The sequence below is a fragment of the Bufo bufo genome, chromosome 4 (genome assembly GCF_905171765.1).
Source record: "Bufo bufo chromosome 4, aBufBuf1.1, whole genome shotgun sequence".
NCBI lineage: Eukaryota > Metazoa > Chordata > Amphibia > Anura > Bufonidae > Bufo > Bufo bufo.
In genome coordinates, this window is record NC_053392.1 from 156,869,792 (window position 1) to 157,013,970 (window position 144,179).

The window sequence follows — 144,179 nt, forward strand, 5'->3', positions numbered from 1 at the left end:
GCATTCTGAGCGGATCCGCATCCACTCAGAATGCATTGGGGGCTGGACGGATGCGTTTGGGGCCGCTTGAGAGACCCTTCTAACAGAGCTCACAAGCGGAGCCCCGACGCTAGTGTGAAAGTAGCCTAATACTCACTGTACTTATGTGTTACTTTGTATGTTGTTTAACAATGTTATTATACAAATTTGATGTATAAAGCTAAGCTCCTAATAAAGCTTGTTTAAAAAAAAAAAAAGCAGAAGAGACTGCTGCATGACTTGGGGCTCAGACTGCTTGGCTGATTTCCAAGGGGGTGAGGTGAAAGACTGATGGACATCGGCTGCAGGTGCTAACTGATCTTTCAGCAGGAGACTGGATGGGAGACAATGTGAAGGAACTGGAGGCACTGTCAGCAACCCAATCTACTATCGCCTGTACCTGTTCTGGCTCACCATTTGTAGAGCTGCATTATGCCCGACCAAATACCGCTGCAGGTTCTGTCACCTACTCGCACCTGAGGAAGGTGTTTCACTTGTGCGTGTAGCTGGCATAGATCGACCACGTCCTCACCCTGCAACAGGTGGTCCACCAGCAGCACCATGGCCGGAGCCACGTCCCATTTGATGATCTCCTAATATTTCTCAAAATTAGGATCTTGCCCAAAATGGGTGTTTTTTTAATAACCAAATAGAACACCAGTATCTAACGCATGTATCTCACACTGACAGATGCAGCAAAGGCTGTAAAATTAGTTTTTTTGCCCAAAATGGGTGTTTTCTTAATAACAGAATAGAACACCAGTATCTAACGCATGTATCTCACACTGACAGATGCAGCAAAGGCTTAAAAATTAAGTATTTTGCCCAAAATGGGTGTTTTTTTAATAGCAGAATAGAACACCAGTATCTAATGCGTGTATCTCACACTGACAGATGCAGCAAAGGTCGCAGATTTATTATTTTGCCCAAAATTGGTGTTTTTTTTATAACAGAATAGAACACCAGTATCTAACGCGTGTATCTCACACTGACAGATGCAGCAAAGGCTGCAAATTATTTTTTTTTGCCCAAAATGGGTGTTTTTTTTTAAAACACAATAGAACACCAGTATCTAATGCAAGTATCTCACACTGACAGATGAAGCATATGCCCCTGATGTAGGCTATTGCCAAAAATTGGTGTTTTATTAAACCCAGAATATTATTGCAGTATTTCAAGCTTGTATGTCACACTAACAAATGCAGCATAGGCCCCAGATGTAGGACATTGCCAAAAATGGGTGTTTTTTTAAACCCAGAATATTATTGCAGTATTTCAAGCTTGTATTTCACACTGACAGATGCAGCATAGGCTGCAAAATTAAGTATTTTGCCCAAAATGGTTGTTTTTTTAATAACAGAATAGATACCAGTATCTAACGCGTGTATCTCACACTGACAGATGCAGCAAAGGCTGCAAATTTTGCTTTTTGTCCTGGGAAAATGTATTAATAGTAGATGGTGAACCACATCAACCAGGGCAGAGTCAGTGCTGCCCCGTTTTGTGGTTCATCATGAGATGTTGTAGCGGGTAAACCAGCTACGAGGTGAATCCATTGAGCAGTTGGTGGTGCCCCAGGCTTATCGCAAACTTGTGTTAGAATTAGCTCACCAACATGTTCTCAGGGGTCATCTGGGAATGCAGAAGACACAGGACCGGATACTACAATGGTTTTACTGGCCCAGTGTGTTTAGGGAGGTGGAAGAATTCTTTAAGTCTTGCCCGACCTGCCAGACAACTAGCCCCCAGCATCTTTTTCGCAGTCCCTTGGTACCTCTCTTGATCATCGAGGTACCATTTGAAAGAATCGTTATGGACCTCGTAGGCCCAGTACCGAAGTCCGCTAGAGGACACCAACACATCTTGGTCATCCTGGAATACGCCACTCGGTACCCGGAGGCGGTGCCACTGCGACATACATCGGCGAAGCTTATAGCTAAGGAGCTAATGGGGATGTTCTCCCAAGTGGGGCTACCTAAAGAGGTTCTGACTGACCAGGGTACCCCTTTTATGTCCAAGGTCATGAGGGAACTCTGTAAACTGCTGCATATCAGACAGTTACGGACGTCCGTATACCATCCGCAAACGGACGGTCTGGTTGAAAGGTTTAACAAAACTCTAAAAACTATGTTAAAAAGGGTGGTGTCTAGGGTTGAGCGAACCCGAACTGTAAAGTTCGGGTTCGTACCGAACTTTACGGTGTTCGGCACCCGAACCCGAACCTGAACATTTCAGTAAAAGTTCGGGTTCGGGTTCGGTGTTCGGGTAATATTAATATATCATCGGATCTGAATTTTCTCCAATCCGATGGTATATTTTAACTTGAAGCGTCCCCATCACCAAAGTCAAAGGGGACCCGACCTTCACTTTATTATTTTCCGTTATAACATGGTTATAACGGAAAATAATAGTATTAGCTTTTTCAGATCTGAGTTTTCACGATCGTGAAAACTCAGATCCGACAGTATATTCTAACACAGAGGCGTTTTCATAGTGATGGGGACGCTTCAAGTTAGAATATACTGAGAACTGTGGACATAACGGCCCCCTGCTGCCTGGCAGCACCTGATCTCTTACAGGGGGCTGTGATCCGCACAATTAACCCCTCAGGTGCGGCACCTGAGGGGTTAATTGTGCGGATCACAGCCCCCTGTAAGAGATCGGGTGCTGCCAGGCAGCAGAGGTTAGTTTTGTACACAGTTCTTAGTATATTCTAACTTGAAGCGTCCCCATCACCATGGGAACGCCTCTGTGTTAGAATATACTGTCGGATCTGAGTTTTCACGATCGTGAAAACTCAGATCTGAAAAAGCTAATACTATTATTTTCCGTTATAACCATGTTATAACGGAAAATAATAAAGTGAAGGTCGGGTCCCCATTAACTTTAATGGGGTTCGGGTCCAAGTTCAGATCAAGTTCGGGTCCCGAACCCGAACTTCTAGGTGTTCGCTCAACTCTAGTGGTGTCTAAAGATGGGAAGGATTGGGACCTTCTTCTGCCCTATCTCATGTTCGCTGTGTGAGAGGTACCCCAGGCTTCTACTGGGTTCTCGCCCTTTGAATTGCTTTATGGCAGACATCCTCGTGGTCTGTTAGACGTAGCCAAAGAGGCGTGGGAACAGCAACCCACTCCGCATAAAAGTGTCCTTGAGTATGTTATCAAGATGTAACAGCGGATAGAGACCGTTTTGCCTCTTGTCAGGGAGCATATGGAGGCCGCTCAGCGAGCCCAGAGCCGGATCTATAATCCGAAGGCTCGGGTCTGGATCTTTAACCCTGGTGATCGGGTTTTGGTTCTGGTGCCGACCGTGGACAGTAAGTTCCTGGCTAGATGGCAGGGGTCCTACGAGGTACTCGAGAAAGTTGGAGAGGTAAATTACAAGGTACACCAGCCAGGGCGGTGGAAACCGGAGCAGGTTTACCATGTTAATTTACTTAAACCTTGGAAAGATAGGGAGACCTGTACTGAAGACCAAGCCATACCGGGTACCCGCGGCTCGGCGACAAGCCATCTCGGAGGAAGTGCAGCTCATGCTGCGGCTAGACGTCATCGAGGAATCTAAAAGTGAGTGAGCCAGTCCTATAGTCTTTATACCCAAGCCGGACGGGACGTTACGGTTTTGTAACGATTTTCGTAAGCTGAACAAAATATCTAAATTTGATGCATATCACATGCCTCGGGTGGATGAGCTTATTGAAAGGTTAGGCCAAGCCCGATATTTTTCTGTTTTGGACCTCACCAAAAGGTACTGGCAGGTACCTTTGACAGAGGCTGCCAAAGAGAAAACTGCCTTCATTTCACCAGAGGGGCTGTACCAATATAAGGTGTTACCTTTCGGTCTGCATGGCGCCCCTGCCACTTTTCGACGTCTAATGGACATTTTGCTTTGTCCACATCGGCGGTACACTTCAGCTTACCTGGATGATATTGTCATTCACAGTACCGACTGGGAAAGTCACCTACCCAAAGTACAGGCTGTAGTGGACTCCCTTCGAAAGGCTGGTCTAACAGCTAACCCCAAAAAATGTGCGATAGGGTTAGAGGAGACCAAATACTTAGGGTATGTCATGAGTCATCAAACCCCAAGTAAACAAAATAGAGATGATAAGGAATTGGCCCCGACCTGTCACCTCTAGGCAAGTAAAGTTATTCCTGGGAATGGTAGGCTATTATATGAGGTTCGTTCCCCATTTTGCCACTTTAGCAGCTCCATTGACAGGGCTCTTGGAGGGATGGAAGTCCGTGATTGTCCTGACCAGGCGGAAGAGGCTTTATCCGTTTTGAAGTCGGCCCTGTGTGGGTCGCTGGTTTTGGTGACGCCTGACTTCAAAAGGGAGTTTATAGTACAGACCGATGCCTCTAAAGTAGGCCTTAGTGCAGTAGTGTCTCAGGAAGTCAACGGGGAGGAGCATCTCATTGTCTTCCTCAGTCGTAAGCTCACTCCAGCCGAGACCCGGTATAGTATAGTGGAGAAAGAGTGCCTGGCCATCAAGTGGGCACTCAAGTCTCTCCGCTATTATATGTTGGGGAGAAAGTTCAGTCTGGTGACCGACCACTCCCCTCTCAAGTGGATGAGCCAGGCCAAAGAAAGGAATGCTTGGGTCATCAGATGGTTCTTGTCCTTGCAAAACTTTAAGTTTACAGTAGAACAGGACAGGCCGGTTACAGGGAAACGTGGATGCCCTGTCCCGGGTACACTGTTTGGCGTGTGTTCACCCCCTCAGGGTTTAACAAAGGGGGGAGGGATGTGACATAGCAAGGGGTTTTGTTTAGGAAGGCAGGTATTTTCCTCTCAATGGGCGGCTGGACTGATTTCCAGCCAGGTGAGATCAAATACCGGACCGGAGTTTAAGTGCCGGTCCGGGTTTTGGCAGCACCTGGCTGTCCTTTAAATAGGCAGCTGGGCTCCGAATCAAGGTCTCTGTTTTGGGATCTGAGGCATGGTGCCGTGCTAGAGGGCTGAGAGCCGCATGCGGGGAAACAGGCCCCCTAAAGCCTGTTGTGGACCGCTGAAAAAACCTGCTAACAAGGTGACTGTTTTGTTCTTTGGACTTTCCTTTGTGTGAATGAACACTAAGACTGAAAAATTTTGCTTAGTTTTTTTCCTCCTGTATGAATAAACACAGAAGTTTTACAAACTGTTTCTTTTGCCTCTGTTCTGCGTCCGCTTACCCTGCCTACCAGAGAAAATCCCCACAATATATATGTATATATATATACAGGGAGTGCAGAATTATTAGGCAAGTTGTATTTTTGAGGAATAATTTTATTATTGAACAACAACCATGTTCTCAATGAACCCAAAAAACTCATTAATATCAAAGCTGAATATTTTTGGAAGTAGTTTTTAGTTTTTTTTTAGTTTTAGCTATTTTAGGGGGATATCTGTGTGTGCAGGTGACTATTACTGTGCATAATTATTAGGCAACTTAACAAAAAACAAATATATACCCATTTCAATTATTTATTTTTACCAGTGAAACCAATATAACATCTCAACATTCACAAATATACATTTCTGACATTCAAAAACAAAACAAAAACAAATCAGTGACCAATATAGCCACCTTTCTTTGCAAGGACACTCAAAAGCCTGCCATCCATGGATTCTGTCAGTGTTTTGATCTGTTCACCATCAACATTGCGTGCAGCAGCAACCACAGCCTCCCAGACACTGTTCAGAGAGGTGTACTGTTTTCCCTCCTTGTAAATCTCAATCATTTGATGATGGACCACAGGTTCTCAATGGGGTTCAGATCAGGTGAACAAGGAGGCCATGTCATTAGATTTTCTTCTTTTATACCCTTTCTTGCCAGCCACGCTGTGGAGTACTTGGACGCGTGTGATGGAGCATTGTTCTGCATGAAAATCATGTTTTTCTTGAAGGATGCAGACTTCTTCCTGTACCACTGCTTGAAGAAGGTGTCTTCCAGAAACTGGCAGTAGGACTGGGAGTTGAGCTTGACTCCATCCTCAACCCGAAAAGGCCCCACAAGCTCATCTTTGATGATACCAGCCCAAACCACTACTCCACCTCCACCTTGCTGGCGTCTGAGTCGGACTGGAGCTCTCTGCCCTTTACCAATCCAGCCACGGGCCCATCCATCTGGCCCATCAAGACTCACTCTCATTTCATCAGTCCATAAAACCTTAGAAAAATCAGTCTTGAGATATTTCTTGGCCCAGTCTTGACGTTTCAGCTTGTGTGTCTTGTTCAGTGGTGGTCGTCTTTCAGCCTTTCTTACCTTGGCCATGTCTCTGAGTATTGCACACCTTGTGCTTTTGGGCACTCCAGTGATGTTGCAGCTCTGAAATATGGCCAAACTGGTGGCAAGTGGCATCTTGGCAGCTGCACGCTTGACTTTTCTCAGTTCATGGGCAGTTATTTTGCGCCTTGATTTTTCCACACGCTTCTTGCGACCCTGTTGACTATTTTGAATGAAACGCTTGATTGTTCGATGATCACGCTTCAGAAGCTTTGCAATTTTAAGAGTGCTGCATCCCTCTGCAAGATATCTCACTATTTTTGACTTTTCTGAGCCTGTCAAGTCCTTATTTTGACCCATTTTGCCAAAGGAAAGGAAGTTGCCTAATAATTATGCACACCTGATATAGGGTGTTGATGTCATTAGACCACACCCCTTCTCATTACAGAGATGCACATCACCTAATATGCTTAATTGGTAGTAGGCTTTCGAGCCTATACAGCTTGGAGTAAGACAACATGCATAAAGAGGATAATGTGGTCAAAATACTCATTTGCCTAATAATTCTGCACGCAGTGTATATACAGTACAGACCAAAAGTTTGGACACACCTTCTCATTCAAAGAGTTTTCTTTATTTTCATGACTATGAAGGCATCAAAACTATGAATTAACACATGTGGAATTATATACATAACAAACAAGTGTGAAACAACTGAAAATATGTAATATTCTAGGTTCTTCAAAGTAACCACCTTTTGCTTTGATTACTGCTTTACACACTCTTGGCATTCTCTTGATGAGCTTCAAGAGGTAGTCCCCTGAAATGGTCTTCCAACAGTCTTGAAGGAGTTTCCAGAAATGCTTAGCACTTGTTGGCCCTTTTGCCTTCACTCTGCGGTCCAGCTCACCCCAAACCATCTTGATTGGGTTCAGGTCCGGTGACTGTGGAGGCCAGGTCATCTGGCGCAGCACCCCATCACTCTCCTTCATGGTCAAATAGCCCTTACTTTCAAAGTTTTCCCAATTTTTTCGGCTGACTGACTGACCTTCATTTCTTAAAGTAATGATGGCCACTCGTTTTTCTTTACTTAGCTGCTTTTTTCTTGCCATAATACAAATTCTAACAGTCTATTCAATAGGACTATCAGCTGTGTATCCACCTGACTTCTCCTCAACGCAACTGATGGTCCGAACCCCATTTATAAGGCAAGAAATCCCACTTATTAAACCTGACAGGGCACACCTGTGAAGTGAAAACCATTTCAGGGGACTACCTGTTGAAGCTCATCAAGAGAATGCCAAGAGTGTGCAACGCAGTAATCAAAGCAAAAGGTGGCTACTTTGAAGAACCTAGAATATGACATATTTTCAGTTGTTTTACACTTGTTTGTTATGTACACTGCTCAAAAAAATAAAGGGAACACAAAAATAACACATCCTAGATCTGAATTAATTAAATATTCTTCTGAAATACTTTGTTCTTTACATAGTTAAATGTGCTGACAACAAAATCACACAAAAATAAAAAATAAATGGAAATCAAATTTTTCAACCCATGGAGGTCTGGATTTGGAGTCACCCTTAAAATTAAAGTGGAAAAACACACTACAGGCTGATCCAACTTTAATGTAATGTCCTTAAAACAAGTCAAAATGAGGCGTGTGTGTGGCCTCCACGTTCCTGTATCACCTCCCTACAACGCCTGTGCATGCTCCTGATGAGGTGGCGGACGGTCTCCTGAGGGATCTCCTCCCAGACCTGGACTAAAGCATCTGCCAACTCCTGGACAGTCTGTTGGTGGATAGAGCGAGACATGATGTCCCAGATGTGCTCAATTGGATTCAGGTCTGGGGAACGGGCGGGCCAGTCCATAGCATCAATGCCTTCGTCTTGCAGGAACTGCTGACACACTCCAGCCATATGAGGTCTAACATTGTCTTCCATTAGGAGGAACCCAGGGCCAACAGCACCAGCATATGGTCTCACAAGGGGTCTGAGGATCTCATCTCGGTACCTAATGGCAGTCAGGCTACCTCTGGCGAGCACATGGAGGGCTGTGCGGCCCTCCAAAGAAATGCCACCCCACACCATTACTGACCCAATGCCAAACCGGTCATGCTGGAGGATGTTGCAGGCAGCAGAACGTTCTCCACGGCGTCTCAAGACTCTGTCACGTCAGTCACATGTGCTCAGTGTGAACCTGCTTTCCTCTGTGAAGAGCACAGGGCGCCAGTAGCGAATTTGCCAATCTTGGTGTTCTCTGGCAAATGCCAAACGTCCTGCACGGTGTTGGGCTGTAAGCACAACCCCCACCTGTGGACGTCGGGCCCTCATATCACCCTCATGGAGTCTGTTTCTGACCGTTTGAGCAGACACATGCACATTTGTGGCCTGCTGGAGGTCATTTTGCAGGGCCCTGGCAGTGCTCCTCCTGTTCCTCCTTGCACAAAGGCGGAGGTAGCGGTCCTGCTGCTGGGTTGTTGCCCTCCTACGGCCTCCTCCACGTCTCCCGATGTACTGGCCTGTCTCCTGGTAGCTCCATGCTCTGGACACTACTCTGACAGACACATCAAACCTTCTTGTCACAGCTCGCATTGATGTGCCATCCTGGATAAGCTGCACTACCTGAGCCACTTGTGTGGGTTGTAGACTCCGTCTCATGCTACCACTAGAGTGAAAGCACCGCCAGCATTCAAAAGTGACCAAAACATCAGCCAGGAAGCATAGGAACTGAGAAGTGGTCTGTGATCACCACCTGCAGAACCACTCCTTTATTGGGAGTGTCTTGCTAATTGCCTATAATTTCCTCCTGTTGTCTATCCCATTTGCACAACAGCATGTGAAATTGATTGTCACTCAGTGTTGCTTCCTAAGTGGACAGTTAGATTTCACAGAGGTGTGATTGACTTGGAGTTACATTGTGTTGTTTAACTGTTCCCTTTATTTTTTTGAGCAGTGTATATAATTCCACATGTGTTAATTCATAGTTTTGATGCCTTCAGTGTGAATCTACAATTTTCATAGTCATGAAAATAAAGAAAACTCTTTGAATGAGAAGGTGTGTCCAAACTTTTGGTCTGTACTGTATATATACCAGACCACAAGCAATAAGTGTATAAGTGTTATTATGGAAATAATGTGTTTTTTTATGTCACATTTCACTTAACAGACACAATTTGTGATATGCATTGACAACAATGGGAGATTTAAATATATATGACTTTCTATTTAAAAATGTTTCCTTTTTTTTTTTTAAGTGGATAGCATACAGTATAGTAATGACACAAGGCAATATGATTCATGATGTACCAAGTTACAAAAGTTCAGGGACTCACTGTCCTAATCTGTCCCTATCTACAGTTGTTAAATCAGGCCTCACATCAGACCCTCAAATTAAACCTCCAATCTTCATCAGACCTCAGCTCAGACCCCCATATCAGACCTCAGCTCAGACCCCCATATCAGACCTCAGATTAAACCCTCAGATCAGACCTCAGATCAGGTTTCAGATCAGACCCCCATATCAGACATCAGATGAGACCCCCAATCTTCATCAGACCTCAGATTATACACCCACTCTTCCTCAGATCAGACTCCCAAATCAGACCTCCAATCTTCATCAGATATCAGATCAGACCCTCAATTCAGGTCTTCTCTAGACCAGCATTGCACAATGACCTGATGACGCACAGGACAGTGCAGCACGGGTCCCAAGAAAACCAGAGAGTGTTGAGTACACTCACTGCTCCCCTTGCCTCCTGCACACTAGAGAGTGTTTCCGTAATGGAAACGCTCGCTAGCATTCATTTTATAAGATGCAATGCCATGTTATCCACACTTCTGGGGAAAAAAGTATGTCTTAGGCCTCATGCACATGACCGTATTTTTTCACGGTCTGCAAAACGGAGTTCCGTTGGTCCGTGATCCGTGACAGTTTTTTCGTCCGTGGGTCTTCCTTGATTTTTGGAGGATCCACAGACATGAAAAAAATGTCGTTTTGGTGTCCGCCTGGCCGTGCGGAGCCAAACAGATCCGTCCTGAATTACAATGCAAGTCAATGGGGACGGATCCGTTTGACGTTGACACAATATGGTGCAATTTCAAACGGATCCGTCCCCCATTGACTTTCAATGTAAAGTCAGGAGTCCCTATTATACCATCGGATCGGAGTTTTCTCTTCTGGTATATTTTAACTTGAAGCGTCCCCATCACTATGGGAACGCCTCTATGTTAGAATATACTGTCGGATATGAGTTAGATCGTGAAACTCATATCCGACAGTATATTCTAACACAGAGGCGTTCCCATAGTGATGGGGACGCTTCTAGTTCGAATATACTACAAACTGTGTACATGACTGCCCCCTGCTGCCTGGCAGCACCCGATCTCTTACAGGGGGCTGTGATCCGCACAATTGTGCATATCATAGCCCCCTGTAAGAGATCGGGGCTGCCAGGCAGCAGGGGGCAGACCCCCCTCCCTCCCCAGTTTGAATATTATTGGTGGCCAGTGTGCGGCCCCCACCCCCGGCCCCCCCTCCCTCCCTCTATTGTAATATCATTGGTGGCCAGTGTGCGGCCTCCCCCGGCCCCCCCTCCCTCCCTTTAATGTATTATCATTGGTGGCCAGTGTGCGGCCCCCCCGGCCCCCCCTCCCTCCCTTTAATGTATTATCATTGGTGGCCAGTGTGCGGCCCCCCCGGCCCCCCCTCCCTCCCTCTATTGTAATATTATTGGTGGCCAGTGTGCGGCCTCCCCGGCCCCCCCTCCCTCCCTCTATTGTAATATCATTGGTGGCCAGTGTGCGGCCCCCCTCCCTCCCTCTATTGTAATATCATTGGTGGCCAGTTGCGGCCTCCCCCCCCCGATCATTGGTGGCAGCGGAGAGTCCCAGTTTAATCGCTGGGGCTCCGATCGGTAACCATGGCAACCAGGACGCTACTGCAGGCCTGGTTGCCATGGTTACTTAGCAATATTACAATATTAGAAGCATCATACTTACCTGCTGCGCTGTCTGTGACCGGCCGGCAGCTCTTCCTACTGGTAAGTGACAGGTCTGTGCGGCGGCGCATTGCTTAATGATCTGTCACTTACCAGTAGGAGGAGCTCCCGGACGGTCACAGACAGCGCAGCAGGTAACTATGATGCTTCTAATATTGTAATATTGCTAAGTAACCATGGCAACCAGGACTGCAGTAGCGTCCTGGTTGCCATGGTTACCGATCGGAGCCCCAGAGAGATTAAACTGGGACTCCGATCGGAACTCTCCGCTGCCACCAATGATCAGGGGGGAGAGGGGAGGCCGCACACTGGCCACCAATTATATTAATACAATAGAGGGGGGGCCGGGGGGGGGGGGGGGCGCACACTGGCCACCAATGATAATACAATAGAGGGAGGGGGGCCGGGGGGCTGCACACTGGCCACCAATGAAAATACAATAAAGGGAGGGAGGGGGGGCCAGGGGAGGCCACACACTGGCCACCAATGATATTAAAATAGAGGGAGGGGGGGCCGGGGGGGCCACACTGGCCACCAATGAAATTAAAACTGGGGAGGGAGGGGGGTCTGCCCCCTGCTGCCTGGCAGCCCCTGATCTCTTATAAGGGGCCATGATATGCACAATTAACCCCTCAGGTGCAGCACCTGAGGGGTTAATTGTGCAGATCACAGCCCCCTGTAAGAGATCGGGTGCTGCCAGGCAGCAGGGGGCAGTCATGTACACAGTTCGTAGTATATTCTAACTAGAAGCGTCCCCATCACTGGGAACGCCTCTGTGTTAGAATTTACTGTCGGATATGGGTTTTCACAAAGTGAAAACTCATCTCTGAAAAGGCTTTTATGCAGACGGATCTTCAGATCCGTCTGTATGAAAGTAACCTACGGCCACGGATCACGGACGCGGATGCCAATCTTGTGTGCATCCGTGTTCTTTCACGGACCCATTGACTTGAATGGGTCCGTGAACTGTTGTCCGTCAAAAAAATAGGACAGGTCCTATTTTTTTGACGGACAGGAAACACGGATCACGGATGCGGCTGCAAAACGGTGCATTTTCCGATTTTTCCACGGACCCATTGAAAGTCAATAGGTCTGCGGAAAAAAACGGAAAACGGCACAACGGCCACGGATGCACACAACGGTCGTGTGCATGAGTCCTTACTAAACAAGAAAACATGGTAAATAAAGGGGTTGGCCACTACGTATCTATTACTAACTGTACGCCTACTAGAAAAAATAATTTGTCTCAAGAATTTACAGGGAACAGTGTAAAGAGACAGTTAATGAGTAAGATAAAGGAGAACAATCAGATTAATTGAAACTGCCAGGAAGGTGATAATAGCTCAATAACCATATTTCTCAACAGTGGTATGCAGAACAGTATCTACACTGCGTGCAGAATTATTAGGCAAATGAGTATTTTGACCACATCATCCTCTTTATGCATGTTGTCTTACTCCAAGCTGTATAGGCTCGAAAGCCTACTACCAATTAAGCATATTAGGTGATGTGCATCTCTGTAATGAAAAGGGGTGTGGTCTAATGACATCAACACCCTATATTAGGTGTGCATAATTATTAGGCAACTTCCTTTCCTTTGGCAAAATGGGTCAAAAGAAGGACTTGACAGGCTCAGAAAAGTCAAAAATAGTGAGATAACTTGCAGAGGGATGCAGCACTATTAAAATTGCAAAGCTTCTGAAGCGTGATCATCGAACAATCAAGCGTTTCATTCAAAATAGTCAACAGGGTCGCAAGAAGCGTGTGGAAAAACCAAGGCGCAAAATAACTGCCCATGAACTGAGAAAAGTCAAGCGTGCAGCTGCCAAGATGCCACTTGCCACCAGTTTGGCCATATTTCAGAGCTGCAACATCACTGGAGTGCCCAAAAGCACAAGGTGTGCAATACTCAGAGACATGGCCAAGGTAAGAAAGGCTGAAAGACAACCACCACTGAACAAGACACACAAGCTGAAACGTCAAGACTGGGCCAAGAAATATCTCAAGACTGATTTTTCTAAGGTTTTATGGACTGATGAAATGAGAGTGAGTCTTGATGGGCCAGATGGATGGGCCCGTGGCTGGATTGGTAAAGGGCAGAGAGCTCCAGTCCGACTCAGACGCCAGCAAGGTGGAGGCGGAGTACTGGTTTGGGCTGGTATCATCAAAGATGAGCTTGTGGGGACTTTTCGGGTTGAGGATGGAGTCAAGCTCAACTCCCAGTCCTACTGCCAGTTTCTGGAAGACACCTTCTTCAAGCAGTGGTACAGGAAGAAGTCTGCATCCTTCAAGAAAAACATGATTTTCATGCAGGACAATGCTCCATCACACGCGTCCAAGTACTCCACAGCGTGGCTGGCAAGAAAGGGTATAAAAGAAGAAAATCTAATGACATGGCCTCCTTGTTCACCTGATCTGAACCCCATTGAGAACCTGTGGTCCATCATCAAATGTGAGATTTACAAGAAGGGAAAACAGTACACCTCTCTGAACAGTGTCTGGGAGGCTGTGGTTGCTGCTGCACGCAATGTTGATGGTGAACAGATCAAAACACTGACATAATTCATGGATGGCAGGCTTTTGAGTGTCCTTGCAAAGAAAGGTGGCTATATTGGTCACTGATTTGTTTTTGTTTTGTTTTTGAATGTCAGAAATATATATTTGTGAATGTTGAGATGTTATATTGGTTTCACTGGTAAAAATAAATAATTGAAATGGGTATATATTTGTTTTTTGTTAAGTTGCCTAATAATTATGCACAGTAATAGTCACCTGCACACACAGATATCCCCCTAAAATAGCTAAAACTAAAAACAAACTAAAAACTACTTCCAAAAATATTCAGCTTTGCTATTAATGAGTTTTTTGGGTTCATTGAGAACATGGTTGTTGTTCAATAATGAAATTAATCCTCAAAAATACAACTTGCCTAATAATTCTGCACTCCCTGTATAAATGCACAGTATTTAGGAGTATTTGCGTTTCTAGTCTACATCAGAAGATTGTAATTTCTGTCATCCAATATGTTTTAGTGGGGTTGGATTATTCAAAACTATACAGATGTTTAACCATGCAGATGGACGGTCAGAATTTGGCATTAACTATAAGAAACCAATGTATATTGTTTCCATAACTCTGGCTGTTGGGGGATAGTGTACTGAAATATTTTGGCATACATTCAGGGGTAGACTGGCCACTTACCCTACAGGGAGAAAACCCAATTAAATGCTCAGGTTATGTCATAAGTAGAGTTGAGCGAACACCTGGATGTTCGGGTTCGAGAAATTCGGCCGAACTTCCCGGAAATGTTCGGGTTCGGGATCCGAACCCGACCCGAACTTCGTCCCGAACCCCATTAAAGTCAATGGGGCCCCGAACTTTTCGGCTCTAAAAAGGCTGTAAAACAGCCCAGGAAAGAGCTAGAGGGCTGCAAAAGGCAGCAACATGTAGGTAAATCCCCTGCAAACAAATGTGGATAGGGAAATGAATTAAAATTAAAATAAAATAAATAAAAATTAACCAATATCAATTGGAGAAAGGTCCCATAGCAGAGAATCTGGCTTCATGTCAGCAGAGAATCAGTCTCTTCATGCCATAGCAGAGAATCAGGCTTCACGTCACCCACCACTGTAACAGTCCATTGTCATATATTTAGACCCCGGCACCCAGGCAGAGGACAGAGGTCCCGTAACAGAGAATCTGGCTTCATGTCAGCAGAGAATCAGTCTGCATGTCATAGCAGAGAATCAGGCTTTACGTCACCCAACACTGGAACAGTCCATTGTCAGATATTTAGGCCCAGGCACCCAGGCAGAGGAGAGAGGTCCCGTAACAGAGAATCTGGCTTCATGTCAGCAGAGAATCAGTCTGCATGTCCTAGCAGAGAATCATGCTTTACATCACCCAACACTGGAACAGTCCATTGTCAGATATTTAGGCCCAGGCACCCAGGCAGAGGACAGTGGTCCCGTAACAGAGAATCTGGCTTCATGTCAGCAGAGAATCAGTCTGCATGTCATAGCAGAGAATCAGGCTTTACGTCACCCAACACTGGAACAGTGAATTGTCAGATATTTAGGCCCAGGCACCCAGGCAGAGGAGAGAGGTCCCGTAACAGAGAATCTGGCTTCATGTCAGCAGAGAATCAGTCTGCATGTCCTAGCAGAGAATCATGCTTTACATCACCCAACACTGGAACAGTCCATTGTCAGATATTTAGGCCCAGGCACCCAGGCAGAGGAGAGAGGTCCCGTAACAGAGAATCTGGCTTCACGTCAGCAGAGAATCAGTCTGCATGTTATAGCAGAGAATCAGGCTTTACGTCACCCAACACTGGAACAGTCCATTGTCAGATATTTAGGCCCAGGCACCCAGGCAGAGGAGAGAGGTCCCGTAACAGAGAATCTGGCTTTATGTCAGCAGAGAATCAGTCTGCATGTCATAGCAGAGAATCAGGCTTTACGTCACCCAACACTGGAACAGTCCATTGTCAGATATTTAGGCCCAGGCACCCAGGCAGAGGAGAGAGGTCCCGTAACAGAGAATCTGGCTTCATGTCAGCAGAGAATCAGTCTGCATGTCCTAGCAGAGAATCATGCTTTACATCACCCAACACTGGAACAGTCCATTGTCAGATATTTAGGCCCAGGCACCCAGGCAGAGGACAGAGGTCCCGTAACAGAGAATCTGGCTTCATGTCAGCAGAGAATCAGTCTGCATGTCATAGCAGAGAATCAGGCTTTACGTCACCCAACACTGGAACAGTCCATTGTCAGATATTTAGGCCCAGGCACCCAGGCAGAGGAGAGAGGTCCCGTAACAGAGAATCTGGCTTCATGTCAGCAGAGAATCAGTCTGCATGTCATAGCAGAGAATCAGGCTTTACGTCACCCAACACTGGAACAGTCCATTGTCAGATATTTAGGCCCAGGCACCCAGGCAGAGGAAAGAGGTCCCGTAATAGAGAATCTGGCTTCATGTCAGCAGAGAATCAGTCTGCATGCCATAGCAGAGAATCAGGCTTTACGTCACCCAACACTGGAACAGTCCATTGTCAGATATTTAGGCCCAGGCACCCAGGCAGAGGAGAGAGGTCCCGTAACAGAGAATCTGGCTTTATGTCAGCAGAGAATCAGTCTGCATGTCATAGCAGAGAATCAGGCTTTACGTCACCCAACACTGGAACAGTCCATTGTCAGATATTTAGGCCCAGGCACCCAGGCAGAGGAGAGAGGTCCCGTAACAGAGAATCTGGCTTCATGTCAGCAGTGAATCAGTCTGCATGTCCTAGCAGAGAATCATGCTTTACATCACTTAACACTGGAACAGTCCATTGTCAGATATTTAGGCCCAGGCACCCAGGCAGAGGACAGAGGTCCCGTAACAGAGAATCTTGCTTCATGTCAGCAGAGAATCAGTCTGCATGTCATAGCAGAGAATCAGGCTTTACGTCACCCAACACTGGAACAGTCCATTGTCAGATATTTAGGCCCAGGCACCCAGGCAGAGGAGAGAGGTCCCGTAACAGAGAATCTGGCTTCATGTCAGCAGAGAATCAGTCTGCATGTCATAGCAGAGAATCAGGCTTTACGTCACCCAACACTGGAACAGTCCATTGTCAGATATTTAGGCCCAGGCACCCAGGCAGAGGAGAGAGGTCCCGTAACAGAGAATCTGGCTTCATGTCAGCAGAGAATCAGTCTTCATGCCATAGCAGAGAATCAGGCTTTACGTCACCCAACACTGGAACAGTCCATTGTCAGATATTTAGGACCAGGCACCCAGGCAGAGGAGAGATGTCCCGTAACAGAGAATCTGGCTTCGTGTCAGCAGAGAATCAGTCTTCATGTCATAGCAGAGAATCAGGCTTCACATCACCCACCACTGGAACAGGCCACTGTCAGATATTTTTAGGCCCCGACACCCAGACAGAGGAGAGAGGTCCCATAACAGAGATTCAGGCTTCATGTCAGCAGAGAATCAGTCTTCATGTCATAGCAGAGAATCAGGCTTCACGTCACCCACCACTGGAACAGTCCATTGTCACATATTTAGGCCCAGGCACCCAGGCAGAGGAGAGAGGTCCCATAACAGAGATTCAGGCTTCATGTCAGCAGAGAATCAGTCTTCATGTCATAGCAGAGAATCAGGCTTCACGTCACCCACCACTGGAATTAGCTGAATACAAATTTGAGGCCTATTATTTAGGCGCTGGGTGACAGGTATACGTTTACGGACAGAATTAGACTTGGATCTGCACTGTAGCGTGTGTGTGAAGTTCTTGAGAATGACCCTATTTAGCACCTTGAATCTAATCTACCCTTTTAGGAATAGATTTAAAGTAGGCCTGATACAGCAGAAACCACTAATTTTGAGAATTGCAAAATTGGGAATTGTTTTTCAACCCAGAACAAAAACTGTGCTTTGACGGACACTAAATAACTTGACCAGCTAAAACAGTATTGACAGATTTGGAAAAATATAAATGTGAGGCCTATTTTTTAGACGCTGGGTGACAGGTATACGTTTAATCACAGAATTAGACTTGGATCTGCACTGTAGCGTGTGTGTGAAGTTCTTAAGAATGACCCTGTTAGGAAAATTTACTCTCTTGCCTAACGGTGTGTCCCTGACACATGATTTCAGTGGCCAGCTTGAATTAAGTCTTACCCGTACCGGGAGAATGAACTAGATTGACCAGATGAACACATGTCTATTTCCAATCCATTCTGGTTTATTCACAGCTGGCAAACAGTTTTAATAGAGGGGGTTGAGCTTCCTTGACATCCAATCATATGTTAGCATTAGTATTTGACCAATAGTATGGTCACACATAAGCTCTGCATTAACATAATAGCTGACTCCTAGTAACAGCATTTGACCAATCAGGTATATACACATAGGCTAGCATACAGTTGAGCCAGATGGCCTTTTATGGTAGGAAGGCTGTTCAAACTTTCAACATGTATGGATTTCCTGAAACAGTTTAAGGAAGTGTCTCACATTCCATAGGGGGAAGGGGTATTTTGTAGTACACTAACCAAATGTAATACACGTGGCTAAATGAGACAAAATGGAGTCACATATATCCCATCAAATCCCCTCTTAGAACCTTATATATATACCTAATACTATATGGTTCTTTCTCTGCTCTTCCTTGGTTTGCTTATAAGCCTTTAGGTATTCCATATACCCTTCAGGAATATAATCCTCAGGCTTTGTTGAGGTTGTGTTTACCTCTTCTACCTCTACCGGTGTATAGAGGAATGTTGAGTGTACCCCTCTTTCGGCCACCTTTTTGACATATGGCTAGAAGGGAGGGCACACACTGCAGACAACAGCAGAGACCCACTATTGCAGCGACCACGGCAAATGCCACTCCTAAAACATACCTTATTTGACCAAAGTCAGGTATTCAGCCAAAAAGCCAGTCCCACCAACCTTGGTCAACATCCTGTTTTATATGTTTTCTCATCTCCTCTAGCTGGCCTATTTTATCTTTTATTCCACTGGAGTGATCTGATAAATTGAAACAACACATCCCTGCGAACGCTGAGCATCCTATATCATGTTGGAACAAAAAAATAGTCAATAGTTGCCCTATTCTGCAAGATAGCCTTTTTATACGATTGTATATCCAGCAGCATATCTTGCAGAACTGCACTAGTGACATTTATCTGTTTTACCATACAACAGGCAAGTTTTGATATTGTCCTGTGGTTATATATGGCCAAACCTGGTACTCCTATCATAGATACCCCTAAACTCATATATTCTGATCTAGAGAGGAGATTCACATTATAATCGCAATTTTCTGGTAACTGTAGGGAAGTGTCTCTCGTGTGTCGTGTCTGCATTGCTGGGAATAGTGGTATCATTGCTAATGTCAGCCTGGCTATTGTACAGGGTCCCTCTGTAATATTGGCCGGTATATATGTGTGACTAGTATTCCCACAGGCCAATACCCATCCTGCTGGTAGAGGTACATGTTTGTCTAGGGATGGTACTGTTTTTGTAATATTACATTGCATATTCTTTCCTGATATTATCTTTTTACAACTACCTAAATCTCTATCACAAATATTTGGTTTAGTCTTGTTCTGCATTTTTTGCTTGTATGCAGGGGGGCAATAGTGTCTCATCACAGGTGAAGTTATAACATATTTCTGCTGCTGTGACAAGACCTGTAATTACTTCTATCATATTACTCTGCAGAGTCTCATATGTAGGACAGTCATAACAAGCATGATAAGGATTTACATATCCATATTTAACATCATGATCCTCCATATCTGCGTCATTCCATTGGGAACGTAGGAGCTCCGTCCATACATCTACTGGAGTGGGGACCGCTACCAGACATGTCTCCAAAATGTTAGATGCCGATAAAGTGGTTTGGAGACAAAAGTCAGTTAAGTTCAGAGTTTTGGCCAGGTACAGCCATAAGTTCTCCTTTGTCTTCTCCACAGATTGTCTTCCCCTCTGCATTCTGTTTTCAGGTATATCTGTCTGTTCCACAGCCATGGGACAGTAAGTAGGAGACACAAAATTACAATTATTAAGGCACTACATCTCAGCCATCTCGAGGAATTTCCCGACTGCGTAATCTTGTTGGGGGTCAAGGCTGTCTGCCTCCGTTAGTACCCCTTCTGTATCTTCTTCGAGGTCAAGGCTGTCTGCCTCCGTTAGTACCTCTGGGCCTCGTTGGAGGTCAGGGCTATCTGCCCCCGTTAGTACCTCTCTTTTCTTCACCAACTTAATCCTTGTGGCGTGGATCCACGTGGGCGATTGTTCAGTGAGGACTGCTGTTCTGGTGATCACGACTACCTCGGTGGGTTGTCCGTAGGTGAAGCTTCCTGGTTCCTTTCCCTTCTTTAAGATCTTGATCATCACCTGGTCGCCTATCCGGAATGGACGGGTTGATTCCTGTGAAAGAGAAGGAGACTTACAAGCAACTTATTCTTCAGTTTTACTGAGGACTTTGATCAGATTAGTAACATACTCCTCCCTGATCAGGTCCAAGTCCCCTTCCTGTACTACCAGGGGGCGTCTTGCCCATGGTGTGGGGAAAGGCCTACCCATGAGTATCTCAATGCTGTTTATGTCCTACTCTGTGGAAATGTGCTACTTAAGATGGAAGCACTGTATTGGGGGAATGCATAAATTCCCCTCTTTGCAGACTAATTCTAATCCTGTTTTAGGATTTTTCTGCAATACTGGATAACACCAGTCTTGCTGTTCCTGTTCAGTGGCATACCACTGAAGATCAGTAAGCATTTGCAACATCTCAGGGGTTGGAGGTGCCAAACATGGCATCTCCTAATGGTTATACAAACCTGTGAGGTTGCTTTTGGCCACTCATTTCGCCATCTTAACTGCCAGCGCATTGCCCTGTGAGACATGATCCTTACAATCTGCTGCCGTAAATCCTCTCCTCTGACAGATCATACCATGGTCCCACACTACCCCATGTGTGTACCTACTCTCAGTATGAATGGTGACATGTCTATCAGCATGTAGAATACATGTCCTAGTGAGTGCAATAAGCTCAGCTGCCTGCTGTGTTGAGTGCGGATGTCCTTGAGTAGGCCTACAACATCATGAGTGGTGTGCAAAATGGTGTAATGTCACATTGTGAAAGAATTTGCCGACTCTACCATCATAGCACAGGCTGCAAGAGAACGCAGACATGCCGGCATCCCCTGGACAGAGGTGGGCATTACCTTTGAGAAAAACACACAAGGACGCAACTTGCCTCCGTTTTCTTGTGTCAGTACACCCGCCATGGTTTTACAAGTTTGGCGTGCAAACATGTGGAAGGGCATATTATAGTCAGGGAGGCCCAGCCCTGGACTCGACATGAGCGAACATTTCAGATAATCAAATGCATTGTACATTTCAGAAGACCATTTAATCAAATCTGGATTTCCATCCAGAGTGGCTTGCCTCAAAACATTGTCAATAGTGGGAGCAATCAGTAATCCATTGTCTACCGTTTATCATACCAAGAAAAGATAACATTTCTTTCTTGGTGTGCGGGGCGACCAAACCCGCAATAGACTGGACTCTTTCTGTGCTGATTCTCCGTTCACCTTTTGTGAGGACAAAGCCCAAGTATTCAACCTGCATTTTACACCATTGCATTTGCTTAAGTGTCACTTTGTGACCACATCCTGACAACCATTATAACAGTGATAAACCATCCTGAATGCTGGCCTCCGCTGACATGCTACACAGTAATAAATCATCGACATATTGCAGCAGCACAGAACCTTGGGGGGATGTACCATGACTCTAACATCGCTCGGAGGACTATGCTGTACACTACAGGTGAATCAGCATATCCCTGGGGCATTTCTGCACCAGGTCAGTTGGCGTCTGTCAAAGGAAAAAGCAAAAAGTAGTCTGGTTATCTTATCAACTGGGATAGAAAAGAATGCATTTTTCAGATCTATCACACTGAACCAAACAGCGTCTGCTGGAATGGCAGATAATAATTAAGTGACATCAGGTACAACAGGGGCTATAGGCACAATGATGTTGTTGATGGCCCTTAAATCCTGTACAAAGCGGGTAGCACCATCTGCCTTTGTCACTGGATTCACGGGGGCGTGCTGTAGGGTGAAATCACCTCTGCCAGGATTCCCTTTTGTAGGAATTCCTTTATCATTGGCCTAAGCCCATCAAGTTTCTCTTTTAACAGCAGGTATTGTTTCTGGAACACTGAGATGACACCTGGTTCCACAGTAGCTGTGTAATGTGTGCAATCTATGAATCCTGTGTCATATTCATTTGAGGACCATAATGCAGGGTTAATGTTATTCTGGGTGGTCCTGTATGTTTGCAAGAATCAGTGGCACTGGTGTAGAGACTGGAATGAGACCTGAGTGTACTCTTATGTCCTGATTCTTTGCTGATACCTGCAAGTCAAGCTTAATGAACAAATCTCTCCCTAATAGGCTGACTGGGCAATCTAGTATAATGCTAAATACATGACATGATGTATTCCCTGTCCATGGTTTCTACTGGTAAGGAATCTGTTCTGTATGTCCTTGTCAGTACCCCATTTATTCCCATAGAGGGCTCACATTTCCTTCCTGACACTCTGAGTCACCTAAGTCCGCCCCTTTCAGTCGGACGCTTTGGTCTGTCTTCTGTTCTGCCATTAGTATCTTAGCTGTCCATACGAGCAGAGCTCTGATGTTAAGCACAACACTGAACATGTAACATGTAACTGCAAACATTGAAACAAACAGATCTGACAATACAGACATGAACACACAAAGGGCCCATAAAAACTTTTCATTGAAATAAAAATGTACAGCTTGATCAATGCTGTTGGTACCAATAAAAAACCAAAAAAACTTCCAATAAAATAAAATAAAATTCTTAATGCGCATATTTAAAAACAAATACCGTATTCCATACGCATTCATATACATTTTCATGTACTCATCTTCACAAACCAGCTCATAACCACGCCCTTATACATAAAATATGAATTGCACACACACAGCTCTGCTACGTACATACAACTCAGAGCCACACCCATTCACATTCCACTGAATCATGTATCTTTCACCCAATCACAAAATCTCTTTGTTACATTCCAAAATTTGCAGCACAGACTAACACAGCTTTCCGGGAAGCAGATATTCATACCACACCCAGAATTGCTGATGGTCTGTCACTGTAAAACAATGTACATGTTAATCATACAGTCATTTTGTTAAAATTAACAAATCATCTTATATGCCATGTAGTTTTTTTGTTTAGTGTTACACACATCGCCCCCCACCGTACACAACCATGCCTTCTACTTCCTCTTGTCTTGCATCTCCCATTTCAGGAGTGTTCAAACAGGGGAAGTAAAGCAATACATCAAGACGTTCAGCTGTACCACATGTTCCTCAAACTTTTACTCACATCTGAATAAGGACTTATTGGGTGCAACCTTAGATTGATACGAGTGGACACTTCCAATTAGCATCATCACTGCAGGCACATTTTAAACCATCGGAACATACAATTGGGAAAGATCTAATCCAATACTGGAGCCCTGTCTGGAATATCTTAGAAATAACACAGGTTAGTATCTTCACATTCTGCTGATGCATCTACCAATTAGCAGCCCCCCTCCCCCTCAACCCCCATATGAAATTCCTGAGCAGAGGAGGGGGGTGAGATGGGAGGGGGCTCTCTCTGAAAACACATCTCAGACAGAACAGGAAGAATTTTTTTTTTTTTTTTTTTTTGTGGGACTACAAGTGACATTTTGGAGTTTACTGCAGATGTGGTGGTGGGGGGAGGGATGCCTCATGGCAACTTCTTTGTTCTCTATAGGATTCAAAATCCTCCATCTTGAAATAAGAAATGCTGCTCATTTCATTTCTCTAACTTCAAGTTCTCTCAGTCACTTCCATATACACTTTTTCACCATCACTCAGCTTGCACCAGGCTATTATTATCCTTCAACAACTTCTCTCTTCAACTATCAATACACTTATGCATTAACTATCCATCTTTTAGTGCTGTAATCTCTAATTCCAGGGACTATAAATCGTCACTATTTAAACACACACAGATCATTAGGGCAACAAAACTTAACCAGTTCATTTCTGAACGTTTAACACAAGCCCTTTCTAATTGCAAACACTGAGACACTTTTTCCCTTGCCATGAATTAACTTCCTGACTCTGCTGTGTCTTGTCACTCACCCTAACCCCCCTTCACAATCACGGGAGTTCTGATGTAACTGATTTTCATCCCTGTTGCCAGCCGGGCATAACATTCTGTTTCACATTTTATTCTACTTGTACTGCGTGTAGTATAACTAGTATGCGGTGTGCCAATATTTAGACCGCGCTCCATTATGTTTCCAAATGTTGGCATGGGGGGTCGGTATTTTTCTTCTAGTTTTAATGGTATAACCGCTGTTACAGCATCTTCCTCAATCTGAGTCAGAACTGGATACAGAGGTGCCGTGGGGGTGGATTTATTATAAGGTGGAGGGGATTTCTGACTTCTCTTCTTTGTACCTACCTCCTGTTCTATTTCATGTAGAGACCTATCATTTTTGGGACTTTTTAGATTCTTATTCTTCTTGCTATTACCTGCATCATACCAGTGGGGGGCTATTTCCAGCCATTGTTCTGCACTCCTGGACATGTAATCCATGTCCCAGGAAGGATCCGCATCGAAATGCGGCCAGGCTGTTTTATCACCTAGACATAGTCCTTTGACCATATCCATATGATAAATACTATTATCACCGTCCCTGGGGAATGGATCTGCAGCATCCATTACCTCAGTCCAGCCTGCTAGATTATCTACCCACGGGTTGATCAGGTAATAGTTTGTTGGACTAACACGGGCTACATAGATTTTACAAGTTTCTCCTGGTTCTGGTTTAGGGAATTTAGTTTTAGACCCTTGTCCTCCCATGTTAGTATTTATAGTTCAAAGAATAAGTGAGACAATCACTGTCAGGACTGGCTGTACTGCACTGAAATAGCGCCGACAAGACCTGTCAACTGATCAGCTGATTTGTATCTTAATGTCTCTCTATACTCTTTGGACCCCTATCGACTATTGTTGTTTCGGACTGCCACTTGCGTTCAAATTTTCCGGGTCAACAGATCACTCTTAGCCGAAAAACTGGGGCGTCTTGCAGTCCTCCACAACACAAACAATTTTACACATTAACAGTAGTTAACCCAAAATACATCAATTTGATAATAACAGTGGGATGCGACCGTACACTTACCAACCGATCAATATCTCACACAAACAGATAATCTTATTACTTCTAAAATACTTATACTATATATATATATAAGAGTTAATTCAAGCTTGTATCCTTCTGTTCCCGGAACAGATTATTCTTATATATAGTGCACTATCTAACGATACGGACCCAAATGAGCCTCTTACAATCAACATTTTATACCTAACGATATGGACTCAATGATATGAGCCGCTTAAAATCAACATTTGCGTGTCCCAGACATCGCATCACTGAAATCCTAAATAGATGGTTCGACTTACTTGAACGGGATTTTTGGTCATTGCTCCCAGGTCCAAGGCGGACAAGAATTGATGTCTTTCACGGTAGACCTGAAGAGTTGACCCTCCCAATCCCGGACTGAGACCCCAGATCTGTTAGGAAAATTTACTCTCTTGCCTAACGGTGTTTCCCTGACACATGATTTCAGTGGCCAGCTTGAATTAAGTCTTACCGGTACCGGGAGAATGAACTAGATTGACCAGATGAACACATGTCTATTTCCAATCCATTCTGGTTTATTCACAGCTGGCAAACAGTTTTAATAGAGGGGGTTGAGCTTCCTTGACATCCAATCATATGTTAGCATTAGTATTTGACCAATAGTATGGTCACACATAAGCTCTGCATTAACATAATAGCTGACTCCTAGTAACAGCATTTGACCAATCAGGTATATACACATAGGCTAGCATACAGTTGAGCCAGATGGCCTTTTATGGTAGGAAGGCTGTTCAAACTTTCAACATGTATGGATTTCCTGAAACAGTTTAAGGAAGTGTCTCACATTCCATAGGGGGAAGGGGTATTTTGTAGTACACTAACCAAATGAAATACACGTGGCTAAATGAGACAAAATGGAGTCACATATATCCTATCAGACCCTATCAGCACCTTGAATCTAATCTACCCTTTTAGGGATAGATTTAAAGTAGGCCTGATACAGCAGAAACCACAAATTTTTTTAGAATTGCAAAATTGGGAATTTTTTTTCAACCCAGAACAAAAACTGTGCTTTGACGGACACTAAATAACTTGACCAGCTAAAACAGTAATGACAGATTTGGATGAATATAAATGTGAGACCTATTTTGTAGGCGCTGGGTGACAGGTATACGTTTAATCACAGAATTAGACTTGGATCTGCACTGTAGCGTGTGTGTGAAGTTCTTGAGAATGACCCTATCAGCACATTGAATCTAATCTACCCTTTTAGGGATAGATTTAAAGTAGGCCTGATATAGCAGAAACCACTAATTTTGAGAATTGCAAAATTGGGAATTGTTTTTCAACCCAGAACAAAAACTGTGCTTTGACAGACTCTAAATAACTTGACCAGCTAAAACAGTAATGACAGATTTGGATGAATATAAATGTGAGGCCTATTTTTTAGGCGCTGGGTGACAGGTATACGTTTAATCACAGAATTAGACTTGGATCTGCACTGTAGCGTGTGTGTGAAGTTCTTGAGAATGACCCTATCAGCACATTGAATCTAATCTACCCTTTTAGGGATAGATTTAAAGTAGGCCTGATACAGCAGAAACCACAAATTTTGAGAATTGCAAAATTGGGAATTGTTTTTCAACCCAGAACAAAAACTGTGCTTTGACGGACACTAAATAACTTGACCAGCTAAAACAGTAATGACAGATTTGGATGAATATAAATGTGAGGCCTATTTTTTAGGCGCTGGGTGACAGGTATACGTTTAATCACAGAATTAGACTTGGATCTGCACTGTAGCGTGTGTGTGAAGTTCTTGAGAATGACCCTATCAGCACCTTGAATATAATCTACCCTTTTAGGGATAGATTTAAAGTAGGCCTGATACAGCAGAAACCACTAATTTTGAGAATTGCAAAATTGGGAATTGTTTTTCAACCCAGAACAAAAACTGTGTTTTGACGGACACTAAAAATAACTTGACCAGCTAAAACAGTAATGACAGATTTGGATGAATATAAATGTGAGGCCTATTTTTTAGGCGCTGGGTGACAGGCTCAACTTGCCCCTGATGTAGTATATGGCCAAAAAATAACCACACTATTGATGGTTAAATGCACTTTGTGACAGGCTCAACTTGCCCCTGATGTAGTATATGGCCAAAAAATAACCACACTATTGATGGTTAAATGCACTTGATGAAAGCTTGACCCTGATGTAGGGTATAGCAAAAAATAACCACACTATTGATGGTTAAATGCACTTGGGGGACAGGCTCAGCTTGCCCCTGATGTAGTATATGGCCAAAAAATAACCACACTATTGATGGTTAAATGCACTTGATGAAAGCTTGACCCTGATGTAGGATATAGCAAAAAATAACCACACTATTGATGGTTAAATGCACTTGGGGGACAGGCTCAGCTTGCCCCTGATGTAGTATATGGCCAAAAAACAACCACACTATTGATGGTTAAATGCACTTTATGACAGCTTGACCCTGATGTAGGATATAGCAAAAAATAACCACACTATTGATGGTTAAATGTACTTGTTGGCAGCTTGTGCTGGCGCACCACAAGCCACAAAATGGCCGCCGATTACCCCAGAAAAAAGTGACTGAAAAACGCTCTGGGCAGCCTAAAAACACTGAGCAATTGAATAGCAGCAGTTAAATGATCCACAGCTGTAGATCGATCACTGAATGAAGTCTTTTGGAGGAGTTAATCACTGCCTAATCTCGCCCTATGTCGCAGCTGCAACCTCTCCCTACACTTGTATCAGCAGAGTGACGTGCAGCGCTACATGACCCAAGCTTATATAGAGGCTGGGTCACATGCTGCACTGGCCAATCACAGCCATGCCAATAGTAGGCAAGGCTGTGATGGCCTCTTGGGGCAAGTAGTATGATGCTTGTTGATTGGCTGCTTTGCAGTCTTTCAAAAAGTGCCAAGAAAGCGCCGAACACCGAACTCGAATCCAGACTTTTATGAAAATGTTCGGGTTCGGGTCCGTGTCACGGACACCCCAAAATTCGGTACGAACCCGAACTATACAGTTCGGGTTCGCTCATCCCTAGTCATAAGGCCACCCACTCCAAAAAACTGCTGCATATCATTAATTATCTTTAAGCCAGCCTATGGTAAGTGTAGAGTGTTGTGTACTACTATAGGGCTGCTGTGTAATAAAAGTGCTCTATATATCACATTAGAGCTATGTATATATAAATATATCTAATATTATATATATATATATATATATATATATATTTATATAATTGCTTTGCATCATATCTGACTATAGAGCTGTACATTAAGTTATGGTGCTCGTCTCACTTGAGGGCTGTATATGTAATGCCAGGGGTCCACGTATCACTATAGTGCTGTATATAAAAGGATAGTGTTCCATATTTTACTATAGAGCTATACATAAAGATGAGGGGGCTCTTTCTCATGTTTTGAATGAGTATTCCACCGAAATATTGCATTGGCCCCACCTACCCCGTATCATAAATGTCTATATGGCTGATTATTTACTGAACCCCACTTTCTTGGCCCCATGTGCTGCCCACCTAAAATATGCAATTTATTTTAGATTTTTGTTCTAGGGCCACTTTAAATGGTTTGTCTGATTTTTACTATTGATAACCTATGCTCAGAATGCAACCTGGCCGATCAGCTGCTTGAAGAGAAGTCAGACTCCCATTGATCAATAACAAAAAGGGAACAACCCCTTTAAGTTTTCAATCCATCCCCTTTATTGTTTAACCACCTCAGCTCCCCTAGCTTAAACCCCCTTAATGACCAGACCACTTTTTACAATTCTGCACTACACTACTTTCACAGTTTATTGCTCGGTCATACAACTTACCACCCAAATGAATTTTACCTCCTTTTCTTCTCACTAATAGAGCTTTCATTTGGTGGTATTTCATTGCTGCTGACATTTTTACTTTTGTTGTCATTAATCTAAATTTATTGTTCTACATGTCTTTGATTTAAAAAAATGCAATAAGTGTATATTTATTGGTTTTCGCAAAAGTTATAGCGTTTACAAACTATGGTACAAAAATGTGAATTTCCGCATTTTGAAGCAGCTCTGACTTTCTGAGCACCTGTCATGTTTCCTGAGGTTCTACAATGCCCAGACAGTAAGAACACCCCACAAATGACCCCATTTCGGAAAGTAGACACCCTAAGGCTGGGTTCACACGAGCGTGTCCGGATTAGGTCCGGATGCGTCCCAATGTATTGCGGCAAACCCGCGCGAGTAGGAACGCAATTGCAGTCAGTTTTGACTGTGATTGCGTTCCGATGTTCAGTTTTTATCGCGCGTGTGCAATGTGTTTTGCACGCGCGTGATAATAAACCGACTGCTGCATATCGGATAAAATAAAATACAGCGTGATAAAAAACCGACTGCTACATATCGGATAAAATAAAATAATTAACTCACCTTCTCCTCTTGATCGCGTAGTTACCGGTCTCTTCTTTACTTCTTTAATGATGAGCTGTGGGCTAAAGGAGGAGAAGGTGAGTTAATTTTTATTATTTTTTTAACCCTCAATTGATCAACTACTAAGCATTCTGTTTTCAGAATGCTATTATTTTCCCTTATAACCATGTTATAAGGGAAAATAATACAGTGAATAGACTGTCACCTAGCAACCATGCGTGAAAATCGCACCGCATCCGCACTTGCTTGCGGATGCTTGCGATTTTCACGCAACCCTATTCACTTCTATGGGGCCTGCGTTGCGTGAAAAACACAGAATATAGAGCATGCTGCGATTTTCACGCAACGCACAAGTGATGCGTTAAAATCACCGCTCATCTGAACAGCCCCATTGAAATGAATGGGTCGGGATTCAGTGCGGGTGCAATACGTTCACCTACTGCATTGCACCCGCACGGAAATCTCGCCCGTGTGAGCGCAGCCTTAGGTATTCGCTGATGGACATAGTGAGTTCATAGAAGTTTTTATTTTTTGTCACAAGTTACCGGAAAATTATGATTTTTTTTTTTCTCACTAAGTCTCATATTCCACTAACTTGTGACAAAAAATAAAAACTTCCATTAACTCACTATGCCCATCATGAAATACCTTGGGGTGTCTTCTTTCCAAAATGGGGTCACTTGTAGGGTATTTATACTGCCCTGGCATTTTAGGGGACCTAAAGAGTGAGAAGAAGTCTGGAATCAAATGCCTAAAAAATGCCCTGTGAAATCGTAAAGATACTCTTTGGAATTTGGGCCCCTTTGAGCACCTAGGCTGCAGAAAAGTGTTACACATGTGGTATCGCCGTACTCAGGAGAAGTAGGGCAATGTGTTTTGGGGTGTATTTTTACATATACCCATGCTGGGTGAGATAAATATCTCTGTAAAAGTCAACTTTTCCAATTTTTTTATACAAAGTTGTCATTTTAGAGAGATATTTATCTCACCAGCATGGGTATATGTAATAAGACACCCCAAAACACATTGCCCTATTTCTCCTGAGTACGGCGATAAAACATGTGTGACACTTTTTTGCAGCCTAGGTGCGCAAAGGGGCCCAAATTCCAATGAGTACCTTTTAGGAGGGCATTTTTAGGCATTTGGATTCCAGACTTCTTCTCACGCTTTAGGGCCCCTAAAATTCCAGGGCAGTATAAATACCCCACAAGTGACCCCATTTTGGAAAGAAGACACCCCAAGGTATTCCGTGAGGGGCATGGCGAGTTCATAGAAGTTTTTTTTTTTGGCACAAGTTAGCGGAAATTGTTTTTTTTTTTTTTTTTTCACAAAGTCTCCCTTTCCGCTAACTTGTGACAAAAAGTTCAATCTTTCATGGACTCAATATGCCTCTCAGCGAATACCTTGGGGTGTCTACTTTCCGAAATGGGGTCATTTGTGGGGTGTGTTTACTGTTCTGGCATTTTGGGCGGGGCTAAATTGTGAGCAACCCTGTAAAGCCTAAAGGTACTCGTTGGACTTTCGGCCCCTTTACGCACCTAGGCTGCAAAAAAGTGTTACACATGTGGTATCGCCGTACTCAGGAGAAGTAGGGCAATGTGTTTTGGGGTGTATTTTTACATATACCCATGCTGGGTCAGAGGAATATCTCTGTAAATTGACAACTTTGTATAACATTTGTTAAAAAGTTGTCATTTACAGAGATATTTCTCTCAACCAGCATGGGTATATGTAAAAATACACCACAAAACACATTGCCCTACTTCTCCTGAGTACGGTGATACCACATGTGTGACATTTTTTTGCAGCCTAGGTGCGCAAAGGGGCCCAAATTCCAATGAGAATCTTTACGATTTCACAGGGCCTTTTTTACGCATTTGGATTCCAAACTACTTCTCACTCTTTAGGTCCCCTAAAATGTCAGGGCAGTATAAATACCCCACAAGTGACCCCATTTCTGAAAGAAGACAACCCAAGCTATTCCGTGAGGGGCATGGCGAGTTCCTAGAATATTTTTTTTTTGCCACAAGTTAGCGGAAAATGATTTGAAATTTTTTTTTTCTCTTACAAAGTCTCATATTCCACTAACTTGTGACAAAAAATTAAATTTTACATGAACTCGCCATGCCCCTCACGAAATACCTTGGGGTGTCTTCTTTCCAAAATGGGGTCACATGTGGGGTATTTATACTGCCCTGGCATTTTAAGGGCCCTAAAGCGTGAGAAGGAGTCTGGAATATAAATATAAAATTTTACGCATTTGAATTCCGTGAGGGGTATGGTGCGTTCATGTGAGATTTTATTTTTTGTCACAAGTTAGTGGAATATGAGACTTTGTAAGAAAAAAAAAAAAACAATAAAAAGAAAAAACACATACGGACGTCTGAATGGAGCCTTACAGGGGGGTGATCAATGACAGGGGGGTGATCAGGGAGTCTATATGGGGTGATCATCCCCCTGTAAGACTCCATTCAGACGTCCGTATGTGTTTTGCGGATTCGCGGATCCGTGGATCCGCAAAACACATACGGACGTCTGAATGGAGCCTTACAGGGGGGTGATCAATGACAGGGGGGTGATCAGGAAGTCTATATGGGGTGATCACCCCACTGTCATTGATCACCCCCCTGTAAGGCTCCATTCAGACGTCCGTATGTATTTTGCGGATCCGCGGATCCGATTTGTGGATCCGCAAAACACATACGGACATCTGATTGGAGCCTTACAGGGGGGTGATCAATGACAGGGGAGTGATCAGGGAGTTTAATATGGGGTGATCAGGGGTTAATAAGGGGTTAATAAGTGACAGGGGGGTTGTAGGGTAGTGGTGTTTGGTGCTACTTTACAGAGCTGCCTGTGTCCTCTGGTGGGTTATCCAAGCAAAATGGACCACCAGAGGACCAGGTAGCAGGTATATTAGACGCTGTTAACAAAACAGCGTCTAATATACCTTTCAGGGGTTAAAAAAATCGGATCTACAGCCTGCAAGCGAATGATCGTCGCTGGCAGGCTGTAGATCAGCTCGTTTACCTGCATTTTCTGTGAACGTGCGCTCCTGTGTGTGCGCGTTCACAGGAAATCTCACGTCTCGCGAGATGATGCGCCGGCGCATCCAGGAGGAATGAATCGACCGTCTCCGAAACGCAATCCTGCGTTAGGCGGTCCGGAGGCGGTTAAATGCCACATCCTTCTAAAAGATTGCTCTTGATCATGTGCATCCCTTTCAAGCCACAGCACAAATACACCAAAAAAGGTCCCTTGCAGTATTTAACAAAATCAAAACGAAACTACTGTATATAAAAACACCCCTTGGGAACATGACTCATGGCTAACATGGGTGTGCACAGTCCTTCTATGTGGTTATTGTATGCTTGAAGAGGACCTGTCATCTTTCCTGACTTGTCTGTTTTAGTAACTATTACTTGTAGTCAAATTCTGAAGCATCTATTCTTATTCCTTCTAGAGGTTTATGAATGTATTGCCAGCAATCTGCAATAAAAGTCCATCAGGATGTTACCAGAAATGGGGAAGGGGGCTGTCCCTGAACAGACTGGCAGCACTGATTGGATAATGTCATGTTGTATAGGGACACACTCCCAACTGTTAATAACCAGTTGGACCTTTACTTCAGACAGCCTGCCTTTCATTCAAAAACATCTGCATGGAATAATAGAAGTGTAGCACAACACAGAGACATAATAATAGAAGTCCCAGAATTGTCATTGCATGGTGATTGCAAGTACTGTATTTACTGAAACTGAAATCTCAGGAGAAGTAAAAGGTCCTCTTTAACATCTTTTTGTATTTGTGTCATATATATTACCTTACTAAGTGGTTGCAGATTCATTATATTTCTATTTTTATTTATGAAAGGATAATGCACAATTTCACCAAGCACATCATCTAAACCCAATCTCTTGATGATAAGAAGTCTTCCTCTTATGGCGTGCACTGTAATAAGATTCCTGGAACCCCTTCAGAATCTGGTGTAGTGGAAGATAAATGTGTAGCAACAACCTACAGCAAATGCATGATATAATCAGGTAAACAAATTAATAAAATTGTTCCACAAAGAATTCAGACTGTTCAAAATAAGATGTCAATGTAGAATCAGAATTTTCATATTATAAGGATTTTGAATGCTGGGGCCATATAAAAGATAAATAGTTTGATTGAAGTAACATTTCTCTCCAATTCTTTGAAATCGTTTTTTTTAGTAGGTTATTTCAAAGGCAACCCGGACATAGTGAACTTTATATTCAATATGTGCAGTCTTATTTTTTTTGTGTAAAAAATAGATGAGTCAATTTTCAGCAGGATTCCAATCACACTGTTCTTCATGGACTCCCTAGCCTTTTGATACATAATATAATTGAGAACACGTATAATGTACAAGAAACAATTGAATAACCTCACATCCGTGCTCCAAAATTCAAGCAAAAAGGGTTAGTCAATAAAGTATACATGACTCGGAAAAAGAAGCACTACGCAAACGTAGGCATTAGCAACAACCATGCGTAAAGATTGACACAAGCAGTAGGGTATGGAAAGTTTACTGATCTACAGAGGGCAAAATGCTGGTGCTATAAAAAAATAAAAAAATTAAAACAGAACATAAAACAAGAGGTGAGTGAATTTTTGGAAATTTGTTTCTGGTCTGATTCTAACAAATCATATGTTTCCTCTCTTGTCTTTCTTGATTTTCTTTCCTTTTTTAATGTTTTTTTCTCTCTCCCACACCCCATCCTTTCAACCTCTTTGAAAGGATGGGGCAGGGAGAAGCAGAGAGAGCAATAGATAGCAATAGTAAGTAATGAGTGACATTGATATATATAGCTATGAGTAAATGCATGGTTGTCAATGTTAAAAAATAGTCTATTTAACCCCTTAAGGACCCTTGCCATTCATGTACGTCACAGCTGGATGGGACTTAAGGACCAGCAACGTACATGTACGATGGGCTGATAGAGCTGCGCCAGCTCGATCAGCGGCATCGATCTGAAAGTCACTGACAGCTGGGTCCCTGCTGCATATGCCGGCATTCAGAGGCCCGTACCCTCTGCATCTCCATTGGGTCCCTGAGCTTCAGTGGTGGGGACCCGTGGCAGAGAAGGCAAGCCCTATAGCTTCTATTGGCATTGGGGCTTGTCTCCTACAGAAGCCTGTGAGATCCAGCCCTTAGGCTGGGTCTCATAGGCAGGCTGTCAGCATAAGCAGGCTGTCTCATAGGCAGGCTGACAGCCAATGCATTACAATACAGGTTGTATTGTAATGCATTGCAGAGGGGATCAGATCCCAAAAGTTGAATTCCCATAGTAAGACAAAAATAAAAAGTAAAAAAAGTGTTTTTCATAATAAAAAAAAGTTTCAAGTAAAAAAAAAATTTAAATAATCCCAAAATAAAAAAACACACATATTGAGTATGGTGACGCCTGTAATGACTGGCTCTATAAAAATATGACACGATCCACCCCCTCACCTGAACGCTGTAGAAAAAATTAAATAAAAACTGCAACACCAAGCGATCAAAAAGGCATATGCCCCCAAAATAGTACCAATCAAACGTCACCTCATCCCACAAAAAATGAGCTCCTAAATAAAACAATTGGGCAAAAAATAAAAAAAACTATGGCTCTCAGAATATGGGGACACTAAAACATGAATTTTTTTGTTTCAAAAAAGCATTTATTGTGTAAAACTTAAATAAATAAAAAAGTAGACATATTAGGTATCGCCGCATCTGTAACAACTTGCTATATAAAAATATCACATGACCTAACCACCCAAGGTGAACACCGTAAAAAATTTAAAAAATTAAAACTGTGTTGAAAAAGATATTTTTTGTCACCTTATATCACAAAAAGTGTAATACCTAGCGATCAAAAAGTCATATGCACCCCAAAATAGTACCAATCTAACCGACATTTCATACAAAAAAAAATGAGCCCCTACATAAGACAGTCGCCCAAAAAATAAAAAATAACTATGGCTCTCAGAATATGGAGACACTAAAACAAGATTTTTTTTGTTTCAAAATTGCTTTTATTGTGTTGAAGTGAAATAAAATAAAAAAGTAGACATATTAGGTATCGCCGTGTCTGTAACAACCAGGTCTAATAAAATATCACATGACCTAACCCCTCAGGATAACCCCTTGCCATGGTATAGCTGATGAGGAAAAAAAAAGGAAAAAAAAAATCTAATTTCTTCTTATAGCCACACATTTATAATTGATTAAAAAAAAATATATAATAACACACTACACATGTTTGGTATCATCGCGTCCGTTATGACCGGATCTATAAAAGGATCATGTTACTTCCCCCGCACGGTGAACACCATAAACAAAAGAGACAAACTATAATGGAATTGAAATTTTTCCCACCTCACTTCCAAAAAAATATATATTAAAAGTGATCAAAAAGTCATATGTACCCCAAAAGAGTATCAATCAAGCCGTCAGAAAAAGAAAGCAATCGCCCAAAAAATTAAAACAATATGGCCTTCAGAAAATGGAGACACAAAAACATGTTTTTTTTTTCTAAAATGCTATTATTGTGTAAAACGTAAATAAATAAGAAAAAGTAGACATATCATTTATTGCCGCATCTGTAACAACCTGTTATACAAAAATATCACATGACCTAACCCCTCAGATGAGCACCGTAAAAAAAATTCAAATAAAAACAGTGCCAAGAAAGCCATTTTTTGTCACCTTGCATCATAAAAATTGCAACACCAAGCAATCAAAAAGGTGTATACCTCCCAAAATAGTACAAATAAAACCGTCACCTTATCCCGCAAAAAATTAGATGCTACCTAGACATTCAGTCAAAAAATAAGAAAACTATGAATCTAGACAATGGAGACACTAAAATATGATTTTTTTTTTTGCTTCAAAACTGCTATTATTGTGTTAAAGTGAAATAAATAGAAAAAAGTAGACATATTAGGTATTTCCGCGTCCGTAAAAACATATTTTTTTTTTCAAAAATGCTTTATTATGTAAAACTGAAGCAAACTGAAGCACATGATCTACCCTGTCATATGAATGTTGTCAAAAATAAAAAATAAAAACAGCCATATTTTGGTTACCTTGCATCACAAAAAACATAATATAGAGCAAATAAAAATCACATGTACCCAAAAATAGTACCAATAAAACTGGCAGCTTATACCCTAGTTCCTAAAATGGGGTCCCTTTTAGGGAGTTTTTACTGTAATGTGCATTTGGGGGGCTTCAAATGGGACATGTCAACAAAAAAACTGTCAGGCAAAACTTGCCTTCCAAAAAACCATATGGCGTTCATTTTCTTCTGCGCTCTGCTGTGTGTCCTTACATCAGTTTACGACCACATGTGGGGTGTTTCTGTAAACCGCAGAATCAGGGTTATAAATATTGAGTTTTGTTTGGCTATTAACCCTCGATATGTTAAAGAAAAAAAATGGATTAAAATGGAAAATCTGCCAAAAAGTGAAATTTAGAAATGTCATCTCCATTTTCCTTTATATCTTGTGGAACACCTAAAGGGTTAACAAAGTTAGTAAAATCAGTTTTGAGCAACTTAAGGTGTGTAGTTTCTACAATCGGGTCATTTATAGGGGGGTTTTCATTATGTAAGCCCCACAAAGTAACTTCAGAACTGAACTGGTCCTTAAAAAGTGGGTTTTGGAAATTTTCTTAAAAATTTTAAGAATTGCTTAAAAAATTCTAAGCCTTCTAACGTCTTAAAAAAAAAAAAATGACATTTACAAAATTATGCCAACATAAAGTAGACATATGGGAAATATTTTATGAAGTATCACTTTTTGTTTTAAAAGCAGAGAAATAAAAATTTTTAAAATTGCTAATGTTTCTAAATTTTTTGTAAATTTGGGATTTTTTCATAAATAAAGGTGAAATACATTGACTCAAATTTATGACTATCATGAAGTACAATGTGTCATGGGAAAACAATCTCAGAATGGCCTGGATATGTCATATTTCCAAAATTTGGCCTGGTCATTAAGGTGAAAAATATCTGTGTCCTGAAGGGGTTTAAAAAAAACAGAAAAAAGGAAAGGAATTATTTCATAGCTAGAGTTGAGCGGACACCTGGATGTTTGGGTTCGACGGGCTCGGCCGAACTTCGGAAAAAAGTTCGAGTTCGGGACCCGAACCCCATTGAAGTCAATCGGGACCCGAACTTTTGAACACTAAAATGGCTGTAATATGTCATGGAAAGGGCTAAAGGGCTGCAAATGGCGTCAAAATGTGGTTAAGAGCATGGCAAGTGCTCTGCAAACAAATGTGGATATGGAAATGACTTTAAATAACATAATATACGTAAAAATAAAAAATAATAATCTTGATCTAGGAGGACCAGGTCCATATGGAGTAGGAGGTTGAGAAGGCGGTGGATGTGGCGGTGTCGGTGGAAGCGGCGGTGGAGGAGGCGGTAGCCTACACTGGTTTTTGGTTTTAAATTTTATTTTTAAAATTAGGATACACCCCAAAACATTGGGAAATTTTACCTGTGATAACCCCCTCCAGTAATGCTAAACACACGTTCAGACAATACACTGGCTGCAGGGCAGGCCAGCACCTCCAAAGGGTAAAGGGCAAGCTCAGGCCATGTGTCGAATTTGGAGACCCAGAAGTTGCAGGGGGCAGACCCGTCATTCAGTACGTGTAGGCGTGTGCACACATACTGCTCCACCATGTTGGTGAAATGCTGCCTCCTGCTAAGACGTTCCATATCAGCTGGTGGTGCTGGTTGTTGTGGCGTGCTGACAAAGCTTTTCCACATTTCGGTCATGCTAACCCAGCCTTCTGAGGTGCTGGTGGTGCCCAAGCTGCATTAGCGACCTTTTCCTCCTCTTCTGCCTTCGCCTTGTGCTTCCACTGTGCCCCCGCTCTCAGGTGGGAATGCCACCAGCAGAGCGTCTACCAGCGTGCGCTTGTACTCGCGCATCTTACGATCGCGCTCCAGTGATGGAATTAAGGACGGTACGTTGTCCTTGTAACGGCGATCCAGTAGCTTGGCCACCCAGTAATCAGCACAAGTTAGAATGTTGGCAACTCGGCGGTCGTTGCGGAGAGACTGCAGCATGTAATCGCTCATTTGTGCCAGGCTGCCGAGAGGCAACGACAAGCTGTCCTCTGTGGGTGGTGTATCGTCTGTGTCCTCTGTATCCCCCCAGCCACGCACCAGTAATATCCATGAGCTGGTTTGGGTGCCATCCTGCTGTGAACTCGGTTCCTCCTCCTCCATCTCCTCATCCTCCACCTCATCATCCTCCAGAACTGTACCCTGTCTGGACAATTGTCGTTTGTGGGTGCAGGAACCCACTCTCGAAGCCACTTGTGAATGATTGGCCAGAAACCCTATGAAATGATCCCTCTTCCTCCTCCTCCTGTGCCACATCCTCTTCCATCATCGCCAGGAGCATTTTTTCAAGTAGGCATAGAAGTGGGATAGTAACGCTGAGAACGGCGTTATCGGCATTGGCCATGTTGGTGGAGTACTCGAAGCAGCCCAACAAGGAACACAGGTCTCGCATGGAGGCCCAGTCATTGGTGGTGAAGTGGTGCTGTTCCACCGAGAGACTCACCCGTGCATGCTGCAGCTGAAAATCCACTGTAGCCTGCTGCTGCTCGCACAGTCTGGCCAGCATTTGCAAGGTGGAGTTCCACCTTGTGGGCACGTCGCATATGAGGCAGTGAGCGGGAAGGCCGAAGTTACACTGCAGCGCTGACAGGCGAGCAGCAGCAGGGTGAGAACGCCGAAAGCACGCACAGACGGCCCACACGTTATGCAGCAGCTCTGACATGTCGGGGTAATTTTAACCACCTCCGGACCGCCTAACGCAGGATCGCGTTCCGGAGGTGGCAGCGCTGCGCACAGTCACGCATATACGCGTCATCTCGCGAGACGCGAGACTTCCTGTGAACGCGCGCACACAGGCGCGCGCGCTCACAGGAACGGAAGGTAAGAGAGTTGATCTCCAGCCTGCCAGCGGCGATCGTTCGCTGGCAGGCTGGAGATGTGTTTTTTTTAACTCCTAACAGGTATATTAGACGCTGTTTTGATAACAGCGTCTAATATACCTGCTACCTGGTCCTCTGGTGGTCCCCTTTGTTTGGATCGACCACCAGAGGACACAGGTAGCTCAGTAAAGTAGCACCAAGCACCACTACACTACACTACACCCCCCCCCCGTCACTTATTAACCCCTTATTAGCCCCTGATCACCCCTAATCACCCCTGATCACCCCATATAGACTCCCTGATCACCCCCCTGTCATTGATTACCCCCCTGTCATTGATCAACCCCCTGTAAAGCTCCATTCAGACGTCCGCATGATTTTTACGGATCCACTGATAGATGGATCGGATCCGCAAAACGCATCCGGACGTCTGAATGAAGCCTTACAGGGGCGTGATCAATGACTGTGGTGATCACGCCATATAGACTCCCTGATCACCCCCCTGTCATTGATTACCCCCCTGTCATTGATTACCCCCCTGTAAAGCTCCATTCAGACGTCCGCATGATTTTTACGGATCCACTGATAGATGGATCGGATCCGCAAAACGCATCCGGACGTCTGAATGAAGCCTTACAGGGGCATGATCAATGACTGTGGTGATCACCCCATATAGACTCCCTGATCACCCCCCTGTAAAGCTCCATTCAGATGTCCGCATGATTTTTACGGATGCACTGATACATGGATCGGATCCGCAAAACGCATCCGGTCGTCTGAATGAAGCCTTACAGGGGCATGATCAATGACTGTGGTGATCACCCCCCTGTCATTGATTACCCCCCTGTAAAGCTCCATTCAGATGTCCGCATGATTTTTACGGATGCACTGATAGATGGATCGGATCCGCAAAACGCATCCGGACGTCTGAATGAAGCCTTACAGGGGCGTGATCAATGACTGTGGTGATCACCCCATATAGACTCCCTGATCACCCCCCTGTCATTGATTACCCCCCTGTAAAGCTCCATTCAGACGTCCGCATGATTTTTACGGATGCACTGATAGATGGATCGGATCCGCAAAACGCATCCGGACGTCTGAATGAAGCCTTACAGGGGCATGATCAATGACTGTGGTGATCACCCCATATAGACTCCCTGATCACCCCCCTGTCATTGATTACCCCCCTGTCATTGATTACCCCCCTGTAAAGCTCCATTCAGATGTCCGCATGATTTTTACGGATGCACTGATAGATGGATCGGATCCGCAAAACGCATCCGGACGTCTGAATGAAGCCTTACACGGGCGTGATCAATGACTGTGGTTATCACCCCATATAGACTCCCTGATCACCCCCCTGTCATTGATCACCCCCCTGTCATTGATCACCCCCCTGTCATTGATCACCCCCCCTGTCATTAATCACCCCCCCTGTCATTGATCACCCCTCTGTAAGGCTCCATTCAGATATTTTTTTGGCCCAAGTTAGCGGAATTTTTTTTTTTTTTTCTTACAAAGTCTCATATTCCACTGACTTGTGTCAAAAAATAAAATCTCACATGAACTCACCATACCCCTCACGGAATCCAAATGCGTAAAATTTTTTAGACATTTATATTCCAGACTTCTTCTCACGCTTTAGGGCCCCTAGAATGCCAGGGCAGTATAAATACCCCACATGTGACCCCATTTCGGAAAGAAGACACCCCCAGGTATTCCGTGAGGGGCATATTGAGTCCATGAAAGATTGAAATTTTTGTCCCAAGTTAGCAGAACGGGAGACTTTGTGAGAAAAAAATAAAAAATATCAATTTCCGCTAACTTGTGCCAAAAAAAAAAAATTTCTATGAACTCGCCATGCCCCTCATTGAATACCTTGGGGTGTCTTCTTTCCAAAATGGGGTCACATGTGGGGTATTTATACTGCCCTGGCATTCTAGGGGCCCCAAAGCGTGAGAAGAAGTCTGGTATCCAAATGTCTAAAAATGCCCTCCTAAAAGGAATTTGGGCACCTTTGCGCATCTAGGCTGCAAAAAAGTGTCACACATCTGGTATCGCCGTACTCAGGAGAAGTTGGGGAATGTGTTTTGGGGTGTCATTTTACATATACCCATGCTGGGTGAGAGAAATATCTTGGTCAAATGCCAACTTTGTATAAAAAAATGGGAAAAGTTGTCTTTTGCCAAGATATTTCTCTCACCCAGCATGGGTATATGTAAAATGACACCCCAAAACACATTCCCCAACGTCTCCTGAATACGGCGATACCACATGTGTGACACTTTTTTGCAGCCTAGGTGGGCAAAGGGGCCCATATTCCAAAGAGCACCTTTAGGATTTCACAGGTCATTTTTTACAGAATTTCAAACCCCATTTTGGAAAGAAGAGACCCCAAGGTATTCGCTGATGGGCATAGTGAGTTCATAGAACTTTTTATTTTTTGTCACAAGTTAGTGGAATATGAGACTATTCACTATGCCCATCAGCGAATACCTTAGGGTGTGTACTTTCAGAAATGGGGTCATTTGTGGGGTGTTTGTACTGTCTGGGCATTGTAGAACCTCAGGAAACATGACAGGTGCTCAGAAAGTCAGAGCGGCTTCAAAAAGCGGAAATTCACATTTTTGTACCATAGTTTGTAAACGCTATAACTTTTACCCAAACCATTTTTTTTTTACCCAAACATTTTTTTTTTATCAAAGACATGTAGAACTATAAATTTAGAGCAAAATTTCTATATGGATGTCGTTTTTTTTTTGCAAAATTTTACAACTGAAAGTGAAAAATGTCATTTTTTTGCAAAAAAAATCGTTAAATTTCGATTAATAACAAAAAAAGTAAAAATGTCAGCAGCAATGAAATACCACCAAATGAAAGCTCTATTAGTGAGAAGAAAAGGAGGTAAAATTCATTTGGGTGGTAAGTTGCATGACCGAGCAATAAACGGTGAAAGTAGTGTAGGTCAGAAGTGTAAAAAGTGGCCTGGTCTTTCAGGGTGTTTAAGCACTGGGGGCTGAGGTGGTTAAGGAACCTCTGCACCACCAAATACAGCACATGCGCCAGGCAAGGGATGTGCTCAAACCGGCTAGTCCCAGAGCTGCTGTGAGATTTCGCCCATTATCGCACACCACCAGGCCAGGCTTGAGGCTCACTGGCACCAACCACTCATCGGTCTGTTGTTCAAGGCCCGTCCACAGCTCCTGCGCGGTGTGGGGTTTGTCCCCCAAACAGATTCGTTTACCCCTGGCTGTGCTGAAGTTGGTGGTGAAGGTGTTACACTGACCGGATTAGGAGACAGTAGAGGATGAGGAAGCGGAGTAGGAGGAGAAAGCAACAGTAGGCAAACTGAAGCGCCCTGCAATCCTCGGTGGTGGAAGGACATGCGCCAAACTGCTATCCACCTCAGGTCCAGCCGCCACTGCATTTACCCAGTGTGCTGTTATGGAGATATAACGGCCCTGACCGTTCTTACTGGTCCACGTATCCGTAGTCAGGTGCACCTTGCCACAGATGGCGTTGCGCAGTGCACACCTGATTTAATATAGAAATATATCTTTGCACAAAATGGCTGTATTTCAAATGGCTGAATCAAACCCCTGTATGTATAGGAGGGATCTTACACGCCCTGAATCAGTGTAGGCCTGAAGTAATGATTTATTTGCACAAAATGGCTGTATTTCAAATGGCTGTACTTTTAGGGAGTTTTTACTGTAATGTGCATTTGGGGGGCTTCAAATGGGACATGTCAACAAAAAAACTGTCAGGCAAAACTTGCCTTCCAAAAAACCATATGGCGTTCATTTTCTTCTGCGCTCTGCTGTGTGTCCTTACATCAGTTTACGACCACATGTGGGGTGTTTCTGTAAACCGCAGAATCAGGGTTATAAATATTGAGTTTTGTTTGGCTATTAACCCTCGATATGTTAAAGAAAAAAAATGGATTAAAATGGAAAATCTGCCAAAAAGTGAAATTTAGAAATGTCATCTCCATTTTCCTTTATATCTTGTGGAACACCTAAAGGGTTAACAAAGTTAGTAAAATCAGTTTTGAGCAACTTAAGGTGTGTAGTTTCTACAATCGGGTCATTTATAGGGGGGTTTTCATTATGTAAGCCCCACAAAGTAACTTCAGAACTGAACTGGTCCTTAAAAAGTGGGTTTTGGAAATTTTCTTAAAAATTTTAAGAATTGCTTAAAAAATTCTAAGCCTTCTAACGTCTTAAAAAAAAAAAAATGACATTTACAAAATTATGCCAACATAAAGTAGACATATGGGAAATATTTTATGAAGTATCACTTTTTGTTTTAAAAGCAGAGAAATAAAAATTTTTAAAATTGCTAATGTTTCTAAATTTTTTGTAAATTTGGGATTTTTTCATAAATAAAGGTGAAATACATTGACTCAAATTTATGACTATCATGAAGTACAATGTGTCATGGGAAAACAATCTCAGAATGGCCTGGATATGTCATATTTCCAAAATTTGGCCTGGTCATTAAGGTGAAAAATATCTGTGTCCTGAAGGGGTTTAAAAAAAACAGAAAAAAGGAAAGGAATTATTTCATAGCTAGAGTTGAGCGGACACCTGGATGTTTGGGTTCGACGGGCTCGGCCGAACTTCGGAAAAAAGTTCGAGTTCGGGACCCGAACCCCATTGAAGTCAATCGGGACCCGAACTTTTGAACACTAAAATGGCTGTAATATGTCATGGAAAGGGCTAAAGGGCTGCAAATGGCGTCAAAATGTGGTTAAGAGCATGGCAAGTGCTCTGCAAACAAATGTGGATATGGAAATGACTTTAAATAACATAATATACGTAAAAATAAAAAATAATAATCTTGATCTAGGAGGACCAGGTCCATATGGAGTAGGAGGTTGAGAAGGCGGTGGATGTGGCGGTGTCGGTGGAAGCGGCGGTGGAGGAGGCGGTAGCCTACACTGGTTTTTGGTTTTAAATTTTATTTTTAAAATTAGGATACACCCCAAAACATTGGGAAATTTTACCTGTGATAACCCCCTCCAGTAATGCTAAACACACGTTCAGACAATACACTGGCTGCAGGGCAGGCCAGCACCTCCAAAGGGTAAAGGGCAAGCTCAGGCCATGTGTCGAATTTGGAGACCCAGAAGTTGCAGGGGGCAGACCCGTCATTCAGTACGTGTAGGCGTGTGCACACATACTGCTCCACCATGTTGGTGAAATGCTGCCTCCTGCTAAGACGTTCCATATCAGCTGGTGGTGCTGGTTGTTGTGGCGTGCTGACAAAGCTTTTCCACATTTCGGTCATGCTAACCCAGCCTTCTGAGGTGCTGGTGGTGCCCAAGCTGCATTAGCGACCTTTTCCTCCTCTTCTGCCTTCGCCTTGTGCTTCCACTGTGCCCCCGCTCTCAGGTGGGAATGCCACCAGCAGAGCGTCTACCAGCGTGCGCTTGTACTCGCGCATCTTACGATCGCGCTCCAGTGATGGAATTAAGGACGGTACGTTGTCCTTGTAACGGCGATCCAGTAGCTTGGCCACCCAGTAATCAGCACAAGTTAGAATGTTGGCAACTCGGCGGTCGTTGCGGAGAGACTGCAGCATGTAATCGCTCATTTGTGCCAGGCTGCCGAGAGGCAACGACAAGCTGTCCTCTGTGGGTGGTGTATCGTCTGTGTCCTCTGTATCCCCCCAGCCACGCACCAGTAATATCCATGAGCTGGTTTGGGTGCCATCCTGCTGTGAACTCGGTTCCTCCTCCTCCATCTCCTCATCCTCCACCTCATCATCCTCCAGAACTGTACCCTGTCTGGACAATTGTCGTTTGTGGGTGCAGGAACCCACTCTCGAAGCCACTTGTGAATGATTGGCCGGAAACCCTATGAAATGATCCCTCTTCCTCCTCCTCCTGTGCCACATCCTCTTCCATCATCGCCAGGAGCATTTTTTCAAGTAGGCATAGAAGTGGGATAGTAACGCTGAGAACGGCGTTATCGGCATTGGCCATGTTGGTGGAGTACTCGAAGCAGCCCAACAAGGAACACAGGTCTCGCATGGAGGCCCAGTCATTGGTGGTGAAGTGGTGCTGTTCCACCGAGAGACTCACCCGTGCATGCTGCAGCTGAAAATCCACTGTAGCCTGCTGCTGCTCGCACAGTCTGGCCAGCATTTGCAAGGTGGAGTTCCACCTTGTGGGCACGTCGCATATGAGGCAGTGAGCGGGAAGGCCGAAGTTACACTGCAGCGCTGACAGGCGAGCAGCAGCAGGGTGAGAACGCCGAAAGCACGCACAGACGGCCCACACGTTATGCAGCAGCTCTGACATGTCGGGGTAATTTTAACCACCTCCGGACCGCCTAACGCAGGATCGCGTTCCGGAGGTGGCAGCGCTGCGCACAGTCACGCATATACGCGTCATCTCGCGAGACGCGAGACTTCCTGTGAACGCGCGCACACAGGCGCGCGCGCTCACAGGAACGGAAGGTAAGAGAGTTGATCTCCAGCCTGCCAGCGGCGATCGTTCGCTGGCAGGCTGGAGATGTGTTTTTTTTAACTCCTAACAGGTATATTAGACGCTGTTTTGATAACAGCGTCTAATATACCTGCTACCTGGTCCTCTGGTGGTCCCCTTTGTTTGGATCGACCACCAGAGGACACAGGTAGCTCAGTAAAGTAGCACCAAGCACCACTACACTACACTACACCCCCCCCCCCGTCACTTATTAACCCCTTATTAGCCCCTGATCACCCCTAATCACCCCTGATCACCCCATATAGACTCCCTGATCACCCCCCTGTCATTGATTACCCCCCTGTCATTGATCAACCCCCTGTAAAGCTCCATTCAGACGTCCGCATGATTTTTACGGATCCACTGATAGATGGATCGGATCCGCAAAACGCATCCGGACGTCTGAATGAAGCCTTACAGGGGCGTGATCAATGACTGTGGTGATCACGCCATATAGACTCCCTGATCACCCCCCTGTCATTGATTACCCCCCTGTCATTGATTACCCCCCTGTAAAGCTCCATTCAGACGTCCGCATGATTTTTACGGATCCACTGATAGATGGATCGGATCCGCAAAACGCATCCGGACGTCTGAATGAAGCCTTACAGGGGCATGATCAATGACTGTGGTGATCACCCCATATAGACTCCCTGATCACCCCCCTGTAAAGCTCCATTCAGATGTCCGCATGATTTTTACGGATGCACTGATACATGGATCGGATCCGCAAAACGCATCCGGTCGTCTGAATGAAGCCTTACAGGGGCATGATCAATGACTGTGGTGATCACCCCCCTGTCATTGATTACCCCCCTGTAAAGCTCCATTCAGATGTCCGCATGATTTTTACGGATGCACTGATAGATGGATCGGATCCGCAAAACGCATCCGGACGTCTGAATGAAGCCTTACAGGGGCGTGATCAATGACTGTGGTGATCACCCCATATAGACTCCCTGATCACCCCCCTGTCATTGATTACCCCCCTGTAAAGCTCCATTCAGACGTCCGCATGATTTTTACGGATGCACTGATAGATGGATCGGATCCGCAAAACGCATCCGGACGTCTGAATGAAGCCTTACAGGGGCATGATCAATGACTGTGGTGATCACCCCATATAGACTCCCTGATCACCCCCCTGTCATTGATTACCCCCCTGTCATTGATTACCCCCCTGTAAAGCTCCATTCAGATGTCCGCATGATTTTTACGGATGCACTGATAGATGGATCGGATCCGCAAAACGCATCCGGACGTCTGAATGAAGCCTTACACGGGCGTGATCAATGACTGTGGTTATCACCCCATATAGACTCCCTGATCACCCCCCTGTCATTGATCACCCCCCTGTCATTGATCACCCCCCTGTCATTGATCACCCCCCCTGTCATTAATCACCCCCCCTGTCATTGATCACCCCTCTGTAAGGCTCCATTCAGATATTTTTTTGGCCCAAGTTAGCGGAATTTTTATTTTTTTTTCTTACAAAGTCTCATATTCCACTAACTTGTGTCAAAAAATAAAATCTCACATGAACTCACCATACCCCTCACGGAATCCAAATGCGTAAAATTTTTTAGACATTTATATTCCAGACTTCTTCTCACGCTTTAGGGCCCCTAGAATGCCAGGGCAGTATAAATACCCCACATGTGACCCCATTTCGGAAAGAAGACACCCCCAGGTATTCCGTGAGGGGCATATTGAGTCCATGAAAGATTGAAATTTTTGTCCCAAGTTAGCGGAACGGGAGACTTTGTGAGAAAAAAATAAAAAATATCAATTTCCGCTAACTTGTGCCAAAAAAAAAAAATTTCTATGAACTCGCCATGCCCCTCATTGAATACCTTGGGGTGTCTTCTTTCCAAAATGGGGTCACATGTGGGGTATTTATACTGCCCTGGCATTCTAGGGGCCCCAAAGCGTGAGAAGAAGTCTGGTATCCAAATGTCTAAAAATGCCCTCCTAAAAGGAATTTGGGCACCTTTGCGCATCTAGGCTGCAAAAAAGTGTCACACATCTGGTATCGCCGTACTCAGGAGAAGTTGGGGAATGTGTTTTGGGGTGTCATTTTACATATACCCATGCTGGGTGAGAGAAATATCTTGGTCAAATGCCAACTTTGTATAAAAAAATGGGAAAAGTTGTCTTTTGCCAAGATATTTCTCTCACCCAGCATGGGTATATGTAAAATGACACCCCAAAACACATTCCCCAACGTCTCCTGAATACGGCGATACCACATGTGTGACACTTTTTTGCAGCCTAGGTGGGCAAAGGGGCCCATATTCCAAAGAGCACCTTTAGGATTTCACAGGTCATTTTTTACAGAATTTCAAACCCCATTTTGGAAAGAAGAGACCCCAAGGTATTCGCTGATGGGCATAGTGAGTTCATAGAACTTTTTATTTTTTGTCACAAGTTAGTGGAATATGAGACTATTCACTATGCCCATCAGCGAATACCTTAGGGTGTGTACTTTCAGAAATGGGGTCATTTGTGGGGTGTTTGTACTGTCTGGGCATTGTAGAACCTCAGGAAACATGACAGGTGCTCAGAAAGTCAGAGCGGCTTCAAAAAGCGGAAATTCACATTTTTGTACCATAGTTTGTAAACGCTATAACTTTTACCCAAACCATTTTTTTTTTACCCAAACATTTTTTTTTTATCAAAGACATGTAGAACTATAAATTTAGAGCAAAATTTCTATATGGATGTCGTTTTTTTTTGCAAAATTTTACAACTGAAAGTGAAAAATGTCATTTTTTTGCAAAAAAATCGTTAAATTTCGATTAATAACAAAAAAAGTAAAAATGTCAGCAGCAATGAAATACCACCAAATGAAAGCTCTATTAGTGAGAAGAAAAGGAGGTAAAATTCATTTGGGTGGTAAGTTGCATGACCGAGCAATAAACGGTGAAAGTAGTGTAGGTCAGAAGTGTAAAAAGTGGCCTGGTCTTTCAGGGTGTTTAAGCACTGGGGGCTGAGGTGGTTAAGGAACCTCTGCACCACCAAATACAGCACATGCGCCAGGCAAGGGATGTGCTCAAACCGGCTAGTCCCAGAGCTGCTGTGAGATTTCGCCCATTATCGCACACCACCAGGCCAGGCTTGAGGCTCACTGGCACCAACCACTCATCGGTCTGTTGTTCAAGGCCCGTCCACAGCTCCTGCGCGGTGTGGGGTTTGTCCCCCAAACAGATTCGTTTACCCCTGGCTGTGCTGAAGTTGGTGGTGAAGGTGTTACACTGACCGGATTAGGAGACAGTAGAGGATGAGGAAGCGGAGTAGGAGGAGAAAGCAACAGTAGGCAAACTGAAGCGCCCTGCAATCCTCGGTGGTGGAAGGACATGCGCCAAACTGCTATCCACCTCAGGTCCAGCCGCCACTGCATTTACCCAGTGTGCTGTTATGGAGATATAACGGCCCTGACCGTTCTTACTGGTCCACGTATCCGTAGTCAGGTGCACCTTGCCACAGATGGCGTTGCGCAGTGCACACCTGATTTAATATAGAAATATATCTTTGCACAAAATGGCTGTATTTCAAATGGCTGAATCAAACCCCTGTATGTATAGGAGGGATCTTACACGCCCTGAATCAGTGTAGGCCTGAAGTAATGATTTATTTGCACAAAATGGCTGTATTTCAAATGGCTGTACTTCAAATGGCTGAATCAAACCCCTGTATGTATAGGGGGGATCACACATGCCCTGAATCAGTGTAGGCCTGAAGTAAATATATCTTTGCACAAAATGGCTGTATTTCAAATGGCTGTATTTCAAATGCCTGATTCAAACCCCTGTATGTAGGGGGGTATCTCACACGGTCTGAACCAGTGTAGGCCTGAAGAAAATATATCTTTGCACAAAATGGCTGTATTTCAAATGGCTGTATTTCAAATGGATGATTCAAACCCCTGTATGTAGAGGGGGTATCTCACAAGCCCTGAACCACTGTAGGCCTGAAGTAAATATATCTTTGCACAAAATGGCTGTATTTCGAATGACTGTATTTCAAATGGCTGAATCAAACCCCTGTATGTATAGTGGGGATCTCACACACCCTGAATCAGTGTAGGCCTGAAGTAAAGATTTCTTTGCACAAAATGGCTGTATTTCAAATGGCTGTATTTCAAATAGCTGAATCAAACCCCTGTATGTATAGGGGGGATCACACATGCCCTGAATCAGTGTAGGCCTGAAGTAAATATATCTTTGCACAAAATGGCTGTATTTCAAATGGCTGTATTTCAAATGCCTGATTTAAACCTCTGTATCTCACAATGACATCTGCATCAAAGGCTGGCAACTAATTTTTTTGTTCCCAAACGAGTGTTTGTTTAACAACTGAATTTGACAGCAGTATATAAGCCTGTAATTTCACACATGCTGATGCTGCAAGGCCTGAAAAATAGTGTTTTTTGTAAAAAAAAAAGTGTGTTTTTCAAAACCCAGAAAATGATGGGTGTATTTCTACCTTAAATTGCACACTGACTAATCCAGATGTTGTAGATTGCCAAAAAAGTCTTTCTTGGTAACAGAATATAAAAGCTGTATATATTAAACTTGAATTTAACACTCACAGATCTGGAAAACACTGTTTTTTGAAGAAAAAAAAAAAAGTGTTTTTTTCAAACCCCAGAAAATGATGAGTGTATTTCTACCTTAAATTGCACACTGACTAATCCAGATGTTGTAGTTTGCCCCCAAAAAATGGTGATTTGAAATGTCGTAAATGCTCAGATGCAGTGCTGGTGCACTGAGCATGCATAAAATGGCCGCCACCACCCACCGAACTGACAGAATTATCAATTTTTTTTTTTTTTTGGTCAATGGCCTCAGGGCAGAGTAAAACAATTGTGTCCTGCACCCACACAACTATTTCTAGGTAGATCGCTGAGTTAGATTCTCTGCTATTCTCTCTCTGAAATCACAAGTCCAGCAGCATCCTCTCCCTGCACTTGTAACAGCAGAGTGACGTGCAGAGCTACGTGACTCAAGCTTATATAGAGCCTGGGTCACATGCTGCTCTGGCCAATCACAGCCATGCCATTAGTAGGCATGGCTGTGATAGCCTCTTGGGGCAAGTAGAAAGCGGCGAACACCGAACCCGAACTTTTACGGAAATGTTCGGGTCCGGGGTCCAAAAATCCTAAAGTTCGGTACGAAACCGAACTTTACAGTACGGGTTCGCTCAACACTACTTATTAGTCATTCTGCGGTGAAATTACCTTGTGATACAGCCATTTTTGAGGTGTTTAATTTTAATTTAATTTATTTCTTTTATTTTACAGTATGTCAGATAGACAAGTGACAGGCCATTTAAAGGGAAGGGGCAGTGTGCAACATGTTTCTTCCGCAGGCCGAAGTAGCAGCAGATAAAGGGGAGGTAGCAGCAGGAGTCATCTAGCGGTTGTGTCTTGACCAGCAACCCAGCGGTGCTTCAATGGTTGACTCGGTCTTCTACTTCGTCGCAAGTGACATCAGACACCCCCAGCCAAGAGACGGTGTGTTCCTCTGACATCACTCTTAGTTGGCATGGCCTTTGCCCCCACCTGTCCTGAACCTTTCTCTGTAATTTTCAGTTCTTTCAGCTCGAGAAGTGTTAAATGCTGTAGGCTCAGCTCCACTTTTCAGCAAGGACGAGCTTCTAGAGAACAGTCAGCAGCTACTGCCCCGCCAAGATCTGGAGGAGAGATCCGCCGCTTCCTCTGGTAGGCGGTCAAGTAGTGATGATAAGAGTCGCATGGGAGCTGGGGTTGCGAGCGGTCAGGCTCCTGGCCATGAGACCGTTGAGGGGGACATCAGTGATGTGCAGACAGTGGTGGGTGATGATGTAGCCAATCGCACTTGGGTGCCAGGAGAAGAAGGGGCTTCATCATCATCAGGAGAAGAGGGTAACAGCTAGCGTGTGAGGCAGCGGCTGAGCCAGCAAGGTGGTAGCGTAGTCATGAGTCAGCAGGGTGGCAGTAGTCTGAGGTCGGGAGCCAAACATGCCTGGGGTAGACTGCCCGCTTCGCAGGAACCTACCTGCCCAGAAAGTAATGGTGCAGGGGTTCACGGAGGCAGCGGTAGGAAGCAGTCAGTGTGGAGTGTTGTGGGGAAAATGCCATACTTTCATCAAGCCACCCGAGGAGGTGAAAAAGGCCATTTGCCGAATCTGTGGGCAGAAGGTGAAGTGTGGCCATGGCCCTGCGACAACACATGCAGTGTCACCATAAAGTGGCCTGGGAGAACCATGGCTCCGATTTAGTGGTCCAGCCTGCCTCAGTAACTGCTGCATCACCCAGTTGCCCGCACCCCTTTTCCTGCAGTCAAGGCTCTATCACCTGAGCTGAAGCGAGCTGTCTTTATTTCCTATCATCTACTGGTCCTGATGCTCCTGCTCTTCGTCCTCCTACAACTCGTCACTCATTTCAACAGTATGCGTGCACTTATCCAACGGTGCAGAAGCTGAACGTGCTCCTGGCCAAGTTGCTGGTACTGCAGTCCTTCCCTTTCGAAGTCGTGGACTTTGCACCTTTCAGAGAACTGATGGCTTCTGCTAAGCCGAGGTGGAGAGTCCCAAGGTGTCATTTCTTTGTGAAAAAGGCAGTACCAGCCCTGCACACCTATGTTGAACAGAAAGTGGGCGAGTCCTTGAGCCTGTCGGTGTCTGCTAAAGTGCACGGCAGCAACGACGTGTGGAGCTGTAACCACGGTCAAGGACAATATATGTCCTTTACGGCCCACTGGGTAAATGTGGTTCCTGGCCAGCCACACTAGCAACTTGGCCAGGTGACTCTGCTGCCGCCTCCACGTTCTCATGTTGGTCGTGCAGCAGCAGCTAGACATGGAGCCGATGGTGGCATACTTGGACTGCACCCTGCCACCCCACATCAAAGATATCCTGGACTACTGGGCAGCCAAACTTGATTTGGGGCCTCAACTGGCCAAGTTTGCCATGGACAAGCTTTCCTTCCTGGCCAGTAGTGTAGCATCAGAGTGGGTGTTTAGTGTGGCGGGGCCATAGTTCCCCAAGCAGAAACTGAGCTTTGTGAAGATGACTCAGGCGTGAATCAGCCAGGATTTCTGTGGCGAAAGCCACTTCGCCACGGTGTTTTGGAGGGGGCTGTTTGCCCGCCTCCTGCCTCTGGATTACGGCCCTTTAAAAATCATCTGGGGACATACTGTGGAGTTACTGGATGGCCACGATTTCATGTATCAGAGGCAAATGGTGAGAACAATGGATGAAGCACATGGTGAGAACAATGGATGGCGGCCATTTTAACTCACAGACACTGTTTGGACTTTTCTACACGGTGCCATCTCGCCGGTATTTGGTGCACAAAGACATCGGGCAGTAGTTTTAAACTATACAACAGGGGACATATTATACAGTAATTATTTTTTATATAGCCTGTATATGTTCTGCGGAATGTGCATTAAACTGTATCTTCCAAACTACTGAATGGATCTGGGTGAATTTTGGATATGTGGTTCACCCAGATCCCCCGGTTCCGAGGATATATTGCTATGGGGTTATTGCATGTTTTGGGGTTCCTGTGATATGTTTTATAAAACTGTATTTCTCTGCCTGTGATAATTATATTAGCCATTGTGTTCAGTAATCATATCACAGGCAGAGGGGAGGATTTTGTGTGGGAGTGTCTGTGTGTATTGTACGGATTGATTGGTTGTATTTCAAAACCCTGTGGGCAGTACTATGTTTGTGGATTGTGAATAAAAGAGGCTGTATGTGCCAGTACAGTCAGTTCTGCTTGACCTCAAAACGAAGTGCCGTCTCGTTATTGGGGGAATTGGATTGTATGCTTTTCCTGTTCAGCTGTTTCCAGCGTTCGTGTGTTTCCTGTTCCGGAGTTGAAGGATTCGCGTAGTTTGCAGTTCGGCAGACTGGTGCTTGCAGTAACTGCCTGTGCATTGGAAAGGAGGATATCGTCTGAACGGAGCTGTGTGCTGAACGGTCCGTTACAATTTCCACACACCAATGCCTGATGCATCAGACTAGATCATCCATGGTGCCACACCCAAACTTTGTCAAAAGAGACCTGTTTCTTCTGGCTACCTGCTTCAGCTACTATTCTGATGTTGCCACCCTCCTGATGCCACACACCTGCTGCCAGGTGATCATACTGCCACCCAACATCTTGTGCTGGTACTGGCTAGGCTTTTGCCCCCCACCTCCCCACTCTGTCTCTGGGCCACTCTGTGGTCTCCTCATGCTGCTTACACCTCACCACTCTTTCACTGGGCCACTATGTGGTCTCCTTATGCTGCTGCCACCTCAACACTCTGTCATTGGGCCACTATGTGGTCTCCTCATGCTGCTGCCACCTCACCACTCTGTCATTGGGCCACTCTGTGGTCTCCTCATGCTGCTTCAACCTCACCACTCTGTGGTCTCCTCATGCTGCTGCCACCTCACCTCTCTGTGGTCTCCTCATGCTGCTGTCACCTCACCACTCAGTGGTCTCCAAATGCTGCTGCCACCTCACCACTCTGTTACTGGGTCACACAGTGGTCTCCTCATGCTGCTGTTACCTCAACACTCTGCCACTGGGCCACTTTGTGGTCTCCTCATGTTGCTGCCACTTCATCACTCTGTGACTGGGCCACTATGCTGATGACTCATGCGATTTCTCATGCGATTCCCACCCTCATTACTCTGTGACTGGGGCACTGTGTTTCCATACTAGGCGGTGTGGGAATTTTTCATCAAGGTGCCAGAGGACAATCATCATGGCCCACTCTGTGACTGGACCACTGTGTTGACGACTCATGCAATTCCTCATGCGATTTCTCATGCGATTCCCAAACTCACAACTCTGTTACTGAGCCACTGTGTTGACGCCTCATGCTTTATAAAAACAAAAATAAAATCTTCTGATACGTTGCCTGGATAAATAGCCGCAGTGGGTCCAAAGGTGATGTGGGTACAATTCACACTAAGTTAAATGCGTTTTAACAGATTGCGCAATTTTCAAGGCAACCACTCCAAGTTAGAGTATCCACTTCTACACCTACTGTATGGGTAAATTATTAGTCTCCACAGGAATCTTCCTCCTCCAATGATTCCTATGGGATGCCAAAAATCACACTGATAGTACTGCTACTGTCAGTTGCATACAACTGTCAGTTGTATGCACACCTGATATTATACTCACAGGCGCATGGTAGTATTCAGACAAGCGCAATAGAAGCGATCAGTTTAAGGTCCTCCTTCCCGATGGTAATCCTATAAGGAGTTTGCTCTAATAGTGAAGCACCGTCTCCAATATATATAAAACAAGTATTTATTATACTCACAAATTCCATATAAGTATAAGCAGTTCAGAAATAAAACACAGCAGCCTTTTATACGCCCGACCCGGGCTTCGCCTTAAGCTTCGTCAGGGGACTCCTCATGCTGTTGCCACGTCACCACTTGGTCATGGTGGCACTACTTGTTTCAGCGTGTAACAGAACAGGTTCTGTGGAAATCTATGTGGAATCAGCTGACAACTGTGTAAAAGGAGTGCGCATCTTCTTGACGCTAACACTGACCTGTAAGGCTGAGTTCACACTTGAGTCATTTGGTCAGTTTTGGCCAAATAACTGAAGTGTGATGTGATTCTAATAGTAAAGCCAATCATCTGCGTGTCATACTGACTCACAGTACTGTTTCACTAGCACAGCGGGCTCCCTATGCATGTTTCTGCAATGCAGAGTGTTATACACTACTATACAGGCTCTCAGCAGCCAGGATATAGCTATTTTTTAACGTGATTTGTAACAAATAAATTCGGATCGAATCAAATCTTTTTGGAAAATTCGACGAACCAATTGAATCGAATTTTTGAGAAATTTGCTCATCTGTACTTATAATCTAGGCCACGTGCAGTAACATCTACAGCCATATATGCGCATTACCTTTACTGACTATGCTCAAGCACTTTCCTATAAAAATGTAATGCTTCTTTCCCTCAGAAGTTGGTTCTTAGGCTACTTTCACACCTGCGGCACTACGATCCGGCACACAATGCCGGGAATTGGCCAGACACAAACTGCAGAATGCGTTAAATTTTGGGGCGGGCATTCTGTGCACAGATCCAGAGAATTCTGGCAGACTGTTCTCTGCCAGAATTTGCACCTTTTCTGGCAACTTTTCACTCACAGGGATGGTGTATCCTTGCAGAAGTTTTCTTTCCTCCCTCTTCAGCTTGTCTTGTTTACACATCAGTAACAGCACACGTCCTTACTCTTGGCTGACTTGTCAAGAACTGTCTAGGCAGGAAAAAGTGGTGCCAGCCAACTGCTCAGCAACTAAGACTAAGGACTGAAAGTTAATTATTTGCCTTTTGGAATACATAAGGCATAGGAAAGTCACATTTGCCAATTGTACCACTGAAAGTGCATAGCTAGTATCTCAGTAAACACCCCCACTTTAAAAGTGAACCATACTATATTAAAACATTAACTTTTAACATAAAAACATTAACCATAACATTAACCCATTAGTAGTGAACCATGGGGTCACCGCATATGCTGCTGGTGATGCTGGAAATATGCTGTTAAAACACTTATAGAGCTTTGAATCAGGTTTTTGGACATAAAATGCTGGTTTATGCAATGATCTTTGTGCAACACATAAAGTTATAACCAGCTCCAGCCCTGACTGTAAGACACGACACACAGTACACTCACTTCCCCTATGCTATCCCTGATAATAAAACCTGACTTTCTACCTAGTAATTCAATGTGTTAATATAGTGGGACCGCGCTGCTCCTTGTTCACACAAGGCGTTTTTCCAGGAATGCAGGTAATCACTTTCTCTGGCTCAAGACAGACACCCTTCAGTTGGATAGTGGTGTGCTTCAACCCAGATTGAAGCTCAGCAAATCTATGCTGGATCGTTAAAGGCTTTTCTGCAAGATGTCATAAATCACACAATATTGAGAGTACCTCCGGCACAGTTAAAAGATACTCGCCCCTGACGAAGCTTTATGTGAAACCCGGGTCGGGCTGTGCGGAAAGAATACTATCATATTGATATGCTGAATAACCTTTTTACTTCTGTGAGTATAATAAAACAGAAAGTTTTAACTGTGCCGGAGGTACTCTCACTATTGTGTGATTTATGACATCTTGCAGAAAAGCCTTTAACGATCCAGCATAGATTTGCTGAGCTTCAATCTGGGTTGAAGCACACCACTATCCAACTGAAGGGTGTCTGTCTTGAGCCAGAGAAAGTGATTATCTGCATTCCTGGAAAAACGCCTTGTGTGAACAAGGAGCAGCGCGGTCCCACTATATTAACACTTTGCATTTGTGAAGAACCCACTTCATTTCGGGAGACCAGCAGCGCAAGTACCGTTGAAATCTAGTGACTCATTTTATTTCATTTTATTGTAGTAATTCATTGTACCTAAGTATATCTTATTCACAATCCCTACACTGGCGCTGCAATTTTTGTGAAATTCTTGATTAATTCAATTCATTTAGAATCTATTTGTTCATTTCTCCACACACAGCATATTAACAACACAGCACACAGAAGCTGTACCAGAGCAAGACTTAATCAGTATTTAGGGCTGATCCCCTGTATCTGGAGCATGTACAGAAATCCATATAGGCTGTATGACTCCGTAGTCTGAAGTTGCTGGTCTCCACGCACTGCTGTACAAGTCAAAGTCAGTTTTTTTTACCTATGACTTTATCTGTGGTGCATCTTTTTGTATTTCGTGTGTCCATTTTGCCCAATTGTGTGTGCAAATAAAAAAGTATGGGTCCCATTTTGGTCCACCCGTCCCATTTTGGTCCACCCTATCAATTAGGGCATTTATGGATTAATTACCTAGCACTGTTTCATGAAAAAATTTACTGAACACATATGGAATTCATTTGCTGTATGGTTTTCACCGACACCCCTCCTGGTCTCTGAACCTCTACACTACACAGCATATGACTCCATAGAGAACAAAAGGTCATTTTCTGACAGACTTTTTATGTCAATGTGACTGTTGTAAAACAAATCTTGAAAATGCAGTTCTCAGGTAAAAGGAGCAGGTTAGGCAAGATGGCTGCCACCATAAACATGTAAAAAATAGAATAAAAATCGAGCATAAGAAAATAAAAGCAGGTTAGAAAAAATGTTTTGATTGGTTATTTCCCTATAAAGGAACAATACAGGCAATACTTACTATGCTGTGTCTAGTACAGCGGCTGGGAAATTTGTACAAAATGTAGTGATTGTCTCATTGATGTTCTTTGAATCTCTGTCATGCACTGAATACCCTCAGGCACTTCACTGGGCATATCTTTTTTGTAAGTTTTGTCTGGAGTATCACTTTAATGAATTTATCCTATTCTATCTTGGAGATAAAGATAAAATATTGGGAGAAAAAGACTTTTTCTATTTTCTTTTTTCTTGTTGACCTTTTTCTATCACATTTTTACTTACTGTAGCATTTTTTGTTTCATCTTCTCAAATATAATATGTCACTGAAATCTAAAAATATATTTTATTCTATTGTCTTTAATCTCTCCCATAGAGCATTTAGTCTTTCACAAAAGAACATTTCCGTCACTTCAAGGTTTAGTTTATTTTGTTTCCTTTTTTGTATTTAACCACCTCCGGACCGCTGTACGCACAGACGCGTCCTGGAGGTGGTTGTTTCATTCCGAGTGGACGCGCCGGCGCGTCTTCTCGCGAGACGCGAGATTTCGGTCACAGCCGGCCCGCGCATGCGCATCGCGGGCCGGCAAAAGTTCGAGGAGAGTTGCATCAGCAACCTGCCAGCCAATGATCGTCGCTGGCAGGTTGCTGATTTTTAAAAAATCGAATCACAAACCAGATAACAGATCATATTAGTAAATATGATCTGTTATATGGCTTCTCTGCTCCTCTGCTGGTCCTTTTCGTCGGTTGGATCCAGCAGAGGAGCAGACTTCACAGTGAGTACACCAAACAGCACACCTTAGCCCCAGATCACCCCCCTGCACCCCAATTAACCCTTTGATCACCCCTTTGATCGCCCCTGTCAATCACTAGTGAAAGGAAAAAAAGTGATCAGTGTAAACTGTCACCTTTTTTTTTTCACTGGTATTGGCTGTTAGGTTTTAGGGATAGTTTAGGCCCCTTGGTTAGGTAGTTAGCGTCAGTTAGCGCCCACCCCACCGCACCGCAGTCACTTTTATTCGCTGATTAGCGTATCGCTAATCAGCATTTGTACTTTTATAGTATCTGTAAGTGATCAAAACTGATCACGGTCAGATCTATAATAGTATTAGTGTCACTTTAGTTTGCCCTCCACCCAAAACGCAGTGTTTGCCCGATCAGGCCTGATCGGTCGCCCACACGTGCGTTCACCCACGCCCGCCCCACCGCAGTGACAAAAAATTATTATTTTTTGATCACTGCACATTCACTTTACACGCACTGCGGCGATAAAAAAATCTGTTTTGATATTTTTTATCAACCGCAGCGGCCTCCGGTACTTCGCTAGCCTCCCCTTTGTAAGACAGGTTTGCTTTTTTTCTTGGGTAGTCTCAGGGAATACCCCTAAATTTAGTAGTCCAAAATGTCAAACAGGGGGTATTCTTCTGAAGAGGCCTACAGGATTCTGACCCAGTCGGATGAGGAGTGGGAACCCTCATCTGACGAATCTAGCGGGTCAGAATATGAACCTGTAGAAAGCAGTGGCTCTCTGACCCAAAGTTCGGACGAGGAGGTTGAGGTCCCTGGCAGCACCAGGCGTACCCGGCCCCGTGTCGCTAGACCACAGGTTACGCAGGATCCGCTTCAAGAGCAGCAGAGTGGGGCTGTCGCTGCCGGATCACGTGGTGAGGCATACACCAGCAGCGCAGCCCTTCCTGGACCTAGTACCAGCACTGCCGTACAACCTGGTGAAGTAGCGAGCACCAGAAGGGCAGTTGAAGCTGGTACGGTGGCACATGCAGTAGTTACCCCGTCGCAGCCACCGCGCAGACAGGCCCGTAGACCCCCTAGAGTCCCTGAGGTGCTGGCAAACCCTGATTGGCAGTCACCAACTTCAGCCGCACCTGTAGTTCCCCCTTTCACCGCCCAGTCTGGAGTTCGGGTTGAGACGGCTCAAATCGCTTCGGCCCTGGGATTTTTTGAGCTGTTCTTGACTGCGGAGCTCTTGGACTTAGTCGTGGCAGAGACCAACCAACATGCCACACAATTTATAACCGCAAACCCGGAAAGCTATTATGCCCAGCCTTTCCGGTGGAAACCAGTCCAAGTTTCCGAACTTAAAATTTTTCTGGGCCTTCTCCTCAACATGGGCCTGACAAAAAAGCATGAATTGCGGTCATATTGGTCCACGAACCCAATTCATCACATGCCCATGTTCTCTGCTGCTATGTCCAGGACACGATTTGAGACCATCCTGCGTTTTCTGCATTTTAGCGACAACACCACCTCCCGTCCCAGAGGCCACCCAGCTTTTGACCGGCTCCACAAAATTCGGCCCCTCATAGACCATTTCAACCAGAAATTTGCAGATTTGTATACCCCTGAGCAAAACATCTGCGTAGACGAGTCCCTAATACATTTTACCGGGCGCCTTGGCTTCAAACAATACATCCCAAGCAAGCGTGCCCGGTATGGGGTCAAATTGTATAAGCTCTGTGAAAGGGCCACAGGCTATACCCACAAATTTCGGATCTATGAGGGAAAAGATCAGACCCTGGAGCCGGTCGGTTGCCCTGACTACCTGGGGAGCAGTGGGAAGACAGTCTGGGACTTGGTGTCACCCTTATTCGGCAAGGGGTACCATCTTTATGTGGACAATTTTTACACAAGTGTGGCCCTCTTTAGGCATTTGTTTCTAGAACGGATTTGCGCCTGTGGCACCGCGCGAACTAGTCGCGTGGGCTTCCCCCAACGGCTTGTAACCACCCATCTTGCAAGGGGGGAGAGGGCTGCCTTGTGTAACGAAGAACTGCTCGCGGTGAAATGGAGAGACAAGCGTGACGTTTACATGCTCTCCTCCATTCACGCAGACACGACAATCCAAATTGAAAGGGCAACCCGTGGCATTGAAAAGCCCCTCTCAGTCCACGACTATAATGCGCTCATGGGAGGGGTGGACTTCAATGACCAGATGTTGGCTCCCTATTTAGTTTCCCGCAGAACCAGACGCTGGTATAAGAAGGTGTCTGTATATTTAATTCAATTGGCGCTGTACAATAGTTTTGTTCTCTACAGTAAGGCTGGGAGAACAGGATCCTTCCTCAAATTCCAGGAAGAGATCATCGCGAACCTCCTTTACCCAGGAGGTTCCGTGGCCCCATCCACCAGTGTAGTTAGCCGTCTACACGAGCGACATTTCCCCAGTGTCGTTGCTGGTACCTCAACCCAACCGCCACCCCGAAAAAAATGTCTTGTCTGTAGCAGGAGTGGAATAAGGCGTGACACCCGCTATTTCTGTCCTGACTGCCCTGACCACCCTGCCCTATGCTTAGGTGAGTGTTTCCGGAAGTACCACACACAGGTACACCTAGCATAGGGATTGCATCTCACAGGACAGGCACACAGGGCTATTAGGGCCCTTTTACTCACAGCTGCTGCAAACCTCTCCTTTCACCTGGGATAAAGTGCATAACGTACTTCGCCACATCTTTGGGCGATTTGCGCTTTGCACATTGTCCCATGGGGAAGGAGAGGTTTGTTCTATAAAGGTAAAAAAAACTAAACAAAAAAAAAATTACCGGTAAGTAAAAAAGTTAAAAAAGTTAAAAAAAGTTAATATGTTCTGTTCTAAAGTTAATAAAGTTATTGCTTTGCGGCCTGGTTTTTTCTTTTTTTTTTTTTTTTTTTTACCTTTCAGGTGGACCAACCGATCGACTAGCTGCAGCACTGATGTGCATTCGGACAGAAGCATTGCGCTGCTGTCAGATTACACGCAAGTCGGTGTATGCGGCGCTGCAAGACGAGATTTCTCCTCTGCAGTAAAAGATACGTTTGCCGAGGCATATGAGCTGAGGAGGTGGCGGTGTTCATATACTTTGGCAAACACTTTGTATATATAAAAAAAAAAATCCCGGCAATGATTTATTCATCCACATCGATTGATGTGAATGGAGAAATCGGGTTTGCCAGGGCATACGAGCTAAGTGGGCATGGATGTTGGGCGGAGCTCCTATGTCCTGGCAGACGCCTTTCCCCTCCTTTTTCTTTTTTTGGCAGAGATTTTTTCATCCACATTGATTGATGCGAATGAAGAAATCTGTGCCGTTCATTTTTTTCTTTCAGCCCAGCGGCTGAACGGAAAAAAAAAATCTCATTACCTGTATGCTCAATATAAGGAGAATAGCAGAAACTCCTAATGCTGGGCATACATGTAATGATTGCGGAGACCCTCAAATGCCAGGGCAGTACAAACACCCCACAAATAACACCATTTTGGAAAGAAGACACCCCAAGGTATTCGCTGAGGGGCATATTGAGTCCATGAAAGATTGAAATTTTTGTCCCAAGTTAGCGGAAAGGGAGACTTTGTGAGAAAAAAAAATAAAAAAATCAATTTCAGCTAACTTGTGCCAAAAATTTTTTTTTTCTATGAACTCGCCATGCCCCTCATTGAATACCTTGGGGTGTCTTCTTTCCAAAATGGGGTCACATGTGGGGTATTTATACTGCCCTGGCATTTTAGGGGCCCCAAAGCGTGAGAAGAAGTCTGGTATCCAAATGTCTAAAAATGCCCTCCTAAAAGGAATTTGGGCCCCTTTGCCCACCTAGGCTGCAAAAAAGTGTCACACATGTGGTATCTCCGTATTCAGTAGAAGTTGGTGAATGTGTTTTGGGGTGTCATTTTACATATACCCATGCTGGGTGAGATAAATATCTTGGTCAAATGCCAACTTTGTATAAAAAAATGGGAAAAGTTGTCTTTTGCCAAGATATTTTGGGGTGTCATTTTACATATACCCATGCTGGGTGAGAGAAATATCTTGGCAAAAGACAACTTTTCCCATTTTTTTATACAAAGTTGGCATTTGACCAAGATATTTCTCTCACCCAGCATGGGTATATGTAAAAAGACACCCCAAAACACATTCCCCAACTTCTACTGAATACGGAGATACCAGATGTGTGACACTTTTTTGCAGCCTAGGTGGGCAAAGGGGCCCATATTCCAAAGAGCACCTTTCGGATTTCACTCGTCATTTTTTACAGAATTTGATTTCAAACTCCTTACCACACATTTGGGCCCCTAGAATGCCAGGGCAGTATAACTACCCCACAAGTGACCCCATTTTGGAAAGAAGAGACCCCAAGGTATTCGCTGATGGGCATAGTGAGTTCAAAGAACTTTTTATTTTTTGTCACAAGTTAGTGGAATATGAGACTTTGTAATAAAAAAATAAATAAATAAAAAAATCATCATTTTCCGCTAACTTGTGACAAAAAATAAAAAGTTCTATGAACTCACTATGCCCATCAGTGAATACCTTAGGGTGTGTACTTTCCGAAATGGGGTCATTTGTGGGGTGTTTGTACTGTCTGGCCATTTTTTTTTTATCAAAGACATGTAGGACAATAAATTTAGAGCAAAATTTATATATGGATCTTGTTTTTTTTGCAAAATTTTACAACTGAAAGTGAAAAATGTCATTTTTTTGCAAAAAAAAATCGTTAAATTTCGATTAATAACAAAAAAAGTAAAAATGTCAGCAGCAATGAAATACCACCAAATGAAAGCTCTATTAGTGAGAAGAAAAGGAGGCAAAATTCATTTGGGTGGTAAGTTGCATGACCGAGCAATAAATGGTGAAAGTAGTGTAGGTCAGAAGTGTAAAAAGTGGCCTGGTCTTTCAGGGTGTTTAAGCACTGGGGGCTGAGGTGGTTAAAGGGGTTTTCCAGGCTTTTGACCATGACCTCAGTATAGGTCATCAATATCAGATTGGATCCGACACCCGGCACCCCCGCCGATCTACTATATTAAGACAAGGCACGCGCAATGCGCTAGTGCTGTCTTCTGTCTCTCTTCCTGCTTGCTGTTGACATAGCAGTGGCAAGCAGGTAGAGAAACAGGAGACGGCACGCGCATACGGCACAAGCCTTCTCTTCATACAGCTAATCGGCAGGGTGCCGGGTGTCGAACCTCCATGGATCTGAAATTGATGAACAGTTGACAGTGAGATTTTTATGTTTTAAAATCTCCCTGTCAACTGTTTTCGGTTAGCTGGAACACACCTTTGACATTTTTTTTTTCCAGTAATATAAGCCTTGAAACAGTAGTTATACTCTTTTTAGCTGTCTTCTTGTTGACTTGTTCTTATTTTTCATCTTGAATGTATGGCAGGAGACAAGAGTTATGCTATACATAATAATCTTCATTAAAAAAGGACTGTCTATTCCTTAATGCTCCACACACAATTCGAGCTGAAGTATGTCCCAGAGGGTTCTGAAATAAACAAAACATGTATTGATGTTACACAGCAACAACTGCATAATTATTCAGCAAGCTTTGCACAGTTCTTAATTAAAATGCATGTACAGAGCCATATGTCAAGTACAAAATGCAGTTTATTCAATGCACATTAATTAAAACTCTTTTTATTTACTATGGTCTCTCATGTTTGTTTTATTATAGTCTAGGGAAAGAACTGGATCAGATGGCATGTTAGCTTATGCTTGGAATAAAAGTAAATATAACTCATTTTATTACTTAGCAGATTAAGTCATCCTCAAATTTTTTGAGTTCCCAACTTCCAATTTCCTGTTACGTTAGGGATTTTATCTGCTGGGGTCTACAGCTGTTTCAACAGCTGCTAAAAAAATAACTATATTGAGAGTATATTTGATACAGGGTTTATTGAAATGTTCTTAATTTCTGCTATAGTAGTTATAAAGTCTAAAAGAAATTGCCTCATTGTCAACATATCAGATGCTTTGTATATTATTGCAACCTGCTAACATATTTGAGGTGTGTTTCCTCCTCTATATTCTTCCTTTTGGCTCCAACAAGCCATAGAGGCTAGGGACTGGCTATGCATTATGGATGAGCTCTACGTACTTGGCAGAAGAGGGATATATACTGAACAGTGGGTCTACTGCTTACTAGTCTTGTTCTGGCAAGTATCAAAGAGACAGGGGTGGATTGGTATATACATGGGTTTGAATGCTAATGAAGGTATTAGGCAAGCAAATGCTACCTCTGTGGAAAAACCTGACACTAGAATAAAAAATAAATAAATACACACACATATAGGTGGTTGCTGCGGCAAAGTAACGTTTCGGCAACTCTGTGCCTTCATCAGACTAGTGCCGCTAGTGGGAGAAGAAGTCACGTTGGTGTGGATGCAGTAAAGGATGTAACATGCGGTAGTACCGCTGGGAGATAGAGGCGCCATGTGACATCTTCTCCCACTAGCGGCACTAGTCTGATGAAGGCACAGAGTTGCCGAAACGTCACTTCGCCACGCAAAATAAACAAGTTGCATCAAAATACGACTTAGTTGGAGTCTTTGTATCTATTGTTAAAGGGGTGGGAACCCTACTCCAGCAGAACATCCACTGAGTGCTACAAGGGCTCTGCTTGTATACACACGCATATATAAATATTTTTATAAATAGTTGAATGTAACAGCTGCAAATCCTCAATTTCTCATGCTGATCAACAGCATTTGCAACCCCACCCAGTAATTGATGGGGGTATGCCCTTGTGCGCCCTACAATAAGAGTGACAGGACTTATTTGTACTCATTTGTACCTGCTCCTCATCCATGCTAGTCTTTACTGCAATGGCCCAGATTTACTAATTTTCACATGGAATCTGTCTAAAATTGGTGCAAATTGGGCAATTTTTTGCACAGTTTGGTACGATTAGTGTTTCTACACTTTTTTTCTGATTTGCTTGAAATGGGAGCATGGCTTTGCTTAAAGCACGTAGCCTTAAATATAGAATTTTGCACCTATATTGTACCACAATTCTAGTGTAAAAAAAAATCTTAAAGTCAGTCAACCAACAGTTGATACAGAGGTAGACAAAAGTGTTAGCCTCTGGGCCCCTGTGATAAATCTGGTGCAGATCTGGAGAGCCTGTCTACGTTTACGCCATCTATAAGATTAGTAAATCTGGACCAGTATTTTTGGTTTGTTATACTGTCTATAACAATTAACAAAAGTTTATTGAGAAGCGATCAATCTCAACTAAATTGCATGCCACCTGCTCGTACTAAAAGTTTTGCTATTCATTTTTATGAAGCCAATTATTACACAATTAAAAGTTTGTGAACATAGTGCTAGTTTCTGCAGATTCTTGTTTTATTGCAATAGATAAAAAGCTAAATATCTTTTCACTGTGTGGCATGGAATATCATTATGTATTTCACAAGCTAATGCACTTTAACAAATCTGATTGCCACACAATGCATTATTTATTTGATAAAAAAAATATTATACTCAATTAAGTGATTGTTGCTGACATCAAATGCATTATTCTCAATAATTTGTTTACAAGTGTTATCTGGAATGATACAACGATGAGGGAAATAATACCTACCCAATAATCAGCCCTGTTCAATACTATCTAGAGGAGGAAATTATTTCTTCATCTAAGGAATGAGCTGAGTGCCTAATAATGTTCTAGGCTAATGCACCACATTAATGCATTGCAGTTTGCCTATTAGTGCAATGATTAATGGAGAGAATTTACAGTTAGACTTCTGGTTTCATTCAATTCTATTAATCACACTTAATGTAAAGGTAGCAATGCTTAATTGACACATCACACATTGAAGAAAAATTGCATCTTCTCAAAAATTTCTATACACTCTATTTTTATGTCACAAACAGATAAGATAAAAAGATAATGACAGTGTTAGTTCATAAATACCAATTAAGGTCTTCAAATGATTGCCCAGTGGTGTTTTTTCATGTATAATTAAACAGCAAGGGTTAGCAAAGCAGTCATCATGGATAGGTTTAATAATTTAGTGCTGCTCACTTTCTTCTTAAAATTGCAATTTCTTTCGTTATTCATCATACTCATTTTAGCCCTACAAACTGAAAATGCATCTCATCTGAATAACATGCAGATGCATTGGAGATATATGTTGACCATGGATGTCCGCTATCAGACTATCCTTTGAATCCTGGAGAGATGAGCAAAGCCAGAGGAAGTAGTTGGCAGGCTAGCAGTTCCGTCAAGCCAGCGGTCAACCGTTGGGCAAGAGGATTAACCGGCGTCATCATTTTTTTACGCTCAAACATTTGGGCCATGGTAGCCTGCCTAGTGCCAGATGAACGCGACGATGGCACGGTGGAAGGTGGAGTGGAGGACAAAAGGGAGGAGATTGAAGAAGGAGAAGAGGCAGGACGTGAAGCACCATGAGTGTGGCTTTGTGGGTCCTGACAGCGTTGCTCCCACTGGGCTCGGTGATGGGAGGCCAGTGCCTTCTTAAGGCAGTCGTCCCTAGGTGAGTGTTGTGTTGACAGCACAGGCTGCAGATGGCAACACTATTATCAGCAGCTGACACGTTAAAAAAATCCCACACTGCGGAGCCATGTGCCGGCGTCCTGAGATCGCACAATGTGACCGTGCATGGAGGATGGCTCGCTCCAGATACATTTGCAGTCTGCTTTTTGCCTCCTGTGCACTGCGAGTTCTGCCTGCTTCTCCTCATTCTACTCCCTATCTGCTGCTCCATCTATCCCTCTGAACTCCCCTACTCTTCCTCTCTTGTGGGCACCCACGTGACATCCATCGACACGTTATCATTGTCACCTTCACCACCACTGACATTAGAGATCTCGGAGTAGGCAGCAACAGCGGGGACCACCCTCCTTGGGCTGATCTGGGTACTGTTGTCAGACCGCTGGGTGGCGGCCGTTGCTACCTCCTCTTCCTCATCCGATGCCAAGAATGACTGCGCAGCGGTAAGGTCTGAGAATGGATGGGAAAATAATTCCTCTGACTCGAGTGGAGGGGCTATGGTGGTGGTGGTGGTGTGTTTGGGGGTGCACATAGCAGAGAGTGAGGAGGGTGCAGATACCTATTGAAATGAATAAGAACCAGTCTTAGTGTAGACATTTTTACATGGAGTTTTCCAGGATAACAAGCCTGAAGATTATTATGGTTGAAGTTCCTCTTCTTTCTGTGTCTGTCTTAAAGGGGTTTGCCAGAATTACTATGTGTCTTTAATTGATACGCTCATGTAGTTGCTTACCCCATGTTTTTTTTTTTTCAATTTGGACACATTTTCACTATGTAAAACAATCCCTCTAGTTTGTTTCCATCATGTACGTAGCACTTCCTGTTGCTGTGTCCAACCAAACCCATGATACACTTCTCCTTTCTCTACCACATCTTTAGCACCGCCCCTAACAACACCTAGCTAGTTTATAGCTCCTCCCACCCAGCTAGTTACACAGACACTATTACTGGCACTATTGCTGCTTTTTTTTTTTTTTCCCCCAGCTGTTTTGTTATTAACAATTTTTATTGTTTTTTAAAGTCATAAGACATATGATAGTAAACAATAAGATACAGCTGTTAAGTGTATACAGAGCAATGATATGACAGTATCAGATTGATTACATTAAAACTTAAGTCACATAGAAGACTCCTTAATTAAGTTAAGCTCGATGAAGAACACATAAATGTAGTAATGGTGTCACATTGAAATTTTTCACAATGAAGAAAAAATATAAAATGAACAAAAAGAAATAACAAAAGAGGCATTAATAATGCAGTATAAGCCATGAAGTCACAGGTACGACCAAGAGGGGAGATTGATCGAACATAAACAGGATGATATGTAAACGTAGTTGTAGTGTCAAAGGGTCAGTGAAAACCTCTATATTGTTTCCAGGGAGACCAGATAGCTAGAAAGGTAGACCGGGAGCGGAGTTCCCAATGAGAGAGCTCTTCTAGCCTATAAATCTGGTATACTCTCTGGGTCCATTTAGCCACATCAGGAACCTCAGGGGAGAGCCAATAAAACGCTACTAGAAGTCTGGCAGCAGCTAATATCATGAGGAATAAGGATCTTCGTCATTTGCTTAAACCCTTGAGGCCTAGATTTAGGAGGGTTAGGTCAGGAGAGCAGGAAAGAGTGGATTGGCATATAAGGTTGCATTTTTTAATTATAATGCGCCACCAGTCATTAATGGTTTGGCATTTCCACCAAATATGGAAAAAAGAACCCTTAGAGGACTTGCATCTCCAACATAAGCCAGAGCAGTTAAGGGAATAGAGAGAGATCGATTTGGGAGTCTTATACCATCTCATCAGAATTTTATAGCCATTTTCTTGAATGCATATGTATCTAGATATCTTGTGAGGGGTTATAAGTGCTGTAGAAATCTCTGTAGGAGATAGAAAGCGTCCCAAATCTTTCTCCCAGGAACCAATTATAGCTGGCTTAATAAGGGATAAGGGTGATTTCAGGTGACTATATATAGTCAAAATAGTTCTTTTAGGGGGTTGCTTTGCACCCAATATCATGTCAAACCAAGAGGACAGGGGCGATAGCGGGGATTCTTTAAGCAACGAAGTGATTTCAGAATTGAGGAACCTTTGTAGGAAGATAAGAGGTGCAGGATTCCTCAAGTTTTCAATGAGGGTCTGTAAGGGTTTAATACAACCTTCATTATCTAACAGATCAGGAAGGGGTGTAGTTGAGAGTTTGATTGGGAGGAGGTAGCTCTCTTTCAGAGCATTCGGGGCTAGATCAATCAAGTCTCTCAGGGTGAGGAGGGGTGAGGGAGTTGTTAATAATTTGTTATATGAGGAGAACCAGTTCCAGACTGATAGTGTGCTCTGTATCATGGGATTTGGAACTTTCTGTAGTGGTGGGGGAGGTTTAGCTGATAGCAGAAAAGCTCGAGGAGAGGAGGGGAGAAAAGCTTTTTCCATGCCAACCCAAACTTTATGGGGAGGGGATCTGATCCAGTCTACTACTCTGGCTAGATGTATAGCTCTCATATACATTTCTGGGTCAGGAAGTACAATTGCTCCCAGCCGTTTAGGTTTAGTAAGGGTGTTGGAGGAGATTCTAGGGCGTCGATCCTTCCAGAGGAACTTGCAAATTGCTCTATTGAAAGTAATAAAAAAGGGTTTTGGGATTTTAATTGGGAGGGATTGCATAAGGTATGTCAGTCTGGGAAGAACTAGAGCAGATACCATGTTCTTTCTGCCAAACCAGGAGAGGTACGGAAGGTCCAACGAGTCCAGCTGAGCAACCATAGATTGTAGGAGTGGGAGGTAGTTAAGTTTATATAAGTCCGCAAAATTGGGGGAAAGTTTTACACCTAGATATGTTAGTTGTTGTGTGGACCAGTTGAATGGAGATTGAGATTGGAGTGATCTAATAGCCAACGGGGAGAATCCCCTATGAAGAAGTTGGGATTTGGCTGGGTAAATTTTGAAGTTGGAGAGGGAGCCGAATAGTTCTAGTATGGATAAGATAGTTGGGAGGGATTTTTGGGGGTTTGTCGTGAGGATTAGAAGGTCATCAGCAAAAGCTGCCAGTTTGATTTCCTGATCCCAACACAAAGACCAATAATATCATTCTGTTGCCTTAAGGCTTGCAATAATGTCTCCATAACCAGTATGAAAATAAGGGGGGAAAGGGGGCAACCTTGCCTAGTATCGTTTTTGATATGAAAGCAAGGAGAAAGGATGCCATTCACTGACACAGACGCCGAGGAAGAATGGTACATGGCCGCAACTGCATTAGAGAATGGATCTGGGATACCAGACCTTGCAAGAGTGAGCCTGATATATGACCAATCAATTCTATCAAAGGCTTTCTCGGCGTCTGTGCCAAGCATGACCAATGGGATCACCTTATGGGATGAGAAGTATAGGGCGTTTAAAATTTTCATTACGTTATCTTTACCTTCTCTTCCTTTGACAAATCCTACCTGGTCTGGATGAATCAGGGAGGGTAGTAATTTCTGCAGTCTATTAGCTAACATTTTAGCCAGAAGTTTAAGGTCAGTGTTTAATAAGGAAATGGGACGGTAATTAGAACAGGAAGATGGATCCTTACCAGGTTTGGGGATAATAGTTATAGTGGCTCTAGACATATCTGCAGAGACAGGGGAACTGAGTACTGCTCCGTTACATACTGGAAGAAAATGAGGTAGCAGAGTATCTGAAAAGGATTTGTAATAAGATAGAGGGAGACCGTCGGGTCCTGGGCATTTCTCAGTGGAAGAGGAATTGAGCACCTCCATTAGGTCAGACAGCGCGAAAGGAGCGGCAAGTTTATCCTGCTGGGGAGGAGTGAGAGCTGGGAGGTTTAAGGAAGGAAGAGATGTTATTCTCTTTATCATATCTAGGGTCTGGAAGGGGGGGGGAGGGAGGATGTAGAGGGATTCATAGTAAAGTCTTTAGTTTTCTGCTATGTCTTCTGATTTAAAAAGTGTCTTACCTGAAGAGCTAGTGATGTTTTGGACAAAGTTAGAAAGTTTCCTACGTTTAATTCTCTGCATTTGGAATTTAGTGGCTTTATCGGCATGGGCAAAAATCTTTTGTTGTGATGATAAGTAAAACCTATCAGAACGTTCATTAAGCATATTTTTAAGTTCAGTTTTAAGAGATGTCAGTTCAGACAAATGGAGCTGGAGTAGGGAGATCTTATGTGTTTTTTTTCCAAAGAGTTAATCTGTGAGAGGAGGGAGTTTAGTTTCTTTTCAGATTCCTTTTTTATAAAGGAGCATAGGCTAATGATTTGGCCTCTAATAAAGACTTTATGTGCATCCCAAAGCACATTGGGAGAAATGGAAGGGGATAGGTTAATGGTGATGTATTCTTTCAGTAGGGACGATATACGATTTTTATGGAAATCTTTACCCAGGATGGACTCGTTGAACCTCCAGCAGGGTGACCTACCCGGTCCCGTGGGATGACGGAGGGAGCAAAAAACAGGTGCATGATCGGAGAGAGTCATAACAATTTCTGCTGAGGAACAGAGTTGTAGATGCTCCTTCGACACCAGAATGTAGTCAATTCTGCTGTAAGAGTGGTTAGCTGGGGAATAAAAAGAGTAGTCAATGGCAGTAGGGTTCAAACATCTCCATACATCGGTTAATCCTAGATTATACAGTCTAGCCAGAGTAGCACTGATAGCCCTAGATGACAGGGCAGATTTCTTTGAGGAGGTGTCGATCAAGGGGTTGAGAGCTAAATTTAAGTCTCCTGCTAGGATAAGGATGCCTTCCCTATGAGTCTCCACTAAGGATAGAAGTTCGGCAATCCAACGTGATTGATCAGTATTGGGTGCATAGGCATTAACAAATGTGTAAAGAACCTGGCCAACTAGACCTTTCAGGATGATGTAACGGCTTTCTGAATCTTGGATATGGTTTAGATAGGTGAAGGGGGTGCCTCTGCAAAACCCAATACTGACCCCTCTTGAGGCAGCACCATCTGCACCACAGTGATACCATAGCGGAAATTTGGAATAGGAAAGGTTAGGGTAGTTATTGTGCTTATAATGGGTTTCTTGGAGAAAAACAACATTGCGCTTTTCTTTCCATAGAATATTTGGCAGTGTTTAGAGGGAAACCTAAGACCCTTTACATCAAAAGAGACAATGTTTAGATCAGCCATATCTCAACTGGTCAGTAGTAAAAAATAGAGCTGAGCGTAGGCATTGTGGCAAATACAAAAAGCCCAACATTATAACTAAGGGAATAACAGTTAAAACTGATAAAAAAAAAGAGAAGATCAGTACCATAATGTAAAATTATACAGATGGTAATAAATGACAGTATGAGAGGGGGAGAGTGGGTAGTTCCCATGAAACCTGCAGTAAAGTGGGGAGTAGGAAATATTAATGGCCACATAACACAAAATGGAGGAGGGAAGGAGGGCAATAGGAGATGCAGAGAGAATACACAGACCAAGATGAAAAGTAACACAATGGGAGAGGAAAGTGGCTAGGTAAAACAGGGAGGGATAGAAAGGGACAGAGATAGTATTCGCTGGAAGCCCAGCACTAAAAACAGACAAATGAAGGATTGAGGTATAATCAAATCAAGTTAGAAATATAGATGGAGAGCCCAGAATGGGCCAAATACTAAGTTGGTTGGGGATGAATCAGGATCCATACTGGGAAGCGTGTGACTTCTTGGGAGTTGTAAAGTCCTTATTCTTCTTGGACTTCTGCTTCTTAGGTGTGGTAGAAAGTTCCCATGGTTGAAGGACTGGAAGTCCCAGTCTTGTATATCCAGAGGCGCAATGTCCAGCACGTTGAAAGCTTCTGGGAGGTCCAGAAAAGAAGAGATGGTGATCCTCCTGCCAGAAACTAAGAATAATAATCCAAAAGGAAAGGACCATCTGTATGGAATCTGTCTCTCTTTGAGGAGGGATGTGAGGGGTCTCAGGATTCTTCTTTTCTGAAGGGTAGATTGGGATAGGTCCTGGTATTTCTTTATAGGGACCTCGTCTAAAAGAATGGATGGTGCAGCTCTGGCCGCTTTAAGTATTGCTTCTTTATCCTGAAAGTTCAGGAAGCAGCTAATAATGTCCCTTGGTGGATCGTTTTCTTTAGGGTGCGGATGTAATGCTCGGTGAGCCCTTTCTATGATCAGCATGGAAGGATCAAAGTCCCCAAGTAAGGAGGTGACAAATTTCATAATCGCTGCCGGAATGTCTGCGGCTGAGACTGATTCAGGGACCGCCCTGAACCGGAGGTTATTACGTCTGCCACAATTCTCCTGGTCCTCCAGGGATGAATAAAGCAGATTTATATGCACTTGGCAGAGTGAGAGAGATTGTGAGACCGCCGCGCTATGGTCTAAGGTAGTGGCTTGTGCGGTTTCTAATGAGTCCACCCTGTGGCCTATTTGCTGAACGTCTTGGGCCACCTCCTGTAGATTGGAGTAGATAGGGTTCAGAGCCTCTTCCAAAGCTTGCTTAATGAAGCGGCGAGAGATCGGGAAGTTTTCTGATTCACCGGTCTCTCCGGACTCGTCCTCACAGTTAGAAAGGCCTGAAGCGCGGGAGCTCGCGGTGCAGCAGAGAGCCGCGGCCATCTTGGGATCTTTGGTTGGTCCAGCTGCATGCTGTTTTTTAGGAATTTTGTCATATCTGCCACAGCTGGAGATGCTTTTGCTTGTGGGGTAGAATCCCCATGCTTAGGTCCTCCGTATTTGACCATTTTGTGAAGGTATTGCTGAAAAATGCTGTCCCCACAGCATGTTGAAAGCAGGAGCCTCAGCCAGACGTAGCCATTCAGCATTGGCGCTAGCTCCGCCCCGACAATGTTGCTTCTTTGACACGTTCATGGATATAACATCACAGGAAATACGAAAGAGCTGCATGGACATCATCATGTGACCACAGCCCAGAATGGAAAATAGGTGCAAGAAATACATGATGTCCTTTATAAATGATTATTTTAAAGAATGTTAATACAAACTGGAAGACCCCTTTTAGTTTTCTAATATTATATTAGGGCAAGCTATAAAATATACACTCACCTAAAGAATTATTAGGAACACCTGTTCTATTTCTCATTAATGCAATTATCTAGTCAACCAATCACATGGCAATTTCTTCAATGCATTTAGGGGTGTGGTCCTGGTCAAGACAATCTCCTGAACTCCAAACTGAATGTCAGAATGGGAAAGAAAGGTGATTTAAGCAATTTTGAGCGTGGCATGGTTGTTGGTGCCAGACGGGCCGGTCTGAGTATTTCACAATCTGCTCGGTTACTGGGATTTTCACGCACAACCATTTCTAGGGTTTACAAAGAATGGTGTGAAAAGGGAAAAAAATCCAGTATGCGGCAGTCCTGTGGGCAAAAATGCCTTGTGGATACTGGAGGTCAGAGGAGAATGGGCCGATTGATTCAAGCTGATAGAAGAGCCACGTTGACTGAAATAACCACTCATTACAACCGAGGTATGCAGCAAAGCATTTGTGAAGCCACAACACGCACAACCTTGAGGCGGATGGGCTACAACAGCAGAAGACCCCACCGGGTACCACTCATCTCCACTACAAATAGGAAAAAGAAGCTACAATTTGCACGAGCTCACCAAAATTGGACTGTTGAAGACCGGAAAAATGTTGCCTGGTCTGATGAGTCTCGATTTCTGTTGAGACATTCAAATGGTAGAGTCCGAATTTGGCGTAAACAGAATGAGAACATGTATCCATCCTCTGATGGCTACTTCCAGCAGGATAATGCACCATGTCACAAAGCTCGAATCATTTCAAATTGGTTTCTTGAACATGACAATGAGTTCACTGTACTAAAATGGCCCCCACAGTCACCAGATCTCAACCCAATAGAGCATCTTTGGGATGTGGTGGAACGGGAGCTTCGTGCCCTGGATGTGCATCCCTCAAATCTCCATCAACTGCAAGATGCTATCCTATCAATATGGGCCAAGATTTCTAAAGAATGCTATCAGCACCTTGTTGACTCAATGGCACGTAGAATTAAGGCAGTTCTGAAGGCAAAAGGGGGTCCAACACCGTATTAGTATGGTGTTCCTAATAATTCTTTAGGTGAGTGTATAAGGTTTGCATTTCTTTCTGGCGCTTTTTAGCTGGATTTACTAATTTTAATGTCTCTCTTATTGTGCTGAATCTTATAAAATAAAACTTGAAGGATTTCATTAATTTTACATTTCTATACACCACTAATGCATAACTGGGGGGATATGAAGCCCAAATGTGCCTGATGTATGCCCCCAGGCATGAGCATTCCTGCCCAACCATAAAGAAATGAAGAGCTGGTGTTTATTCAATTTTTTATATTTTATTTCAAAAAGTAATGTTTGTGCACGTGTATGATTATGCACATTCATTATGTATTCATTATGCATTATGTAATTCTGTATGTACTAGCAAGGGCTTTTATATCTATATAGAATAAATTGGATTCATTTATATGCTTATACATTTGGTCTGTGTTCCTTTTATACATAATTTGCCAAAACCAGGAATAAATTAACAAGATCTTTTTTTTTTCTTAATCTAAAACCTTCTTTTAGCTAAATAATATATATATGGAGAAAATGGTGACCAAATATACGGCTTTGTGCAAACATCATATATGTGTGCTTGCTGACCCTTTGAGTAAGTCCTGTCTAAATGTGATGAGTGGCTTAGTAATTGAGTCAAGGGCCATATTTGTAGCCCTCTTAATATGATGGGTTGACCAATTCTGCTGTACATTGTGGTCCAGATTTACTATTTACTCTGTGCCTTAATATTGCCAGAAAATGTCACATTCCGTGTTTTAGGCAGTTTTATAGCCATGCTCGATTACTGGACATGGCTTAGCAGCAAAGGAGCTGTGGCCTAAAATGCACATTTTTTGCTAAAAACATGCCAAATATATTAGTAGGAAGGTGACCCTACCTTTCAGTAACACAAACTGTCTCTAAAACTATTTGATTCCACTCAAACTCCCTGCAAGACTGTTGTATAAGACCCTGGTCTTCTTGAAAACATCCCTACTCTCTCCCACTGATGAGTGATGGAGATGCTACATGCAGAGGGCAGCGAGGAGAAGGACAAGCTGCTGAGGCAGATAAATGGCATGGACTCTGTTGGAAAGATTTATTATAAAAAATTTACCAGTTTTTATTTTGCGCCTTTTGTGGCAAAAAAAAATAAAAAAAGTGCATGGTTTCTATCACATTTACCAACTGTTTTACACACTTTTCTAAGCTTTTTATACCGACCGATAAGGAAATGTGGCTTCATTGAAAAGGGGTAAGGTATTGCTGGAAAGGGGGCATGGCTTAAATGTGCCTCCATGCGCCAAAAATGTGCTAAAATTTTGGAGCATTTTTTAAGCAAGACTATTAGTGTTGAGCGAATCGAAGTCCACAAGGTGGACTTAGATCCGAATTTTAGGATAAATTCAATTCACGCAAAGCCAAATTTCCTCATGCTTCAGGATAGCGAATCTATTTAACCTGAAGTAGTGTAAAAAAATAAATAAAAAAAAAACATACTTACTTGATCCATTTGCTCTTGACGGGCTAGCCGCCACCATCTTGCTTAAAGATCTTGGCCGAAATCACATGAATGGTGAGATTTCGCGCCAGATCCTCAAGCAACATATCGGCTGGCCCGTCGCAAGCAAATGGATCAGGTAAGTATGATTTTTTTTTTTATTTGACACTCTATTATTTATATCAGATACTGTGATCATGTATGAATGCAGTATCTGAGGGGTACAATGATGTGGACTCCCTGTCATTGCACTCCTCTACCCCGCTACTATCTTCTAGGAGCCTTTATACTGATGTGATTTTGCTTATGTTTTCCACAAATGTGCATATAAATCTATGTTAAATGTAATTGTTCATGTAATTTGCCTGGTTTCCAGCAGGTGGCAGCAATCCATTGGCAGGTACAAGTCACAGTTTAGTATATCTGAGCTGGAATGGATTATTCCAGTTTAGCTCCCCCTCTGTGGAGAGGTGGGCTGGTCCCACATCCTGCAGCATGGGTGGAGAAGGAAGTTACGGTGAGTGTAGCCTACCCCCTGCTAGCGGAAGGCTGTGTGTTAGTGTCCAGGAGAACCCCTTCTTAGGGAAGACAGCAAGGACCTAGTCTCTGCCATATACTCAGACTGAGCACCTTCAACTCTGCTGGATGAGGAAAGCAGAAACTACAGACAACCTCCAGAGTTCCAGGAAGAAAGCATTCCCTGAGAATACATCTGTGAGATAAGTCCAGAGACCTAGGATAAGCCATTTCCTCTTTAGCTAGTCTGTCTCCATACAGCAGAAGGTACCAGATAAGTGCAGAAGCTAATCCTGCCACAGTTACAGAGCTACCAAGCAGACGTTTTATCCTGCAAGCTCAACATTTACATAGTAACAGAGTACATAAGGCTGAAAAAATTCATTTGTTCATCCAGTTCGGCCTGTCATCCTGTAAGTTGATCCAGAGGAAGGCAAAAAAAAAAAACTGTGAGGTAGAAGCCAATTTTCCCCACTTTAGGCCTCATGCACACGACCGTTGTTGTGTTCCGTTCCGCAAAATGGGGTTCCGTTGTTCCGTGATCCGTTTTCGTTTTGTTTCCGTGTTTCTTCCTTTATTTTTGGAGGATCACCAGACATGAAGGAAAGTAAAAAAAAGTCTAAGTCAAGTTTGCCATGCAAATGATAGGAAAAAAATGTGGATGACAATCTTGTGTGCCTCCGCGTTTTTTCACGGTCCCATTGACTTGAATGGGTTCGCGAACCGTTTTATGTAAAAAAAATAGGACAGGTTATATTTTTTGGACGGACTGGAACCACGGATCACGGACGCGGATGACAAACGGTGCATTAGCCGAGTTTTCAACGGACCCGTTTAAAGTCAATGGGTCTCAGAAAATCACGGAAAACGGAACAACGGACACGGCACACAACAACGGCCTTAGGGGAATAAAAAATTCCTTCCCGACTCCAATCAGGCAATCAGAATCACTCCCTGGTTTAACGACCCCTCTCTAGTAGCTGTAGCCTATAATATTATTACACTCCAGAAATACATCCAGGCCCCTCTTGAATTCCTTTATTGTACTCACCATCACCACCTCCTCAGGCAGAGAGATCCATAGTTTCACTGTCACGGATGATGTTGCAGAAGTTATGAATAAACGTCCGACTGGCTTGATCCCAAACTAAGGAGCATATAGGTGACCCCTATAAAACCCTAAGAGCTCCCCCTGACTGCTAAGCACATACAAGGGTCTCAAAGGTAGACGATTGTATGCCCCCGTACCTAAACTGTGTGACACCTGAAAACGCTATAATAGTGAGGGGAGACGACCACCGGCTCCCTGCACTTCATACGGAGGGAGTCAGGGTCACCTAGAATCAAGCCAGCAAGGAAACACAATACATGAAAGGACTTATCTGAACAAGCAGCAGCAGAAGCCTCCAGCAGTGAACATTTTAATCCAGGAAGTAGTATAAACCGCAAAGTGAGGCAGTATGGGAGGGAATATAAAGGAAAGAGGATTAGTCTAAATAGGTGACACCTGGGAGAAGAAAATGAGATGAGAAAGTGAAACCAAAACAAAGAACATCATGCAAGAGGTAGAGAAGAACGTCTGTAAGACCTTCTCACAGAAGTGGCGGTGACAGTACCCCTCCCTCTACGGGTGGACTCCGGACACTCAGAACCCACCTTCTCAGGATGAGACCTATGGAAAGCCTTTATGAGACGAGTGGCCTTAATGTCCGCCACTGGGAACCACATCCTCTCCTCAGGACCATAACCCTCCCAATGAACAAGGTACTGGAGAGAACCGCAGACAATGCGAGAATCCACAATCCTAGAGACCTGGAATTCAAGATTACAATCAACAAAAATCGGAGGAGGAGGCAAAGAGGAGGGTACAGTGGGTTGGACATAAGGTTTTAATAGGGACCTGTGAAAAACATTATGGATCTTCCAAGTCTGAGGAAGATCAAGACGGAAGGCAACAGAATTGATGACGGACAAGATCTTGTAGGGCCCAATAAACTTAGGACCCAACTTCCAGGAGGGAACCTTCAGTTTGATATTCTTTGTAGACAACCACACCAGATCACCCACATTCAGGTCCGGACCAAGCACACGTCTCTTATCCGCCACACGCTTATATCTCTCACTCATCCTCTTCAGATTACCCTGAATCTTTTGCCAAATAAATGACAAAGACGAGGAATATCTCTCCTCATCAGGTAAACCAGAAGACCCCTCTCCAGAGAATGTCCCAAACTGCGGATGAAATCCATATGCACCAAAAAATGGTGACTTATCAGAGGACTCCTGGCGACGGATATTTAAAGCAAACTCAGCAAGGGACAAAAAAGAATACCAATCCTCCTGATTCTCCACCACAAAACAGCGCAGATATGTCTCCAGATTCTGATTGACGCGTTCGGTCTGACCATTCGACTGCGGTTGAAAAGCAGAAGAAAATGACAACTGAATCCCCAAGCGAGAACAGAAGGCCTTCCAGAATCTGGAAACAAATTGCGTGCCCCTATCAGAAACAATGTCTGAAGGAATGCCAAGCAATTTAACAATGTGATCAACAAACGCTTGTGCCAACGTCTTAGCATTGGGTAACCCAGGAAAGGGAATGAAATGCGCCATTTTGCTAAAACGGTCCACTACCACCAGAATCACAGTCTTCCCCGAAGAACGAGGCAGGTCCGTAATGAAGTCCATGGACAGATGCGTCCAAGGACGGGAAGGAATGGGTAACGGGAGGAGAGAAGTGAACCCGATGGCCGTGAATGAGGGACCTTGGCACGAGCGCAGGTCTCGCAGGCTGCCACAAAACCCTCAACCGCCTTACGAAGAGCCGGCCACCAGAATCTCTGAGCAATGAGATCTACTGTGGCTCTACTCCCCGGGTGCCCAGCAAGGACAGTATCGTGGTGCTCCTTAAAAACCTTGTGTCGTAAAGCGAGAGGCACAAACAACCTCCCAGGAGGACAAAGATCAGGAGCCTGTGCCTGGGCTGCCTGAACCTCTGCCTCCAAATCAGGATAAAGAGCAGAGACGACCACCCCTTCAGCCAAAATGGGACCCGGGTCTTCAAAATTCCCCCCTCCCGGAAAACAACGTGACAGGGCATCCGCCTTCACATTTTTAACCCCAGGGCGGAACGTGACAACAAAATTAAACCTAGAAAAGAACAAAGACCATCTGGCCTTTCTCGGGTTCAGACGCTTGGCTCATTCCAAGTAGGCCAGATTCTTATGGTCGGTAAACACGGTAATAGGGTGTCTGGCTGCCTCTAACCAATGGCGCCATTCCTCAAAAGCTAATTTGATGGCCAACAACTCCCTATCTCCCACATCGTAATTTCTCTCTGCAGAGGAGAGTTTTTCTTGAGAAAAAGGCACACGGTCGCCATTTGGCAGGAGAGGGACCCTGAGATAAGACCGCACCCACACCCACCTCAGAAGCGTCCACCTCAACAATAAAAGGTAGAGAGACATCAGGTTGTACCAAAATGGGAGCGGAAGCAAAACTCTCTTTGATACTAGAAAAGGCCTTAAGCGCATCTACCGACCACGACGAAAAATCTACCCCCTTTTTAGTCATATCAGTGAGTGGCTTAACAACAGAGGAATAATTCAAAATGAACTTTCTGTAATAATTGGCAAAACCCAAAAACCGCATCAGCGCCTTCTGATTCTCCCAATCAAGCACAGCGCGGACCTTCTCAGGGTCCATGCGAAAACCAGAAGTGGAGAGAAGAAAACCAAGAAATTGAATCTCCAGAACCGCAAACACACATTTTTCCAGTTTAGCGTACAATTTATTCTCCCGCAGAATGAACAAGACCTGACGTAGGTGGTCCTTATGAGTTTTGAAATCAGGAGAAAAAATCTAAATGTCATCTAGATACACCAGTACAAATTTCCCCAATAAATGATAAAAAATGCTGTTCACAAAATGTTGGAAGACGGCCGGAGCATTCATCAAACCAAAGGGCATAACCAAATTCTCGAAATGACCCTCAGGGGTATTGAAGGCCATCTTCCATTCGTCCCCTTCCCTGACCCTGACTAGGTTGTATGCCCCTCTTAAATCCAACTTAGAAAAAACTTTAGCCCCAACAATCTGGTTAAACAGGTCCGGGATCAGAGGAAGCAGATATGGGTCATCAATTGTGATACAGTTCAGCTCCCTGAAATCCAGACAAGGTCTTAAAGAACCATCTTTTTTCTTAACAAAAAAAAAAAACAGCGGCAACAGGTGACTTCGAGGGTCGGATGTGTCCCTTTCTCAGGCTCTCAGAGATATAAGTACGCATAGCGACTCTTTCAGGTTGGGAGAGATTGTATAAACGTGATTTTGGCAGCTTGACGCCTGGGATAAGATTAATAGGGCAATCGTTCTCCCGGTGAGGGGGCAACTCCTGGACACCACTCTCGGAAAACACATCCGAAAATTCAGAGAGAAAAGATGGTACAGTCTTGGTAGAAACCTCTGAAAGAGACGCCGTGAGGCAATTCTCTCTGCAAAAGTCACTCCAACCATTTATTTGCCTTGCTTGCCAATCAATGGTGGGGTTATGTTTAGTGAGCCAGGGTAGCCCTAACACTAGAGGAGTAGGTAATCCGCTTAGGACGAAACATGACATATCCTCAACATGAGCATCACCCACAGTCAAACGGATATTGTGAACTATGTCCTTTAACGATCTTTGAGAAAGTGGAGCGGAATCGATAGCAAAAACAGGTATATCCTTTTCCAAAGTGCATACCTGGAAACCATGCATTATAGCAAATTGATTATCAATGAGATTGACAGCTGATCCACTATCTACAAAAATCTCACAATGTTCTTGCTATCTAGCGCCACCCTGGCAGGTAGGAGAAAATGGGAACTACAAACAAACGGCAAACCTTCAATTTCCGCATCAACCTTGCCAATAGTAGCAAATGGAAAGTTTTTAGAGGGTTTTTTCTTTTTGTTTCTTTTTTATTACCCTCAGAAAACTCCATGAATCTCCTAGAGGGACAAACATTAGCCAAATGATTTATACCTCCACAACAGAAACAAACCCTCCTCTGAGAGCTAAATCCTCTACTATCATAGGAAAGCAAACCCAGCTGCATGGCCTTCTGCTCAAAGGGGATTGAGAGAGATTGAGACCCCTGCGTACTGAATCAGACAGCCCCACTGTCCTTGGGCTGAATATGACAGGAAGTAGTGGTCTCTCCTCTCTCTCTAAGACGCCTGTCAATACGAACAGCTAGAGACATGGCAGACTCCAACGAGGCAGGTCTCTCATGAAAAGCAAATGCATCTTTCAATCCCTCCGAAAGACCATGGTAAAATTGACTTCGAAGTGCAGCATCGTTCCAACCAGTATCAGCTGCCCATCTCCGAAAATTAGAACAATATATCTCTGCGGACTGTTTACCCTGGCATAAAAGATGCCGTTTAGATTCAGCCAGAGCAATACGATCCGGGTCATCATATATCTGCCCCAGAACTACAAAAAATTCATCCACCGATCGGAGGGGCCGTGCCCCCACCGGCAGCGAAGAGGCCCAAGACTGAGCTTTATCCCTGAGCAGCGAGATGATGATCCCCACCCTCTGCTCCTCATTACCAGAGGAATGGGGAAGTAGGCGAAAATGGAGTTTGCAAGCCTGCTTAAAGCGAACAAAATTCTCACTACCCCCGGAGAACGTATCCGGAAGCGAGATCTTAGGCTCGGAACAAACTCCATGAACGCAAGCAGAACCGGTCACCTGAAACTGAGACACAGTTTTACGGAGATCTGCTACCTCCAGTGAAAGACCCTACATGCTGTCAATCAAGGCTGAAACCGGATCCATGCTTAAGACGGTAATGGCGGTTTATAATGTCACGGATGATGTTGCAGATAGCTGGAAGTTATGAATAAACGTCCGACTGGCTTGATTTCAAACTAAGGAGCATAGAGGTGACCCCTATAAATCCCTAAGAGCTCACCCTGACTGCTAAGCACATACAAGGGTCTCAAAGGTAGACGATTGTATGCCCCATACCTAGACTGTGTGACATCTGAAAACCCTATAATAGTGAGGGGACACGACCACCGGCTCCCTGCACTTCATACGGAGGGAGTCAGGGTCACCTAGAATCAAGCCAGCAAGGAAACACAATTCATGAAAGGACTTATCTGAACAGGCAGCAGCAGAAGCCTCCAGCAGCGAACACTTCAATCCAGGAAGTAGTAAAAACCGCAAAGTGAGGCAGTATGGGAGGGAATATAAAGGAAAGAGGATTAGTCTAAATAGGTGACACCTGGGAGAAGAAAATGAGATGAGAAGGTGAAACCAAAACAAAGAATATCATGCAAGAGGTAGAGAAGGACATCTGTCAGACCTTCTCACAGAAGTGGCGGGGACACTCACTACTCTTACCGTAAAGAATCCTCTTCTATGTTTGTGTACAAACCTTCTTTCCTCCAGACACAGAGGATGTCCCCTCGTCACAGTCCTGGGGATAAATAGATGATGGGATAGATCTCTGTACTGACCACTGCTATATTTATACATAGTAATTAGATCTCCCCTCAGTCGTATTTTTTCTAAAGTGAATAACCCTAATTTTGATAATCTTTCAGGGTACTGTAGTTGCCCCATTCCAGTTATTACTTTAGTTGCCCTCCTCTGGACCCTCTCCAGCTCTGCTACGTCTGCCTTGTTCACAGGAGCCCAGAACTGTACACAGTACTCCATGTGTTGTCTGACTAGTGATTTGTAAAGTGATAGGACTATGTTCTTATCACGGGCATATATGCCCCTTTTAATGCAACCCATTTTCTTATTGGCCTTGGCAGCAGCTGCCTGACACTGGTTTTTGCAGCTTAGTTTGCTGTTTATTAAAATTCCTAGATCCTTTTCCATGTCAGTGTTACTGAGTTGCATTATTCCTTCCTATGTGCATAACTTTACATTTGTCAGTGTTAAACCTCATCTGCCACTTATCTGCCCAAGCCTCCAATCTATCCAGATCCTTCTGTAGTAGTATACTGTCCTCTTCAGTGTTAACTACTTTACACAGTTTAGTGTCATCTGCGAAAATTGATATTTTACTATGCAAGCTTTCTACAAGATCATTAATAAATATTAGAGATGGGACGGGGGATTCGTCGAATCCACGAATCCCTCGAATCTTGCTGGATTTGTGGGATTCGTGGACTCGAATCCCGACGTAATTTACCGGATACGAATCTGACGAATCCAGGTGGTGCCCAGACTGGTGGTGGCGGCGGCAGGGCACTCTAGAAGATGAGCGCTTCGCTGCTGCGACAGGGGAGGGAGAGGCATTTCCTTTTCCTGTTCCTCTGATAGGCTGCCGGCACAAGGCCCGCAGCCTATCAGAGGCCGGTGCAGGCGGCGCGATAACGTCATCGCGCCGCTTGAGCCGTACAGCGTGGGACACAGGCCAGAAGAGGCCTACATCGCAGCGGAGGTAAGTGAAAGTATTTTTTTTATTTTTTTATCTGTTACTGGCACATTGGCGAGGGGGAGAGGTGAGAGGCACTATGATACTACTGGCACATTGGGGGGGAGGCACTATGATACTGGCACATTATGAGGGGAGATGGCCCTATGATACTGGCACATTATGGGGGGAGATGGCACTATGATACTGGCACATTTTGGGGGGAGATGGCACTATGATACTGGCACATACTGGCGCTTGAGCCGTACAGCGTGGGACACAGGCCAGAAGAGGCCTGCATCGCAGCGGAGGTAAGTAAAAGTGTTTTTTTTTTTTTAAATCTGTTACTGGCACATTGGCGAGGGGGAGAGGTGAGAGGCACTATGATAGTACTGGCACATTGGGGGGGGAGGCACTATGATACTGGCACATTATGAGGGGAGATGGCACTATGATACTGGCACATTATGGGGGGAGATGGCACTATGATACTGGCACATTATGGGGGGAGATGGCACTATGATACTGGCACATTATGGGGGGAGGTGGCACTATGATACTGGCACATTATGGGGGGAGGTGGCACTGATACTACTGGCACATTGGGGGGGAGGCACTATGATACTGGCACATTATGAGGGGAGATGGCCCTATGATACTGGCACATTATGGGGGGAGATGGCACTATGATACTGGCACATTATGGGGGGAGGTGGCACTATGATACTGGCACATTATGGGGGGAGGTGGCACTGATACTACTGGCACATTGGGGGGGAGGCACTATGATACTGGCACATTATGAGGGGAGATGGCACTATGATCCTGGCACATTATGGGGGGGAGGTGGCACTATAATGCTGGCACAACATGTGGGAGATGGCACTATGATACAGGCACATTATGAGGGGAGGTGGCATAATAATACTGGCACATTATGGGGGAGATGGCACTATAATACTGGCACATTATGGGGGGAGGTGGCACTATAATACTGGCACATTATGGGGAGATGGAACTATGATACTGGCACATTGGGGGGAGATGGCATTATGATACTGGCACATTATAGGGGGAGATGGCACTATGATACTGGCACATTGGGGCGGTGGCACTATGATACTGGCACATTGGGGGGGAGATGGCGCTATGATACTGGCACATTGGGGGAGTTGGCACTATGATACTGGCACATTATGGGGGGAGATGGCACTATGATACTGGCACATTATGGGGAGATGGCACTATAATACTGGCACAATGGTGGGGAGATGGCACTATGATACTGGCACATTGGGGGGGAGATGGCACTATAATACTGGCACATTGGGGGGGAGATGGCACTATGATACTGGCACATTATGGGGGAGATGGCACTATAATACTGGCACATTGGGGGGTGGCACTATGATACTGGCACATTGGGGGGAAATGGCACTATGATACTGGCACATTGGGGGGGAGATGGCACTATGATACCGGCACATGGGGGGAGGGGAGAGGCATTTTATACTGGCACATGATTAGGGGGGCATCTATGGGGACACTTACTGGCACATTATTGGGTGGCACTGTGGGGCCACTTCTTATTGGCACATTATTGGGGGCACTATGAGGGCATCTACTGAGGCCACAAAGAAGGGGTATTTTATATGGGGGGCTCAGTGTGGTACTAGTATTATCAGGGGTATTATCTGTTTCTGCAGTATAGTATTGGGGAGCACAGCAGAACAGTATTGGGGGTGTTAGGATGATTTGTCCAGAAGATGGGAGGATGATGGAAAAGTAGTAAACTAAGATTTTCTTTTGTCAAACTGCAGAGACGAAAAATGGCTGAAAAATGGTGGTCTGGTCTGAAGGTCTGAAAGGAGAAGATGAGGAAAGAGAACATCTACATCAAAGGAAACGTCACTGGATGTAAGAGGTATGTGGCGCTGTGTTACCCTGTATGTTCTGTAGTGATAGGAGCAAGGGCGTAACGATCGCGGTCATATAGGGTGCGACCGTGACTGGGAGGTGGAGGTTCAGACAAACTGACGCGGTCTGACTTTGTTTCTTACACCGTTCACACAATTATATACAGGATTCGTAGGATTCGAGATTCGAAAGATTCGATATATTCGAGAACCTTTTCGGATTCGGATTTGAAAAAAAATTGGATTCGTCCCACCTCTAATAAATATATTGAAGAGAATAGGACCCAATACTGACCCCTGAGGTACCCCACTAGTGACAGTGACCTAATCTGAGTGTGTACCGTTAATACATTAATAACCACCCTCTGTTTTCTTTTACTCAGCCAGTTACTTACCCACATACAGACGTTTTCTCCCAGTCCGAGCATTCTCATTTTATATACTAACCTTTAGAGAAGTCCAGATATACGACATCCATTGATTCGCCGCTGTCAAGTCTAGAACTTACCTCCTCATAGAAACTGATTAAATTAGTTTGGCATGACCGATCCCTCACGAAGCCATGCTGATATGGCGTTATTTGCTTATTTCCGTTGAGATGCTCTAAGATAGCATCTCTCAGAAAACCTTCAAACAGTTTACCCACAACAGATGTTAAACGTACCGGCCTAGGCGCCCGGTAAAATATCTTGGCAAAAGACAACTTTTCCCATTTTTTTATACAAAGTTGGCATTTGACCGAGATATTTATCTCACCCAGCATGGGTATATGTAAAATGACACCCCAAAACACATTGCCCAACTTCTCCTGAGTACGGAGATACCACATGTGTGACACTTTTTTGCAGCCTAGGTGGGCAAAAGGGCCCACATTCCAAAGAGCACCTTTCGGATTTCACCGGCCATTTTTTACAGATTTTGATTTCAAACTACTTACCACACATTAGGGCCCCTAGAATGCCAGGGCAGTATAACTACCCCACAAGTGACCCCATTTTGGAAAGAAGACACCCCAAGGTATTCGCTGATGGGCATAGTGAGTTCATAGAAGTTTTTATTTTTTGTCACAAGTTAGCGGAATATGAGACTTTGTAAGAAAAAAAAAAAATCATAATTTTCCGCTAACTTGTGACAAAAAATAAAAAGCTCTATGAACTCAGTATGCCCATCAGCGAATACCTTAGGGTGTCTACTTTCCGAAATGGGGTCATTTGTGGGGTGTTTGTACTGTCTGGCCATTGTAGAACCTCAGGAAACATGACAGGTGCTCAGAAAGTCAGAGCTGCTTCAAAAAGCGGAAATTCACATTTTTGTACCATAGTTTGTAAACGCTATAACTTTTACCCAAACCATTTTTTTTTTACCCAAACATTTTTTTTTTATCAAAGACATGTAGAACAATAAATTTAGAGAAAAATGTATATATGGATGTCGTTTTTTTTTGCAAAATTTTACAACTGAAAGTGAAAAATGACATTTTTTTGCAAAAAAATTGTTCAATTTCGATTAATAACACAAAAAGTAAAAATGTCAGCAGCAATGAAATACCACCAAATGAAAGCTCTATTAGTGAGAAGAAAAGGAGGTAAAATTCATTTGGGTGGTAAGTTGCATGACCGAGCAATAAATGATGAAAGTAGTGTAGGTCAGAAGTGTAAAAAGTGGCCTGGTCATTAAGGGTGTTTAAGCTAGGGGAGCTGAGGTGGTTAACTCAATGTTACAGGTTATAGTTATTAGATTTCTGGAGAAGGGTCATTAATCCATGGAGTTATTAGGACTGCCTGATTGGTGTCGCGGAGGATTTTTTTCCTGAAATGAAGAATGAGGAAAATTGGCTTCTACCTCATTATTTTTTTTGGCCTTCTTTATCAATTTTGCAAGTTAATACGCTGAACTGGATGGACATATGTCTTTTTTAACCTTACTAACTATGTTACTATGTACTGTACAATAACCTGTACAAAACTATTGCAAATAGTTGTTCACTGTAAGCTAAAAGGGGGGTACCCAATTCAGCTGGAGAAATAAGAGTTCAATCTTTATAGGAGACAAGGCTTTGTTACTGTAAGATCAGGGAATCTAGATCTGGTTTTAGCTGATGCAGCTGATTACTTCAATAAGGACTAAGATGATTCCTTGAAACAAAACATCATAAAAAAAATCAATGTAAATGTCTAGAATCCTTGATCCAGTCTCATTGTCATGTTGGGGACAGGAGGGATTTTGCTTTCTTAGATGGCAGATTTACTCATGTCTTGTTTCTTTTGATATCTTCTGGATCAATAGGAGGCTACTAAGAAGATCCTTTCTCCTCCAGACTTATATTACCCACATCAGTGTCCTCCACTTAAATAGACTGAACAGGATATGCAGTAAAAACTGCAAGCAGCATCTTATACAGCAGGAGGAGATGAGCAGATTGATATATAGTTTTTTGGGGGAAAATATTCAGCAAAACCTGTAATTTTATACATTTCAAATTCTGCTCTTTCTGAGTTTAGTTGTACACGGGGGTGGGGAGTGGGTTGTATCTTTTCAGTGATCCTCTATGTGTCTTGTGTAATTGAACGAAGAAAAAAAACTAATATTTACATGTATAAATAACAAATTGTATAAACTACAAGTTTTATTGAATAATTTCTCACAAAACTATATATCAATCTGTTTTCCTCCTGCTCTTTAACGTGCTGCCTGCAGATTACACTGCATTTTGTAGTGACTGGTCCTCTTTAACCTGATTGATACTAACTGAATTACTTTGTAAGTGTTGATTATTCATAGGAATTAAACTATGTAGATAGCTGTTATAGCATTCTCTTAATGGCAGGGCCGTAGGTAGAACTGACTAAGACCCACAGAAAAGTTTGTACGCCCCCACACACACAGTTAATGCACACACTCATATTCACACCACATACATGGACACACTCATACATGCGCTCAGCACGTACATGGATGTACTCAAACACGCACTCTCCACATACATGGATGGACTTATACATGCGCTCACCACATACATGGATATGTATGGGGGGCAGAAGACACACGGGAGAGAGGGGGTTTGAAGAGCTCTATTCACAAGCAGCTAGCCTGCGCTACGCTAGCTTTGTGCTGGGGGGTGGCGCTTGATCTTCTGAAGCTCTACTATTGGCTGGCAGCATAATAATCTGCCAGCCAATAGAAAACAATAAGCAGTACTAGCAAGTGCTGTACCAATACTGTGGATCCCAGTGTGAAAATGGCCATAGGAAGAGGTGAAAGGAGTAGGCAGCATGGAGACTCCTCACTGAGTAAGGACCTCCAGTGGGAGAAAGTACAGTACAGTAAGTAGGCGCAGCATGTACATGTAATAAAATCTGCAGGACTGGGTCAGGAGCTCTACTGTTCTCCGATTTATCTGCTGACAATAAAATCATTAGTGCTGCTCCTGGGCCTCTTCTGAGCTCAGGCCCCAAAACAGCCTCTTCCCCTGCTTCCCTGATAGTTACACCACTGCTTAATGGCATGTTATACTTATGGATGTTTTTCTGTGTTCCTATATTTATTTCCTTGTATTTAGTGTTGGACCATATATATTTACATTAAATAAATAGCAATTGCTGATTAAATGTACTGAAGCATAACTGCTTAGTATTTACTATAATATGGTATTTTGAAATCATGATAATTTCTCAAATAAATAAAAATGTTCGACAGAGGTATTGCTGGGAATATATAATTTCTAACAGTTACCAGCAGCCTGCCTCCCTTACTGAATGGATCATATCTGCTTCCTGTCGCTCCGGTCCTCTGTGCTGGCTCCAGCATCTCCATGTTCTTTTCCTGGGTTTGTTTTTTTCCTGCCTGGCATCGGCATGGTTACCTGATCCTCTTCAGCCAACCATTGGCTTCAGTGGGGATGTGCCAGCATGGAGGACCAGAGCAGAGGAGAGCAGGTATGTATGATCCTTTCAGTACGGCTGGGAGGCTGCAGCAAATGTTTGAAATTATGTATTCCCAAACAACCCCTTAACACTTTTTTGTCCCAACGAGAAAACAGTTTAATGCTAAATTTGGAGCTTAATATGAAAATCCTTTTCATTGAATGTCAAAATGAAAATTATAGAGGTTTTGCAATTTTCTGTTATATTTGCAGTTTTCTGTTATATTAATCCAGATTTCATAACTAGTATACAATGTACATACACTACTCACAAAAGTTAGGGATATTTGGCTTGTGAGTGAAATTTCAGGATGAACCTAAAATGTACTCTAACCTTTACAGGTAAACTTAATTTGACCTTCTCTAAACTTTTGAATGAACATGTCCAACTGTTCAATGTTTCAGTAGTCTTTGCACAACTTTCTGTTCTCTAACAAGAAGCTTAATGGAAAAATTCCCAACAGGTTTCTGATCCATGAATCACCCAATAAATTTCCTGGTTCAACTAGAATTGGTATTTAACCCCTTAAGGACCGGGCTCATTTTCACCTTAAGGACCAGGCCATTTTTTGGAAATCTGACCAGTGTCACTTTAAGTGCTAATAACTTTAAAACGCTTTGACTTATCCAGGCCATTCTGAGATTGTTTTTTCGTCACATATTGTACTTCATGACACTGGTAAAATGAAGTCAAAAAAATTATTTTTTTTGCACAAAAAAATACCTAATTTACCAAAAATTTGGAAAAATTTGCAAATTTCAAAGTTTCAGTTTCTCTACTTCTGTAATACATAGTAATACCCCAAAAAATTGTGATGACTTTACATTCCCCATATGTCTACTTCATGTGTGAATTATTTTGGGAATGATATTTTATTTTTTGGGGATGTTATAAGGCTTAGAAGTTTAGAAGCAAATCTTGAAATTTTTCAGAAATTTACAAAAACTAAATTTTTAGGGACCAGTTCAGGTCTGAAGTCGATTTGCGAGGCTTACATAATAGAAACCACCCAAAAATGACCCCATCTAAGAAACTACACCCCTCAAGGTATTCAAAACTGATTTTGCATACATTATTAACCCTTTAGGTGTTGCACAAGAGTTATTGGCAAATGGGGAGGAAATTTGAGAATTTAATTTTTTTGTCTAATTTTTCATTTTAACCCATTTTTTCCACTAACAAAGCAAGGGTTAACAGCCAAACAAGATTGTATCTTTATTGCCCTGACTCTGCCGTTTACAGAAACACCCAATATGTGGCCGTAAACTACTGTACGGCCACACAGCGGGGCGTAGAGGGAAAGGTGCGCCGTATGGTTTTTGGAAGGCTGATTTTTATGGACTGGTTTTTTGACACCATGTCCCATTTGAAGCCCCCTGATGCACCCCTAGAGGAGAAACTCCCTAAAAGTGACCCCATCTAAGAAACTACACCCCTCAAGGTATTCAAAACTGATTTTACATACGTCGTTAACCCTTTAGGTGTTGCACAAGAGTTATTGGCAAATGGGGATGAAATTTGAGAATTTCATTTTTTTGCCTAATTTTCAATTTTAACCCATTTTTTTCCACTAACAAAGCAAGGGTTAACAGCCAAACAAGACTGTATCTTTATTGCCCTGACTCTGCTGTTTACAGAAACACCCCATATGTGGCCGTAAACTACTGTACGGGCACACAGTAGGGCGTAGAGTGAAAGGTGCGCCGTTTGGTTTTTGGAAGGCTGATTTTGCTGGACTGTTTTTTTGACACCATGTCCCATTTGAAGCCCCCCTGATGCACCCCTAGAGTAGAAACTCCATAAAAGTGACCCCATCTAAGAAACTACACCCCTCAAGGTATTCAAAACTGATTTTACAAACGTTGTTAACCCTTTAGGTGTTGCACAAGATTTAATGGAAAATAGAGACACAATTTCAAAATTTCAAATTTTTGGCAGATTTTCCATTTTAATATTTTTTTTCCAGTTACAAAGCAAGGGTTAACAGCCAAACAAAACTCATTATTTATGGCCCTGATTCTGTAGTTTACAGAAACACCCCATATGTGGTCGTAAACAGCTGTACAGGCAAACGGCAGGGCGCAGAAGGAAAGGAATGCCATAAGGTTTTTGGAAGGCAGATTTTGCTGGACTGGTTTTTTTGACACCATGTCCCATTTGAAGCCCCCCTGATGCACCCCTAGAGTGGAAACTCCAAAAAAGTGACTCCATTTTAGAAACTACGGGATAGGGTGGCAGTTTTGTTGGTACTAGTTTAGGGTACATATGATTTTTGGTTGCTCTATATTACACTTTTTGTGCAGCAAGGTAACAAGAAATAGCTTTTTTGGCACGTTTTTTTTTTTTTGTTATTTACAACATTCATCTGACAGGTTAGATCATGGGGTAATTTTATAGAGCAGGTTGTCACGGACGCGGCGATACCTAATATGTATACATTTTTTTTTATTTATGTAAGTTTTATACAATAACTTCATTTTTAAAACCAAAAAAATGTTTTAGTGTCTCCATAGTCTAAGAGCCATAGTTTTTTCAGTTTTTGGGCAATTATCTTAAGTAGGGTCTCATTTTTTGCGGGATGAGATGACGGTTTGATTGGCACTATTTTGGGGTGCATATGACTTTTTGATCGCTTGCTATTACACTTTTTGTGATGTAAGATGGCAAAAAATGGCTTTTTTTACACTGTTTTTATTTTTATTTTTTTACGGTGGTCATCTGAGGGGTTAGGTCATGTGATATTTTTATAGAGCCGGTCGATACGGACACGGCGATACCTATTATGTATACTTTTTTTTTATTTATGTAAGTTTTACACAATGATTTCATTTTTGAAACAAAAAAAAATCATGTTTTAGTGTTTCCATAGTCTAAGAGCCATAGTTTTTTCAGCTTTTGGGCGATTATCTTGAGTAGGGTCTCATTTTTCGCGGGATGAGATGACGGTTTGATTGGTACTATTTTGGCGTACATGCGACTTTTTTGATCACTTTTATTACCTTTTTTGGGAAGTAAGGTGGGCAAAATTTCAATTTTCTCATAGTTTTTATTTTTTTATTTTTATGGCGTTCACCGTGCGGGGAAAGTAACATGACCATTTTATAGATCAGGTCGTTACGGACGCGGCGATACCTAATATGTGTAGTTTATTTTATTTTTTTAATTTTTATTCAGTGATAAATGTTTTTTTTTTATCTTAACTTTTTTCACTTTTTTTTTACATTTTTTTGACCCAGACCCGCTTGGTTCTTGAAGATCCAGTGGGTCTGATGTCTGTATAATACAGTACAGTACAATATATATTGTTCTGTACTGTATTTTACTTACACTGAACAGATCTATGCTTTCAGCATAGATCTGTTCAGCACCATGGACAGCAGGACGCCTGAGCAGGCGTCCTGTTGCCATGGGAACCCTCCCCGTCTGCTCAGAACTTCGCAGACGGGGAAGGGTAAGCACGGGGCTAAGGGGGGCTCTCTGGGGGCTCTCTCCCTCTCCATCGGGGGGCTGCAAAGGCACAGCAGCCCCCCGATGGAGAGGGAGGGAGCTCCCTGACCGATGACAGATAACTTTTTCCATACAGCGGTCCGTACGGACCGCGGTATGGAAAGGGTTAAACGGCTGACATCTGCACAGATGTCAGCCGTTTATACCAGGGTGCCAGCAATGTGCTGGCACCCTGGTATACCCACTAGAAGCCAACGATCATTCATGGGGAGGCGGGCGGGGGATCGCGATCCCGCCTGCCGCACCGCCCGCCTCCCGCAACGCCCCCACCGCCTGCGACACCCCCCCCGCACCACCCGCCGGCATCAAATCATGCAGGGGTGCAGGGGGGGGTGAAAAATATAGATTATAGGCACTCAAAAGTTTCTGATCCCCGCGGTCAGGGACCGCGGGCATCAGAAACTGCAAAAAGCGCAGCAAACCGCAGGTCTGAATTGACCTGCGGTTTGCTGCGATCGCCGACACGGGGGGGTCACATCACCCCCCCTGGCGTTGTCACAGGATGCCGGCTGAAGGATTTCAGCCGAAATCCCGTTCCGTTTAACCCCTCGGGCGCCGGAATCCCGATTTAAAAGTTAGGACGTACCGGTACGTCCTTGGTCCTTAAGGACTCGGGAAATAGGGCGTACCGGTACGTCCTATGTCCTTAAGGGGTTAAACAGTCCTCCTCATCATGCTGTTGACATTTTGACATCATGAGACCAAGACGATACCTAACAGTTGATCAAAAGTACCTTGCCATTTAGAGGCTTTAAACAGGATGTTCTCAGATGGAAGTTGCCATTGAGCGTAGAGTGTCATCAACAGGTTGCAACAGACATACAGAGAGGCTGGAAAAGTCACAGAAAGGCATAGAAGTGGACGTCCTTTGGCCACATCCCACACTGATGACCGCTTCATTTTGAACAATGCCCTGCGAAACCGAATGATAAATGTGCATGGAGTTGTGTCACATTCAAGGGAGGTGAGAGGCACCAAAGTGTCACGTCAAACCATTTAAAACCATTTACATCAGCATGGTCTGCGTGCTAGATGAGCTGCAAGGGTATCTGGCTACACCACCAGGCACAGGCGTGTTTTGCATGAGCCAGGGAGCATGTACGCTGGACAAGGGACCAGTGGGTCTCAGTGCTGTTCACTGATTAAATTCAAGTCATGGAGAGAGCTATGCATCAGCTACAGTTGTCACCAGATGAGCCTTTGGTGGTGGTGATGGTGTGACAGTGTGGGCAGGTGTGTCTAGTAAATACAGAACTGCCCTACACTTTTTGAATGGTACAGTGACAAACCCATACTACTTAAATTACATAATAAATCCAGTCATTGTGCCTGTGCATGAACAACACAGGCCTAACTTCAGCTTCATGCACAACAATTCGCCAGCTCATCGAGGTCGTATCATTAAAGAATGGCTGCTGGAGACTGGGGTACCTCAAATGGAGTGCCCTGCACTTTCTCTAGACCTGAATCCCATTGAAAACCTATGGGATCAACGGAGTCACCATGTAGAAGCTCGTAACTTTGTACCCAAGAACCTCAATGACCTAAGGGCCGCCCTTCAAGAAGAGTGGGATGCCATGCCTCAGCAGACAATAAGTCAATTTGTGAACAGCATGAGATGTCATTATCAATCTGTAATTGATGCTCAAGGCCACATGACAGGTTTTTGAGACATTGACATTTTTTGTGGGGATAAACCCCCTATTATTGTTGGTTTTTGTTTCAATAAATCATTTGAGATGAGGAAATTACCATTTCTGCTTCTACTTAAATGCCCTACTTTCATGATATAACATCACTGTAAAAGCCAAATATCCCTAACTTTTTGTGAGTAGTATATACAATACAATATGTTTTCATTTATAGCAAACAAAGCTTCCTGATAGGTTACAGTAAAATAACAAAAATACTAGCTTCTTGTTTCTTTTTTAACTTTGTTTCACTGTCTGTATTTATTAGGTTGATTAGTCTGGAGCACAATGAGTTCTAGCTGCAAGCAACCTATCAGAGGAGCAGCTTAGTAAAAGCATGTTTTGTTCTGCTCACTAGAAAAAGATGACATCCGTCAAATCTAATAAAAATTATTTTGTTCTAATTTAATGATTCGATTAATGAGATTCTTAAAAGCAGAAGATGGAAACCTTTCTGCTTTTGTTCATATAGATGACCAAGTAAAGATAAAAGGCTATATTTTAGTAGATTTGACACAACTGGAATAAAACGCTACTTCTTCTGTCGGAACTGTTAATATTTAAATTAAAGTAATAAAAAAAAAAGAAAAAACTGTTTCCTTAGAATAAAATGAAAAATGTTGTAATGATTAATTAGAAAGCTGAAAAATCCAGTTCTCTGAATATTACTCCATATATTCGTATGCTATATCAAAACAATGTGCAATAAAGAGGGGGTACACAACTAGAAAACTCAAAAGCTCAGTGCTCATTTGTAGATTATTCATTTTTCAGATTCTTCATTGACTAAATGCAAATGTAGATATTTATATTCACCAGTTTGGTCAGTTATATAAATATTTTATTACTGAAGCTTCCATATTGGTTTACAAAGAATTCCATATTGGTTTACAAAGCATTTCAGCTGTGTCACAGAAGATACCAGAGACTATTAGTCAGCATCCATATTTGCCAATTTGGTCTCTTGAAACCTATTCAGAAGTTCCTTAGCAGTGATGAGCGGCAAGGGCAATATTCGAATTTACGATATTTTGTGAATATTTGGGCGAATATTCATCATATATTTGTGAATTTGAGAATTCGTGATCTCCAGTCAACATTTTCTTGATTGCAAAAATTGACAATCTGAAAATTTGCAATGAAAAATTCCCGATAAAAATTAGCACTATAGCACTATATTCTAGATATTTGTTAATTCTCAAAGTGGCAATATTCGCAATAAAAATTTGCGATTAGAATATTTGCGATCAACACTGTTCCTTAGATAACAGCAGGAACAGTGGGATCTGTCAGTTTACTTCTTGGAATGGCAGTCTCCAGAGTTCCATCTGCTCAACACATCCTTGCCAGAGTCAGGCAAGACTGCTTTACTTGACCCTAAACCAAGCTTCTCTAAGGTGATAGGGGTAGGTGTTCCTCAGGAGTAGAGACATTGATTAGGGATTGCCCTACTGTAATTAATTTGGGAATGAACAGTCAGTAGCACATAATAAAAGTGTGCTATGCATAATAAAAATGAGGGAAAACATGAAGTAAACAGATGATGGTACTGCAGAGGTTACCAAATGCAGTTCCTTTACTGGATGAATTCACTGGAGGCATATGTTAAATAGATTCTTGGAGATATCAACTCCAAGTCTTAATTGAAATGAAAGGATAAGGTCAGATTAAGTGCAAATCAATTTCTTGGGTTGAAACCAAGAAGACTGTAAATTGTACCATTTTCTTCCTGTCATTTAGCAGTTGAATAATTCCAAGGAATTAGGCAATCTAGTTATCTACACATTGCTAATTAAAATAAAGAGAATACACATGTTAGTCGAGCGATAAACTACCGTAGATAGATATTTGCTAGCCCTGGAAAATGTTACAGAATAAAGGCATTAGTAGATAAGCATGTTCTAGAGATGCACAGATCAGTCTGTTGTTGCTGAAAGGGAATGACCCGTTGTATAAATAGATTATATCTTTTTTTTACACTCTTTTTACATTTTTAGTGACATTTTGTTTAAAATTTTCCAATCTGACCTCATTGGCTGCTGGTCTTTCACCACCTTCATGGCCATGGCCACGGTGAAATCTCACATGGGGTGACGTGTGCGTCACCGCGATGGCCGGGCGTGGTGACATCATCAGCAATTATATCATCGCTCCCGGCCAGCGTGACAACATCATCACGTCACCGAGCGAGATTTTGTGCAGAGTCTCCAATCAAGATGGCCACAACTGCCTCTACGTGATCAAATGGATACGGTGTGCATGTATTTATTTAAAAAATTGGATTAGCCCCTCAAAGGCATTCATTTTAATTTCAGCTGCTGCGATCAGCCACCGTTTCCCATCATTGCACCTGCTACATACAAAGAAATGTGCTTTGTGACAAAGTAATTCGTCATGAAGCAAATTTCTTTGCGAAATTTGGCAAAGCAGCTGAATAAAATTTTTTAGAACTTCACTCATCGCTAATTATCTTACCAAAAGTCATAATTTTATACTATACATAAAGATAAACCAATACTGTTTTTACTTGCAACTCTCGAATATCTGGCCCAAGGCTGTAAAGAAAGATAATAAGATAAATGTTCTTTGTTATTCAAATCCTAAAATAATTGTTCAGATGTGGAGTAGTTCAGTCAGAATTAAATTAAGGGATATCTATTGAATTCAATGCATATCCTGCTATGGTATTTTTCTCTACAATTTTACATTCTCGCTACCTCTCCCCTACAATAACAGTTCATTTGCAGCCAATGTAACATATGACAGTGCTGATATAAGAACATCAGAGGTGTTCATCCATTGCTATCCGTGACACCAATTAGTGTGTAATATTTTGCGAGAAACAATTCATCAAAGTACTGTTCATGTTCGCTCCCAACTGATATTTATTTTTCTCAGCCATGCGGGCACATATGAACACGGGACCAACACATCTGCCAAGTGCACATGCAACAGGTCAGTCAGTTTCATAGGTACAAATATGATGACAGATGACCTTTAAGTCTATCATGGGCCTTTACTGGGGATCTGATTACTTCCGTAATCTACCCAGGAATAACAGTATGATAGTATACTATGTTAAAAATAGAATACCAAAGATGCCTCCTGAAATATAAGGTATTGCTATGTTCTCATGATTGAAATTTCACATTCTACGCAGTGAAATCACTCAAGGCAATAAAAGTTTGATCCAAGTGGAAATACAATGCATTCGACTGTCTTCAGACACTTTCACCTTGGTCATGTTTTGTTATGTTACGGCCTTGCACTTAAAAAACCACCCAAAAAAACATTCCTATCAATCTGCATGCAATACCCCATAATGAGATATTGAAAACACATTTTTAGAAACATTTGCAAATGTATCATCTTTGAGATGCTTCTATTCCTTGACTTAATTCCACCTATGACAAATTCAGTTGATTAGATATGATTTGGAAAGACAGCCCCATAACTATATAAATTCTCACATCTGACAATGCATATCAAAGCGAAAACCAAGTCATGAGCAGGATATAGGCCTGTTGAGCTCAGAGACTGGATTGTGTGGAGTGCTCTGGACCTCAGACTGTGCCAAAGGATCAACTACCAACAAGACAATGACCCTAAGCACACAACCAAGACAGCATAGGAGCAGCTTAGGGACAACTGTGAAAGTCCTTGAGTGGCCCATCCAGAGCCCTAACTTGAACCTAATCGAACATCTCTGGAGATAACTGAAAATGGCTGTCTACTGATGGTAAAACCCTGCCTGACAGATCTTAAGCTGATCTGATGAGAAGAATAGCACAAAATCTCCAAATCCAAGTGTGCAAACTTTATGGCATCATACCCAAGAAGAATGGAGGCTGTAATCACTGCCAAAGATGCATCAACTAAATACTGAATAAAGGGTTTGCATAATTACAGGTGCAACTTAATAAATTAGAATATAATTAAACAAGTGAATTTATTTTAGTAATTCAATTCAAAAAGTGAAACTCATGTCTTATATAGATTATTACACACAGAGTGATCTATTTAAAGTGTTTTTTTTTCTTTTAATGTTGATGATTATGGCTTATAGCTAATGAAAACACAGTTAATATCTATGAAAATTAGATTATATAACACCAATTAAATACTGATTTTATTACAGAAATGTTGACCTACTGAAAAGTATGTACAGTATATGCACTCAATACTTTGTCGGGGCTCCTTTTGCATGAATTACTGCATCAATGTGGTATGGCATGAAGGTGATTAGTGATGAGCGGCAGGGGCTATATTCGAATTTGCAATATTTCACAAATATTTTGTAGAATATTTGTCATATATTCGCAAATTCGCGAATTTGAGATAATTTTATTCAATGCGAAAAATCGGAAATGTAAAATTCGCGTAATGCGAATCTGTAACTCGAAATACAGGCGTGGCTCACTTTGGCTACATTTTCCAAGCTGCTAGAAGTTTCATGAGTTTTTCCTGAGACTGGAGAAAATGGTTGGCACGGCAGAACAATACAATAGCTTTATATGCAGATAGAGTCAAGTGCTCCAATATATTCGCAATTGCGCTAATCGGCAGTGGTTAGAATATTTTTTTTGCAATACGTGCGACTTCACATTTTAGCAGGTCTGATTACAGAAACTGATTGGTGCACTAAGTATTGTTGTGAACTTGACATTGGCCCACAAGCAAGAAGCAGAGAGGAATCATGTGTTCAGATGGAAAAAAAATGCTGAATATGCGATATAACGAATATATAGCACTATATTCTAAATATTAGCAAACTCTCAATATTCACGATAAAAATTCGCTATTCAAATATTCGCGCTCAATACTAGAGGTGATCAGCCTGTGGAACTGCTGAGGTGTTATGGAAGCCCAGGTGGCTTTCATAGGGGCCTTCAGCTTGTTTGTATTGTTAGGTCTGTTGTCTCATCTTTTTCTTGACAATACCCTACAGATTCTTTATGGGGTTTAGGTTAGGAGAGTTTGCTGGTCAATGAAGCACAGTGATACTGTGGTTATTAAACCAGGTATTGGTACTTTTGGCAGTGTGGGCAGGTGCCAAGTGGACATGAGTGAACCAGTCGAGATTGTTTAAGGTCCGGTTCAACATTTTTTTTAAAAAAAGTTCTGTTTGGAACCAGATCTTTTCAGGCCGAACTGAAGTTTCTCCAATTACCTGAAAGTTGATATATAACCCCCTCTAGCCTCCCAGGACTCATAATTTTTTAGGAAAACTTGTTATCTATTATCTTATTCTTTATGATTTTTTTCCTCGACCCCTCCCCAAGCTCTGGAATGCAATGACATCAATAGTAAATGATGTCTTAGTGACACTTACATAGATAGCAATTTGTAACCACACATTTGACAATATTAATATACAGGGTGTTTAAAAACACACCGCAATGGCACATGTGTTATGCTTTTTAATTTTCCAAAGATTCAAAAAATTGTCCCTTTTCAGGGGTAGATGATGTGTTAACACACACAGAGTTATGGAATAAAAATAAATAAAAAAAGGTTCTTGGGAGAAAGTGATGGCCTGCAAGTGGCATTAGTGGCATGATGCATGCTGCAGCATGCAGCAGCCGTACATAATGTGATGATAGGTAGATATACAGCAAGAGTGGCAATATGGGGCACCGGCTGCAAGGATAGATCTATTGATTGCAATTAGCTTGCCTGGACTGTGAGATAATGTTGCTGTTGATACAGTAATCAGTTCATTTATTCCCCCCCCCCCCCAAAAAAAAAAAAGAAAAAAAAAAAGAAATATTTTTTATTTCAACAGTGTTAATCCAACTGAAAATTTTTAAATTTCAACTGTGTTAACCACCCAAAAAAGTTTACATTTCCACCGTGTGGAAAGTGAGAACACGGAAACTGACAATTAAGGCATTAGTGGCATGATGCAGGTTGAAGCATTGCCTGGACTGTGAGAAATTGTTAGTGTTGGTGCAGTAATCATGTACAGTTGCAAGAAAAAGTATGTGAACCCTTTGGAATGATATGGATTTCTGCACAAATTGGTCATAAAATGTGATCTGATCTTCAACTAAGTCACAACAATAGACAATCACAATATAAAGAGTATGGTGGCTCTCTATCGCCTATGACTATGAATGGGTGCTACTAAGACTAATGACTCACCCAGTCAAAAGGAATTATAATGTATATAGAGAGGCTGAGCACTCTCCCAATGGACCACACAAAGACTATTCAAAAATTATTATATTTATTACACCAATATATAGATCTAAAAAATAATAATAAAACAAAACAATATTACAATATAATAAAATGCACAATAAATATACACATTAAAAAATATAATGTTAAAATTATTCAGATTAAGAGCATAAATAATTGGATTGCGGTGGCATGCAAAAGAATACTATATGCAACTTGGATAAAGGAGTATGTCCTGATTAGAAAAAAGAAGAAAATCGATGACAATTCGATATTTAAATATTCGACAATGTGAAGATAAATTTTCGACAATGTGAAAATAAATTTTCGAATGAATATGAAAATAAATTTTAAAATAAATGTCCAGACTGAAATCCGATATTTGTTTTCGATTATTTTATCGGTTATATTATGTTCAGTCAATATTCCCTGTATGGCAGACGAAAGAAACACACACTCTTGCAAAATGCCGTCTGACTACAGCACACGGTGGCGTCCCACGTGGCTGATGGAGTCAGATTCGGCAGTACCTGTTATTGGCAGTTCAGCAGGAGCAGTGTAAGCGATGTAGCCCTCCATGTAGAGATTCTTTGGTGAAGAAGTTCTGATTATAGCTCTATCAGTTCAAGGGTCAAAATATTCGCTATGTGCCAGAAAAGTGTCACGGCCATGGCTATGACCGTGACTCCTTAACCGCATGCGGTTGCCTGCGGTTTGTTTTTGGTAGTTCAACCACAGGTGAGGGCTCGTTGTGTGTTGCCTCACTTGTGGTTGCCGCGGGCAACATGTGGTTGGAGATTGTCGCAGATAGCAGCCTGAGCTGGTGCTAGGCAGCTTGCGGCATCTTCATGCGGTTACACCTAGCTACCGTTTTGTTAGGTGTGTGTGTATGTATGTATGGTGTGCACGGGGTTTTATGTTACGTGTGCACTGGGACCTTTCCCTGCACTGTGGCTGCTCGCAGCAACGTTTTGTATAGTGTGTACATGTGGTGGCTGACTCCCAGGACATGGTAGCCACCCATGTCGTTGCCTGCGGCAACAGCCACAGTGTGACCTTCGTTTTGACAATTCCCCTTTAAGTTGTGTTTTCCCTTCTGTGGTATTGGAAGGGTTAACTCCCTTTCTGTGTGTCTGAGTCACGGGGTGTGTCTGATTGTTGGGTGTGGCCTCTTGGCCTATAAAGCCTCACGGTTTTCCCAGGTCTGCAGGTTGCTTCAGCCATGCTTAGCTGAAGCAGCCTCCTGTGTTTACTACCTGCCAGTGAGAGCCACCCCTGTGGTCATAACCATAATGTCACATTTAAGTTTATGTCTAGTTATGTGTGATGTCTATTTGATGTTTCCTTGTGATTTTGTGCAGCTATGGATCTGGGTCCCTGTGTGGGGATGCGTTGTGATCTGCACCCTGCCAGCACAGGGATCCAGTCAGCAAGGCTGTGGCAGGTAGGTGGAACTCCTTGTTCACCTGCCATATCCATAGAGCTGTTTATGTTCCCCCTTTTCCAGCAGCTTGGCCATTGAGACTCCTGCTCCTCCGTGCCTAGGAGGAGTGGGTTGTCTTACCCTGCTCCTTAGCCCAGGGACCGGACAGAGGTTAAGTCAGGGCTCCTAGGTTCCTGCGCATGGGTCCTCCTACCTTTAAGGTCGGCCCATGCAGATAGGAGTTAGGGTCAGCTTAGGGACGCTGTAGGAGGTGACCTGCTCCCTAATCCTGTTGTCCTGGCCGAGCAGCCATAACATCATCTGGCATCGCACAGCTGAGGAATTCCCCCATCCTCAGCCGTGACAAAAAGTTCATCAGGGTAAGAGGGTCGATTCAAGTTGTTAAAATCAGGACGTCCATTAGCTGATGTGCGGGTCTTTTGAAACCAGACGCGTTTCAGGGTCTTTTCCTAGCCCCTTCCTCAGTGGTAGCCCGCAGAGGGGAATAAACCCCTTTTTATACCCAAAATCCTCCATGATTAAGCAAAATGAAAGAACTGGAATGGATCTGACAACTTGTTTCAGTTAATTGCATATAAAACCCGGTATGGAATAAAGGGTAAAAGTGCATATCAGATATATCTATAGATACCAATTTTCCAAAGATGACTCTTTTTAAAAAACTTAAATGATATCTCATATGATTATGCATAAGCGTATAATACAATTTGTAGAACATCTATATAGTTTTCTGAAAAAACGCAGGTGCGATTTGTTCAACTTTTATGCGTTTTTCCATGCGTTTTTTCAAAATCTTATCTCTATTGGTTATACATATGTGTGAAATACCAATTTTCAAAGAAATTTTTTTCTCTAAATGTATTTGACAATGTCTCATATAGCTATGTGTGGGTGTATGGCACAGTCTATGAACCAGCAGTGTAATTTTCTAAAAAACACAGGTGCGGTTTTTTCAACCAATACGGTTTTCATGCGTTTTCCATGCGTTTTTATAGATTCTTGTCTATATTGATTCCACATATGTATATAAATTCCATACAATAATAACAGACATCTTAGGTGATTATGGCATATAGTATAAAGAATATATCATATGAAACAAAAAATATTAAATGTTATCATTAAAACATTCTATATATCAGAGTATAATATGTTAAAATATTAATCTTTAATAGAACCATTGAGTAACAACTCATGCAATATTTCAAAAATAATTTCTGTATGATAAAAACGCTGTTGTGTTTTTTATATAATATATCGCAATATCTGAATAATAGTTAAAATAAGTTAAAAATATGGCAAAACCCATGCGAAAATAATATACAAATTATTTAAAAAATAAAAGGCATTAATCATTTACTTCCTCATTAATCTTTTACTTTTTCAATTTATTTTTCAGTCATTACTTCGATGATTATTTTCAATGAATATTTTTTCGATAATTCATCCAGTTACTTATTCGATAGCTTTTTCGATGGTTTTTTCAACAACTTTTTCAAAAGCTATTTCAGGGGAAAAAACCCAGACATTATACACATCTATTGATCATACACAGGGAATATCAGCAATGATTAACCAACTTAAAAATAGTAGGCGTTTCCATGAGGAACAAATTAATTTCCTTTTCTGGCACATAGCATAGCAAAAACCCTTGAACTGATAGAGCTATAATCAAAACTTCTTCACCAAAGAATCTCTACACGGGAGGGCTACATTGCTTACACTGCTCCTGCTGAACTGCCAATAACAGGTACTGCCGAATCTGACTCCATCAGCCACGTGGGACGCCACCGTGTGCTATAGTCAGACGGCATTTTGCAAGAGTGTGTGTTTCTTTCGTCTGCCATCGGATTTCAGTCTGGACATTTATTTTAAAATTTATTTTCATATTCATTCGAAAATTTATTTTCACATTGTCGAAAATTTATCTTCACATTGTCGAATATTTAAATATCGAATTGTCATCGATTTTCTTCTTTTTTCTAATCTGGACATACTCCTTTATCCAAGTTGCATATAGTATTCTTTTGCATGCCACCGCAATCCAATTATTTATGCTCTTAATCTGAATAATTTTAACATTATATTTTTTAATGTGTATCTTTATTGTGCATTTTATTATATTGTAATATTGTTTTGTTTTATTATTATTTTTTAGATCTATATATTGGTGTAATAAATATAATAATTTTTGAATAGTCTTTGTGTGGTCCATTGGGAGAGTGCTCAGCCTCTCTATATACAATAGACAATCACAGTCTGCTTAAACTAATAACACACAAAGAATTAAATGTTACCATGTTTTTATTGAACACACCATGTACACATTCACAGTGCAGGTGGAAAAAGTATGTGAACCCTTGGATTTAATAACTGATTGAACCTCCTTTGGCAGCAATAACTTCAACCAAACGTTTCCTGTAGTTGCAGATCAGACGTGCAGAACGGTCAGGAGTAATTCTTGACCATTCCTCTTTACAGAACTGTTTCAGTTCAGCAATATTCTTGGGATGTCTGGTGTGAATCGCTTTCTTGAAGTCATGCCACAGCATCTCAATCGGGTTGAGGTCAGGACTCTGACTGGGCCAATCCAGAAGGTGTATTTTCTTTTGTTTAAACCATTCTGTTGTTTATTTACTTCTATGCTTTGGGTCGTTATCCTGTTGCAACACCCATCTTCTGTTGAGCTTCAGCTGGTAGACAAATGGCCTTAAGTTCTTCTGCAAAATGTCTTGATAAACTTGGGAATTCATTTTTCCTGATAGCAATCCGTCCAGGCCCTGTCGCAGCAAAGCAGCCCCAAACCATGATGCCCCAACCACCATACTTCACAGTTGGGATGAGGTTTCGATGTTGGTGTGCTGTGCCTCTTATCTCCAAACAACTCAACTTTGGTTTCATCTGTCCACAGAATATTTTGCCAGTACTGCTGTGGAGCATCTAGGTGCTCTTGTGCAAACTGTAAACGTGCAGCAATGTTTTTTTGGTGGCTTCCTCTGTGGTATCCTCCCATGAAATCCATTCTTGTTTAGTGTTTTACGTATCGTAGATTCGCTAACAGGGATGTTAGCATATGTTAGAGACTTTTGTAAGTCTTTAGCTGACACTCTAGGATTCTTCTTCACCTCATTGAGCAGTCTGCGCTGTGCTCTTGCAGTCATCTTTACAGGACGGCCACTCCTAGGGAGAGCAGCAGTGCTGAACATTCTCCATTTATAGACAAGTTGTCCTACTGTGGAATGATTAACAGCAAGGCTTTTGGAGATACTTTTATAACCCTTTCCAGCTTTATGCAAGTCAACAATTCTTAATCGTAGGTCTTCTGAGAGCTCTTTTGTGTGAGGCATCATTCACATCGGGCAATGCTTCTTGTGAAATCAAACCCAGAACTGGTGTGTGTTAATTATAGGACAGGGCAGCTGTAACCAACACCTCCAATCTCATCTTATTGATTGGACTCCAGTTGGCTGACACCTCACTCAAATTAGCTCTTGGAGATGTCATTAGTAGAGTTGAGCGAACCTGAACTGTAAAGTTCGGGTTCGTACCGAACTTTAGGGTTTTCGGGCACCCGGACCTGAATGCAAACATTTACGTAAAAGTTCGGGTTCGGTGTTCGGTGATTTTTATGGTGTTTTTTGAAAGGCTGCAAAGCAGCCAATCAACAAGCATCATACTCCTTGCCCCAAAAGGCCATCACAGCCATGCCTACTATTGGCATGGCTGTGATTGGCCAACTGCAGCATGTGACCCAGCCTCTATTTAAGCTGGAGTCACGTATCGTCGCCCGTCACTCTGCTCGGATTAGTGTAGGGAGAGGCTGCAGCTGCTGTGAGGGAGTGATCAGGGAGAAATCTTATCAAGAACTGATTTATGTACTCAGCGATCTACAGAAAAAGTGTTTTGTGGGTGCAGTGCACAATTATTATTTTTTTTTTAATTAACAATTTTTTATTGTTTTGTGTTTATCATGGCAAGGTACAAGCTTGAAGACAAATTGTATCAACAATACAAGTGACATAAAGGAAGACAGCATATATATTCGAAAAATTGTCACAGGTTAAAGTAATTGGCGGGCAATTAGGCCCAACATTGACAGGTATTAGCAAAAATTTGACATAGGTAAGACCCTGGTTAAACAGAATGTCAGATACAATAAAGCTTATTCCCTGATATGAAGGGAAGGAGCTGCATAGGGTCATCAGGGTTCACTAACGGAATATGAGCATGTGATCATCTTCAAATGGGTAAATAATGAAATAGTTTGTTATACAAATCCTCTATATGTTTTCCATGGTGACCATATTTTCAGAAAAGAAGATCTAGAATGAGATTCCCAATGGGAGATTTCTTCCAATCTATATATCTGATCTACCTTATTGATCCAATGATCAATACAGGGGATGTCAGAAGACAGCCAATGTGTTGGTAGGAGTAGTCTAGCAGCTGCCAGTAAGAGTGAGAAGAGGGATGATTTGTGTGATCCCATACCACCCATCCCCAGGGATATCAGGGCTAGCTCAGGTGAGCAGGGCAGAGATGACTGACAAATCTGGTTGAAAAGTTCGAGTATCTTGTGCCACCAAGGCTTAATTAGTTCGCAAGACCACCAGATGTGCATGAACGTGCCTTTCGATGCGTGACATCTCCAGCAAACATCAGAGTCAGTTGAGCTGTACCTACATGTTTTATCTGGGGTCTTGTACCAACGCATAAGGATTTTATAACTATTTTCCTGTATGCGTATACACCTGGATAATCTGTGAGGAGAAGTTAAAAGTTTGGTGATCTCTTGGGGTGACAGGCTACGTTGTAAGTCTCTTTCCCAAAGACCCACAATTGCAGGTTTGGGAAGGGAGGAGGGCGACTTCAGGTGTTTATATATTCTAGAAATAGTTTTGGGTGGATATACCTTACTACTCAGCATTACATCAAACCAGCTGGATTCCCTTGTTTGGGAGATCTTTTTTGCCCAAAGAAGAGCCTCTGTCTTGAGGAAGTGCTGTATTAAGGGATTGTGAATCTGTGTATCTAGTAACTTGCATATATCAGGGTCAGGAAGAACACAGCCCTCTTTGTCCAGTAGTCGTGAGGTGGCAATCTCTGAAACTCTTAAAGTAATTGGACAGCTCTCTCTTAGCTCCTTGGGCGCCAAATCAATGATGTCCTTAATAAGCAAAAGGGCGGATGGGAGTGTAGGACCTTCAGGGCTGGCTGTGAACCACCTCCAAATCTTTAGGGTGTTGCGAGTGAGAGGATTGGTAATCGAACCAAGTGGTGGGAGCGGCTTATTAGCCAGCAGGAGGACCCGAATAGGGGATGGAAGTAGCGCATTTTCTAATTTGGGACAGAATTTGTGAACTGGTTCTCTGATCAAATCTAGAGCTCTGGAGAGTTGGATTGCTTTCCTATAGGTCTCAGGGTCAGGGAGACCAATACCACCTGAAGCTCTTGACAGTTAGCGTGTCAAAAGAGATGCGTGGGCTTTTGCCTTGCCAAATAAACTTGCAAATAGTTTTATTCAAAGAGGCAAAATATGATTTAGGTATTTCAATAGGGAGAACTTGCATCAGGTAGGTGAGTTTTGGCATGATCAGGGACATAAAGATATTTTTTCTACTAAACCACGAAAGATAATGAGAATCTAGGAAGTCCATCTGGTTCTGCATAGATGCTAAAAGGGGCTTGTAATTTAATCGGAATAGGTCAGATAAATGGGGGGATAGTTTGACCCTAAATAGGTTAATTGCTGGGTTTGCCAATAGGGATGAGCGAACCCGAACTGTATAGTTCGGGTTCGTACCGAATTTTGGGGTGTCCGTGACACGGACCCGAACATTTTCGTAAAAGTCCGGGTTTCGGTGTTCGGCACTTTCTTGGCGCTTTTTGAAAAGGCTGCAAAGCAGCCAATCAACAAGCGTCATACTACTTGCCCCAAGAGGCCATCACAGCCATGCCTACTATTGGCATGGCTGTGATTGGCCAGTGCAGCATGTGACTCAGCCTCTATTTAAGCTGGAGTCACGTAGCGCCGCACGTCACTCTGCTCTGATCAGTGTAGGGATAGGATGCAGCTGCTGCTGTTTGGGCGAGATTAGGCAGTGATTTATTTACTGAAGTGATCGATATACAGCTGTGTATCATACAACCTCAGCTATTTAATTGCTCACTGTTTTAAGGCTGCCCAGAGCGTTTTTCAGTCACTTTTTTCTGGGGTAATCGGAGGCCATTTTGTGTCTTGTGGTGCGCAAGCACAAGCTGCCACCAAGTCCATTTTTAACCACCAATAGTGTGTTGTTTTTTTTGCTATATCCTACATCAGGGGCTTGGCTGTGCTTGCTATTTTATTGAGGGGTAAAATACAATTGCCAAAATAGCAGTACCCTAAATCTGGTGTTTCAACTGTGGCTAGCCAATTGTAATACTGTCTGCCGAAGCACAGTTTTTGTTCTGGGTTGAATACAATTCCCAACTTAGCAATTCCCTAAATAATTGTTTTCTGCTGTATCAGGCCAAGTTTAAATCTATCCATTAAAGGGTATATTAGATTGAAGGTGCTGATAGGGTCATCCTCAATAACTTCACACGCTACCGTGCATTTCCAAGTCTAATTCTGTCCGTAAACGCCTAAATAATAGGCCTCAAATTTATATTCAGCTAAATCTGTCATTACTGCTGTGCCTGTATTAGTGTAATACTGTACCTAAATAGATAGCCAGATAGTGTTAGGTGTCTGTAAAAAAAGGCCTGAATTTGAATTCAATACATTGGGCCAAATAATATTTTTCTTATTGTGGTGAACGGTAACAATGAGGAAAACATCTAGTAAGGGACGCAGACGCGGACATGGTCGTGGTGGTGTTAGTGGACCCTCTGGTGCTGGGAGAGGACGTGGCCGTTCTGCCACAGCCACACGTCCTAGTGAACCAACTACCTCAGGTCCCAGTAGCCACCAGAATTTACAGCGATATTTGGTGGGGCCCAATGCCGTTCTAAGGATGGTAAGGCCTGAGCAGGTACAGGCATTAGTCAATTGGGTGGCCGACAGTGGATCCAGCACGTTCACATTATCTCCCACCCAGTCTTCTGCAGAAAGCGCACAGATAGCGCATGAAAACCAAGCCCATCGGTCTGTCACATCACCCCCATGCATATCAGGGAAACTGTCTGAGCCTCAGGTTATGCAGCAGTCTCTTATGCTGTTTGAAGACTCTGCTAGCAGGGTTTCCAAGGGCATCCACCTAGCCCTTCCCCAGGGGTGGAAGACATAGAATGCACTGACGCACAACCACTTATGTTTCCTGATGATGAGGACATGGGAATACCACCTCAGCACGTCTCTGATGATGACGAAACACCGGTGCCAACTGCTGCGTCTTTCTGCAGTGTGCAGACGGAACAGGAGGTCAGGGAGGAAGACTGGGTGGAAGACGATGCAGGGGACGATGAGGTCCTAGACCCCACATGGAATGAAGGTCGTGCCAATGACTTTCAGAATTCGGAGGAAGAGGCAGTGGTGAGACCGAGCCAACAACGTAGCAAAAGAGGGAGCAGTGGTCAAAAGCAGAACACCCGCCGCCAAGAGAGTCTGTCTGCTACTGGCCACCGCCATCTAGGACCGAGCACCCCAAAGGCAGCTTCAAGGAGTTCCCTGTGCCATCAGAGCCTGAAGCGAGGCATTAACGTTCTGAACCTTAGCACAACCTGCATGACCAGGCACCTGCATGCAAAGCATGAACTGCAGTGGAGTAAACACCTTAAAAACAAGGAACTCACTCAGGCTCCCCCTGCTACCTCTTCTGCTGCTGCCGCCTCGGCCTCTTCATCTGCCTCTGGAGGAACGTTGGCACCTGCCGCCCAGCAAACAGAGGATGTACCACCAACACCACCACCTCCGTCACCAAGCATCTCAACCATGTCACACGGCAGCGTTCAGCTCTCCATCTCACAAACATTTGAGAGAAAGCGTAAATTCCCACCTAGCCACCCTCGATCCCTGGCCCTGAATGCCAGCATTTCTAAACTACTGGCCTATGAAATGCTGTCATTTAGGCTGGTGGAGACAGACAGCTTCAAACAGCTCATGTCGCTTGCTGTCCCACAGTATGTTGTTCCCAGCCGCCACTACTTCTCCAAGAGAGCCGTGTCTTCCCTGCACAACCAAGTATCCGATAAAATCAAGTGTGCACTGCGCAACGCCATCTGTGGCAAGGTCCACCTAACCACAGATACGTGGACCAGTAAGCACGGCCAGGGACGCTATATCTCCCTAACTGCACACTGGGTAAATGTAGTGGCGGCTGGGCCCCAGGCGGAGAGCTGTTTGGCGCACGTCCTTCCGCCGCCAAGGATCGCAGGGCAACATTCTTTGCCTCCTGTTGCCTCCTCCTCCTACTCGGCTTCCTCCTCCTCTTTTTCCACCTGCTCATCCAGTCAGCCACACACCTTCACCACCAACTTTAGCACAGCCCAGGGTAAACGTCAGCAGGCCATTCTGAAACTCATATATTTGGGGGACAGGCCCCACACCGCACAGGAGTTGTGGCGGGGTATAGAACAACAGACCGACGAGTGGTTGCTGCCGGTGAGCCTCAAGCCCGGCCTGGTGGTGTGCGATAATGGGCGAAATCTCGTTGCAGCTCTGGGACTAGCCGGTTTGACGCACATCCCTTGCCTGGCGCATGTGCTGAATTTGGTGGTGCAGAAGTTCATTCACAACTACCCCGACATGTCAGAGCTGCTGCATAAAGTGCGGGCCGTCTGTGCGCGCTTCCGGCGTTCTCATCCTACCACTGCTCGCCTGTCTGCGCTACAGCGTAACTTCGGCCTTCCCGCTCACCGCCTCATATGCGACGTGCCCACCAGGTGGAACTCCACCTTGCACATGCTGGACAGACTGTGCGAGCAGCAGCATGCCATAGCTGCAGCACGCACGGGTCAGTCGCACTGCGGAACAGCACCACTTCACCACCAAAGACTGGGCCTCCATGCGAGACCTGTGTGCCCTGTTGCGCTGTTTCGAGTACTCCACCAACATGGCCAGTGGCGATGACGCCGTTATCAGCGTTACAATACCACTTCTATGTCTCCTTGAGAAAACACTTAGGGCGATGATGGAAGAGGAGGTGGCCCAGGAGGAGGAGGAAGAGGGGTCATTTTTAGCACTTTCAGGCCAGTCTCTTAGAAGTGACTCAGAAGGAGTTTTTTTGCAACAGCAGAGGCCAGGTACAAATGTGGCCAGACAGGGCCCACTACTGGAGGACTAGGAGGACGAGGATGAGGTGGAGGAGGATGAGGATGAAGCATGTTCACAGCAGGGTGGCACCCAACGCAGCTCGGGCCCATCACTGGTGCGTTGCTGGGGGAAATGCAGGACGATGATGATACGCCTCCCACAGAGGACAGCTTCTCCTTACCTCTGGGCAGCCTGGCACACATGAGCGACTACATGCTGCAGTGCCTGCGCAACGACAGCAGAGTTGCCCACATTTTAACATGTGCGGACTACTAGGTTGCCACCCTGCTGGATCCCCGGTACAAAGACAATGTGCCCACCTTACTTCTTGCACTGGAGCGTGATAGTAAGATGCGCGAGTACAAGCGCACGTTGGTAGACGCGCCACTGAGAGCATTCCCAAATGTCACAGGGGAACAAGTGGAAGCCCAAGGCGAAGGCAGAGGAGGAGCAAGAGGTCGCCAACGCAGCTGTGTCACGGCCAGCTCCTCTGAGGGCAGGGTTAGCATGGCAGAGATGTGGAAAAGTTTTGTCACCACGCCACAGCTAACTGCACCACCACCTGATACGGAACGTGTTAGCTGGAGGCAACATTTCACTAACATGGTGGAACAGTACATGTGCACACCCCTCCACGTACTGACTGATGGTTCGGCCCCATTCAACTTCTGGGTCTCCAAATTGTCCACGTGGCCAGAGCTAGCCTTTTATGGCTTGGAGGTGCTGGCCTGCCCGGCGGCCAGCGTTTTGTCTGAACGTGTATTCAGCACGGCAGGGGGCGTCATTACAGACAAACGCAGCCGCCTGTCTACAGCCAATGTGGACAAGCTGACGTTCATAAAAATGAACAAAGCATGGATCCCACAGGACCTGTCCATCCCTTGTGCAGATTAGACATTTATAACTACCTCCCCTTAACCATATATTCTTGTACTCCAGGGCACTTCCTCATTCAATCCTCTTTTTTTTATTTTCATTTTACCATTATATTGCGGGGCAACCCAAAGTTGAATGAACCTCTCCTCTGTCTGGGTGCCGGTGCCTAAAAATATCTGACAGTGGCCTGTTCCAGTGTTGGGTGACATGAAGCCTGATTCTCTGCTATGACATGAAGCCTGAATCTCTGCTATGACATGAAGCCTGATTCTCTGCTATGGGACCTCTCTCCTCTGTCTGGGTGCCGGGGCCTAAAAATATCTGACAATGGCCTGTTCCAGTGGTGGGTGACATGAAGCCTGATTCTCTGCTATGGGACCTCTCTCCTCTGTCTGGGTGCCGGGGCCTAAATATCTGACAATGGCCTGTTCCAGTGGTGGGTGACGTGAAGCCTGATTCTCTGCTATGACATGAAGCCTGATTCTCTGCTATGGCTTGAAGCCTGATTCTCTGCTATGACATGAAGCCTGATTCTCTGCTATGGGACCTCTCTCCTCTGTCTGGGTGCCGGGGCCTAAATATCTGACAATGGCCTGTTCCAGTGGTGAGTGACGTGAAGCCTGATTCTCTGCTATGACATGAAGCCTGATTCTCTGCCATGAGACCTCTTTCCAATTGATATTGGTTAATTTTAATTCATTTTATTTTTATTTTTATTCATTTCCCTATCCACATTTGTTTGCATGGGATTTACCTACATTTTGCTGCCTTTTGCAGTCCTCTAGCCCTTTCCTGGGCTATTTTACAGCCTTTTTAGTGCCGAAAAGTTCGGGTCCCCATTGATTTCAATGGGGTTCGGGGCGAATTTCGGGTCGAGTTCGGATCCCGAACCCGAACATTTTTGGGAAGTTCGGCCGAACTTCTCGAACCTGAACATCCAGGTGTTCGCTCAACTCTATTTATAATCTTTCCGGTCCTGAGCGCAGGGCCATGAAAAACTATATCCAGGAGAGTCTCAAGAAGGGACATATTAGGCCCTCCACCTCTCCCCTGGGAGCAGGATTCTTTTTCGTTAAAAAGGACGGTGGTCTCAGGCCCTGCACTGCCTATAGAAATTTGAATAAAATCACTATTAGGAATCAGTATTCCACCCCGTTGATTCCTGATTTGTTTAACCAGATTTTGGGTGCTTCGTGGTTTTCTAAATTTGATTTGAGAGGAGCGTATAACCTAGTTCGTATTAAGGAGGGAGATGAGTGGAAAACTGCTTTTAATACTCCAGGGGGACACTTTGAGTATCTTGTTATGCCATTCGGTCTTTGAAATACCCCAGCTGTGTTTCAGAATTTCATGAATGACATTTTTAGAGAACTCATCGGCAAAGTTATGATTGTTTATCTCGATGATATTCTTGTCTTTTCACCTGACTGGGATTCTCATGTGTCTCATATCAGATTGGTTCTCAAAATCCTCAGGGAGAATCATCTGTCCGTTAAATTAGAGAAATGTGTGTTTGGAGTTCAAGAGATTCCTTATCTTGGCTATATTCTTACTCCTCATTCATTTAAAATGGATCCCAGTAAGGTTCAGGCTATCCAAGACTGGGTAAGACCATCCTCCTTAAAGGCACGCCAACGCTTTTTAGGATTCGCCAATTTTTACCGTAAATTCATAAAGAATTTTTTCTGTTATTGCCAAGCCCCTTACTGACTTAACTAAAAAAGGTTCTGATCTGGTTAACTGGTCGTTGGAGGCCTGTCGGGCCTTTGATGCCCTTAAAAATTGTTTTCAGATGGCTCCAGTCTTGGTTCAGCCTGATACCGAGGAACCTTTTGTGGTGGAGGTTGATTCCTCCAAGGATGGTGTGGGGGCCATAGTTTCTCAGGGGTCTTCTATCCTCACTAATTTAAGGCCATGCGCCTTCTTCTCTCGTAAGTTCTCTCCTTCGGAGAGAAATTACGATATTGGAAACCGCAAATTACTGGCCATAAAATGAGCATTTGAGGAATGGAGGCATTTTTTAGAAGGGGCTAGACACCGTATTACTGTCCTCACTGATCATAAGAACTTAGTGATTCTTGAGGCGGCCAAACGCCTTAATCCTAGACAGGCCAGAGGGGCCCTGTGTTTTACTCATTTTAATTTTTCTGTTACTTTTAGACCAGGAAGTAAAAATATTAAGGCAGATGCCTTGTCCCGGAGTTTAATGCCGTCCAACCTCCTGACACCCCCCCGGAACCCATCTTGCCGGCAAGCATCTTTGTGGCAGCAGTTTCTGCGGATCTTTCCTCTGAGATTCAACGGGCTCTGCAACTTGCTCCTCCACAAACACCGGCAGATAAGTTATTTGTTCCTGAGTGCTTTAGTTTTCAATTATTGGGTGAATGTCATGACTCCGTGCTCTCTGGTCTTCCAGGTATTGCTGCCACTAAGGAATTGCTGCTGAGGTCTTTCTGGTGGCCCACTTTGGCCAAGGATGTACGGTCTTATGTTTTGGCTTGCTATGTTTGTGCCAGGTCTAAGACCCTGAGAACACTTCCCGCTGGTGAACTACAACCACTACCCATTCCCTGCAAGCCATGGTCTCACATTTCCATGGATTTTATTTCTGATCTGCCCCCTTCTGAGGGGAAATCAGTGGTGTGGATAGTGGTTGACCGTTTTAGCAAGATGGTACACTTTGTTCCTTTAAGTAAGCTCCCTGATGCGAAGACCTTAGCATCCTTGTTCATTGAATATGTGGTACGTCTGCATGGTGTCCCTGAGAATATCATCTCTGATAGAGGCGTTCAGTTTGTTTCTAGTTTCTGGAGGGTTTTTTGTCAAAGATGCGACATCTCTTTATCCTTTTCATCTGCTTTCCATCCACAGACCAATGGGCAGATGGAACGGTTAAATCAGGCAGTGGAGCTATTTCTATGATACTATGTATCACATAATCAACTCTTATGGGTGAGATACCTCCCGTTGGCAGAATTCGCTATTAACAATCGAGTTAATTCCTCCACGGGGGTGTATCCTTTTGTTTTTGTAACAGTGGTTTGCATCCTCTCTTTTGTTCTAGTCCCTCTGTATCCTCACTCAACAAGCAGGCAGATTCTTTTACCTCTAGGCTGTGCACAGTCTGGGCACAGGTTCAAATGAACCTGGAAAAGGCCCAGGAAACCCAGTGTTAACATGCCAATAAGAGACGTTCCAAGGGGGTAAATTTTATACTCGGCGATAAGGTAGGGTTGTCAACTAAGAATCTTGCTTTGAAACAGTGTTCTAGGAAATTCTCTCCACGTTTCATTGGACCATACAATATTATTGAGGTTGTTAACCCAGTGTCCTTTAGACTTAAGCTACCCGACTCCTTTCGTATAAATGATATGTTTCATAAGTCGTTGCTTAAGAGATATGTGTCATCAGTGGTTCCCGTTAAAAAATCTCCTCCACCTGTGGAGGTTGAAGGTCAGGAGGAATTCATCATCTCTAGAATTATTGATGTTAGAAAGGTTAGAAACTCCTTTCAATACCTGGTCCACTGGAAGGGCTATGGACCCGAGGAGAGGTCTTGGGTCCCAGTTACTGAGATCCACGTCCCGAGGCTCATTAAGAAGTTTCATGATTAGCATCCTGGGAGATTTGTACCCAAGGGCTTGGGTCCGGTGGCCCCTCGTAAAAGGGGTGGTACTGTAATGGGGCGCCGAAGGCGCACACGGTCTCCCATCAGCAGCAGACCTGCTGCTTAGCTTCGAGAGCAAGGATCTGTGTTCGGCCTCGTTCCCAGGGCGGCTTTGCTAGCTGGGAGGCTCCCTGCTCCTAGGTCTGCCTTGAGCGCCAAGCTGATCACTCGGTGCTCGACTTGCCTTTCTGTCGGTCATGTGACGCTGGCCACGTCACATGACCCTCACTCCCCACTATAAATACAGGCAACCTGCTGGCTACAGGTTGCCTGTGATTTTGGTCCCTTAGGCTGTGTATTAATATTGTTATTTAGCTCACCTTTGGATTTGACCCTTGATCTGCTTCCTGACACCTCTTCTGCCTGCTCCCTGAACCTTGACGTTACCTCTCGGATTTTGCCCTCGGCATTTTTTGGGATTTTGTCTTTGCCTCTTCTATTGTACTGATGTGACCTCCCGGATTTTGACCTCGGCCCGCTCTCGTATCTGTCTCTGTCTCCTCCCTCGTACTGACGTGACCTCCTGGACTGACCCCGGCTTGTTGACCCGCCTCGCCTTTCCGTTTTTGGCGGTACCTTGCTAGTTCCACCTCTCTGTCCGCTCTAGTGCTACCTCTCATTGGCTGTCCGCTTCCCTGATGTCTCTATTTCTCTGCTTGCACTTACTCAGGTCAGGGACTGTCGCCCAGTTGCGCCCCGTCACCTAGGGCGGGTGGTGCAAGTAGGCAGGGACAGGGGACCGGGTGGCAGCTCAGGGGGTGCACCTCCGCTCTATCATTATACCCGTGACGCTACCCCGTGACATTATATTTATATTTTTCACTATATTTGGGCCTGACAACCACACAAGGTGTTGAAGCGCAGATCACACAATTCACGGACTACACCGTTGACAGCAAAAATGTGGATAGATTAAGGGCAAAAAAATTGTGTTTTCTGTATTTTCATTTTTTCCCTATATCTGGGCCTGACAACCACACAAGGTGTTGAAGCGCAGATCACACAATTCACGGATTACACCGTTGACAGCAAAAATGTGGATTATGGGATAAAAATTATTGTTTTCACTATTATTTTTCCTATCTCTGACACACAGAAGGTATTGCTGCACAGATGTCACAAGTCACTGCAGTATATAAATTATTATTTTTTTTACAACTTTGCACAATTTAATTGCCTTAAGTCCTTAAAAGAACTTTTGGGTCTTTGAAACGTTATTCACTGAAATATATTGCGATCACAATCTCCCTAAACTATCTGTCCCTTCCTAATCGCAGCTCTCCCTGACTTGCAATGAGCCAAACCCGCGTCATCGGGTGCTATATAGCATTTGATGATGCGTTTCGGCAAGCAAATCACTGTAATGCCAGCAGCCAACATGGCTACTGGCATTACAGTGATGGCAGTACTTACCTGCACATTTATTGGCTGCTTCTCAGCCTTGAAACTGCGGGGAGGAGACTCGAGCATGCCGCTCTAGCACATGTGGTACTCGGCGGATGATTTATCTTCTGTTCTATGGAAGGAGCAAGACATTAACTCTTTGTGTTGTGCTGCCTTTGGAGTCAAGGAAAGATACATTTCGGTAAGCAAATTTAGACTATATATATATATATATATATATATATATATACTTGAGAAAGGCTCTAGTGTTGAGCCGAAACGTTGCTTTTCTTCCACATGGGTGAATAAAGTTTTTTTTACTTTTTCACTTCTGGAGTGCTGCCCGGTTTTTATTTTTTTGTATTTTGGGACTGTGCTTGTCTCTCATTTGGGCATTGCACCCATATTTCCATATTTTCTTTGGACGGTGCTGCCACTGGTTTTCGTATTTATATATATATATATATATATATATATATATATATACACACACACACTGGTTTAGTTACATTGAACAATCCCCCCCAAAATTCAAAATTTCAACCGTGTGGAAACTGAATACATGTAAACGGATGACTATGGCTTGGTGCTCAGTTTCAACTTAACACACACAGGTAGATTGCTGCCACACTGAGTATTTATGCAATAATCACATATATATTCTGCTTGATTATATTGAATGACCCCCCCCAAAAAAATAAAAATTATTGCGATGGTGTGGAAACTGGAAATACGTAAACTGATGACTGAGTCTTGACGCAAAATTTCTTGTTAATACACACAGGTAGATTGTTGTTATACTTTGTGTCTTGTAGTAATCATATATATATATATATATATATATATATATATATGCGCGTGTTTAATTACATTTAACAATCCCCCCCAAGATGTAAATACTAACAGTGTGAAAATTACACGTTAAAATACATAAATGGACGATTGAGGCTTGACGCTCAATTTCAACTTTAAGAGGTTATCCAACCCCTAAAATTCATCACCATATGCCCTGGCTCCTGACAGGTTATACTTACCTGCTCCCCGGCACCCGTGTCACCTCTGACACCCGCATGGTCACCGATAGGGATAAGCAAATTCGCATAAAAATTTGTTCTAATGCTGTACGGAGCAGGAGCTCCGTACAGTATTAGAATCTATTGGCTCCGATGAGCTGAAGTTATTGCTTCGCGAAGTCTCACAAGACTTTGTGCAATAAATTCATAAATTAATTTGTACTGTAAAAAAAACATTTCCCGAACTCAGATTCGGTTCCAAGTGGTACCTAGGAAGTAGATTCGCACATCCCTAGTCATAGCTGCATCTCCCCGTTGAGCGGATGAAAACATCTGGCATCAGGTGAGGGGGGTCAGCCAATAGCAGGCCGGAATGAGCCTCATCGCTGTGATGCTAGGGAGGCTCCTTCCCGTTCCAGCCTGCTATTGGCTTAACACACACAGGTAGATTGCTGTGTGACTCATTCAGCTGCTCAGGTGGTAATCAGGGGTTAAAAAATAAATTACTCACCTCATCCACTTGATCAGGGAGAGGTCAACCACTCATGTCAACATGTGATCACACTGGTTGCGCACAGTGACGTTATCAATGAAAACGTCACTGCGTGCACCCAGCGGGATCCTGCGGTGAGATCATCATGCTCGCAGCAGGTCCGTTGGTGTGTTTTTTTCAATCAAGACTGGAGCGAATGGCCTCTCCGCGATCAAGTGGATGAGGCAAGTGTTTTATTTTTTACTTTTTCTTTGGAAAAATTGATTTGTTAACACGAAGCGCAAAGAAATTTGGCTTTGTGATTAATCAAATTTTTCCTGAAATTCAGATCGAAGTCCACTTCTGATACTTCGATTCGCTCAACACTAATAGCAGGCTCAACCAGCCACAGGTCCTCATCTCATCTCTCATCTTTCCCTGTCTGTCAGCTGCCCTGCTTCTCTTTATTGTACACAACACACAAATCTTCTTTGGAATCCTAGCCTTTCCCTTCACTATCCCTGGCAATAAGCTTGATTGATATTTCTGACTGTCCATGATAGATTTTTCACTGTCCCTAATAGTGATGAGCGGTGTGGTGAAAATAACCTCACCACTGGGTTTTGGAGGGGCCTGTTTGCCAGCCTCTTGCCTCAGGATTATGGCCCATATACTAACTTTGAAGGAGAAGACAGACCGGCCGCGCAGCCTAAATCTGTGGAACTGTTTTGGCGAGGAAAGCCATGCTTGCGGTCGGCCAAATGTGACTTCCATGGAATTCGGCAACCCCTGCTCAGATCTGGGTGATTATGGGGATATGTGGGGTTTTGAGGTGTTTTCTGTGTTTTGGGAAAAATGAGTATTTTATGCCTGTGAGTAATTAAGTCCATTGGGTTTTTTAAATATATCACTGGCAGAGGCCATTGTGTTGTTAATTGCGTCACAGACAATGCCTATTCTGTTATTGATTGCGTCATGGGCAATGCTATTTTGTTTGTTAAATATGGCACAGGCAATGCCATTGTGTTGTTAATTGCGTCACAGGCAATGCCTGTTCTGTTATTGATTGCGTCACAGGCAATGCCATTATGTTTGTTGAATGTATAGTTTTTGTGTTTGAACTGTAAAACTGTAAATGATTGGCTGCTATGTTATGTCCTCAGTTCCCAACCAGGTCCACGGGGTTGGTACCCTTGTTGGAAAATGTGTATAAAAGTCAATGTGTGTGTGGTCAATAAAGAGTTCCTGTTTTACATTCAACATAGAGCCTCGTCTCATGTGTGTGGGGATTGCTATATGCTGTATACTCCCCTGGTTATAACCCCTAGCTCTTGTAAGAGCTGTTCCTGTTCCTTGTTCCTGTGGTGGTTACAGTGGAGTGCTTGGAGTCCTCGGGAAGCACTAAGAGCATCCATCAACGGAGGTACCCAGTCGGGGTCCCAGGAGATCCGTTACAAGTGGCATAGGCAATATTCAAATTTGCAATATTTCGCAAATTTTGCAATATTTCGCAAATTTTTGGCCGAATATTCGCCATCAATTTGCAAATTCAAGAATTTGTGATCTCCAGTCATTGTTTACTTGATTGCAAAAATCGGCAATGTAATATATTCGCAATAAATTAGCGCTATTCGCGAATACAAATATATAGCACTATATTACAAATATTCACAAATTCTCGAAGTGGCGATATTCGCAATTAAAATTTGCGATTCGCATATTCACGCTCAACACTAGTCCCTAACTCCCTAAGATCATTTTCCTGGCAGACACTATCACACACAACCACCATTTTTCTAAGCCTAGCATAGAATGCCAATCTGCTTGCTCTGCTAGGGCACCTCCCTGCCTGCTGCAGCAATGATTGGCTCATCCAAGCTGTCTCTCAGCCTGGGAGGAAAACAAGGCAAGCCCTCCCTCCTAATTCCTCTCAGGGTGATGTGAGAACCCTTATTCTTCCTCCCTAGTGCTTTTTTCCCACCGACATGCACACTAAAATGACACTACATGCTGTTTTAGTGGATTCTTCCGAAATGAACCTGGAAATATTAGGGTTCTTCTGCCATCTGAAAAATAAAAAATTTGTGTTCAAACTCGGCTCAGTTCGGTTTGAACTGGTTCACTCATTCTTAGTGCCAAGTCTTGCTGGAAAATGAAATCAGCTTCTCCATAAAGATTGTCAGCAGAGGGAAGGATGAAAAATGCTAAAATTTCCTGGTAAACAGCTTCCGTGACTTTGGACTTCATAAAACACAGTGTCCAACAGCAGCAGATGACATGGATCGCCAAACCATCACTGACTGTGTAAATTTCACACTATACCTCATGCAACTTGGATTGTGTGTTCCTCCACTCTTCCTCCATGCTCTTGGACTTTGATATCCAGAAGACATACAAAATTTACTTTCATCTGAAAATGACTTTGGACCACTGAGCAACAGTCTAGTCCTTTTTCTCATTATCCCAGGTAAGGCGCTTCTGACAATGTCTCTGGGTCATGAGTGGATTGACACAAGGAATGTGACAGTTCTAACACATGTCCTGGATTCGTCTGTGTGTGGTGGCTCTTGAAGCACTGACTCCAGCCGCAGAGAATCTTCCCCAAATTCTTGAGTGGCCTTTTCTTGACAATCTTTTCAAGGTTGTTGTTATCCCTGTTTGTAGGCAACAAAAAAATAATCTGGTCAAAAAACAGCAAGTCGGAGTGCTCTCTTTGATGGACTGGTGGGCACAGTTACCAGATCTCAACAGGGATCAGCTTCACAAGAAGGTCAAGGCAAAATCCCTATCGAGCTGCCTATACTCTTACAATAGCTGATGGTCCAGAACAATTCCTACTGATTACCTCATACTCAGCCAAGCATGCAGATGTTTTCAGTGAGGAGAAGGAAGCTGCTGTCAGACACCCCTGGCACTGGTTAATCTCCCACAGAAACAATGATTGGGCATGTTGTTTCAAGCAGTTCATGCCATCCATGGATTGCCTGAAAGACATTGCTTCTCAGAGTTTAAGAGACTTTATCTATGCAATTTTTCATTTGTTACTTTCTCGTTACGTTTGTCGCTTTCTCATTACTTCACAGTCAACAGTCATTTATATTAATCATATATTATATACTATGATTGCTAAATATGTTATAGTCTTTTTAAAGATCTAAAAACCTAACATATTTTATTTTCTTAACTTTTGACACGTTTTATTGAAGACATTATCACTGGAAAAGGTAGTAATAAAACGAGTGTACATTAAATACTGCCATTGAGCTTCAGAATGGATGAGCTGTGATGTATAATCTAAAGTGAGCTGCGCTTTGATTTACACAGAATCCATCTGTGGAATGTAAGAAACTACTGACGGATTTACACAAAGAGATAAAGTTTATTAGAGATAAAGATAGATAGCTGGATTAGTGGCAGTATCTAAATGCTGAACTGTAATAGGCCAAAATAAATTCAGGTGAAAGCTGCTAAGAAGAGCAATATTTTAGTTTAGTCCCTGGATTTACTATGTTTTACCAGAGATTTCTTATCTCTGAAGGATTCCTACTTCACGCTATAGTTTACTCAATGGAAAACTGATTTACCGTTATGTTATGCTTGACATAAATCAGCCAAGGAGAAACATCAATTACAGTAGATTAAGTTTCTCTAACCAAAGTAAATAGAACAGATATATAATTACTTTAGTTTTAGTACTTAGTCTCTTCCCATAGCGCTGTACTTTTCAAATGGATGGAATAAAAAGAATTGAATGGAAGTCCAATACTGTATTTACAGTAAAGCATAGGTATTTTTGGTGATGGGGAATATCATAAGGCTTATAATTATTATAAAGTGTTACTGGATTATGATGTGAACTACCGAATTAAGAAAATTCTCAAGGGTTAAAAAGTATTTCCACAATAAAAAAATCAATAACGAACCCATTGGTACAGAAAAAAATTGGCCTATATAAGTCAATTTGGAATTAGAACTGTAGACAAAGTTGTGTTATAGAGTTTTATTTTATTTTTTGCTTTACTGTTCAGCTGCGTTGCCCAGGAAGTGCAGCCATATAGATTGTAAGTTGTAGGGGGTTATCCGAGCTGCAGATATTGATGATCTATCATCAGGATAGGTCATCAATATCAGATTGGTTGGTGTCTAACACCAAACCAATCAGCTGTTTTAGGCAGCTATAGTGCCAGAGACTGTATAGTGTATGGAGCAGAAGACTCCACACAGTATGTAATTTAAGTCACCTGCTTACTGCAGCTAGGTTTCCATTCATAATTGGACTCTGCATCATTTAAACTATGTTAACTGTAGTTTCTGGGGTGTTTCAGAGATGACAGATTCCCTTTAACGTCTTGGCACACCCTCATACAGTATATGTCAGTGGGACATAAGTATATGGAGCAGGATGACAAACTGATTTCACGTCATATGAGGTGGGAATCGGCTGCATAAACTGTATACTACAGCAGGTACCAGGCCGCAATAACCGGGATTAGCGATGATGCCAAACCCAGTCATTTAACCCTTCAGTAGCCATGGACAATTGTGACACAGAATCTGAGCAGAGGGATGACTGCATTTAGCCTCAGGGGCTTCCATCGGTTGCAATGCCAGCCTAGGGCCTTGTGAAGGCTACCAGGCCTGCTATAGAGAGCTTCCTGTGAAGTTTAGCCTGAGGTACAGCTTCATATGAGGCCTGTCAGCATCCCATAGACTGCAATAGTATTCTATTGCAGTCTATCAACTATATAACTATATCAAGTGATCTTTAGATCTCATAAGAGAACTAAAAAGTACAGTAAAAAAAGAATTAAAACTGTTTTGTAAAAAATAAAAATATTACATTAACTCACCATTGTTGTGGAAATTTTATTAGGATGTGTTTTCTAATATATTGTCATCATGTCTTTCAGTGTCAGGGTAAACCATTGGAGTGGATATCTTCCTGTGTATGTCCTGTCACAGCTGCTGGGCGTAGAGGTCTCCTTCGGCAAATGGTCCATGTGCTAAGCAAGACACGGATTTATTGGCTTGGCGTGGATGCATTTGTTAAGAGAACAATATATGAAAGGAATGTGCGTTTGTTGTCTCTAGTGTGCCTGATCAGCCGCTGGAGATAATGACGCTGTCCTGTAAATAAACATGCATGAGGATCATAGTAACTTTATCTGGCATTGATTACTGAGCAAGGCTGGATAGAGTTAACTCCAGTGGATATAGGAGGTTATAGTATAGATTATGGGAGGTTATAGTATACATCTGTTTGTTAGCTGGCTATGTTATTTTAAATGCTTATCTTCCTATGTCATCACTTCCTGTGTCATCACTTCTTTTATCCTTGTTACATGAAGCAAGTGGTCAGGCACAGTCCGGCCCCTTTTCTATTGTTAGACCCTTTTGTGACTAAAAAAAAGTGAACAGACTGGGCAGGAGGAGGAGGAGTGCTCAGCAAGAACTCAAGATGGTAATACCTTTGTCTGACTCTGTGTCGTGAAGAGATTTAACTTTCCTTAAACAAAGTCTGATGCGAGCGGATTTCTACTATTAATATTTCTATAACAGATGGCGAGCTTAGAAGGATCTAACAGATTTTTTCTCTGCACAGCAGGTAAAAGGGGAGATAAAAGTAAACTGTAATTTTGTCTGCTGCATCAGAGAAAATTTCTGCTTGTTAAAAGAACATTTTCTCTCTATTTGTGTAAGGACGAGGTAAGTGTTTTTCCGTTGTGTAGTTTTTGGTGGATCTGAGTTGATTGTACAGAGATTGTATGGTGAAATTGTGAATGTGATGTGTTTGCTGAGCAGTAGAGAGTATTGTGTTTTTGTTGCAACTTCTTAACTTTTATATTACTGTGATTTTGTAAAGGCAGCAATTGGTTTTAGTGTTTGTACATTAGAGACAGCATTTAAAGCGTATTTTTATATTGTAAATCACCCGCAGAGTGGAGGTTTGCTCTGGTTTCGGAGGTGGGGCACAAGGAATATAGAAACTGTTTTGTTTAGTTTGGTTTTTCTATTGCTAGATATTGTAGATACTATCTTGTCTTCCTTTGTGTGTCAAGCCATGTGGTTTTGTCGGCCATTTTATTTTCCTTTGTGTGTGAAGGCCATGTGGTTTTGTCGGCCATCTTTAATCTCCTTTGTGTGAAAAACATGTGGCTTTGGCAGACATCTTGGTTAGTTTGGTGCTGCAGGTTTTAACAAGGAATTCATTTTAGTTTGAGCTAGTTCACTTTTAGGTTTGGTGTTTATGGAAAGCGATTTGTTTGTTTTTGCCTGAAATTCCAGTTTTGTCCAGAATAGTTATCTTGTCTTTTTGTAACCTTTCTATGTACAGTTTGATTTTGTGTTGGTAAGTTTTGTGCTGGATATCAGTTGAGTGTTCGGTTATGGTATAGCTCAGTGACCAGTCTGATACAGGAATCATTGTGTGAGCATTAGTGGTAAATTAGCAGTGAAATTGTCCTATAGTTGATGATTCTGCTTAATGTTTGTATATCTGTGGCTGTTACACTGAATTGTAGACTTGTTTGGCATAATTAATACGGGTACTACAGTGTAGAAAGGAGGTGCTTGTAGTTCTGTGCCAAAAGTATTGGGACAACTCCTAGAGATCGATAGCAGTGTATTTTTTGTAGCAACCATTGTAGTGTTTGTATAGCTGTGCAATGGAAAGCAAATGCAAATTTGAAGGACACGGCGGCCATTCTTCAAGCTATGCAGGGATCTAACGATCCATGGCTGCAGGCTCAGAATTGTATAGCAAACCTGATCGGTACCAGAAAATGGCGCAAAAGGAAAGGCAAGTATGCTCTGATTTTTGCTGCTGAGTGGATAGCGGATAAATATCAGGAGTCTTGTAGGCTGAAGCTGAGTTTGGAAGGAGAAGTGGAAGATTTAAAAGTGGAAATTGTTAAATTGAGAACTCTTGTCCAGCAGGCAGCTGAAGCTAGCGCTAATTATGAATGTACTGTGAGGTGTAATACTTAGCTCCAAAGCAAGAATGAATGGTTATCTGAAAGCCTGACGCATGCACAGGGTGCTGTAAGGGAATTGTCTGCTCTCTGCAGGAGGACAGAAGATGAACATGCTCAGTGCTTAGTGCAGCCAGTCATTGAAACAACCGTTAGAGAGTAATGTGTCTGGGATTAGAGGCAATGTATGGGCTGTAAGTATGGAGAAGTCTGAAGACTGTGGGTCACATAGTGGATCTGACTCAGGGATGGAGATGGACAATGTGTCTGACCCTGGAGTTGGAAGTGTTAACACAATGCCAGAAAATTCCTCAGTTGAGTCCGTGGTAAGTGGACTCAATACAGATAGTAGTGTGGGATCTAGTCATGCTGGGATGATTATTATTGTGCAGAAAGTCAGATCACCATGTGCCCAGACAAGGTATTGTGCAGGGAGACAAGCTATTCATTGTTTTGCATGCAAAAAAATTGGGCACATTGCACGATATTGACAACAGACACAGGTATGTTAAGTACCCCAGAACCACACCTAGAAGTAAAGTGGTTTATTCAGCAAATTGGGGTAATGGTCCCAGACATGGTTCTTTGCAAAAGCAGAGAAGCCAGAGACAGCCAAGGTCATTGATCAATCAAGCAGAATTTAAATCCCAATATGAACGGTTAAAATGTGAAAATGTGAAGCTCAGAGAGCAAAGAGATTGGTTCCTGGAATTCAGTAGAGTTTCTAATTTTTGTGTTCCAGAGAAGGGTAAATTTAGGTCTTTATAAACCATTTTAACTCTAAGACCTAATTTAAATAGATTTTTCCCTTCCCCCCAAAAAAAACGTTTTTGGGACCTTGTAAGGTTAGATCCTGATTCTTTGGTAAAATGAATCTGAAGCTGGATTGGGGCTGGGCAAATTAACATTTCAATGACTGGGTGGGTAGAAATTCTCTTGTACGGTTTCAGGTGAACCCTCCAAGACATTGATTTGTTAATCCAGTCCTATACAGTTGTATGTTTTCCCCTCACCCATGACGGCACCCCATGCGACCAGGGACCTCCCATCCGGGATAGGAAACCTGAGAAGATAAAAGGTTCACACCCCCATCAAGCACCAGTTCAGGTTTCCTGTCCTCCGGATAGGAAGTTCCTGGGAAGTTCTTAAGGATGGTTCTCACCTGCAGCTGGGGGGAGGCCTAGGTTCTGATCCGGTAGGTGGCCTCCCCCAGGTGGCTGAAGGCTCTCCGGGGCTGCTGCCTATAGTCTGCCTTTCCCCCGCATTCCGGCGCCGATCCCGAGGGAGCCGCTGTGGCCGTGTTCAGGCGGCTTCCCTCATGCTTTTCGGCATCTGTGCCAGGCTTCCTGTTGGTGTCAGGGAGGCGTCTGCGCATGCGCGCGCTTCCGACGCAGTGGGGCAGGGCTTAACCCGGAAGTAGGGAAAAAAGCGGCGGAATAGCCTAGGCGCGTCCTTTAAAATATAAATGTGGCTGCGGGGGGAATCCAGCCAGCTGATGTAGCACACAGTGCTGTGCTGAAGAGGCTTTTTTTCCTGCAAAAATGTCTGAGCCAGCAGATGGACGCGCCGAACCCCTGGAACCCTCGAGGCCTGCCAGTCCGGTACCAGTCCTGAGGAGTGGGGACAAAGATCAGTAGTGAGGTGGATCTTTTTTATTAATGGGGTGTTGTTTGTTTGGCTTGTTTTAGGTTGCAAAGACCCCCAGAAAAGCGGCTTCAAAAACGAAACATAAGGAGTGTGCGGGATGCAGAGTGGCCCTGGCATCCTCTTATTCTAAACCATTATGCACGCCGTGTATTGATAAGTTGGTGGCGGAGGAATCTCAGAGCCTCTCCAAAAATATGAGGTCCTTAATAAGATCCGAGGTCAGGGCCTCCTTAAAGTCTTTGAATAAAGGCCGCCATAGGTCACCAGAGAAGTCCCCGGAGGTTAGAGATTCTGATATAGACCTCTCCAGCGTGGAGGAAAGAGAAGTGGGTCAGTTATTTTCTAACGACGCTACATCGTCAGAAGATGAGGAAGCAGGGAGTTCCTTTTTTTCACCTGAGGACACCCAAAACCTTCTTAAAGCTGTCAGAGCGACATTGCAACTGGAAGATGTGAAACAGGCTAAGTCAACAGCAGATCTAGCTTTTCAGGGATTAGGCCCCAGGAAGCATAGGGTTTTCACCATTCACAAAAACGTCCAAGCATTAATTAGAAAGGAATGGAAAAATCCTGATAGGAAGTTTTTTATCCCAAATTCAGTTAAAAGGAAATATCCCTTTGATGAGAAAGTATCAGCTTTTTGGGACAAGGCCCCTACAGTAGACACCATTGTAGCAAAGATCGCCAAGAAGTCTGCTCTACCGTTTGATAACTTGGGTAGCCTGTCTGACCCTTTAGACAAAAAAGCGGATTTTTATTTGAAGAAGGCGTGGGAATCGTCCTCTGCCTGCCTGAGACCCGCTGTCGCAGCATCATGGGTTTCAAGATCACTGCATATCTGGTTGGAACAGTCGACTTTCTAGCAGATGCCTCCACGGATATGATTAGGTTTTCGGCCAAATCATCCGCCATGTCCAATGCGGCTAGGAGAGCGATCTGGCTGAAATCCTAGAAAGCAGATCAGGGCTCAAAGGCCAGACTGTGCTCCATCCCTTCTGAGGGTGACAGGCTTTTTGGGTCGTCTCTTGACGACATACTTGAAAAAGCCTCAGACAAAAAGAAGGGCTTTCCGGTTTCTCAACGCCCCCCTTTTTTCGTAGATACCAGGATAAAAAACAAAGTGGTAGACAGTACAACAGAAGGGAAAAGGATTGATTTCCTAAAAAATCCGGCGGTTTCCTTTTTAAATCCCAGGACCCAAGACCAAAGGATAAGCAATGACGCCGAATCCCAGGTAGGGGGAAGATTATCTCTTTTTCTCCCAGCCTGGAAAACGGTAACCAAAAACGGTTGGATCCTGGGAGGGGTTGGAGAAGGATTCCGGTTGGAGTTTCTGACCCGTCCCCGGGATTCATTCGTTCAGACAGACTGCCCCAAGGATCAAATCAAACGACAGGCCCTAGAGTCAGAGGTGTTGCTTCTTCTACGAAAGGCGGTAGTAGTCCCGGTTCCACAGGCAGAGAGGGGCAAGGGATTTTACTCTCCTCTTTTTTTAGTGAAAAAACCCAATGGCTCCTTCCGAGTAATCCTAAACTTAAAGAAACGAAACAGGTTCCTCAAATACAAGAAGTTTCGCATGGAGACCATAAGATCAACCATAGATCTCCTAGCAAGAGATTGCTGGATGGCGACTCTGGACTTAGAGGACGCATATTACCATGTGCCAATTCATGTGTCCTCCCAAAAAATTTTAAGGGCAGCCGTCTGGGTCCAAGGAGAGTGTCTACACCTGCAGTACAAAGCCCTACCTTTTGGGGTTTCACAAGCCCCCAGAATCTTTACAAAAGTGATTGCGGAGGTGGCTTCCTTTCTAAGATTGTCAGGGGTTCCGTTGCTGCCATATCTAGACAACTTCCTGTTTATTTCCCAGACCAAAGAAAAGTTAAACCAAAACATCAGTGTTTCCTGCTCCCTGTTAAAAGACCTGGGCTGGAAAATAAATTGGAAAAAGTCTTGCCTGTCACCATCTCAGACTTGTGTGTTTTTAGGCATCCTGTTAGATTCCCGGGTAGAAAAAACATTCCTCCCGTCCACCAAGATAATCTCCATCAGGGAACATGTTTGGGATCTTTTCAGGTCTTACCTCTGCTCGTTCAGAAGGGCGATGGCAGTACTGGGCCACCTGACGGCAACAATTCCGGCTGTCCCATATGCGCAGGCCCATACGATGAAGCTACAGTCATGCATCCTGCACCAATGGGACGGCTGCAAACAGTCGTTAGACCGGTCCTTCCATTTATCCGCGGAAGCGAGGATGTCTCTTCTTTGGTGGACAGTGCCAGAGAATCTTTCAGTAGGGGTACCCTGGTCTTTTCAGGATCCGATACTAATAACTACGGATGCCAGCCCATGGGGGTGGGGGGCTCACTCGGAGAACAAAGGCTGGCAAGGGAGGTGGGATTTGAACACCAGGAAAGCCACCTCAATCTTCAAAGAACTAAAGGCAGTGGAAATGGCGTTAAAAGCGATAGTTCCGGATATATCCCACAAGAAAATAATTCTATACTCAGACAACTCAACAACAGTTGCATACGTCAACCATCAAGGTGGAACAAGGGTACCTTCTCTGGCAATACTCTGTCACCAGATTTTTCAGCTAGCAGAACAGAAACATCTATCCCTGTCGGCAGTCCACATAAAAGGGAAGGAGAACATAGTGGCCGATTTCCTGAGCGGCATCCAGCTAAAACAGGGAGATTGGTGTCTAAACCAAGAGGTATTCTCCCAGTTAACTCAAAAATTCGGCCTCCCCACGGTAGACCTGTTTGCCTCCAGGAAGAACAAGAAAGTAGAGAGATTCTTCTCCCTAAATCGTTTGGACGATCCAACAGCCCTAGACGGATTGGCTCAGGACTAGTCTCAGGAGGAGGGTTATGCCTTCCCTCCTTTTTCCCTAATTCCGCAGGTCCTAAAGAAAGTCCAGAGGGAGAAAGCGATAATTACCCTAGTTGCCCCAGTATGGCCGAAAAGGTCCTGGTACTCCTGCCTCCTAGACTTAGCGATAGCCCCTCCATGGATTCTGCCTCCCCGGGAGGATCTATTGTATCAAGGCCCAATCCTGCATCCTAATCCAAAAATCTTACACCTGGCAGTGTGGAGACTGAAAGGGGGATTTGGTTAGGTCGGGGTCTGTCCCAATCAGTAGTGACCACCATTCTGGGAAGTAGGAAAGCTACTACAGCTAGGAAAGTTAATAAGATCTGGGAGGTCTTCTCCTCCTTCTTAGGGATCAATCCTGACCCCTTCTCTCCTCCAAATGTCTCAAGAGTCCTAGACTTTCTACAAGCTGGTCTGGATAAGGGGCTTAAGGCTTCCACCCTGAGAGTGCATGTGGCAGCTTTAAGTTACTTTTTCAATATGCAGCTGGCCCTTCATCCTTGGGTAAAAAGGTTTCTTTCAGCGGCCTCCAGGATCCACCCTTCGATAAGACCTTTGTCCCCTCCTTGGGACTTAAACACAGTCTTGACGGCCCTGTCACAGAAACCTTTTGAACCCCTGTCAGAAATCCCCATAGATATGCTCTCCTTTAAAATGTCCTTTTTACTGGCCATTACTTCAGCAAGAAGGATTTCAGAGATTCAAGCCTTCTCGGCTTTTCCACCGTATACCCAGATCTTAGATGACAAAGTTATTATTAGGCCTTTCCCGTCCTTCCAGCCAAAAGTGGTTACGGACTTCCACAGAAGTCAAGATGTTATTCTTCCATCTTTCTGCACAAATCCTTCCAATAATTTAGAAAGGGAGTATCATTGCCTGGACGTCAAAAGATGTCTGTTAACTTATTTGGAGTCTACCTCGGCCTGGAGGTTGGAAGAAAACCGGGGCGGAAAGTGTCCACGGCAGTCATTGCTAGATGGGTCAAAAGGGCCATTTCCGAAGCCTACCTAGCACAGGGTCTCTCGCCCCCTTCAGGGTTTGGAGCTCACTCCACCCGAGCGGTGGCTACGTCCTGGGCCGAGAAGGCGGATGCCTCTCTGGCTCAAATTTGTAGAGCAGAAACGTGGAGTTCTCCACATACGTTCTTAAAGCATTACAGGCTCCAACTTCACGCGGATACCGCCTTTGGTAGGAAGGTGCTTCAGGCGATGGTCCCTCCCTAATTTTCTCATTAATAGTCTATCTCGCATGGGGTGCCGTCATGGGTGAGGGGAAAACAACATTGCTTACCGGTAGTTGGTTTTCTCGATACCCATGACGGCACCCCCAAAATTTTTCCCTTCCCCAAAAAAAATTAATAAAATTTATAGGTATTATAGTTACCTTAATAGGTTTAATATGGAGTAGCCTGCTACTCCTCGGCAAGATTCTTAGGGAAATTCCCTAATGAACAGTCTTGTTCAGAAGAGATATAATGTACCGTATTGGATCTCCCTCTCTCTCTTTCTCTTTTCTTAAGTGTGTTCACCTCCGGAGTACTGTTTATTACTATCACTGGTGCTTGGTGGGGGTGTGAACCTTTTATCTTCTCAGGTTTCCTGTCCCGGATGGGAGGTCCCTGGTCGCATGGGGTGCCGTCATGGGTATCGAGAAAACCAACTACCGGTAAGCAATGTTGTTTTCCAAAGGGTTTTAGTTTTTTCTTAATGTATATAGCTAGACTTCCTGTAACTGAAATTTTCTAGGTTTTCTTTTACAAACCCATTTTTATTTTTTGTCTACAGTCGTGGCCAAAAGTTTTGAGAATTACATAAATATTGGAAATTGGAAAAGTTGCTGCTTAAAATTTTATAATGTTATGAAGAGTGATCAGATGAATTGCATAGTCCTTCTTTGCCATGAAAATTAACTTAACCACCTCCGGACCGCCTAACGCAGGATCGCGTTCCGGAGGTGGCAGCGCAGCGCACAGTCACGCATATATGCGTCATCTCGCGAGACTTCCTGTGAACGCGCGCACACAGGCGCGCGCGCTCACAGGAACGGAAGGTAAGAGAGTTGATCTCCAGCCTGCCAGCGGCGATCGTTCGCTGGCAGGCTGGAGATGTGTTTTTTTTAACCCCTAACAGGTATATTAGACGCTGTTTTGATAACAGCGTCTAATATACCTGCTACCTGGTCCTCTGGTGGTCCCCTTTGTTTGAATCGACTACCAGAGGACACAGGTAGCTCAGTAAAGTACCACCAAGCACCACTACACTACACTACACTACACCCCCCCGTCACTTATTTACCCCTTATTAGCCCCTGATCACCCCTGATCACCCCATATAGACTCCCTGATCACCCCCCTGTCATTGATTACCCCCTGTCATTGATCAACCCCCTGTAAAGCTCCATTCAGACGTCCGCATGATTTTTACGGATCCACTGATAGATGGATCGGATCCGCAAAACGCATCCGGACGTCTGAATGAAGCCTTACAGGGGCGTGATCAATGACTGTGGTGATCACCCCATATAGACTCCCTGATCACCCCCCTGTAAAGCTCCATTCAGATGTCCGCATGATTTTTACGGATGCACTGATAGATGGATCGGATCCGCAAAACGCATCCGGACGTCTGAATGAAGCCTTACAGGGGCGTGATCAATGACTGTGGTGATCACCCCATATAGACTCCCTGATCACCCCCCTGTCATTGATTACCCCCCCTGTCATTGATTACCCCCCTGTAAAGCTCCATTCAGACGTCCGCATGATTTTTACGGATCCACTGATAGATGGATCGGATCCGCAAAACGCATCCGGACGTCTGAATAAAGCCTTACAGGGGCGTGATCAATGACTGTGGTGATCACCCCATATAGACTCCCTGATCACCCCCTGTCATTGATTACCCCCCTGTAAAGCTCCATTCAGACGTCCGCATGATTTTTACGGATCCACTGATAGATGGATCGGATCCGCAAAACGCATCCGGACGTCTGAATGAAGCCTTACAGGGGCATGATCAATGACTGTGGTGATCACCCCATATAGACTCCCTGATCACCCCCTGTCATTGATCACCCCCCTGTCATTGATCAACCCCCTGTCATTGATCACCCCCCCTGTCATTGATCACCCCCCTGTCATTGATCACCCCCCTGTAAGGCTCCATTCAGACATTTTTTTGGCACAAGTTAGCGGAATTATTTTTTTTTTTTCTTACAAAGTCTCATATTCCACTAACTTGTGTCAAAAAATAAAATCTCACATGAACTCACCATACCCCTCACGGAATCCAAATGCGTAAAATTTTTTAGACATTTATATTCCAGACTTCTTCTCACGCTTTAGGGCCCCTAGAATGCCAGGGCAGTATAAATACCCCACATGTGACCCCATTTCGGAAAGAAGACACCCCCAGGTATTCCGTGAGGGGCATATTGAGTCCATGAAAGATTGAAATTTTTGTCCCATGTTAGCGGAAAGGGAGACTTTGTGAGAAAAAAATTAAAAATATCAATTTCCGCTAACTTGTGCCAAAAAAAAAAAATTTCTATGAACTCGCCATGCCCCTCATTGAATACCTTGGGGTGTCTTCTTTCCAAAATGGGGTCACATGTGGGGTATTTATACTGCCCTGGCATTCTAGGGGCCCCAAAGCGTGAGAAGAAGTCTGGTATCCAAATGTCTAAAAATGCCCTCCTAAAAGGAATTTGGGCACCTTTGCGCATCTAGGCTGCAAAAAAGTGTCACACATCTGGTATCGCCGTACTCAGGAGAAGTTGGGGAATGTGTTTTGGGGTGTCATTTTACATATACCTATGCTGGGTGAGAGAAATATCTTGGTCAAATGCCAACTTTGTATAAAAAAATGGGAAAAGTTGTCTTTTGCCAAAATATTTCTCTCACCCAGCAAAGGTATATGTAAAATGACACCCCAAAACACATTCCCCACCTTCTCCTGAATACGGCGATACCACATGTGTGACACTTTTTTGCAGCCTAGGTGGGCAAAGGGGCCCATATTCCAAAGAGCACCTTTAGGATTTCACAGGTCATTTACCTACTTACCACACATTAGGGCCCCTGGAAAATGCCAGGGCAGTATAACTACCCCACAAGTGACCCCATTTTGGAAAGAAGACACCCCAAGGTATTCCGTGAGGGGCATGGCGAGTTCCTAGAATTTTTTATTTTTTGTCACAAGTTAGTGGAAAATGCTGATTTTTTTTTTTTTTTTATAATACAAAGTCTCATATTCCACTAACTTGTGACAAAAAATAACTTCCATGAACTCACTATGCCCATCAGCGAATACCTTGGGGTCTCTTCTTTCCAAAATGGGGTCACTTGTGGGGTAGTTATACTGCCCTGGCATTCTAGGGGCCCAAATGTGTGGTAAGGAGTTTGAAATCAAATTCTGTAAAAAATGACCTGTGAAATCCGAAAGGTGCTCTTTGGAATATGGGCCCCTTTGCCCACCTAGGCTGGAAAAAAGTGTCACACATCTGGTATCTCCGTATTCAGGAGAAGTTGGGGAATGTGTTTTGGGGTGTCATTTTACATATACCCATGCTGGGTGAGAGAAATATCTTGGCAAAAGACAACTTTTCCCATTTTTTTTATACAAAGTTGGCATTTGACCAAGATATTTATCTCACCCAGCATGGGTATATGTAAAAAGACACCCCAAAACACATTCCTCAACTTCTCCTGAATACAGAGATACCAGATGTGTGACACTTTTTTGCAGCCTAGGTGGGCAAAGGGGCCCATATTCCAAAGAGCACCTTTCGGATTTCACAGCTCATTTTTAACAGAATTTCATTTCAAACTCCTTACCACACATTTGGGCCCCTAGAATGCCAGGACAGTATAACTACCCCACAAGTGACCCCATTTTGGAAAGAAGAGACCCCAAGGTATTCGCTGATGGGCATAGTGAGTTCATGGAAGTTTTTATTTTTTGTCACAAGTTAGTGGAATATGAGACTTTGTATGAAAAAAAAAAAAAAAAAATCATCATTTTCCACTAACTTGTGACAAAAAATAAAAAATTCTAGGAACTTGCCATGCCCCTCACGGAATACCTTGGGGTGTCTTCTTTCCAAAATGGGGTCACTTGTGGGGTAGTTATACTGCCCTGGTATTCTAGGGGCCCAAATGTGTGGTAAGGAGTTTGAAATCAAATTCTGTAAAAAATGACCTGTGAAATCCGAAAGGTGCTCTTTGGAATATGGGCCCCTTTGCCCACCTAGGCGGCAAAAAAGTGTCACACATCTGGTATCTCCGTATTCAGGAGAAGTTGGGGAATGTGTTTTGGGGTGTCATTTTACATATACCCATGCTGGGTGAGAGAAATATCTTGGCAAAAGACAACTTTTCCCATTTTTTTATACAAAGTTGGCATTTGACCAAGATATTTATCTCACCCAGCATGGGTATATGTAAAAAGACACCCCAAAACACATTCCTCAACTTCTCCTGAATACAGAGATACCAGATGTGTGACACTTTTTTGCAGCCTAGGTGGGCAAAGGGGCCCATATTCCAAAGAGCACCTTTCGGATTTCACAGGTCATTTTTTACAGAATTTGATTTCAAACTCCTTACCACACATTTGGGCACCTAGAATGCCAGGGCAGTATAACTACCCCACAAGTGACCCCATTTTGGAAAGAAGAGACCCCAAGGTATTTCGTGATGGGCATAGTGAGTTCATAGAAGTTTTTATTTTTTGTCACAAGTTAGTGGAATATGAGACTTTGTAAGAAAAGAAAAAAAAAGAAAAAATCATCATTTTCCGCTAACTTGTGACAAAAAATAAAAAGTTCTATGAACTCACTATGCCCATCAGCGAATACCTTAGGGTGTGTACTTTCCAAAATGGGGTCATTTGTGGGGTGTTTGTACTGTCTGGCCATTGTAGAACCTCAGGAAACATGACAGGTGCTCAGAAAGTCAGAGCTGCTTCAAAAAGCGGAAATTCACATTTTTGTGCCATAGTTTGTAAACGCTATAACTTTTACCCAAACCATTTTTTTTTTTACCCAAACATTTTTTTTTATCAAAGACATGTAGAACAATAAATTTAGAGCAAAATTTCTATATGGATCTCGTTTTTTTTGCAAAATTTTACAACTGAAAGTGAAAAATGTCATTTTTTTGCAAAAAAATCGTTAAATTTCGATTAATAACAAAAAAAGTAAAAATGTCAGCAGCAAAGAAATACCACCAAATGAAAGCTCTATTAGTGAGAAGAAAAGGAGGTAAAATTCATTTGGGTGGTAAGTTGCATGACCGAGCAATAAACGGTGAAAGTAGTGTAGGTCAGAAGTGTAAAAAGTGGCCTGGTCTTTCAGGGTGTTTAAGCACTGGGGGCTGAGGTGGTTAATCCCAAAAAAAACTTTCCACTGCATTTCATTGCTGTCATTAAAGGACCTGCTGAGATCATTTCAGTAATCGTCTTGTTAACTCAGGTGAGAATGTTGACGAGCACAAGGCTGGAGATCATGTCAGGCTGATTGGGTTAAAATGGTAGACTTGACATGTTAAAAGGAGGGTGATGCTTGAAATCATTGTTCTTCCATTGTTAACCATGGTGACCTGCAAATTTATAGGATCATCAAGAACTTCAAGGAAAGAGGTTCAATTCTTGTTAAGAAGGCTTCAGGGCTTCCAAGAAAGTCCAGCAAGCGCCAGGATCGTCTCCTAAAGAGGATTCAGCTGCGGGATCGGAGTGCCACCAGTGCAGAGCTTGCTCAGGAATGGCAGCAGGCAGGTGTGAGCGCATCTGCATGCACAGTGAGGCGAAGACTTTTGGAAGATGGCTGGTGTCAAGAAGGCCAGCAAAGAAGCCACTTCTCTCCCAAAAAAACATCAGGGATAGATTGATCTTCTGCAGAAAGTATGGTGAATGGACTGCTGAGGACTGGGGCGAAGTCATATTCTCCGATGAAGCCTCTTTCCGATTGTTTGGGGCATCTGGAAAAAGGCTTGTCCGGAGAAGAAAAGGTGAGTGTTACCATCAGTCCTGTGTCATGCCAACAGTAAAGCATCCTGAGACCATTCATGTGTGGGGTTGCTTCTCATCCAAGGGAGTGGGCTCACTCACAATTTTGCCCAAAAACACAGCCATGAATAAAGAATGGTACCAAAACACCCTTCAACAGCAACTTCTTCCAACAATCCAACAACAGTTTGGTGAAGAACAATGCACGATGGAGCACCGTGCCATAAGGCAAAAGTGATAACTAAGTGGCTCGGGGACCAAAACGATAACATTTTGGGTCCATGGCCTGGAAACTCCCCAGATCTTAATCCCATTGAGAACTTGTGGTCAATCCTCAAGAGGCGGGTGGACAAACAAAAACCCACTAATTCTGACAAACTCCAAGAAGTGATTATGAAAGAATGGGTCTCTATCAGTCAGGAATTGGCCCAGAAGTTGATTGAGAGCATGCCCAGTCGAATTGCAGAGGTCCTGAAAAAGAAGGGCCAACACTGCAAATACTGACTCTTTGCATAAATGTCATGTAATTGTCGATAAAAGCCTTTGAAACGTATGAAGTGCGTGTAATTATATTTCACTACATCACAGAAACAACTGAAACAAAGATCTAAAAGCAGTTTAGCAGCAAACTTTGTGAAAACTAATATTTTTGTCATTCTCAAAACTTTTGGCCACGACTGCATTATTCAGTTTTTCCTTTTTCATATTTTGGCGCTTTTTCTTTCTCTTTCTCTCTTCTCTGTAGTTTTGGTTGGGAGTACTGGGGGTCTTGTGATATTGTGTGGGAACCACTGTCTGAATTCAAGGGTTGCTTCTGAGTGAGAGGTTTTTGATCAGTCACTGCAAAAAGTGCTTTGTGTGCTGTTCAGATTGACTATATAGAATAATATAGGCAAAGGAAAGTGAGTTGATGAGCTTTTTTTAAGGAGACATGGTGGTATATATCACCCGGGCATACCAATAGCTGTGTGAGTAACCCCTTTCTCCACAGGATTACTGTGTGTTTGTTTCCTGTGTGCCTCTCGTCCCGACAGAGGTACTGTGTGTTCTCTGTGATGACCCCCCTTTTTGAACAGCTGGTATTGTGTGTTCTCTGTTGATCCTTCCCTCACGGGAGTACTGTGTGTTTCCTGTGCGCCCCTCGTCCCCACAGAAGGTACTGTGTGTTCTCTGTGCGCCCCATTTTTTCTACAGGAGTACTGTGTGTTTTCTGTGCGCACATTCCACTCCAGGCCAATTGGAAGCCCTATCCTGTGGTCAGATCACTATTCAGAGCCAAAACCGAGGCTGGTATATCTCATTAGGAGACTCTGACGGCCGCCGTGTGTCGGCGAGAGCCCTTTTCCTCAGGCTGCTACTCCTTTTCCTGAGGTCTAACTAGGGTGAACGGAGTCTGTGTCTGTGCCAGAAATCCTAGGGCAACTCAGAGGAGAACGAAGGGGGGTAGCAGCCGTCCGGGCGTGTGTCGCGGGACACTGTAGGTGGATGCACCTACTTTTAGAAGGCTCGAGCTGTTTGTAAGGAAATCTAGGGAACAGAAGGGTACCACTTCTGAGTATATGACAGCTAAGCAGTGCATGAAATCCAAATATGGAGGAGGAGTTGTTAAGCCCCTCAAAGATTGGCACCAAGGCACTGTAGGTTCAGAGTGGACCATCCCCAAAGAGGGAACCTTTGAGGTCTGGATTTGGGAAAAAGTTTGTCCGTGAATTCCCCACTAGGCTCCAAAGCCATGGTTCCCTCAAGAAAGCAGAACTGTGGCTGCACGAATCCATCGATCTCCAGCAACAGGACATTCAAAAGTCCCAGACAGTGCGAACTAACACTGTCATGTGCTCCCTTCCGGCTAAGACTGCAGAGTCCAAGAGAAGTACTTTTCTCTTTCTCTCTCTCTCTCTCTCTCTCTCTCTCTTATTCCTCCCTCATCTCTCCATCTAACCTTGAGACGATGCACCATGTTGAATCCAGCTTCTCTTCGTCCTGGTTTTAAGGACGATGAGAAGGGGGGAAAGTGGTGCAGAAAACAACGATCTTCAAACTTTTTACTAACCATTCTAACCTCTCAAATATCAATCAATTTCTAACCTAGTAGGTAATTACGTGGAGAACCATCACGACTGCCTTTTCTTTGATGGTACTTGGGTCAGATTTTTGCAAAGAAGGTAAAAATCACGGCCGATCTATGGCCTGAATGTTCCGCTGTAACCCTTTAGTCCATCAGGTATGCCCCCAGGCAGCCCCACGGGTTATCACCCGATGTCCACTACCGGGTTCGGGAGTCTCTCCCGGACCCAGACTCAATAACCAGTGTTCATTTTAGTCAACCAGGAGATTGGGTCGTGCTAAAGAAACATCCGAGTACAGGTCTAGAGTTGAGATATCTTGGGCAATTCCAGGTGCTGCTGATCACGCCAACCTCTCTGAAGTTCGAGGGATGAGACAACTGGATCCACACCAGTCATTGCAAGAAGCTGCTCAACTAAGGCTACTTTCACACTAGTGTTCGGGGCTCCGCTTGTTAGCTCCGTTTGAAGGGGCTCAAAAGCGGCCCCTAACGCATCCATACTGCCCTAATGCATTCTGAGTGGATGCGGATCCGCTCAGAATGCATCAGTCTGGCAGCGTTCAGCCTCCGCTCCGCTCAGCAAGCGGACACCTGAACACTGCTTGCAGCGTTCGGGTGTCCGCCTGGCCGTGCCGAGGCAAACGGATCCGTCCAGACTTACAATGTAAGTCAATGGGGACGGATCCGTTTGAATTTGACACTATATGGCTCAATTTTCAAATGGATCCTTCCCCCATTGACTTTCAATGTAAAGTCTGGACGGATCCGTCTGAAGCTACTTTCACACTTAGAATTTTTTCTACAATATAATGCAGACGGATCCGTTCTGAACGGATCCCAAGTCTGCATTATATGAGCGGATCCGTCTGGGCAGACCCCAGACGGATCCGCTCTGAACGCTAGTGTGAAAGTAGCCTAAGTCAAAGAATGAAGAGTATCACTTTTGTTTATTTGTTTAGTTTTTTTTTTAGGGAGGGAAACGCACCTCAAACTAGCCAGGGTCACAAGGAGACATTTGTTGATAGCACATAACGATACATTCCTAGAGGGTAATATCAGCTATAGGTTTAATATTAGCTCTGGCTCCTGCTCCTCGCTTGTTAATCCTGTATGGGTGTCCGGGCAGCTAGGCGGCCCGTAGATGTGGTAAAGGTCATAAGTTTGTGGGATCCTCCAGTTGTGAGGAAGGTATAACGGTCAACCTTACTAATGAAACCCCCGATCTCTTTAATAACACCCATAGACCAGATTATATCTGCTGGAAAGAAGGGTGTGTCGTTCAGACTCAGGGAGCGATCCCTCAGTCTATTCAGTTATTACTGGTGGCCCGTGACCGTCAGAAGTTCTTGTGTGGAGTTGACGGGTCCGTACTATTTCCCATGCGGGTTAGCCGATTATAAAGGTAATTCCCCCTAATGCCAGAGGTTCATGTGTCCTGGTGAAGCTTGTCCCTGTATTTTACGTTGCAGCCGATTGGGAGAGCTGGAAGGGAGTTGTTTTCTGGCTGGACGGGATGGGGAGTTGGACTTATGAAGCGATTGAACAATTTCTCATCCATAGTGGATGAGATGTTCAAAGAAACCGTTGAGGCAGTGAGAGAGATCACCGAGAAACGTCAGTAGAGCGTCCAGAGGAGGGTTTCTGTGAATTAGATGACGGTTATGCCTGGCTAGCAGACACCATTGACAAGGGTCAGGCCCATACTGACAGGAGCAGGGCAGAGGCAGAGCTATGACTAGTGAGGGTTGGAATCCTTTTTAAAGCTTTGGGAGGTCTTGGGGCTCACTGGTTTTCCATTGGATCTTGGCAAAAGGAAATAGTACATGTACTTATGATTTTTTGCTTCCATTCCTTCTTTACGCCGGAGTGAGAACTTCCTGATGTCTAATCGACTGAGTTACCGAAGCCCGAACAGACAAGATGCCCTGAAGAACAAACCATGGACCAGATGCAGAGGATTCCAAACCAGCCGGCGACCAGCACGAAACACCACCTCCTGAGTCAGCTCCCGAAGAAAAGAATCTCCGAGTCAAGATTTGTTTTAAGCTACATGTCAAGATTGACTTTCTGTTTTCCATCATCTGTTTTGTTTTATGGATTCAGGACTTTTCGTAGACAAGACTGTTTTTTTCAAAGAAGAAGATCGAGATTTGTCGAGAGACACTGGGGAGCATATGACAAAGAGGAGGGACTGTTGTGGAAATTTTATTAGGATGTGTTTCTAATATATTGTGTATTGTCATCATGTCTCTCAGTGTCAGGGTAAACCATTGGAGTGCATATCTTCCTGTGTATGTCCTGTCACAGCTGCTGGGCGCAGAGGTCTCCGTCGGCGAATGGTCCATGTGCTAAGCACTGGGCTGTGGGCCGGGGGAGACTGATGTGTTCAGCAGAGCAGTGTTTTCTTGGCTGATGTATGGACGCTGGCTAGGGCCCCCGTGCAATACGCGGATTTATTGGCTTGGCGTGGATGCATTTGTTAAGAGAACAATATATGAAAGGAACGTGCGTTTGTTGTCTCTAGTGCGCCTGATCAGCTGCTGAAGATAATGACACTGTCCTGTAAATAAACATGCATGAGGATCATAGTAACTTTATCTGGCATTGATCACTGAGCAAGGCTGGATAGAGTTAACTCCAGTGGTTACAGGAGGTTATAGTATAGGTTATGGGAGGTTATAGTATACATGTGTTTGTTAGCTGGCTATGTTATTTTAAATGCTTATCTTCCCATGTCATCACTTCCTGTATCCTTGTTACATGAAGCAAGTGGTCGGGTGACAGTCTGGCCCCTTTTCTATTGTTAGACCCTTTTGTGACTAAATAAAAGTGAACAGACTGGGCAGGAGGAGGAGGAGTGCTCAGCAAGAACTCAAGATGGTAACACCTTTGTCTGACTCTGTGTCGTGAAGAGATTTACCTTTCCTTAAACAAAGTCTGATGCGAGCGGATTTCTACTATTAATATTTCTATAACACCATATTTCACAATTTTACAAATAAAAACAAATGTACAAAATAAACATAATAGATATTGCAGCATACGGTATTATCCAAACTGTAAAAATATTATAAAATATTTTCCTGTGTGGGGTGAATGCTATAATGAAAAAAAATGCACAGTTCACCATTGTTAGTCACTTTGCCCCTCCCAAGATAATTAAAAAAGGTAAACTAAAAGTTGTATATACCCAGTGATGTTACCATTTTTTTTATAAAAAAAAAACTATAAATAGTTGATGTTGCTTTAATTGTACTGACCCACAGAATAAGCTAGTCATGTAACTTTTAACTTAGAATAATCACCATAAAAACAAAATATTTTTTGTCCATTTTTCAATACAAGATTGAATTACATGGTACCAATAAAAAATACAACTTGTCCCTCATAAAATAAGACCTTATAAGGCCGTGTGAATAGAAAAGTACAAACGTTATGAGTAGGGTTGAGCGAACCTGAACTGTAAAGTTCGGGATCGTACCGAACTTTAGGATTTTTGGACCCCGAACCCGAACATTTCAGTAAAAGTTCGGGTT